The sequence below is a fragment of the Lichenostomus cassidix genome, chromosome 10 (genome assembly GCF_008360975.1).
Source record: "Lichenostomus cassidix isolate B80296 chromosome 10, HeHo_3.0, whole genome shotgun sequence".
NCBI lineage: Eukaryota > Metazoa > Chordata > Aves > Passeriformes > Meliphagidae > Lichenostomus > Lichenostomus cassidix.
In genome coordinates this window covers 7,706,962-7,846,360 of record NC_139491.1, presented here as the reverse complement: position 1 = coordinate 7,846,360, position 139,399 = coordinate 7,706,962, and the positions used below count along the sequence as shown (strand labels likewise).

General features: G+C 47.9%; 7 protein-coding genes and 1 long non-coding RNA gene across 12 annotated transcripts; 4 read left to right on the top strand and 4 right to left on the bottom strand.

Annotated features, from left to right (window-relative positions):
* Positions 1-15,861: 15,861 nt before the first annotated feature.
* Positions 15,862-21,238, bottom strand: LOC146432651 (uncharacterized). The gene is made up of 2 exons (XR_014854268.1): positions 21,126-21,238; positions 15,862-19,866 (listed from the first exon to the last, which is right to left on the bottom strand). It is a non-coding gene; the product is annotated as an uncharacterized LOC146432651 (long non-coding RNA).
* A 33,627-nt stretch (positions 21,239-54,865) lies between these two features.
* Positions 54,866-65,375, bottom strand: WDR93 (WD repeat domain 93). Its single transcript, XM_085070451.1, has 15 exons — positions 65,118-65,375; positions 64,193-64,388; positions 63,501-63,565; positions 63,177-63,259; positions 62,218-62,344; positions 60,932-61,019; positions 60,170-60,344; positions 59,898-59,965; positions 59,370-59,456; positions 58,917-59,048; positions 58,162-58,393; positions 57,421-57,481; positions 56,593-56,749; positions 56,266-56,467; positions 54,866-55,154 (listed from the first exon to the last, which is right to left on the bottom strand). The coding sequence occupies exons 1-15, from the start codon at positions 65,373-65,375 to the stop codon at positions 55,043-55,045; spliced, it is 2,043 nt and encodes a 680-aa protein (XP_084926577.1). The 3' UTR covers positions 54,866-55,042.
* Positions 65,330-71,484, top strand: PEX11A (peroxisomal biogenesis factor 11 alpha). 4 transcript variants are annotated; one of them, XM_085070453.1, is made up of 3 exons: positions 65,330-65,469; positions 66,789-66,904; positions 68,421-71,484. In XM_085070453.1, the coding sequence occupies exons 1-3, from the start codon at positions 65,330-65,332 to the stop codon at positions 68,984-68,986; spliced, it is 822 nt and encodes a 273-aa protein (XP_084926579.1). In that variant the 3' UTR covers positions 68,987-71,484. The 4 variants fall into 4 exon arrangements, 3 of the variants coding, with proteins under 3 accessions (XP_084926579.1, XP_084926578.1, XP_084926580.1); XM_085070454.1 differs by lacking the exon at positions 65,330-65,469 and adding an exon at positions 66,104-66,276; XM_085070452.1 differs by lacking the exons at positions 65,330-65,469; positions 66,789-66,904 and adding an exon at positions 65,483-66,276.
* A 3,020-nt stretch (positions 71,485-74,504) lies between these two features.
* PLIN1 (perilipin 1) lies at positions 74,505-80,733 on the top strand. Its single transcript, XM_085070450.1, has 9 exons — positions 74,505-74,724; positions 75,361-75,419; positions 76,043-76,241; positions 76,357-76,439; positions 76,787-77,039; positions 77,224-77,558; positions 78,077-78,223; positions 78,922-79,155; positions 79,647-80,733. Exons 2-9 carry the CDS (start codon positions 75,375-75,377, stop codon positions 80,025-80,027), a joined length of 1,677 nt encoding a protein of 558 aa, XP_084926576.1. The 5' UTR covers positions 74,505-74,724; positions 75,361-75,374; the 3' UTR covers positions 80,028-80,733.
* Positions 80,734-80,951: 218 nt separating this feature from the next.
* LOC146432647 (ras-related and estrogen-regulated growth inhibitor-like protein) lies at positions 80,952-84,583 on the bottom strand. 2 transcript variants are annotated; one of them, XM_085070446.1, is made up of 4 exons: positions 83,735-84,581; positions 83,281-83,334; positions 82,936-83,012; positions 80,952-82,381 (listed from the first exon to the last, which is right to left on the bottom strand). In XM_085070446.1, exons 1-4 carry the CDS (start codon positions 83,871-83,873, stop codon positions 81,956-81,958), a joined length of 696 nt encoding a protein of 231 aa, XP_084926572.1. In that variant the 5' UTR covers positions 83,874-84,581; the 3' UTR covers positions 80,952-81,955. The 2 variants fall into 2 exon arrangements, with proteins under 2 accessions (XP_084926572.1, XP_084926573.1); XM_085070447.1 differs by lacking the exon at positions 83,281-83,334 and having other exon boundaries at positions 83,735-84,583.
* A 105-nt stretch (positions 84,584-84,688) lies between these two features.
* KIF7 (kinesin family member 7) lies at positions 84,689-95,399 on the top strand. The gene is made up of 18 exons (XM_085070449.1): positions 84,689-85,005; positions 86,260-86,460; positions 86,693-87,104; positions 87,659-88,190; positions 88,491-88,628; positions 88,774-88,998; positions 89,408-89,607; positions 89,886-89,992; positions 90,565-90,720; positions 91,021-91,223; positions 91,337-91,534; positions 91,740-91,865; positions 92,336-92,512; positions 92,818-93,033; positions 93,234-93,440; positions 93,912-94,110; positions 94,203-94,352; positions 94,536-95,399. Exons 1-18 carry the CDS (start codon positions 84,705-84,707, stop codon positions 94,919-94,921), a joined length of 4,134 nt encoding a protein of 1,377 aa, XP_084926575.1. The 5' UTR covers positions 84,689-84,704; the 3' UTR covers positions 94,922-95,399.
* A 1,663-nt stretch (positions 95,400-97,062) lies between these two features.
* TICRR (TOPBP1 interacting checkpoint and replication regulator) lies at positions 97,063-114,390 on the bottom strand. The gene is made up of 22 exons (XM_085070444.1): positions 113,661-114,390; positions 112,827-113,112; positions 111,998-112,239; positions 111,496-111,739; positions 110,843-110,978; positions 109,958-110,100; positions 109,044-109,256; positions 108,493-108,641; positions 107,658-107,752; positions 107,207-107,300; positions 106,960-107,039; positions 106,394-106,630; positions 105,870-105,966; positions 105,579-105,651; positions 104,742-104,882; positions 104,153-104,243; positions 103,557-103,621; positions 102,584-102,739; positions 101,694-101,845; positions 99,209-101,498; positions 97,894-97,998; positions 97,063-97,554 (listed from the first exon to the last, which is right to left on the bottom strand). Exons 1-22 carry the CDS (start codon positions 114,306-114,308, stop codon positions 97,436-97,438), a joined length of 5,856 nt encoding a protein of 1,951 aa, XP_084926570.1. The 5' UTR covers positions 114,309-114,390; the 3' UTR covers positions 97,063-97,435.
* A 4,612-nt stretch (positions 114,391-119,002) lies between these two features.
* On the top strand, positions 119,003-127,010 carry RHCG (Rh family C glycoprotein). The gene is made up of 10 exons (XM_085070445.1): positions 119,003-119,435; positions 122,660-122,846; positions 123,297-123,447; positions 123,789-123,936; positions 124,333-124,499; positions 125,146-125,283; positions 125,638-125,774; positions 126,305-126,429; positions 126,614-126,687; positions 126,782-127,010. The coding sequence occupies exons 1-10, from the start codon at positions 119,168-119,170 to the stop codon at positions 126,845-126,847; spliced, it is 1,461 nt and encodes a 486-aa protein (XP_084926571.1). The 5' UTR covers positions 119,003-119,167; the 3' UTR covers positions 126,848-127,010.
* The last annotated feature ends 12,389 nt before the right edge of the window (positions 127,011-139,399 follow it).

Sequence of the window (139,399 nt, the reverse complement as noted above, 5' to 3'; positions counted from 1 at the left end):
AAGTCCTTAATCTCTTCTGGGTTTGCTTTTAAGAGAAAGAGAAAATCTAAAGCCCAAAGCATAGCCTGTGCCAGGAATACAGTTAGTTACACTCCATACAGACAAGTCTCTCTGAGCCTGCTGTGCTCCCTGAAGTCTTTAACCAGGATTTGGGAGAGCAAGGCAACCTCTGGGGGAAGAGCCAGACAACCCAGGGCACTGCTTTCTTCCTCTCTGTCACGGTCTGGGTGAAACATTGGATCCTCTCCTAACTTAAAGACAAATACTAAAACTTCCAATATCGTTAAATAGCACTTAGCAGTACGGAGCCTGCAGATTGCTATTTTTATCAAGTACTCCTTATTTTCACTTCCTCTGAAATCTCAGCAGGGTCTCAATATTGCTGAAGCTGACTCCTGCAGCCAGCATGCACACAGGCTGTGCCTGGAAAGATGCATCTTGGAGCTGGCAGCAGTTATCAGTGAGTGATTGATAATGGGCAAACTTCTTGTTCAGCTAAACGGGCTTTGGCACAGGATCACTTGAAATATAACAACAACCAAAAAAAAAAAAAAAAGAAAAAGAAAAGTCAGTCTGTTGAAGAGCATCCACCCATACCAGATGTGCTGACTGGAGAATATGCCAAATTCTTCAAAGCAGTACACTTGACAGCAGTTCTAGGCAGAAGTGATATTTTTCCCCCAATGTATTTACAAACAAAAAAAACCCCAGCAAATGTGGAGTAGGATGGAAAAGATAAAATATTTTTATGAATATTGGTCTAAATTTTTTAATGAGTTTCCCTCTGCTATATTGAATTTCTTTTCAGTGGGTGTGGGAACAACTGGCTTTTCCTGGCACAAACACCTATGAGAAATATACACCCCCAATATTGCATGTTTGAGCATTTGTAAAGTGCACTTTTAAAACCATGTAGAAAAACACTGATGATTAAAGCAGCCGTGGGCTAATCCATCAGAGAAGAGAAATGTTACATTTAAGTTGTTTAACCAACTCAAACTCAAAACCAGAACAATTTCATTATTTATATTCACAACCAATACTTTTCTAAATGAGCCTTCACGTCTCAGTTTGGGTCTTTGCAAATGCACTGCTAGCCATGAGTAAAAGGGATAAGATTCAGATACTTTCTCAGGTCATGACCCAGACAAGCTCCCCTTCTGGAGTGAACATAATCAAGGAGTTGCTTTCAAGTGTAGCCCCAGGAGGGAGCTGGAAGGCTGGGCAGATGGAGTCACCGTGGCTTATGTTCACCTGTGCCCAGCTCTGTTTTTTGGGCACCATTTCCTCTCAATCTCACAGGTGAAGGCAGCAGAAGTGTGACAGGTAAGCACCTGCTACTGTGCAAGGCACCCTGGAGCACAGCTCCACAACAGGCTGTGGAGGATCTCAGGTCAGGGCTGCAGACAGGTTTGTTCTGTGAGCTCTTGGGAAGGTGTTACCTCCCATACCGAGTGCCAGAGAGGGGAAGGTGCTTCCAAGCTGTGCAAAGCACGTGCTGATTCCTTGCACGTTCAGGTAAATTTTCTATGCAATCTGTCTCTCTGTTGGTTACTGGCTCGTCCCCAAGTCCCCGAGCCCATCAAGGTTTTCTAAAGGAAAATCAAAATAACCTTCCCAAGAGAGTCAAAACCTGAAGATATCTCTCATCCAGCAGTGCTCTGCTATGGAGGGTGGCACAGCTCTGCCTCCCTGCTGGCTTTAGCCCTCACACCATCTCCACAACTGTGACCAAATAACCAAATGACTAAATGTCCACTGAAGCCAGAGGAGACTTTCCAGTCCTATCGATGGATGTCTGATTGTGCTCACTGGCACTTAGCAATACACTGAACAGCCTTCAGATTTCTCGTGGTCACCAAGGAATTCACAAATGCCTTAGCTTTTACCGCCCTGAGTAATTATTTATTGGGATGGCCTTTTTATAGAATCTCCTTAAAATGTCCACCCAGGTTTTAAGGCCAGCAGAGACTATTAGCTCATCAGTCTGCAGAATAACATATCCCATAGCATTTCACTCAATAACCACTGTGTTTAGCTCAGCAGTTAGCATTTGATTAAAAAGTACCTTCCAGAAAAGCCTGCAGTGTACACTGAAGAAATCAAGAAATTAAGAAACTGTCATTGCCTGCAGTGGTTTATCTGGTGCTTGATCTCCTCTTGGGTTTAAAAGTAAAACATATTTAATACAGAATATCCCCCACCTCTGAACACTTGGCTGGGGAGCATCAACATCTCTCACCCAGCATCCTCACAGGTTTGTAACCACCACAGCAGTGTGACACAGTGTGTCTTGCAGAGAAATGCCTGGAATTGTCATAGGGGATTGAGCTATTCATCCTAATTCCAGCCTTGCAGTCTGGAAAATGAAGGAAGAATCTTTGCAAATCACTGTTGAGTGAAAGGACAAGTTCTCGTTTCTGCCAGGTGAGTTGGAGGAAAGCAACCGTTGCTGTGATGGAGTGGTTTAATTCTGACTCCTTTTCCAGCTGAATCAAAAGTTGCACTGTTTTGCCTTTTTCTCCCTCAGTATTTCTGTCTTGCTTGTTCTAAGTTCTAGTTTCCTGTTTCCTCTGTCAGTTTTGCTCTAGGAAACAATATCACATTGTGGGAACAGTCCTAGGTCCACCTTGTTCATGCCTGATGGTGGGCAGGAATGCAACTCCACTTAACCTTGGCTTCTTTGGGCCTGTTTTTATTTATATCCATTTCCTGGAGCTTCACTGGGGGAATAAGGATCATGTATTAACCAGATGCTCCAAGGCTTTCAGGGATGGAGCAATATGTTCTGGCTGAGCCCATGAAAAATGAAAAGTCAAATGTGAACTTTTGCAACAACTGCTGTGCAGAGGCCAAAGTCAGCTTCCCTGGGAGGGGACCAGGGAAAGACCTGTGGGAGGGGAGCTGTAGAAGCTCTGAAGGAACTCTTTCACATTTCAACTCAAATCTTTAAATTGTTGCCTGCTCCTAGTATCCTTACCTCTGAGCCGAGTTTGTTTGCCTTAAAATCCTTTGAATCAATGTATGTTTTTGTGCCCCCAGAGTGAAGAGTACTGCACGACGCATCTATGGAAAAAAGTAGTTTCTTGCTGGCTTCTCCAGGTCACTTTGTACCTCAATGTGGTGCAAAATTCACTGGCTGCAACCCAAAGATCCAGGCAGCAGCACACATCAGGTTGTGTCTTTGGGCTTGGTGGGGTTAAATCACTCCCTTCATTTGAAATGGTCAGCAAAAAGCTTATTGATCTCAGCAGCCCTGGGAGTTCTCCAGGCTGCAAGGCTGGAGCAGGCTGTGGGACACATCTGACTGCCACTAAAGAGGAAGGGAACAGAGTCTTCATGTATTCCCATTCTCTTGTATTCCTCCCTCCTGTGTCACTGCCTCCTTCACGTGAGGTATTTCATTATTCAGTAAGATGCATCATAACAAGATGTTATGATGAGCCAAAAAGTCATGCTTCCCCATGCTGGGAAAAACAGCAGATGAATGACCCATATGGATCACAGTAACTTAAATTACATTATGGAGACAGTGAAATGTTTGTGACACATCCTGTACAAGGCTCTTGAACCACAACAAATAGATTGAAACCTTTCCAGCATTTAATCTTTTCTCCCATTGACCATGGGCAGGTCGTAGAGAAAAAGAATCTCTCTCTCTTCTGTATCTCTATTTTATTTTATTAGGTTTGCAAGGTTTGCTTCCTGTGTGGGTTATTCCAAGTCCTTACTCTTTTCCTGTGATGTCTGGGGGATTACACACACACTGCAGCCCAGTTCTTCGATAATTGCTTTATCAATGGGGACCATGTAGAACCACATTTTACGTGGCAGTTTTGACATAATTTGTTTTGCTCCTGGGAGAGATAGAATACTTAAAGGAGCTGCTCTTCTGCTCTGTACCAGAGAGGACCCATGAGGTGTGTCACACCTGACCTGCTTGTGCATCAGATCCAGGAGGACTCAGGAAGGTCTTGCCTGGAGGTACAGAGACATCCAAGGAGCAGCATCCCAGGGAATGCCTCATGCCAAGAAGGTGCATCTACAGCTGGGCTGGAGCTGAACAGGTTTGCTCAGTGCAAGATACTAAGAACCAGTCAAGCCTGACTCTAGGTGCCAACTTTTGGGCAAGGATGTCTGAGCCCTGTGAGCTACACCTCACAGGCACTGATGCCATGCATGCTGTTTTCAGCTCCCAGCTGAAGCTGGGAAGGATAAAAATGCAGCTGTTGCCTGCATGCATAGGGAGGGAGCAGAGCTCACCCTGCTTTGCCCTCTCACCCCTATCTGAGCTGCATTTGAAATGCTTTTTGAGGTGGTTTCTCCCTTTGCCACAATTGAACATTTGCATCGAGCCCAGCAAGAACTTGCTCCTGAATTTGCAAGACAAAATATTTTAAAATACCTTTATTGCATCCAACACTTACACAGAGAGCCAGAGAAGGTGGTATAGGAGACCTTTTCCTTTAAGTATCAGTACTGTAAAACTTCACCACATCAAGTATTACCAAAGGTTAAGAGCTAAAAAGGCTTTTTAAAGTCTCTTATAGACAATGATACTATCTAGACTTGGAGTGACAAGCATCAGAACCATACATGAGTTTTAGGGGGTGTCCAAAAATAGAGAGGGGGCACAGATGTACAAAAGCAGTGATGAGACAAAATCAATTTCTGCTGATACCTGGTTGGTGTGGTTTGGCTCTTTCATGGCTTACTCTGACCTCACTGCAGAGGCACTAATACATTCTAGTTTCCTTAGATGAAAACTAAGCCATGACTATGCATTTCTGCAGTGCTCCCCAAAATGCCTGCTGCTGGCCCTCCTGGTGACAAGGGCTTGCACTGGAGGAGTTCTTCTGATCCAAACTGTCATAGCAGTGGCCCTGCTTGTGTGCTCCAGCAGGGCATGCCAGACTGCATCCAAGGATAAAAAGGTAATTGATCCCACAGAGGAAAAGAGAGAGCCTGAGGCGAGAGACAGACACACAAACTGGAAGAATGCAACATTTATACTTTTACCTAAATCAATAGTAACTATGAGAACGCTGCTATAGCTGCAGGCTCTTAGGTTGTGGCTGAGTCTCAGACCTGGAAAGGGGCTTGGAGATTCTTGTGTGCAAGAAAGTATCTGAAAACTGCACAAGACTGGGAGTGGGGTGCAGAAAACCAAAGCCATCAGGAATTAGCTACACTCACACACAGGCACAAGGGGTAGTGGGCAATTCTCCTGCACCAACGATATGCTGTTTTGGAGGTGTCAGAATGTAGGCTGAGAGCTGTCAGTTCACTTGGCATGAGACAGTAAACAAGTGCTTTTCAAGACAAGGTTTCCTGACCTAGGCTGCATTGGAAGAGGCAGATCAGACATCCATCAGCACCCCACGCACCCTGTCCACTGGAGATCATTTATTTTGGCTCCAGTGGCAAGTAGCAATATGTGAATTCATCATGGTCAGATAAACACTAATAAAATGTCCCAGGTTGGAGCAATAGTGATTTTTCTGTCAAACCCAAACAGAATAAAAAGCAGAAAAATTTCATTTTCTGCTCTGGAGCTGGAAAGACTGAGGTGTAGAAACAGAACAAGAACGAACCACATGAATTCTTTGCAAATAGCTTCCTCTCTTCTAATTGCATTTCCCATCTAACTTCACTTTCACTATGGCTTGTGGAGGTAACAGCTATTGATCTACAACTATTTTGACAAGGAGAGGTGCTGCAGAAACAGCAGAAATCTCCTCAGGTCGTTGTCAGCTAATCTGGCCACACAGTAAGGGAGAAAACAATTAACACCAAGCACTAGCTGCTGGGTTTATCATTATCCAGCAAGGATAAGGTCCTCTGAGGACTTGAATTCACATTTGGGTCCAGCTCATAATACGAAAGCCACACCTGAGTAACATGAGCTAGCAGAGCTGATTTCACAGAGTACAGAAATACAAGCAGAGGAGCTGCAAACATGTTTTCCATTGACTGGAGCATACAATGTCTTATTTATCACAAGCCAATTGATGACTAAACTCACCCAGCAAAATCATAAAAGCATTAGTTTGTATTTGTTGTTCACATTCAGAGACATTATACATCAAAAAGGTCAATGCTTCCCAACTAATTCAATTATAACACAGCCATCTATCATAGTAGTTCAGTTAATACCATGTTAGCTTGCTATTTCTGAGGAATGAGAAAATGTTGAAGTGTCCATACAGGATATTCCACTTTAATGACAAACCTGTTAGTGATAACAGAGCTCATTGCAAACCTTTCTGCAGCCATTCTTTGCCAAATGCTTTGTATTTCTGAACTACTGCTCTTTGCAGGTGCCAGGGTGTTTAAATGCACTGAGACACAATTCTGCAGCCTGAAGCCATGGTACCTATATAGACCTTGACAAATGAGAGTCCCTAAAGATGTTTTATTTGCCTGCATTTGTTATTAAATGCATGGCGACTGGGATTCATTTACTGGTCTGTTTTCAATAGATTTCATCAAAGAAAGAACCATCATCCTCCCTGCACAGGTTTGAAAACCTGGATGTAAGATAGCTACAAGGCAAGGATTTATTTAATAAATCTGTGCAATCAGATAGAATGAGAAAATACGATATTCCAATTTTTTTTAGAAGTGCAGACAAGCAATCTGGACAGCTACAGGTTCTTCAGTCTGATTTCACAAGCAAGCGAGGCTTTTTAATACATGTTGGAGAAAAGGGCTCTGGAAGCAAATGGTGGCAGGAGAAAATGCACCAAGATAAAGCACACCCAGTGACACCATTATCTTTCTCTGATAAAAATCCTCATTTTTTAAAGCAGCACATATAACCTGTCAGGACTTCAGCAAAACAGCTGACATGGAAAATTAAGTTCACTGGAAATTATTTGGATTAATTCACAACTCCTAACTACTTTCCCACCCACCCAGTAGGAGAGATGCTGACATTCCATTTCGAGAGGAGGATGCACAGGCTGGGAGGAGGTTATTAGAGGAATTCCTCTGTGTGTGGGACCCATTTCCATTACTATTTTCATTAATTACCTGTAGACAGAGCAGAAAGGCACTAATGCCTTCAGTGGCATTAGAGAGCTGAGAAGCATTCTTAGAGAAATTGCACAGAACAAGAGGCTGAGGGATGGGTCAAACACAAAAAATAATCTATAATTCTGTACAGAAGGACCAGCAGGGATATCTGTGAGTACCTGGGAGCTTATCAGTGGGGAGAAAGGGGAAAAGCAAAGCATTAGTCTAGCACAGGATGCTTATGAACATTTGACATGCTGTGACTATACGAAAGCAAAGGGAACAAGACAAGCAGCTCTGCACACAGCTGCTGGGGAGGGTGTTGACACATTTTCAGGGCACAGATCTTTGGGAAGAAAGAGCATCTCACTGGGAATACCCTGCCCCATGCAGTCTCCTGTTCTCAGGAATGCCCAATTCAGAGCAAGAAGCAACAGGGATGAGCCAGCGTTGGAAGAGGAAAGTGGACAAGCTGCTCCATTTAGCTTTGCAAAATGAAGCCTGAGAGGGGCTGTGATTATTTTCTATAAATACATCAAGGGGGTAAACACAGGGGAGAGAGAAGAGCTATTTCAGCTGAGGAAGAATATTGGCACAAGAACAAATAAATGTAAATTGATGGACTAAAAAAAATTGGACTAAAAACCTCATTCAGAAACGTGAGTTTCTGGAATAGCCACACAGGCAGGGAGAATAAGCTCTCCTTCTCTCCCCAACACCCTTGCTCTGTTGCTGAGCAGATTTGGATGGGATGACAGCATGCTGCTCCCAAGCCACCCTCTGAGGTCCAGGTTCTCACAGACACCAGACCTGCTAATTGGTATCTCTAACACCACAGAGAACTCCAAGCCTCCATTCAGCCCTTACCATCCAGAGTTTCCAACAGTTTCATACTTTCCTTTTTTAAATGGTGGTGTTTTCATCACAGCTGTGTTTTCCTGGTCACAGGCCAGCGGCCAGAAGGACCACAGAGCTCCTGCCCTGTGTGCACCCTGGCAGGGAAGTGGTGCAGATGCAACCCAAATGTGTTGATGGACACTTGGGACCCTCCATCCCTGCAGGACCAACCTGCTGATTGCTGCCCTGTGCCTCTGCTGACAAGCAGCCAGGAAGGATTCATACAAAGGAGAGCTCAGAACAATGGGATTTTTAACATTAATGGGGATCAGAAACCATAATGCTGGACCCACTCCTTTTGCTAGTGGCAGAGAAAGCTTTTAGCTCACAGAAAATAACCATTATCCATACTTATAGAGTAGTATTACTAACAGACTCACAAAATACCAGGCCTAATCATCGTGTACAATGACTCTAAACCATATGTGGGAAACTGAGGCCCAGAAAGTCAATGTCACAACTCATCAATACTTTGATCATTTATTTTCAGTCAAATTATCCTGCTCTAGCCTTACAAGAGGTGAAAAAATCATGGCTGTCACTGGCAGGAGATCTCCACAGACAGCAGGGGTAGCTTTTCCCAGCTCTGTAGCACCTTGCTCAAGCCCTGGCTGTCACCTCCCTCCCTGTGCAGAGCCACAGCACCCCAGGAAGGCATTTTTGCAGGCTGAAGCTTTTAGTGCAGCACATCCACACTCACTGCTTGGATGGCCCTTCTCCATCAGGTAATACATTTTAGCATCTCCTCAGAGCAGCTTTTTTCTCAGGCCAAACACATCCGGAGTGTTTTTATATTATCACAGCAGAGCTGATCTGGTGACACACAACTAATGTGGGACTTTGCAATGAAATTAGGTGGAGGGCTCCTGAGATGTACATTTTGAGTTCTTGCACATCACACTGGAAAGTGCCAACCCATCTTGCAATGAACCAGTCAAATTCAGAAGTGGAGACTTCAGTATAAACTGCTATTTCAATGAGTGGGGAAATAATTCTCGTTGCTCTTCCTGTGAGTCACACATGAGAACTCTCCTGCAGACCCAAATGAGCTCATATATCCCTCAAGTGCAAATAGGAAATGCAGTTCTCTCCTCTGGACATCGACTACCAATTTGTGTGTTGCCTCATACTGTTCAGATTACACTGTGGGCTGATATTATCACTTCTACCATCAAGTTTATTGGTTTTATTTATACCAACTGGAGTCATTTTTTTTAAAGTAGACTATCACTGTGCTTTATAAATCTTATCACAAGGATAAATCAAGAATAACATTTTTTGCTAGTCTGTGAATTCATAATTGGCATTTGCTCTCTGATGTTTTATGCAGATGAGGATCTTTCTCAGTACATTACTACACATGCAGAAAAAGCCCCATGCCCTTCCCTAGAAAACCCAATGAATTTTAAATTGAAACATTCCAGATTTTTGTGCATGAAGGTTGATTTTATTTGCACATTGAAAAAACTCCTGGAAGAGAAACACATTCATTTTAATACCTACTGCTGGATCTTAAAGCATGTTTTCTTTTACATAAAGAAAACCTTCAGAAAAAAAATATTAATAGAGTATTTGCTCAGAAAGTTTTCTGGCTCTGGGAACTTTCTGTCTAAATCAGAAGGATGCTACATGACAGAGGCACAGGGGGTCCCAGGACCTCAAGACCCATATCCTCCCTCCTTTTTCCAAGCATCAACTCAGAAACCCCAACTGGGGCACAGGGCAGTGATGGTTTCACCTGATGGTCACAAAGAGTTGGGAAATAAAACAGCAAAGGCAGCTGCACACATCCCAGCCCTTGCCTTCTTTCTGGTGGACTCTAAATCCTCCTAATGTGCCAGGGCTTTAGGAGAAGAAAAAAAAAAAAAAAAAAACCCTTAAAGGACCTTATTTTAGTGTGAATCCCTAGCAGAGAAAACAAGGTGTCATGAGTGTGATACTGCTTGGGGGAATATTGTAGCTTCTTCCTCTTTCCCTATCATGATATAAAGGGAAAATACTACCTTCTCATAGAAAAAAAACCAAAAAAGCTATGCCCTTTCAAGACGAATAGATGTCAGTCCAAACTGATGGCTTAAATTTAATATTTAAGATTAAAAAAAGTAAACCTCCAGAACCAGAGTTTGATTTATATAGTACTGTTCCTTTAGAGAGGATTTGTGGAAACATGAACTCCTTCTCTCTGTTGTTCTTTGTAAAAGAAAAAAAAGAACAAAATCAATTTCTATAAAGCAAGATTATTTTAGGAGTCAAGTTATCAGAAATGCCTGCTGTATCTGGGACATCTGTTTTTCTCTCCCACATCCTTTCTCTCATAAGGCAGTAACTGCAGAAAAAAAAACTGAAAAGGATCCCAAAGCTTGCCCAAAACTAGGTTATTACCACTTTTCTCAATGTGATTAAACTTGTCTTTATTTCAATCTCACCTATTTTCAGCTAACCTGATCAGCAGAAGCTCAGCTCTTTTCACAGTCCCACCTTTACTCAGCCAGCAGCATCCTTGAGCCCACTGGTTGTTCTTTGCTGCTCTCCTCATGTCAGCAGGACATCTTGGAGCACATGGGCACCCAGCATCCAAAAATCACCACCTTCCCCAGGAGGACACACCCAGGAATGGTGCTGGCAGCATTTGTTAACAAACCAAAACAATTATTCCTCCAGCAAACCCTGGGCTCTGAACAGGTAACTAGAGGGGGGTGTTTAATAGCAGTAATGAACCTTGTGGCCAACTTCCAAAATCAGAGGCATGGACAATTCTGGACTTTGGGCTTCTTAATCTCCCAGGGTCTTCTGGAAGGGATTCCAGCATCTAACACTGGTATGCAGACTTTTACAAAACATTCCCATCTTTCAGGAGCATTTGGCACAGCACAGCCCAGGACACATGGAATGTAACAATCCCTTTGTAAACAGCCAGTGTTTCACATTTTATGGCTGGGCTGACACCAGGTTTTCAGCTGCCCAAAGCAACTCATCCCCTGGATCTGCTGGACCAACTCTGAACCTAAACCATGTGAGGAGGTGACTCAGATGCTTGGGAGCATTTGGAAAAACATGAGTGAGAGGAGCTGATATGGGGCTGCAAAAGGCAGCCTAGGGTTTGGAAGAGCTTAAAACTGTGCTGGGCACAAGCTGTCCGTGGTGGTGGGAGAGTTAATCCCACAACAGCTCCCAGGAGGGGCTGTCTCACAAAGGCTGTCTTTCACAGGGAGCAAAAAGGAGAAAACAGCTGCTAAAGAGAGAGAAAAGATGCTGCAATGTTAGAGAACTCCTCTGGGCTTGCAATAAGTCACTGGAGCAAGTTTGTTGTTAAATGTGTCTGAAATGCCTCCAAAGGAAACACGCTATTTTGAAGAAGGATGTTTTTATATGTAGCTTGAAAGAGATTAGTTGCCAATAGAAGAGCATAGCAGAAGAAAATATTGAAAAACAGCAGGAGATTGTACTAGTGGTTATCACACAGGTCAGCAATCAATATTAATGTTGTCACACATTAATTTAAACTTTAGAAACCCAAATGAACTACAGAAACCCACATAAGCATAATGAAATCATTCACCTGCATCCAACCAATTCAGAGGAGGAGTTTTCTGCTGTCCTCCAGCTGCAGTCACTTGTACAAGTGACATATGAGTTTGCATCAGAATTTCAAACAGCTGGAAAACCCAGAAAAATGTTCAGATCAAATTGGATTGGGGTCCATGATTGCAAGCAGCAAATGCAAATCCTGTTATGTGGTGCAGACTCACAGCAGGATAGAGATAGAGCAAGGGAACTGCTGGGACCTTCAGTAAAGAAACCAGCACAAAACAACCTGGCTTTCACCAAATGCCCAGAAAGTGAGAGGCTGAAATGCAATCCTTGCTTGTTACTGTTCCCCATGCTTATGTTCTCCCCAGAAAACATTAAAACATTTATCCAGCTGCTGGTTTTTAACAGTGCACTGGAAAGGGACTGGAAATATTTTACAGATCTTTTACAGTTTGTTTTTTATGAAAAAAAAAGAGGAAAAAAAAAAGAAAACTGAGGATCTATGTAGTTGGGTAAGCTGCAGCTTGAAGCTCTCAAGTGCTGTTAGGCAAAACAGCAGGATTTCATTAAAGCAGAGATGTGCCTATTGTCATACATTACTTTATGCCTTCCTGGATGCTCACAGCTGCAGATACTAAGGCTACAGGAGGTTTATCAGGGATCCAGCCTGGTCCATGTTGCTGGGCACTGGGCTCAATAGCCCTTAAAAACAAACAAATTAACCAACAACAAAAAAAAAACCCAAAATCCAAAACAAAACAAAAAAAAAACCCAAAGCCCCACCTGAGTTTTCACAGGCAAACCAGGTTCATCCACCTCCCTTTCACCTAATTAACCCAAAACCTTTAAATCTTACAGGTCTAAAATCCCAGGCTTTGAGAGACAAAGTCAACTGGCATTTAAAGGTTAATTTCTAGACACATTGGAAGAAGATGCTTTATGTGTATGGCTCAGTTGGCTCCATTATTAAATTAGCAGGTTACAAAGCTGGTACACCATGCTCTGCACTGGGACATTAAGCTGCGGGAATTTTCCTCTCGACACTGGCATCTCATTATTTGCTTCTGTTGATTATTCAGATTGCATTAGATGTCAAGCCTTGCTAGATTCAAAGACCTCACAGAGACGAAGGCAGTTCTATCCATCACAGACAAGGCTGAGGAAATGAGTGCAAGAGCTGAGCATCCCTCAGGATAACAAGTGAGGCAAAATATACCACACCATGCCTTATTTAAAAGTCTTTTGAAATGTCATAATAGCTTAGATTTAACAGGGGGAGGTGGAAAGGAGGGGGGAGGGAAATCCATCCAGATTCAGGATGGTCTACAGCCAGAGCTCAGTGAATTGCACTGTGTTTTGGTCCTCACATCTATAATTCATACCTAGCTCACCTCTGCAGTAGAGACTCCAACTCTGAAAAGTGGGAGGCATTCTACAGCAGAGGAACAAACTAATTAAGAGATTACACTTCCATCTCCTCCTCTAAACAGAGAGCTTGCTGCAGGAACAGGTCCAGCTCCCCCCTGCCCCAGCAGTTTGAAATATCCTCTGTGGACAAATAACAGCTGCATTTAAAGATAAAACAGCCCTCTGATCTGCAGCTCCAAGGCAGCCTCATCCTTGCTGCCAGGAGGTTCCCTACCAGGAGCACCTCAGTGCCCCATCCCTGCTGCTGCTCCCTCCTGCCTGCCACAGGCACCAGGACACTCTCCAAATTAGACATTTGATCCCACACCCTCACTCAGGCACAAGCAGTAGAAAAGAGCCTGCACGGCCAGAAAATTGAATTTGATTTTGGTTAAAAAAAAAAAAAAAAAAAAAGTGGAGATTGCCTAATTGTTCTCTCAGCTAACCATTTTAACCTCCTTTCCTCCTGGTAAGTGAATATCTTATATGATTTCTGTGCTAAAAGCAGCTGAATCTCAGAGGCACTGATCTTGGCCCCAGCTTTTGTTTTTACAGGATTTGTATCTACCCTGATTTGGCAGCACGTTATTGGTTTCTATCAGTGTCAAAGTGCCACTTTCTGTGCTGTTTTTGGTTCCTCACAGACCTCAGCCTTTGGAGGGTGAGTGACAACCTAAGTACTCAGGACAGTTCAACTGTCATTGTTGTCTTCTCCCTAAATACTGGACATTCTCTCAAGCTCCCTGCACCTTCTCTAGAAAACAAGTACAAAGCACTTTTTCCCCCCTTCTAGGATGATGCACTCTATATAAAACTACATAAAGGCACATTAATCACAGAGCTCACATTCATTTTTTCGTGTCATTATAGATGAGAAATATCCTTTGGTTTTAAGGGTTTCTTTAGCAAATGAAGGTTGAAAAGCCAAAAGTGAAAGAGAAAGAAGAAAATGGAAATAACAAAACTACATTAAAATATTAAACATGGGAAAATATCGAGCCAATGCTCTTGTGGATTTCTTGCCAAAATCACTTGAAAGACTTTCACAACTGAAATCAGGACAGAATAAAAGGACTGGAAATACTAAAAGAACATGCTGAATTTAAAAAAAAAGTGAACAGAAGGTCAGACTGATGAAACTTAACAGTGATCCCAAGGCACTTCCATTATCCATATGAACCCAAGCACTTCTTAGGAGCTGGAGTTATCCTTCCTTTGTCTGCCAGCACCAGGACAGGGGTCCTGTTTGGGACACTAGCCTGTCAGCTTTTCACCACCCCAAATCATAACCCCAGGCTCTAGAGGAACAGCACCTTCTGCAGATGTCTGAGAGCAGGGCAAGGGACAAGTGTGGTGACAGCTGGGAATTAAAACAAGCAAATGGAGATCAGTTCAGACTCAGGCTAAGGAGACCATCAGCAACCCTTTCCCAAGGAGCAAGAGGGGATGAGCTGTGGGAAAACAAAGAGGTGGGACAGGGCCAGCATTGGGTCTGGACCATCTGTTGGAGAAGGTTCCTCATTCACAGTTCAGCCTACTTTGAACACAACTCAACACCAAGTTTTGGCTCAAGAGTCTCAAAAATAAGTAACAGATGTGGGTTTTGGAGCAAACAGCAGGAACAGCTGAGGAGGTGCAGTGAAACACAAGAGATGTTTGTTGTCCATACTAGGAGCTTAACAAGGCAAAGGGCTCTGAACATCTCATGTGGGAAGATGTCATCCACAGGAACAGCAATTGCTCTCAAAAACCCAATTAGGCCTTGACTACACCAAAATGTCAGAGGGAAATAAAGGTGTTTGGTCCAAATTTGTCAAGTGCCTCCCAGCATTTCCATAACAGATGGTGTGGTTTTTGACAGAACTATGATGCGTGAAGTCAAGATTCATCTGCAAACTGCAGATGATGAAGACATGATTAAGAAAATAAGAATCACTCTTGGAGATAGTGGTCTTAATCAATTAGTTTCCATTCCTTGAATGCTTGCCAATGTAAAGTCTGTTCTGCAGGCCATTTGCAAGTGACCAAGGACATCTAAGTTACCAGTAGTTTTCTGTATCACCCAGAAAACACAGTAACTGATAAAGCAAAAGGTAAATGCAAGTTATTAAGTCTTCCAAAACTCTTGTTCAAATTTGAGGTTGGCCATTATTTTACAGTTAATCTTCTGTCTGTTTGTGGTGATGAGGGAGCCAGATGTTTAATTAGCTTTAACAAAAAATTCCATTAAAATTTTTCTTGCTTCTACTGAACTAGATTTATAACCTGTGCAGACAGAGACAATTGAAAATCCAGAGAAAAATATTCTATGAGGAATCCAAGAAAATCTGTATCTCAGAATACTTTCTCCTGTACTTGGGGACCTTCAAGGTCTGGAGACTCGGATAGAAAAACCACATGCATTTTTCAGCTGTCACCATCACTTATTCGCTTAACAAAGGAAAAAGAAAAGCCTAATTACTCATGGGTCTCTCTTTAATTTGCAGGGTTAGCGATGTTTAAGAAAAAAAAAAGAGGAAGAAAAACACACAGATGAATTATCCCTCCACTTAGAGCAGTGAGAAGATAGCAGTGTTTCCAGGCAAGCAGGTCCAGAGGGGAGAGCTCAGGAAGCTTTACAACCCACAGCACTGTTCCAGCCAACTACTAACACCACACGGTAGCTGCCAGTTTGCAACCCTCTGCAGTTTTTGTTTGCATGCTTTTAGGTAATATTTTGCTCAGGGACTTGTTTCTGTGTTATTCTACCCAATCTCATCAAGGCCATTTGTATCCACACCCTCCTCAGACACAACTTCCCCAGAAGCCTCAATTCAGCAGGTCCAGCAAGCAGAAATATTTTTCTGTAAAAAAAAAAAAAAATTAAAAAAAAAATCTGAGCTAGACTACCACCACTTTTTTATTTAAAATAAAAAGTGTCATTTTATCATAGCCTCCCCAACTGTAATAGGAAAACCCTCCACCTGCAGACAAATTGCTGTGAATAAATAACTACAAGCAGTTCCAGGCTAGGGTTTTATAATCATATGTTTTACTATTATTCTGTTGAGCACAGAAAGACATACAGTCATGATTATTTTGGCTCCTCAACCCTTGGAGTGCCCCACAGGTACTGCTGTGACTGAGAACAGATCCATCCCCAGGAGGCTGCTAACATGATTTTCTACTTGTTGCAATTTTCTTTTCTCTTTTCCTAATTAACACTGCGGTGAAACTGGTTGCTCTCCCTTATCCTAACCAATTTTAACATATGCAACAACATTGACGACCCCCTCAACCAATTACTTAAAAATAACAATACAAACATGTTTTGGGGCATTGTACAACCACCCCAGTGTAAATTGGACTTAGATATAAAGCAGATCCCTCTCTGAGCTGAAAGGACTTGGTTTTGATCACAGAAAAAGCCTGTAAGCACAATAAGACTTTGGTCTTTTTCAGGCTGCATTCTCATGTTTTCCTGGATGAAAGGAAACAAATAAAATTGCAAGCACATTTCTTTCAGGGCAGATTTCAGCCTTGTACAAAATTGAAATCTTTGTCTTAAATAACACTACCCTCTTTGCCATTGTAAGGGGCAAACTACATTAGCTAAGAACATTTTTAAACTGCTGGTAAGAAAAATGGGTTTTTCTAGTAAACACAATCCCATGTCTAGACTGGGCCTGAAAAGCATCCACTAAAACCATCCAAAGAGAAAAATGTAGAAACAACATATTCTCCTAATGCAAGAAAAGGTTTTTCCTGGAGCTAAAGTACCTCCACAGGCTCAGCCCCAGCCCTTTCTCAAGGGGTTCAGATGCATCTGACAGGAGATTTTGACCTCTCTCAGTGGGGTCAGGAGAGCTTTTTCAACACTTGACACCTTGGTCAATAGTTGGATCTACAGAGGCTGCATCCCTGCCCCTCACCAGCAAATTCTCTCCCTGGCGCAGGCAGAGAGCCTTCGGAGCATCATGTCTCACAAGGAGCAAGATTTGGGAGTCAATATACAGAGAAGCAAACCCCAGCAGAAAGGGAGCTTCATGAAGGTTTTTGCATCTCCCTCAGGACCAGATTCCTCAGAACAGGAAGAGTATGGGATGGGGATACAGCCCCAGGGCTCAGCTCCTGGATCCTCTGGATCCATCCCACTCCTGTGGCTGGCCTGACCCAGCAAACCTCCACTGTCATCTCAAGGCCATTCCCTGCTCAGGAAAAGCTCAGACAGTTCAGATTGTCCTCCTCCCTTTCTAAAACGTGGCTTGTACTCGTGCCCAGGGCAGGAGCAGTTCAGATAGCATAAATAGAAATAAATAACTATAAAGCAAATAACAGCAGCATGGAGGGAACGGCATCTTCCAGAGTGTGTTAAGGCAATGTTAAGAAACATGGGACAAGCTGCACTGAATATCAAATGAGGAAGAATGGCTTTTTTCTTCCTCCTCTTCTCCCTGGTGAAACCCCAAGGCATTTCTCACTCTGCTCTGAGGCATAGTGCCAGTGCCTCTTTTAACAAAAACTTGTTTTCTGGCCAAGCATGAGGACTGGGAAACTCTGGTTTAGCAGAAAGTGTCCTGCTCTCAATATTCCAGTGGATGCTGGGTTTTTCTACACCTCTTCTTTACCTCCCATGACAGCAACCTACACAAAGCTCTGGCTGGAAGACTCTGTTTTCCCCAATTACAGTCATCTCTCCCTCTGCCCCAGCTCAGACACAGGCCCCCTTCCCTGAGCACATCCCATTTACCAGCTTTCCTTCCATCCTCTTACCCTTCTGAACTTAGCACCCCCATCTGGCATCTGCACAGTTCACCATTCAAGCCATGGGTTGTAGGAAGGAGTATGAACTTGAGGAGAACTGTTCATCAAAATAATGTATTTTACTCCACCTTATCCATTAGGTCTAGCCAGTGGGAATGGGAGAGCACTGCTTGCAAAGGTTCAAAGTGCCCTGCATAGATAATAAAGCTGGAGAAAGAAAATAAATGCAAGATATAAAGTGACACCAACGTCACAGCAGACCTGGGAACTTCTTGCATTTCAAACAAGGTGAATCCTGTGAGGATTCCCAGATTGCTGCTTTTCCCCACCCAAATCAAGGCTAAGATCCCTGAGCACAGGGAGGGGAAGTGAAGAAACATCCCAGGGATGTTCAAGGTGGTGATGGAGTTAACAAAACTTCAGCCCAGTGAGGGAATTGAATATGGAATTGAATATGGCAGGTGAGAAACCACCAGGGGATGTGTGTGACAACACAACCACTCTGAGCAGGAGCCCTCAGTATCCAGATGACTTTGGCAGGACCCAGAGCCAGCCGCAGGGTGTTGGAAGCACTGCTGCCCAAACAAACCAGAGTGAGCACCAAGATGCTGCTCAGCCTGTAAAACAGATGGCAAAAAGGCACAGGGGCTCCTCGTGGCATGGTTAAAACAAATCATTGAGGACTGGAGGATTACACCAGGAAAGAGTGCTGCATGCCCTGCTTCTCATGTAGGGCCAACAACACAGACTGAGCCTCTTCAATGCAGCATCTACCATGGGAAGGGTTTCTTACATGACACGAATTGAATAGAAAAATAAATAAGACTTGGTACAATTCCAAACCTAAATGAAAATTTAACTTCAATTTGCACTCAAAAAAAGTGGATTTTGAGTGCTGGGACACAAATAGGATGACTAATAGGAATGAGTTAATAGAAATGGAAATCACTCCCATCTGAAGTAAAAGTAAGAGCCAGAGCTTAACACACTCAAATTCTGGGGACTGGGTAATTCCCGAGGATAATGATAATTAAAGAAAATAAATCTATCAAGGCATAAATGGCAGTGTGTGCGAGAAAACAGCAAATATAAAACTATGTTTAAGAGAAGCCCATTAATCCAACTGCAGTAGTGTGCAAGAATTCCTGAACAAGTTATGAAGGGAATAATAATTAAAAGATATGGTGGTTAATGGAAAGCAGTATAAAATGTAGCATGGGTGTACAAAGAGAAGCTCATGCCAGACTGAATCCAATATCTTTCTCTAAAAAGATAACTAGTTTTCAACAGGAAAAATGTGGTAGGTCTAATCTATTTGGACATCTGTAAGGAACTTGGAAATAAAACTGTATGGGAAAGTGCTGGTTGGAACTGGGAAAAAAAAGGGTGCTACAAAAATTATTAGCAGCGAGAAACTCTCCAAGGAGGTGACCAGAATAGACACATGCTAGATTCTTGCCCTCCCATCTTTCATCTTAGCAGTGGCTTCATTTTTTAAGGTTAGTTTGAGTTTCCATGGCTGATGATATTCAATTCTCACATCTTCAGGACTTAATAAACCTACACACAAAAATGAGCTTTTTTTTTAGGGAATGTAACAATTTATTGTCCTTTGAAATAAACAAGGACAGCGGTGTATAAGTCCTTAGCTTTAGGAAAGTTCTGTGGAAATTTCATGTCCTAAACCACCCAGCTTCTGATGCTCCCCAAGCCTGCAGTTCCTCTCCACAGCTTTGATTCTTCACAGAGTTTCAGTCCATCCTCTCCTCTGCCAACTCAGCCACATCATTGCCAATGACATGGTGTGAAATTCACTTCATGCTGACAAAGAGGATGCTCCATCCCCAGCTTTACTTCATGGGTGTTCCTGAGGCACCAAAAAGGACACCAGGTATGTCCCAAATCACCTGCTCCACAAGGACCAGCAGCACTGAGGTGTGGTTTAGAAAAATACAACCACTGGCAAAGGAAAGGACTAGGACCATTCCTCTGCCACCAGCCAGGGGAAATTTGTTTGTTTATGGCTGTTCATCAGCACAGTCCCAGCACCAGTCAAACCCAACCTGCTCTGGAAAAGCCCAAAGCACTTTCCCTGAGCCATGCCAGGAAAGTCCAGTACCAAACAGGAATGACATTGTTCTGGAGCTCAGCTGGCTGTGTTGCCATTTTGAACACCTTTCTTCAAAGGCACCTTGCAGAAGCACATTCCCAAGCTGAGTTTTCTCCAGGCACAGTGACTCTTCAGTTCCAAGACTGCAAGCACAGTTTTCCCTATATGGGCAAAGTGGCAGAGAGTTCGTCAGCAGGAAAATGTCTGTATGGCTATTAAGAAATAAAACCCAGAAAGGTTGCACACACCAAGTGTGTAAACTGCTATAAAATTCAAATTAAGCTGCATTGCATTGCACAAACTTCCCCCCAAACCCACCCCATGTAAGGTTATTAAATGAATGTGACTCAAGTGCTGCAGAGAAAAAAAAACCACAATATGAAAATTCCTGAGAAGCCAGTGCATAATTTTCCCATCTCCAAGCCATAATGTAGCAGTGCTAGGAAGGCTTCCTATTTTGGAAACATCAGGCAGGCACATTCTGTCTCCATCCCAGCATGTCTTAATCAAAAGCATCCTGATCTCAGGTTCAGCAGCTATTTGCAGGAACAACCAGCAGCACAGAAACAATCAGTCAGATTACAGAGGAGATGAGTCCTGCACCAAGAAGCCTTAGCAGGGTCTCCTACCCTCTCAAAATACATGTCTTTGTGCTTTAGTATCTCTCCATACACCACCAAAGGACTAGACAGGAGCAACACAGCCAAGATGTGAGCAGTGCAGCCGAACCAGGCTTTCCAGGGCATCACTCATTCAAGGATGCTGAAGATAATTTGGTTTAATTGCACTGTGGCATATCTTTCAGCCTTTGGGTATGGTGAAAAAAGTGGAGGAGAGACTGGGAACAGGGTGGGAAGGTGCTGAACCAGCCTGGAAAGCAACTGCAAAGAGCAGCAGTGTGTGAAATCAGAAGTTGGTTTCCACAGGGAGACAGAAGAAGGTCCAGTCCTGATGTAATTTAGGGTTTAACTGTTTTAAAGAGATTTAGCCATGCAGCAGCTCACGGCTCTGCCCTCCCTGAGGTTCAGATATTGTGAAATGGAAATCAGTGCTGATGAGCCAGAGCTCACTTTTCATTACAGAAATAATGAATAAACAGCTACTCCTCACAAAGGGCAATAGAAAACTTTACAAGACCATCCACAGTTTGAATCTTAACAAGCTTAAAATATATGAATACCACAAGCATTTGATCTTTTATGAGAGAGAGAAGAATATTAATTTACTGCTGAAGAATATTTTGGTTTTTCACCTCCTGTGATGAATCTCTCAGACAAAATCAAATCAATTCACGTTACTACTTGTCTATCATCAGATCATACTGAGGTACCATTCAGAAGGTAATTGAATAAAGTTTTTAATCTTAGATGACATTCAAATATAAGTAAACAGCTTTCTCACTATTAAAAAAAAAAATCACTTAACAGGTGGCGGATGGAATGATGGCTTTTAAAGAGATTGCAGTATTAAGCTGAACAGAATGACAGCTGACAGTGTCTCTTCAGTGGTCTTTAGAAAGAGTTTGCTTGCAAATTTCAGGGTCACTGTCTCAGAAGCTCTCTGGGAAAAGTTTGCTGTACATGGAAATTATCAGATATGTGCAGAAGGCAATTAAGTTGTATATGCAAAATGTTAAATATAAGATTTTAAAACAACAATAAAATTTATACAGTTTATAAATCTTATTTCTCTTTGATTATTCTCTTACTGCTATTATAGGGGAAAATACGAGCATTTTGTTGTAAGGGTTAATATTTAATTGAAATTATAACTTTGAGAAAAGGCAATACCCAACTTTAGCAATTGGTATTTTTTATTTCTGCTAAAACATATGAATGAATACTGAAAATATTGCCACTGAAAACCTGCAAGAGCTTTCATCAAGAGCCCTGTTTAAGAGGGAAGGGGGCTTTGTCCCTGCCACAGGGGCAGCTGCTCCCAGCTCTCCCAGATGCTCTCTGCAGTGCAGCTCAGTGCTGCTCTTCCATCCTGCCTCCACTCATCACCTTTTTGGGCACATCTTCCCTTTGGAGGACTTAAGGAAATCAATATCCCCTGGTCTAGGAGTGTAAGAGAGAGACAGTGCTTTTTCCTGGATGCTTTCTATTTTATTGGAACAGTGATGTAGTTAAGGGAAAAAAAATAAAGAATAAAAAACAAAATAGGCAGGAACACATCTGCCTGGAAGCCTTCCTCATTGTCTCCTTTTACCTTAATACAGGTATTGCAAACCTCCTACTCTAGACATATGAACATCTGAACAATTTGCAGAATGCTGACCTGGCTCCACCTTGACACAACAGTTCCCACAGTACCTTCAAAAACATCCCCTGAAAGAGACATTCCCATCAAAAACAGCATGCCTGCTACATTGAACAGTCCTGCAGAGACTGCAAAATTCCCCCAAGACAAAATAGCTCACAGGAAGCCAATGTCCTCCAGGTCAGCAGTGAGTCCAGCCAAGCCAAAATCCCCCAGGGCTTTCTTCAGACATCTCAGCTCTTGGCTTCAGAGAAGCAGCTTTCCCCTCCCTGCCTGACCCATACATCAAAATATCCCCTGCCTTGCTGCCCTGCACCAGGCTCAGTCCTGCTTAACCTGCAAGGTACCCACTATGGCCCCATGCATTTGGGAAACCCCTGCAGTCAGAATTGCTCACTGCTGAGAATGGTTAATAATCCAATTAGTTTAGAATTAGCTGGTTTTAAGGTGCAAGGCAAGAATAAATATTTAAAGTCAGGAGGAATCCTCCTCTTTAATTAACTTTGGTGGAAAACAAGTTTGTCAGATGGTATGGATATGTTTGTCTTGGTTCACTAGATTTCTTAATAAACACATTAGGTGTAACATACTAAGGTGAGTTTAATTGCACAGCTATAACAAAATTCAATAAACAACGTAGTTAACAATTGCTAAACTGCAGCAGCTCCTGTTATTGCTCACAGAGTTATTACAGCTGGCAGTGGTCATCTGGATCCTCTGGAGCCAAGCAGAGCAGGGACTGCACCAACCCATAAAAGAGGTAGGAAAGGGGAGAGACCAATATACACTTAAATAATTGTGGAGCAGGACCTTGTAAATTCCAATTTCTGCTAACATTGCTTCCCATGGAGAGCAAACAGCTTTGGCTGGCATGGTCCATGCTTCTCCCACCCTGGAGCCGTTGTGTTCCCTTGCTGAGAGCTGAGCTCACTGTGAGCTGAGCTGCAGGGATGCCCCAAGCAGAGCACCAGTCCTGCCAAGCCCTCCATCAACACACCAGGATGGAAGCTCCTGGCATCAGTCACTCCTGCAGCACTCACTCACAGGCCAGGGAGGAGCAATGAACTGCTCCCTGCCGGTCAGCATGTGGCTTTAAGCACTTCTGTCCACGAGCTTGGGAATTCTTCGAGGGAAGAGCAGAAGGAAAAGATACCACCAGCACCTCCTTGCTGCTAGGGCTGTGCTATCACAGCTGTAAGGATGATGAGGGTTTGCCCAGTGTCCCTATAGGAAGGTCACAGCCAAGCAAAATGCCCACACAGGTGTTGGGTATCAGCGTCAGTGGAGCCTCAGACAGGGATTTGGGTATTACTTGACATGTGCTGCAGACTTGACTGATGGGAACACTCATTTTGCAGCAAGAGGAATCAGTGCTTCCACACAGATGATCTTCCTCTGGCAGGAGGAGCAGCCAGACTGGGGCTGTTGGAGAGTGATCCTGGCTAATGCAGAGCCACTGATGGTCAGGTGAGGCCCTGTGAGTCCCTGCACCACGAGCAGCACAAAGCAGCTCTGCACACACTGGATGACACTTTTCCCACCCCAGGGAACCCTCCAGGCACAGCCCCTCCACATCCCAATACATCTAAGTCCCAAACTCAGTACAGGCTGATCCAGCCAAGACAAGGAGCAGCAGTGACAGAGACACAAATAACTCTAGTTTTGTTTGACATAGCTGCAAATTTCTACTCCTCCTGATAAGCTGAGCAGCAGCAGTTGATCCCAATACATATATATAGAACACATTCCTGTGATGGATGTCTCCCTTCCCTACCACATCTCTCAGCCAGCACACAAATTAACCTGAGTCAATCAATCATTCTGCTCTCTGCACCTATCACCATATATTAACTCCAGAGATAAGACAGTGATAAGATGAAGTTTAGATATAGGCCACTAACCTCTGGCTGGTGCAAATGAGTTTACACAGCCCATACTTTCACAATCCCATGAGAAGAAATAATACTTACTACCTCTGGTTTAATGATGAGCACAGACTGCATATCTGTACTTTTATAGATACCCTGGAGAAAGGTGAGGGAAGGTGCACTCCATAAGCATATTGATGAGTTAGGTAGAAGTGCTCTCAGTACCCATTAGACCCTCTAATATGATGTACTCTATTAAGAGGAACACCAGCTGGACAAATCACTGTACTCTGTTACTTTACAAGTGATAGGCAGAGAGGCCATGGGAAGAAAGAAGTCCTCTGACTAAAATTTAATCAGACAGAAGTCCCTGCACAGCAGGGGTTTTGCTGCTGTTTTACCCATCATCCCTCAAGAGGAGAAAAACAATCCTTGCTTAGCTTTGGTGGCAGAGAAAAATTAATGCCACCCTGGGGGCAAGGGTTGAGGGCCTTTTCTCCACAAAACCATCTCCAAGAGCTGTTCATTCTTTTTTTGCCTCTTCCCAAAAGCCAGTCATGTCCCAAGCCATCCATTGCACAAACCCACAAAATGGTGTCATTTGTTCCACTTCTTGGTAAAGTCCATTCTGGCCTAAAACAGCAACAATTTAGCAAAGCAAAATTCTTTTGGTAGATGAAGCATATCAGTCATGGAAAAGATCTGCAGTTTTCCTCCCTCTGCCTGCAATTGCAAACTGTACTTGGCCTCAGGTAGTTCAAAACATTTTTATTTGGAAATACTGGTTGCCTGCGATTAAAATTGTGCATTTCCCTTCAAGGGAAAGTGCAAACTTTCTTCCCAAAGGTTTTGCAGGTGCCTGGCTGACCATGCACCCCTCCAGACCATGCAGCCATCTCAGGAGGCACTGCCAGTGACTCAGCTGTCATTCCCCCACTATTTGGTGAATATTCTCTATTCAAAAGCAGAAACAACCAGAAGAAAGAAATAAACCATTTCAGTTGTGTCACAGCAGAGAGCATCAATTAAGGTCAAGGGAAAGAGTTAGGAGGGTTAAGAGCACAGGAGCAGCCAGCAGCAAAATATTGCCAATTAACATAAAAAGTGCACAAGTTGTTCGTTCGGTTTAAGCTTGTTAAATATTGAAATTAAGTGTTATGAACTATTAAATAAAATTAATGTCAAAATTAACTGCCATGCATGCTATGCCTTGCCTTATAATGGCTCATTAGTGGTGCTCACCAAGGAGCATCACCTCACACACAGCACCAATGCTGCTCCCTCTGGGATCTGCCTGAGGAGAGTTCCCACACATCAGGAAAAGCTAGTGGGCAAGTGTTTGACACTTGTGGATCAGGAGCCAACCCTGTCCATCTGAGCTAGACAAAGCTGGAGAGGCAGAATAACCAGCAACAACCTCCTGAACGTTTCAAGTGACAGAGCTCTTCTCAGAGCAGCTTTAAAATCCCTCCCTCCACGTGTTGGCTAATTAGTCACACCTAAAAATACATCATTTGCCCCAGAGACCAAGAGGATTAAGTCACAGATTTTTTTTTTTTTAAAGACATGATATTTTTATAGGAAGGAAATTTGGTAAATATATGGAAATGAACCAACTCTCCTAAAAGGTTCTCTGATTAAGTGAAGACTGTTCTGCATCACCAGCTGTTTATACACACTGATTGAAGGCTTAATTGACAAGGGATAATTGCTTATTCTTCCTAATATGCGGTGAATTACATTTTTCTGACTCAGCACACCATGCTGATGAGAAGCCTGGCAAAACACTTGCAAGAGAATCAGTTCTGAGGGCAGGAGCCAGACACACTTTCCTACAGAAGGGACCACTTGTGCCTCACCCTGAGCACTGGAGAGCCATGCTGAGTTCTCAAGAAAGCTGTGACACCACCCAGGAGGGCTGGGGCTCCTTGGCACTACAAAATATCCCAGCTAAAAGTGCTCCCAGCTAAAAGAGATAGCAGCACATCATCCCTGGTGCAAATCTGCTGTCAAACAGACATATTAAATAGTACAAGATCAGAGTTCAAAACTGTGAGAGGGTTTAAATACTGAGTATTCACTAATCAGGTGAATGTAGGATCTGCTTAAGACTACAGGCATTTAATAATGCTGATAAACATTAGCAAAGGCTGATAATTGCTCTGCAGAAAATGCAGCCCAAGGAATGAGTGGGAGGAGGATTTAAACCCCTGTAGTATTTGAAAGGAAAAGATTTTTGTCCTTAAAATGCTTTAGAGCAGTTTAAAGTGGGCAAAGAGTTTTCAGAAAGAGTTTTAGGGATTTGACAAGTGTATTTGGAAATCTTTCCAAAAGTCCTGCAATTAAGTTGGAAGAGGGTATTATTGAATGTCCTCGAGTCCAACCAACTCCCCAGGCTCAGTCCAGGGGCAGAAAATTCCTCCTCCTTTTAGCAGTGCTGGCAGGCTGGAACAAGGCCTGGGCAGTGTTGACACAGAAGTCCTGCACAGACAGAACAACAAAATTATTTCTTAATCAAACACTTTTTTCAGTGCTCAGGCAAATGCTTCACATGAATGAGGCTAAGGTAGTGTTTTATGGATGCTCTCACAACCCACCCCAGCCCTCCTGACTTCAGAGAATTTGGATGAGTACCTCCAGCTTTATCAGATAAGCTTATTTGAAATTCAAGGCAAGGATATTCCAAGGCTCTTCCTTTTCTGCATGTTCATTCTGTTCCAGCAGAAAGATATTTTATCTAATGTTTTTTAATTCTGGCTACAGAGTATAATTGGCCAAGAGTGGAAGATAAGCAGTTAAAAATCTCCAGTTCCTTTTTAAATTAAGGCTTTCTTGAAAACAACCTATATCACACTTAATGAACTCCAAATATTTAATGCTTATTCAGTAAGCTTCACTGGAATTAATTTTGTTTATATCTAAAGAGTTCTGATTGTTGAAATACAGTAGGTCTTCAAATTAAAATCTGCTGGTGGGAGATGTAATCTAGCATTACCCTCAGATTAATGCCAACACTAAAGAAGACACTTCTTGAATAACCTTGCTGCTCCAAAGACCTATTAAAGGATGAAAAAGAAATTACAACATGCAGAGGTCCAGGGTTCACCTTCCCAAAGGGTTCCCCTTGCTGGATCTCCCATCCCCACCCACACCAGGGATGGCTGCTGAGACACACAGCTCCAGGTTCACCTCCCATCACCACAGTGGGACAGAGGTCTCTGAATGGCCACAAACTGACCAAATCAGGGTCTTTTTGCTAAATCTGCCTCCAGCCAGTGGTCACTGGTTGGGCTGCACTTCACAGCTGGGCTGCTCTCAGCCACAGCCTGTCTCCTGTTTTACACAAGCACTCAAAAGCATCCCAGTGCTCAACTCTGAAGGAGCATCCTATGCACAGACCTCTTTTGGAGTTAGCAGCAGTGCACAGCAAAGGGCAACAAATTCTGTCAGCTCCTGTCATGCTTTGTCCTGGCATAGCCCCCCCAAATCAGAGCTGGGCAAGGAGGAATCAAGGTGGGACATCATCAACCAGATCAGATCTTAAGATGGAGCAATAATGTCCTAGAAGGTGCCACAGGAGAGTATCAGCAAAAGGCAGAGAAGCACTAATGAGACAGATTATCAGTCACTTTGGCTTACCTGATCTTTCCTAAGGGAGAGAAAGAGAATGGAACAGCAGAAGTGGTCTTGAGCAGCAGTTGAAGCTTTGGGAAGCCTTCTAACCACCCCATGTTCCCAGGTCTCCATATCCATATTTCATCAGCACTTGCCTGGGTGGAAAGGTGGAGCACATCCCCTCTGGCATCCCAAAGATCAGCCCTATTCAGTGCCACTGAGCTGCCATGCAGTGTGACATGGGAATACAACACATGTAAAATCACCATTGCAGACTTTTCTGTTTAACTCAGGAAGACAAAAAAGGAAAAGCAAAAAGCTGTGAGTCTGGATTGTGTCTTCAAAGCATTTTAGGGCTCCAGCAGCAATGCCCAGTTAACACAAACAGCCAATACCAAGCACAGCCCAAAGCACTGGGTGCAGATTACTCTGCACAACACAGACATCACCCTGCATGGAGGCACTAGGCTGTTTTCCAGAGGCTCTGCTGCATCTCACAGAGTAGAGCTGTTTCCTTAACCTACTGCTGTAGGCTATGGGTATAGAAGCAATACAACAGAAAAGAGAAAATGTGAGGATAACCCAAAGAAAACAGACCTGCACTTGCTTTCAAGGAAACTGCTAGCTCATTCACCAAGACTGCTAGAGTTTAGGAGCTGCTTGGTCAACACTCAGGCACATTGTGTGATTCCTGGCATGGTCCTGGGCAGGACCAGTTAGACTTTGATGATCCTTGTGGGTTCCTGCCAGCTCAGCATAGTCTGTGATTCATCAGCCAAGAATTAAATGGCAATGGCTGCTCAGCTTGGGTTTTGCTGGCCAGGATCAGTATCTGCTGCAAGAGCATCAGGTGAACTGTTAGCTGATAAGAGAGGGTTAAAAGATGACTTCAAGGCAGACAGATTTGGCATGTCAATAAGGTATCTCTAATTAGGGCCACAGGCTGGGGACAAGAGAGGGACATCCAGCCTAAGACCCAGCACAGCAGACAGCTCACACCAAACTGTTGAGTTTTACAGGGACCACTGGACTGACCCAGGGTCATGGCAAGCTGAGCAGAAGGCTCCAAAGAGGCTGAAAAAATGAGTGAGGAAAGCATGTTAGAGATGCAGACCATGTAATCACAGGCAGGGACAGAGATAACAGAGGTAAATAAACTTAAGTTCATTAAGGGTCTAACACAAGACAGCCACCAACATCAAGTGTCAGCACTAAATAGGGTGGAGGAAATTAGCACTTCAGGTCTATCCCCAGTTTGTTTTCATATCAGGATCCCAACAGGGCTGCTTGGGCACGACTGGGAGAAGGAAGCAAGCAAGAAAATTTTCCTGCAATCTCATATAGAAAGGACAATACAGGGAGACCAGGAAAAACCAGGAAATCAGCCAAGGCACTCACAGCAGGAGCTGTGCAGTCACAAACCTCTGTCTTAGCTTTGCAGCAGCTGGGGGATGCCTCTCTTCATGCAGCAGCTCTGGCTTATTGTGACAGCTCCACATTCAGACAGAAAATTGCTTTTTCAGCCCAAAACTCACAGCATCTGAGAGTCCACTCACCTTGTGCTGGCCAGCCCTTGCCTGAGGTGTTAATGGGGACATACCAAGGAGCCCAGAGAGGCAGAAAGCAAACCTTCAGAGAGGCTCTGAGCTCCTGAAACACACTGGGCTTCTAGTACCTTCTTCACACTACACATCTGGGAGGAACCCCAAACCAAAATCCAGGCCAGCAGGATTGCAGCAGTGCACTTTGCACCAAGATGTGCTCAGTTTGTGCTGCCTTCCTGCTCTGTCCTTACAGAGAGGCTTTCAGTGCCAACCACCACCTAAGGAGAATCAACACCACAAGAAGGCAGCAAAAAATTCACTCCCCTACTCTGTATCAAAGCTGTTGGCAAAGAAAAGCAGGACCTGAGCCTCCTTCTTGCAGGAGGTGCTGGATGAGCAGCAAGCTGTGCCCAGCAGCCAGAGCAGTGAGGGCAGCAGCTGCTTTGCAGAGCTGGACCCTGAGCCATGGAGTGCCATCCCACTCATGGTGGCAGCTGGTGTCCCCAAGCCTGGTGGCAGCCACCCTGGGTGGCACAGGTGCTGCCTCACAGGGCTCCAGAAGAGAACAAGCTGCCTCGTTTGAACAAGAGAACTTGAAATCCTGCCCAGCAAACCATCCCCTTGAAAGGGAACTTTCAGATCAGCGTTTATTAATTCTGGAGTGTGATTTTGTTTCCAAGAAACTTTCTCGGCTGAAACAATGAAAAAAATTGCTGGTTTGGCAAAGTTTCTGATTGAGAATTCAAGTGACAGTGCGAGTGTTTTGCTGATAACGAAATCATACACATTTTTGTTTTATAACCACTGCTATTTGCTGCAGAATATTTATGGAATGTGATTAAAAAAAAAAGTCTATACACTCAGCACAGCTCAAACTTCTTTCCCCAGACAGTTCTTTACGTAATCAGAAGTTTTTTTGGGACAAAGGTATTATCTCTCAGAGGTCCAAGCACACACATCTGCTGCACACATGAGCCAACTCTCCCTTCTGTGTGGGACAGGACTACCAAGAGCATCTAGGAGCTGCACAGGACTCATCCATGTCCTTGTGTTTCTGTTAACCAAACAAATCTCACCTGGGAAAACAATCTGAAATTTGGTTTAGCCAGAGGAACACACAGTTGTCCTGCTCCTATGCACAAAACACATAAAAGCCCATTCAAGAGCTCTGTTTCCCTCCTATATTTTAATTTGAATCAAATCAACATTAGGCCAAATAGATGCTCTCACATAAGCTGTTCAGAGGCAGTCTAGCTTATGAGTGTGGCTTTACATGACTTGGAAGTCCTTTTTTTTCCCTTCTTGTTTTTTAAGCCTTTTGCAGTTCAGACTGGAAGCATAAAGAAATTTCCAGCTCTGGCTCTTGCCTCACTCTGTTTGCCCAATAGATCTTCAGGCAATGGTGCAGATTACTTGATTGTTGCTAGATCTCACACTGCCACCTCTGAAAAACAGTGTGCTGACAGACACTGGTGACTGGAGGTCAGAGCAAGCAGCTGGCAAATGGCTACCAGCACTGCTGTGGGGGAAGCAAGACTATCAAGCCTGGAGTATTTATCAGACTGCAGGAGAGCTGACTTGCCTGCTAAACAGGGTGGGTTGGGTTTTTTCCCTCCATTCAGATGAGGAGGGAGTCAGAATCTCATACAGCTATTTGCTGGAAAGGAACAGCCTTCCAGTCTAGCAATAGCAGCCCTGCCTGAACTTCTACCCTGACAGCCAGGATATATTACCTTACTACTTTTGTTAAGAACAAAATGCAGGGATTTGCAGCTACAACCCCCACCATTAATCATCAAGGTTCAAAGATTTTACCTCTGTGCACCTCCAGCAGAGCACTTTGATATGCAGAAGCTGTGTTAACCCCCAGCTGATGGCTCTGGTGTGGATGTCCAAGGGCACAGACCAAGAGCATGGATTTGCATTTAGGCAAATGACCACGATGGGAATGAGGAACTGTGAAGGGGCTGGAAACCATCCTTGAGGGCTGCTTCCCTTAAGGACATGCTGGAGATGAAGAAGTGTGACTCAGCTGAGAATTGAAGCCTGTGTCCATCAGGTCAGGACCTCCTGTGATTCCCAGGGCAAAGCATCCCAGGTCCCTGCAGACAGGGACAGCTCAGAAGTTGTGATGGATCTGCCACCATTTCTGAACTCAGCTGGTTCCCTTCATTGCTCAGCTCATCAATCCAGGGAGAGGCTATTACTGTTATTGATGTGCCTCAGACCTCAGGAGTCCTCAAACTTCCAACCCCAAGAGCTTTAAAGTCATGAATTAAGCCCTAAGAGTCATTATTAAAAAAGCTGCAACCATTGCATTATTTTCATCTGCCGTCTGTTTAAATGCTTTAGGCTATACTTAGCTCAAGGTTTCTCTCCACAAGAGCTAGAAATTTACTTGCTCTAAATGAAAAAAAATTCCAATTGTCCTGGAGTTATGCAGTGATTTGAACTGAAGTTTTCATTACTGTGATACTTGCAGTATAGGCAAAATGCTCCAGTGCTTCCAAGTTGTCCTTGAGAATGTATTGCTCAAGGTGGGGAAGGATGAAAATCCAGGATCTGGCCAGAGCTCATCTCACATCATTTTTTCCCCATGTGCCTTTGGAAGACAGAAGTGCCACAGTTCATATCAAGGCAGTGATTTCTCTCAGTGCTTGCCTGCTCTCCCCATCATTGATTTTAAACTACTAGATCAGGAGGAGCTTAGTTTACCTTAAGTTTTCCACTTGGATTCATTTTCAAGCCATCACAAGTGAATTGAAAAGTAAACCACAGATTCAGTTTCCTAATCCACTCCAATGGATCCACCCCATTCCTCACAAACAACCTTCATTCACCTGCTCTCACCAAGAGCAACACTGATGGGAAAAAAAAAAGGGAGGAATAAAAATATCTTCCCTCAAAAATAAGACTTTTTTTTAAATTTGCTTTACTGAATTCCCATTCCCCCCAAACCTAAAGAGGAGCAAAGATCAACTACAACTGGTTAAAAGATGTTCCATTCTACAGCTACAGTATCTGAAGCTGAAGTCCATATACCTAAGACAGAAAGAGCCCATTTAGATTTTAATTACTTCTTCTAACTCACATAGTAGAAAGTTTGTGGTTACAAATTAGGACCCAGTTCTCCTTGAAATCAGGGGGGGAAAAAACGGCACCAAGATCACACTTGGCCTTGCAAGAGAAAAATAAAAACCTTCTTTTTCTTTAAGAATAGCTTTAATTTCTACATTCAGTAAGAATTCAAGGAAGAAAGCCCCAGTATGTTTCTCAAGCTGGAGAGTGCTTTGTTTTATTTTCTGCTTATAAAATAATCCTATTGGAAACATCTCTGTGCATACATTCAGTAACTCTATTCCAACAAAAAAGGAAGCTCTTCCCAATACTTTAGATAGCTTTAACAAATATTGAAAGGATTTCTCTACAAATAGCACAGCCCTGCTCAGAGCTGGAATCAAGAGCAACATTGGAAGGTGGATACATCATCCCCAGACATGAGGCACTCTCATTCCACAATACCCTTGCTGTGCAACAGTCCCCTCTATGGGTATCAGCTCAGTCAATAGCAATATAAAGCAGGTTTATTGCAAGCTATCCACAAAAGAAACTCATGAGGAACATGCACATTCCCATTGCTGGGAAGGTAATTGCTCCATCAGGGAGTGAGAACATTCACTGGAGTCAGTGCAGAGTCTCATTTGTAAATGAGTGCCCAAAACTGCAGCTATGCCCCATCTATCTCACAGGGACTGACTCCCTGGAAACTGTGAGAAGATATCTGTGGGTTAACACACCCCTGAGGACCACCAGGCCCTTTGCATGGCCCTCATTGGATTTCTGGGTGGTTAGATTCCAAGAGGAAAAACAAAAGGACTACATTAACCTGAGTTAATCTGCAGATTTAAGAATCACCAGTCCTGGCTGAGCCAATCTGTATTTCCTCCTCGTGATGCCAAGGTCTCCTTTCTGAGAGCACCAAAAGCTCTAAAAGAGCCTGTACCACTCACAAGGGCAATAACAATTCCTTTAATATGTAATTTTAAAGCACCCACCACACTCAGCCATTCAAGCCTTTGATACTCATCTGCTTTTTACTGAGGCCCTTTGTAAAGGCACAATGTGATAGACCTGAAGCTCTCTAGGGTGAGCCAATTTTCACAGAATGTGGCTTTAACAAATTCCATGTAGCCAACTGGAAAATTAAGAACTGTCTTTTTTCCTCTGGAATTTATTAAGGTTGAAGTAGTCTTTATAAGTGTCTTCTCAACATGTCAGTACTATCCAATCAATTGATGATAAATTAAGGGTTTGATCAGACTTTCTTTCACAGGAATTGACCTGATGATTAGAGACAATACTTCGTGTGTTACTTCACCCAGTGCAAGAAGAAGAAAAATCAACTGTACCCAGCTACAAGTGGCCAATTTTGGGTACTTGAGGCTACCTGACCTCAAGCATCACTCAGTCCCTACTGTAGCCTGAGAATGACTGTGCAACATACTTGCTTTGTATTTGACTCTGTGGGACAATTGCCATCGTTATAATTTAAATAGTTTAAAATTGTGACCCCCTGAGGTCACAACAATGCCTCCTCTAAAGCCTTCCTGAGAGGAGAGACAAACACTTGATTTCTCTTCTCAAAACTACAACACCACAGTCTCTGAGCAGTCAAGAGTCACCAGAGGTAAAACCCTGATCCACTTTAAAAATCACAGAATCCACCAAGGCTGGGAAAAACATCAAAGGTCTTGGAGTCCAATCACTACCACAGCACCACCATGTTCACCACTAAACCACTATCCTCAAGTGCCACATTCAAACTATTTTTGAAGTCTTCCAGGAAGAGTGATTCCACCACTTCCCTGGGCAGCCTGTTCTGATGCCTGACCACCCTTTCAGTGAAGGAATTTTTCCTGACATCTTTTCTGTAAGCCTCCCCAGTGCAACCTGAGGCCATTTCCTCACCTCCTGTCACCTTCATGCATTCAAATTTCCACCTCCATCATTTTGTAAACCACATAGGGAAAAGGCTGGAAAGACTACATCAGCCTTTCGTGCAGGGTCTGCAGAAATACCCCAACAGGGAGGGAGAAAGCATCTCCAGAGGCATCTTTCCAGCATCCCAGTGTGGTCCTTCCATCCCTTCCCAGGCAGGGAGACCCTACCCTGAACACAGCTGCTCTGACTTGCTGTCCAGGAGCCAGAAATGCTGAGCAATAGTGACAAATTTGGCCCAATATCCTTCACCCTGAGATGCTTCTCAGAGACAAAATAACAATGGCTGCCAATCTCCCATGTACCCACAGAGACCCTGAAACAACCAGTTATTAATTTCAGGAAAAATGTTGAAACAACAATAGGAGGGGGGGAAAAAACCCACAGGAAAAAATAGCTTCCATTTGAGTGTAAAAGATGCCCTGGGAAGATGATAACCTTTGTGTATTTGTTGACAGAACAAGCTGATGATGTGACTGGGCCACAGGAGAGGCTAATGAGTTTCTGCAATTATTACAGAAGGTCTTCTCAGGAGAAGCTGAAGATCATTGTCATTGCTCAGGCCCAGGCATCCCAATTTAGGAAAGATCTCATTCAGATTGTAACAGGTACAAAGAACCACACATGTTTAGTTAATCTCACAAAAGAAGATTAAAAATAACTCATTTCAGTTTGCAAATGAAAGTCTAGTGGCACAATTTCAGCTTTTGAATAGATAAGGGAGATTACCAGCATCAGACCCTGCCTATTTTTACACTGAGAGCTGAAGTGACCCCTGACTCCACCAACAATGGGCAAGACAAAAAGCTGTTTGGGCACAAGAGGAATTTTTACATTTCATTTCCAGCACGAATACATTGGCTAGTTAAATGTCTAAGCATTAGATGAGGGCATAGCTGGAAAAGCTTTTCCCCATAGGAGAGGGAGAAATAAGCATCCCTTATTAAAAGGATCCTGCTTGCAAGTTCCCAGAACAGGACTGGGATCCTTCCTTGAGCCAAGAAACTCAGCTAAACTTTCAGCTGCTTCCCTTTTTCTTTTCTGCTTTCCCTTTTTCCCTGACCCCACACAGCAATTCCTGTGGATACCAACAGCCCCAGTAGCCTCTCCAAAGCTGTTCATATTTTTCACTCTCCTCATCACTGAATATTTCCATAAAGCATTTGCAAGTTTTTCAGAAGAGGGATGAGGGAAGAGAGTTTAATATACTGAAAAATTAAAAATTTAGGGGCAGGATAAAACTAATTGAATCTTGTGTTAAATTATACAACTGCAGGAATGCCAGTGCAATTTTATCCCTCATACTTAGTCTAATAAAACCCTCAGACCTTTAATTTATCTCCACTCCAGCACCATCCTGCATCATGAAAGGGTTTTGCCCCAGGGCAGAGGTCAGGCTGCAGAGCAGCACAAGCTGTAAATACAGCAATGGCTTGAGCTGCTTCCCCTCTGGGAAGGACATTAAGATGCTCCTTTCTAAGGATAAATCAGAGATAAGCACAGCACCTGAGAGCTCATTTGCTTCCATGTTCTGTGCAACTGCTTTGCTCCCCAAAGAGGGCAGAAACTTAGGCAAAGCAAGGCTGGGGAAGTCTCAGCTGGGCTTGGCTTCCAGCACAGTGTCCCCCAAACAGGGAGAATCCAGAGCTTCTGGGGGTGCTGCTCAGCAAGAGGACAGAACAGCTTTCCTTTTCCAATGCCATGGTGCATCCTCTCACTCTGAAAGGTGTATAAAACATCCTCAGGGTTTAGGCAGCTTCCTCAGACCAGTCCCAAATTGTTTGTAAAAAGGCAGGGCTGTGCACCAAGCAGTGGCCATATCCACCCCAGGAGACAGAGCAGATAGTGCTGGAGCTTGCACAGCCTGCAAGACATGCTGTACTTTAGCCCTCAGATCTATAGGGATCTGTGACAGATATTTTGTGCATCTTCTGGGCTAGAGATTCATTGTACAGCTGCCTGAGCTCCATGTGCCAGCTGTTCCACATTAGCCCTGTGCCCCTGGACTCATCTGAATCCCTGCTTTGAGTTCATTGTCCCAAGATGGGGACTCAGCATGCTCTGGAAGATCTGTGTGGCTCCACCTGCCTGAGATCTGGGTAGAGTTTGATTTCACATGAAGTTGCTCAGTGAAACCTTCCTATTCCTTATTTCCCAGCATTTTCCCTTGCACAGGACCTTGCACTTGAAGGAGCACTGATCCCTTCCAGCCACACACCTCACACAATGCTCAAGCTCAGTCTGTGCACCAGTCCCCCAAAAATGGGCAGGGTAAAATTTCCACAGTGCCTTTTAAGACAGTTTCAACTTTAAAAAGCCAACAAGAAAATGAACAGCTGACTAAACTGTTGCATGGTTTTGAGGAATTATTAATTTCCCTTATTGGTGCAAGCTATGCATTCATAAGCAGCTCAGAGCCTCACCAGACTCCTGCCAGACTGAATCACTTTAGCTGGAAGATGAGAAACTGCAAAAGTTCAAGGTTACCACAACAGCAATCAGGCTTTAGTTCTGGAAATGCTATAGACAAGTAAGCAAAAAACCCTCCCAGCCTCAAGACACTGGAGACTGAATTCCATCTAACAGAGCCAGGCACATGAGATACACTGGAGGTGGGGATGGGATCTGTGGGAGCTCTGCAGGGGTTTCATCCTAAAATGGCACAGGAGAACAGGGCTTTAGTGCCCAAGGGATGGAAGGATCCACCAGGCACCAGATGTCTCACCCTGGAGACATCAGGACTTTCTCTGCTGGAGAAATGCACTTCAGGTAGCTCTTACAACTTTTAACCCATCCCAGGATGAAATAGAGCATTGGAGCATCTTCCCCAGGCTGAGAAAGGCAACACAGCTACTCTGTCCTGCTGCCTCTGCAGGGACATCTTGGACAACAACCTGTGGAGCTGCACTGACTAGGTGCATATGGTCAGGGACCACCTTCAAAACACAGCAGTTTTAATTATTCTTGCTCCTGTGCCAGACATATGGCATTTTACCTTCAGTTTAAATGCCATCAGCTTCTATTCCCATATTGTTCCTTTCCAAAACTTGTCCTTTCTCCCCACTTTAATATTTTAAGCCACAATGGAACTCGATTTTTTTTTTTCCAAAGGAAAAGTTTGTAGCCAAGCAAATATGTCCATGTCATAAGATGAATGACTATGCAGCTACACCAGTGATGTTTTCAGGATTAATCTCGCCTAAATATTTCATTTCTTCATTTTGAATTATGAACATCTTTTTACAGAAGTACTGATAGAGTTTATAGATCATTCCCAAAAGCAAAGTTTGATTAAAAAACTAGAAACCCACTTGAGGCAGAAGACTTCAGTCTTATCTGAAGGACAGTTTTTGCCACCTACTGAAGACCCTGTGGTAAGATGATAAATAGGTCACTTATTTTTGATAGTGTTTTTATTTTGGATAAAAAAAGGACTACCATGAGTCTTGTACTGCTTTTGCCATTGTTGGATTAATATACTGAAACATTTGCTCGAGTCTAAAACTATTAACATTGTCAGGGAGTGTCTGCAACTCAGCACTCTGCAAGGATTTGGCACCACATGCAGCTCCTTGTGCTGTGGGATTCATTGAGACCTGTCAATACACATTTCCTTCAAGAAATCAGAGCATAAGAAACCCTGTGGCAGACAAGATGCACAAGACTGATGAGCTGCAATCAGTATAAATTAGCACCTGCAAAGGATAAATCCAATGCACAAGGAAAGAAAATGTCTGTTCTGACTATCAGAAAAATTCCAGGTGCAACACGAACTTGAGGAAGTCACAAGGTTGTTATTTACAGCTAGACCTCTTCAGCAACTGGAGTTTTGCAAAGAAAAAAGGAAAAAGAAAGCACCAAAACAAAACCAAAGCTGCTCAGATCTTAGACACCCTGAATATGGGTGTACACCTATCAGGGCACCACCCTTCCCAGCTGTTGGTTAACATGTCAGAGCTCCTGGAAATCCTCAATCCCCAGCTGGGAGGTGTTGGAGGGCTGGCTGGGCAGGCAGAAGTGTTGTATCTGCCAGAGGAACAGTTCTGCAGAAGGTTATTTGCGTGTTCTGCAGGTCCAACAGAGTCCATGTCCCCCATGCATTGCTGTGTAGCCAGGGCATAGACCCAGACTGGGCAGGAAAAGTTTTAATAGCCCCAGCAGACAAGAAAAGGAGATTGGTGTCAGGGACAAGCACAGCCCAGTGCCACCATGCACCCCAGCAGGTCACATAAACCACCTAAGTTATGAATTTCATTTAGAGCTCCTTGTTCTTACTACACCTGCAAAATCCAGACACTGATCTCATCCAACTTAACTAGGAGATAAGTACCATTAATTACCTGCAGGCCTGAAGATATCTCCTTTCACTGCTAACCCACTCTCAAGTGTTTTGATAAACACAGAGTTTCCTCTAGCAGGGGGAGGGATCCTATCTGCAAAGTGTTAATAGTCCACAGCCACTTTCAAAATAGCATCTACCAGCTGATATGTTTATCCTCCATCTCAGCACTTCACAAACAGCAGCTCCAAACATTTTTCCCTGACCAATTTATCAAGATTGATATCAGGTTTGGGTTCTCTGCTCCAGCTTGACTTGCCCAATATTTCAGCATTCTGTAATCAAACCCCCAGAGGCCCATGACTCGTGGGCATGACATGTTCTGCTTTTCAAGATGCTCCTGTGCTATGAAATAAAGAGGTAACTGTGCCAGGCAATGAGCAGGAGGAGAATATTTCATGACTACAAAAGAAATAATTAAAACTCAGCAATTTATTTGGGAACACATATGTGCTTTTGTTAGCAGGAGAATGTCATCCATGGCTTTTTTAATCTCGGTATGCACTGATGTATTGTGACACTCGGTGCTTTTCAGTGCCCTGCATTTCCATCCATTTCCTTCCCTCAAGTGGGGCAGGCTTTCCAATGGATTGTCACCATTTAGTAATTACAAATATAAATGTCACTGCTGTCAAATAATATAACACACCTCACGCATCAGGACACAAGCTGTTTAAAATCAAGCTATTATGGCAAAGCCACCGCTGTGTGAACACGCCTTGATTAAATTCATAGACATTAATCATTTTAAATAAAAACTGAATTTTGTCAAGGCAGCAATGAACTTTCCAGAAGATATAGGAGTGAAGTGATGTTTCCAGAAAGCACTGCTCCTCCAGGCATTGCTTTAGCACTGGAGCACAGTTGGAGTACATAACACATAGCTGCAAAAAGCAGTTTTTAAGAGTGAGTTCCATAGAGCAGTTCAGGACCACAAAACCCCTGAAAGCTGCAACCTTCAGCATATGGCAACAGCTCACCTGAGCACAAGCAGAGCCATCACAATCAGGAGTGTTGTCTGCATAGGCACAGCCCTGGTGAGCCAAGGCTGGGGTCCAGGGTAATTGGTTTTGCCACGCTGTCAATCCCACCCCCAGCAAGAGGTTTCCCTGCCAGCCTGCTCAGTGCCAAGAGAGTTTCTATTTTCCACACTGTCAGTCTCAAATCCTATCAGATTCCAGGCTGCAGAAGATAGATTATCTGGGCAGCATTATGACAGATGCACTGCTGAGGATGTCCAGTTACTCAAAGAGAAAAGGGTAAATTTCTCCCCCTGCTCCTTTTCTGTCCCTGTCAGACCCATCTGCCATCCACTGCTGCGCTCATCTTTGTCACGCCTGGCAATGACAACTCCACAGAAGGGGCTGCACATGCATTAATTAGGTGGAAACGTAGTTTGATGGAAAGATTTAGTTTCTTTATCTTTCCAGAGAAGGGATATCCTGGGGAAACAATCTATGATCATTCTCTTATATATTAAAGAAGGTTTTTCTGCATAGGGATCAAATTGCAGTCAGAGTGGAGCAGCCACTTGGCACGATGATAGATTGCTGTATCAGTCATACCTGCGAACCTTATTTACAGAAGCACCACAAAAATATTTGAGCTGGCAGCTCTTCCATTGTGAGAGCAAGTATAGCTAAAAATGTTTTCTATTTTGCAGAATTCCCAACTGTTTTAAAAAAATGCATGTGCAAAAAAACATCTCTCTTCACGGTTATCCAGCTCCTGGCCACCCTTTCAGATGAAGAGTCTCTTAAGTACAAAGCCTTTGTTAAAATACAGACAATGATGTTGCTGTCACTGTTCAGTCTACATATGAGAGTCCAGCTCTGAGATCAAGAGCAGATGAAAGAGAAGAGAAACCTCATTTGGAGTCAGATGATGTTTAGCCCCAGCTTGCTGCATGACCAGCCAAGTTTTTCACATCATCACTGAGTCACCTTGCACTTACTGGTTTCCCAGGTGGGAACTGAGCCTTGCCCAATTTGGGGTGAGCAGACACAGGTGCCAGCTACAAGGACAGCAGAAGATTCCTGGGGCCATGTCAGAGCTGTAGCAGCAAACCAGCATCAGACCAGCCTCAGAAACCACATTTCTTACCCTTCCCTCCCATTTCAAACCCAAGGAGAACTCAGTGCCCTCACATGAATCAAGCACAGCCAAAGCACAGCCCTGCTGATCCCTCCCCTGCCCTCAGCCCTGTGCTGCTCCCTCCATCACCCAAGTACAGCTGCACATGCAGCTGCACAGCAAAAGCAGACTGAGGAACTGATCTGGGCTAAAAAAAGAGGCAACTCCTTGCAAATGAACTCTTAAATTTAGCTTCAGAATATGCAGCAGAACTCTACTTGATTGAGGCTAGTGTGCTGGGAGTGAGATACTTCCTGGCACAGATTGCCCATCCTGGCACACTCTGCTCTCCCCTGGAGGTGTGGGGTTCCTCTGTGCTGCCCTGATACACATCAGCATCCTGCACCACACAGCCTGGGCTCCCCAGCTACACCAGGGTTTTTCCCAGGCTGTTCCCACCAGCCTCACCAGCCAGACACAAAGCATTGCAAGGCTGCTGATCTGACTTGAGGTATCACATAGCATTTTCACAATTCCTTAGGCAACAGCAAAGCCCCTAGATTTTGGGGCTTAATGTTTTTTATAAGCTGAAATATGTGTATGTTCCATCTCTCTGTTGCCAGAAGGAAGCAGATAAGTGAAACACAAAAAGGCATAATTTGTTATAAATGCAAAAGCCAGAGCCCACAGCCATTCCCCTTCCATTCCCCCAACCTAAGTCAAGCACATTAACCAGCTCTGCCACTCAGCCTCCTCTTCCTGAGATAAATGCATAATAGAAAGGAAATTGTGCCACAACACAGAACACATTTACCACCTACCAACAGGGTCAGCACTGCACTTTACACTAGAAAAATCTCTCTAGGGTGCTCATTTCAAACTCAAGTCAACATTTGAGTCCCCCAGCATCCAGCAAAGCAGCCCTCCTGAAAGCCGCTTGAACTGCAAGCTCTTGCATGAGCACAACCCCCTCTCCCCAAACTTGCTCTCTGAAAGACCAGAGAACCTCACCATAATTAAGGAGGTTTGTTTTCTCACTTGCTTTGCCTTTATACAACCCCTTTACTGTTCCTCAGTACACCTCAACAAGAGATTGAGCCTCAAAGGAAAGCAGCTCTTCCAAGCACAAGGAAAACCAGAGCAGACACCACTTCCACTTACCATCCAGGCTCCCAAGCAGCTCCATTTCTCACAATGATGCTCCTCCAACTTGAACACCCCATCTCTCTGAGCTGGGGAAGAGCCTTTTATAAACCCATGGCCCTTAATGATTTGTCAGGTGCTCTGGATTCAATGCACCAAAAACCTCATCTTTCCCACCTGAAAGTTTTTATCCCAATCTTCTGGATTGCCCTGGGAGGAAATCTGTGAGTTTTGTGACAAAAACATTTGTGTTCCTTCACAGAAAAGAGAGGAGAGGCCAGCCTAGAGGAAAGGGATGGTACAAATGGAAACACTTGTTGGTTTGGGTTTGTTTTTTTCCTTTCTGGATGAAGAAAACCTTTTCTATGCAGTAGAAGTATAAAAGTATTAGGGGTCAATTCAGCAGCAAAGCACATATCTAACACACAAAAAACCCATTTGTACTGATGTAATAAAAGCATCAGAGTCTCGCTCTGCTTTTCAGCGCTGGAAAAATAACCCTGGACTCTTCTTTGCCTCTGAAATCACTGGCACAATAGTCCTGTGCAGAAAGCCCTCACCCCACTGGGCTGGGGGTGCAGGAAGGGCAGGACTCAGTGTTGTCACCCAGTGCAGTGGCCAGCAGGGTGGGTTTGCAGCCACAACCTGTCAGAAGGAGGCCTCAAACTATGGTGTGCTGTCTTGTTCTTCACTTTTCAGCCCCTGTAGTATGCAGGATTAAATTCTTTGCATTAGCTTCAGAAGCAAGAGCAGGTCCCCAGCATCACACATGGGTGCAGTGAGACATCCCCTACTCTTCTCCACACATCACAAATGAAATTCAGAGTAACAGCCATGCTGTACAGTCAAAGGGAACCTTCTTGTGGACCACTGCAGAAACGATTCTCTGCAAAACATGGTTTTTTTTCTTTGCACATGCAGATGAGCTCACTGAGACCACACAGGCACTGGAGCCTCCAAATCCCTGTGTGTGGCCAGCTTGGGGCAGCACGTGGGATGTGTGCTCAGCATGGATGTGCACCTGCATTCTCCCTCCCATGGCAATCCAGGGAGCACAGCATCCTCCTCAGCTCCATGACCCCTCGTGCAGGAGCAGGAGGAGGGAGCACTGGGAGGGCTCCAGGAGGTACAAAAAGCAGTTTTGCTGAAGCCATGACCACACACAGTGTGTTAGCAATAGCACAGCCACAGACCTGAGCTCCAACCTCCACACACACCAGCCTTCTAATCAGGATCTAAAAACCTTTAAAAACCCCTTTCACACACCTCAATTATTTTAACCACTTAACCATCACGTTCCAGTATTGATTTGAACACATACGAATTATTTAAGTCAATTGCCTATTAAAATTCATTTTCGGTGAAAGGTCAGACCTGCAAATTGAAACCAGATGCAGTACATTATGCCTATCAGTACTGTGAGCTGCACACAAGTTCATTATAATGTTTCTGCAGAAGTAATTTCTCTTGTCAAATTTTGCTCTGTATGCCATTGTGGCTATTACAAGCTCTATTAATTAAGAGGTTCCTTTTATTAACAGAAAGTTTTAAATACTGCAGTTTCAAATAAAGATACGTAAAAAAGCATTAGGGCTTACCCACCTTACAGCACACTGTTCCTGACATTCAGAGAGAAAGAAGAATGAATTAATTTTGTAGCTGGATGTGCATTTTATTCAGTTACAGAAGATCTGAGGATCTTTTTGTCTCCCTGCAGTGAGTAACAGTGACAAGTAGCACCCTCCCCTGAAGCCACCAGCAACATCCCTGCATCCAGGACTGTGTTGCTTATAAAGTGCAGTGACTTCTGGGCAGCTCTTAATCCACTTGAAATCTATCAAGAGAAAAAGGCCACAGGAATGGCCTCTCAGTGTCACCTTGAAACCTCCATCGACTCCTGATGAAAGGCAGCAGAAATACAGCAAACCTCAAAGTAGCCTCTAAGTGTTTACACTGCACTCCCTCAGCTGCCAGAGCTGGGAAATCCCCCCCTGATTTGCTTTGGGTTGCATCTGGTTTTAAGTTCCTAGAAAAATAAAGGCCAGTTACTCATGGCTTGCTCTGCCACTTCTTGCATGAGTCTTGCCACAATACATGCACTGCCCTTTGTGTCTTTCTTGATGTACACGTGGCTTGTGTGCAGCAAAGGGAGCATTGGAACACAGAGGGAAAGATGGCATTTTCTCCCAGAGTCTCAGAAGTGTTTTTTTTTCTTTGAGACTGACCCTAGAACTACTGTCCCAAGAGAAAAATTATTTTTCTTCCAAAGTAAAAATCATTTGAAAGGCAGGCTGCTGTTCCAGGGGGAAAATGATGGTCTTCCTCCTGAGGAAACTGAATACAAGCCAAAATGGAAATTTTCATTTCATTTTAAAACGCCAACTTGAAATAGGACATTTGCATTTCTGCCCTCCAATAGCAGGCATGTTTTGCCTATTAAGATGTTTATAAAAAGATTGTGTTTTGGTAGAAGGAGGGGGTGTTTGATACTTCTGATGGGGAAAGCTGATCTCTGACCATCTCTGAACATCTGAAATTGTTTTGAGCTCTTTGCAGCCTACACTGACATTTCAGAGTGTTAAAAGTTGCACAGATCAAGTCAACAAATTTTGAGCATCTTATGAGTAATTCAGTTCATAAAATCTCTCCCAGTCCAGGGAATCACTTCACTTGCACGTTGCACCAACACAAACCAAGGCTGTACTTTAATTACAGCGAGTTCCATAGCTCTTCCAAGAGTTCCTAATAGCTCTTTAAGACAATCACCAGGGAAAAGCAGAGCAGAAGAGCCAAGAGGAGAGGAGCTGCTCTCAGTGCCAAGCATATTCGGCACTTCAGCAAACACACAGAGACACACATCTTTTCTTTGCCAAAAGTTAAACCTTTCCTTCCTAAAGTTCTCATTATTTTTCCTGCAGAAATAGTTCTTTTCAGTGGAGCTCTGTAAAATCTGTCCTTATAGTCTAAAATCTCCTAAAATCTCCTTATAGTATATTTGCTGGAAGAAGGAGCCTGCAAGTCCCCAGTGGGTGACCCCAGGAGCAGGTGGGAGCTTGTGGGTATCCTGGGGAGAGGGCATGGATGCAAGGGCTGCATCCAGAGCAGATGTCTCTCTAGAAAACAGCTCATGGAAAATGGGGAGGTGTCTACTGAACCTGGCATCACTGTGCAAGCGACCACAGAAAAGGGGCTGAGGATGGGGAAAGGCATCAACAAGCAAGAGTCCTGTTTGAAGAGATGCAGTGCTGGTCCTCCTTCTGCTTGGGTCGGGCTTAACTCATCTCTCTTAAAAATTATTTGAGATTAACTCTGTGGACACAGCCCCTGGGAAGGGCCAGTGGAAGGGCTCCAGCTGCTCCCTCAGAGCCCATGGTGTTCTCAGCTCAGCTGCAGAGGTGGCTGCTCTGCAGGCAGGGCACAGCCTCTCTTGCAGCAGGGTTTGTGACACGGGCACAGTCCTGCTGGGCACAGAGTGGTGTGGCCAGGCCAGCAGCACTGGCAGATGGTGAGGATCTTCCATCTCAGCAGAAGCCACAGGGCTCTCTCAGGAGGAGGGGAGGCTTGGCACCTGCTCTTGCAGGCACACAGGGCTCTGTGCAAGCAAAGGGATGATCCACGAGCAGGACATGCACTGCCCAGGGTGCCACCTCCCCAGCTGTGGCAAGAGGTCTGCAGGATTGTGGCTTTTGGAGGTCCCTACTGGGGATTGAAACTGCTCCATTTAGGCAGAAAAACACATGGCAAGGCCTAGTGCTGTGGGGCTGTGTAATCTAGGGGGTAAATAACAAATTCCAGCATCATCTCTCCACCTTTCTTCCATACTTTCTTGAAAAAAGGATAAGTAAGAACCCAGCCCTGGGCAGAACTTCACAGTCTGTGGCAGGCAGGTGATGGCTCTCTGAATGCAATTCACAGAGGGGAGGCATCTCAGAGCAGCTTCCAAATGACCAGCATTGAGGAGTTCTCACAGTTTGGCTGAGCTCATCCCAGTGCCAGTGTGAGATGGTCCACAGGTAGGGTACACAGCTGATGCAGAACTGATGCTACACTTGATCTCAGTTGAAAGGCCATTACAGAGGAATCAGGAGAGACTGGCTAAAAGCAATTTATGGGGTTACAAAATGATGTATTACATGCACCATGGCTCCAGGTTTGCAGTAATTTAGGCTGGTATTGATTCAGGAGAGACTGGGGCATATTCCACCACCTTTTTAATTTCAGTCTGATTTGGCCACTACTTGCAGGTCAGCAGGCAATTTGATGAGACAAAAACAAACGAAGCATTAGAGCAGCCTAAATCACATGCTTTTAGAAGTACCTTGTAAATAACTTTTAAGGCTGAACAAGGAGAACAAAATGAAAGAATTGGCTATTAAGGAAATCGAGACTGAAGTTTCAGGCTCAGAAAAAATTGTTTCATGGCACAGCTAAGAAAGAATATCACTCACACCTACCATCACTGCCTGCCTGCATTTTCCCCAAACAAATATGCTGTCTTTTTCCTCATATTAGGGTGCTAATTCTGACTCAATGTGTACTGATTAGATACCAAAATAAAGCCAAAGTTCATACAGTTTCTTACAAAGGCCTCTAATGATATTATTTCAACAATGGGATGGATGACTTGGTAGGATTCCAGATTATTCCAACCATATAATGGTACAGGATTGTCTCTGCACTCCAAGGAAAGGGACAGGCTGTAAATATGAGTGCAAAACTCCTGTAAGGGTAAATTTGAGATGATTTTTCTCCTGGAGGTAGTGATTACAGTACTAAGCATAGTGGCACATGGAAGAGCACCCATCAGTATTTGACATGGGGAAATTGCCCAGTGACTTTCATCAAGGAACAAAACTTGTCACATACCATGTTATATTGAAGAGAAAAAGCATAGGCAGAGGAAGTGGGAGGAAAAGGTTGTTTAATTCTTCATTATTCCTTTTTGATTCTAGGGTTGAAGTGTTCCCTCCTCACAAAACTGCACTAAAGTGTATGAAATCCCAGACTCTTTTCCCTTTCCCTCCCAGGAATGTGCTCTGTAACTTACCAAGCACATCCACAGTCTCACAGGGTGTGAGTGTGGTGGAGGCACATGGTAAAGGGGGGAATCCTTTCGAACCAAAGAATGTATCCAACTGCAAAGTGCCTGAATTCAGCCCTGAGCTCACCTCTGCTGTGTTTGCATATTGATGATGTGCAGGACATGGGCAAAGGTCTGAGCAAAGCAGATCGATTATGTCACTTATAGCAGCCATCAGGTGTGGATATAAATGGATTTTCCGAGTTTGCTGTGACTATCAAAAGCTTGAACTCTGATGTGCACAGGTAAAGAGAGACATAGGAATCTCTGATTGGAGTAATTAGCACTTTCCTGCAGATTCTCTGATCTCTAATTGCATGTTCATTTCAGTCTTTTAATAGCACACTTGTGAGGTGCTTTTCTACTTGCTGCAGGTAAAGGGAGACATGATCCTGAGTTCCATTGCACGTGGTGGCAGAGCAGATGTGATGTCCAGGCTTGCAGAAGCTTGGAAGGGAGCTGGAAAAAAAATCTCTGAATTTACTTCAGACCAAGCAATTTCTGAGGGCACAGTTCTTTATTTCTGGCTAGCAGAGAGTTTGTTCAAATGGCATCCCAGGCAACATGGACTCCCACTTCGTGTTTTGTCTCATAATAAAACCAAGATGAGCAGTGTGAGGGAGGATAACTTCTCCTTTCATGGGCCTGTGGAAATGAGAACCTGCTCCCAAATATATTCATGTGTTGGGAAGGCCAGTCAGGCTCTGATGGACTCACAGCTAACACGGAAACTGCAGGGCTCAGCTGCCAGTGAACCTGATTCCACTCTTGTAATAATTCATTGTACAACCCAATGAAACTACCTGAGCATCTTGTTCCTTTGTCTCAACTCCAAAAGTCAAACACCTCAAAAGTTATTGGCAGTTTTAATTAAAACTAGCTTTGAGCCATGGAGCAACCTATAATGGTTATGGCTCATTCTAGATAATACTGTAATAACCCTCTCTCATATTAAATATAGCAGCAATATTGTTCACCAGAGATGAGGACATTAGCACAAATAATCAGCCTCACTGTTGTGGGGAGGGCACTGAAGCCAAGAGGGGGTCTCAAATGATTGCATAAAATGCATTTGCTCCCGAAAAAGAGACATCCTGCAGCTCCCTGCCCTCTTCAGCATCCTTCCCAGAAGGCCCCTGAATTTCCAGTAGATTTAGTTCAACCCACCCCATATTATTTCAGCAATGTGCTGCCAGTGGGAGGTGATTTCCAGGTTCCTGCCTCTGCCTGGGCACTGGCTGTGTCATCTCTGCCAGATGATCTCATTCACACGAGCCACTTGTCACCAGCACAGAGCTGTAGCAGGGAGGGCTGTGGGCTCAGTGACTGCAGATGTACCCACAATTTCAGCCCCATCCAGCTTTTCTGCTCCCAGACCCTGGGCTCTGCCCAAGGGGTTGCAGCAAACTCAAGGCTCAGCTCAGAGAACTTGATGTTTGAATAGGCTGACAAACAGAACTATTGCTTTGCTATATCCAGCAAAGGGGCTTTGGTTGGAAGCTCATGAGGCTCTGCCTTGGCCTGGAGATGCAGAGAGCCATGGCAGATTGTCACACCCTTGTTTTGAAGAAGTGAAGCCCAATGGCTCTGCAAATGCACCCCTGATGCAATGCCTGAGAGATGTATTGAGGGTAGCTCAGTGCTCACCTACAAATCTCCAGCATGGCTGCAATTAACTGAAGCTCCCTCCTGTTGATTTAAAAAGGAAATAATTTTTTCCATGGTGTAAATCCACTGAAGTCAACAGGAAGACACACAAGGAGTGAATTTGACCCAGGGAAGATCATGTCACACACTCAGGTGTACACTGAAACTGTCCAACAGCCCTTGCAGCACCAGCCCAGCACAGCTTTATGGGGCAGTGGAAAACTTAGTTGTTCCCTCACATGAATGACAGCCAAATCTTCAGTGCATTTTCTAGGGAGATATCTTAGGTTCATCTGGAAATCTCAAGACCCTCTGGTTAGATCTGAAGGAGGCCTTTGGGGGACAATGAAAACAGTCCTTTTGAAGGAACTCTAGTTGAGTACATGAGGTAAATGCATCCCAAAATCACTAATTTGTTTTGCAAAGCACATGTCTGTTCTTTCCTAAATTACTGAGGATGTGCATGAAAACACTGAAACAAGTTTTGCTCAAAAGACCATTTCAGTGAAAAGGATTGTCATTATTTAAATTAATTTAACAAAATGCAGCAGTATTTCTCCTTTGAGAAGAATTTTAAAAAAGCCTTTTTCCTTATTCTTATTCCTTCTTCACCCTACATCTGTAATTAGATAAAAAAGACAAGTGAAAAAACACCGGGGTTGTATTCAAAATACAAAAAACACAGTATTTTTTACAAACTTCTTGGGGAAATATTAACTTTCTGACAGATGATACAAACCTCACTTATAGAACCATAAGCCCCTGCTAACTTGAAATCCCTTACATATGAAATGCACTTCAGTGGCCATTCTGCTCAGGAACAGTTCATCCTTGGGAAAATATTATTGCTGGAATGCTACGTGAGTCCACAGCTTAGAACTGGAGGATGCATTTAAATTCTCTAAAGAGGCTTTAGGAATTCATAGCAGCATTTGATCTACCTTTGGGGGAGGGAATATGGGGGGTTTTGTGCTGCAACAGCTGAAAGCATTAATTGGCTGATCTCACCAACAATTCATTGTATTTCATTACATGCCTTTTATGTGTCTGTTGTGTTGCCCCAGTGCCTTTGCTAAATATTTCCTTGCTGCATCTTTGAAAGAGGGAGAGAGGCTCCAGCCATTGCTCTGTTCCCAGAGAATGAAAGCAAAGTCAAAATTAAATGGGAAAACAACTGTCACAACAATGATAATCAAACTGCAGGCTGCATTAGCATTTTTCCTCCAGAAGCTCTGGTATGAGGCAACAAGATGCATGTCTTTCCACAAAATAATTATGCTGTAATGAGACTGTCTTAATGCATTCAGAAAGAAAAACTGCTGTTAAGGCTGACTAAATGGAAGCACAAAAGCAGACCAGGTACCCTAAATGGCAGCTAGGCTTTATAGTTTCTTCCCCCATCTGGAAAATTAGGATCAGTGTGATCATAGAGAGATGCAAGTGTAAAATCCAGATCTGGATTTCAGGTTTTCCCTCAAGAGGTGGCAAATATACAGAGAAAGGCTTCTGATTCAAATTCATTTTGTAAAGGAAATGTGTAAGTCTCTATCTGTTCACTCTGGTTCCAACAAGTAAATAACTTCAGCCTCTCTGATCCCTGAGGAATGATGATTTACAACACTGGTAATGTGCACTGAAGAAAAATACAACTTGTTCCTGAAAACCACTGATTAAAGTGATCATAGCAAAGCCAAATAACTCACGGCTTCCTCCTTTTATCACTCATACCTGCCTTACCCCTTGTTACTCCACTCAGCAGCACTGACTCTGATTTAATCTGCTGGAAGGGGGCTTGTCTGCAATGCTGATCAACACAATTCAGCCTTTGCAAACATTTGCCAGTGCCAAGGGACCTTCTGGTAATGCTTTTAGCAGAAATAATTTTAAGAAAATGAATTGCCAAAATATGAACTTCCACAGAAACAGGACCAGGAGAAAAAATGAAAAAACCATAGCAGGCACTGCCTGCTCCCTGGGAAGCATGAAGGATAGGAGTTATTGAACCAGGAGGGAAGTACAGCCTGGCAGATCTGTTTAGTCCTGTCTCATCCACCATTGCTGCCTCAGTCTCTGCCAGGAGTCTGTCAAGGGGGAGATCCATAAAGAGCAAAAGCTAGTAGTGATGGAATTGAACATTCCATTCCCATTTGGACAATTGCAAATCTTTTCCCTGGTTTGTATCCCTGCTCCAGTTGCCTCTCTCAGCTGCCCCAGGAATTGTGTGAAACGCTTTTCTCATTTCCTTCCTTACATTATAGCTTTCAAGGAGAGCAAGGACCCAAGTGCAGAATATGTGGGGACCACTTCAGGAACCCAGTCCATTTCACTTCTAGAAACTGAGAATCACAGGAAATTTGGGCTAGAAGGAATTCAAGAGTGCCCCTAGTGAATCTCCCTGGCCAGGTGAGATTCCTCCACTGACAGGTGCTGCATGACTCCCCAGAAATCTACACTTATACTGCCTCCACAGGCAGTGCAAATTCCCCTCACCTCTGACCTGAACACACTGCTCAAGTCCTCCATGGACACTGTGGCCTGTTCTTTCTTCATCTGCCTTGCACACACTTGGCTTCTAAGCCCCTACATGAAACCCACACCTTTTGCTGGTGGGCTCTTCCATCCCCAGAGACCCAGCAAGCTGGAGGCTGGAATGTGACCTATTCAAATCAGAAACTGGGCACAAATTCAAACAGCACAGGTAGTTTAACTCTGGGACAATTGACCACAGGCTGTGCTGGCGTCAGTGATGGGCAGTTTAAAATTAGGATACCGGATGTTTTTAAATGATTGCTGTGTTTCAGAAAGGAATTAATTCAGAAGCATCCTCCACTTAGTGTTTACCCTGTATTACTGTGCTGTATTATCCTATAATTGGTTGTTAGGTCAGGATTGCAACCTAGCAGGTTTCTCTTCCTTGCCTAATTAGTGTATCTTCCTCATTGCTCAGTGCAGGATTTGTTGTTTTCCCCCTACAGATCTCCTTTCCCTGTGGAAACCCTCACACAAAACAAATTTATTCCCTCTCCCTCTGACAAACCAGCCCTTCACATGCAGAATAGCTGTGGTTTGCCCAGACAGGGTGACCTGAAGCTTCTAACAAAACGAGCTGCTCAGTCTGACGAGCTTGAGGCAGTGGAAGTGTTTTAAACTTGGCAGCACAGCCAATTCTCTACTCAGACAGTGTACATTTCCCTCCTGTGTGATCTGCAGCCCTGCAGTGACATGAGTCATTCGCCTTCCCCTTCTCTTAAACCATGGACTTTAATAGGGCTGAGCCAACACAAGGCACTGCACAGAGGTGTGCCACGTGAAGTCCTGGCTCCTGCGAGGACAAATCCTCCCCTACAGCACCACAAGTCTGCTCCTCTACACCCCAGGCCTGGCACTTGGCTTGTGTAGGGTGTGAATTCCTCAGAGCACAAGCACTGTCTGTCTTCAGCTGCATGGAGTGCCTATAAATCCACGGGGCAAGAGCCAAAGCACAGCATCACTCTCATCATCGTGCAAATCTCTTATCTCTCGAGCACCCTCAGCTAAGCTCAGCCAACCTCATCCTGTATCTTGGCCTCAAAAACGTGGCTCAGTTCTCATCCCAGCCAATTGTCCTGCTCTTGCAAAATCCAGTATCAAGGCCAGCAGAACCTGGCTCCCCATGTGAGACCACACATGAATATTGTACCAGGTCCTAGACTGAGCAGTACCAGAAGCACTGGACACCATCAAACTGGAACAGAAACAGGGACAAACTGGAAGGGTTTGCAGAAGCCCCAAATGAAATCAGACAGAGATGTCTGGCACGATGCATTAGGGAAGATTAAAAGAGTTGATCTGCATGGCTTGGCTGAACAGTGCAATCCAACAGCGATAGCCTGGACTCAGAGGAAGATGAGAAACTGCACCCTGGTACAGGGAACTGGCATTAGAGGTAATGAGGCAACACTGGTTTGGACAACGAGAGCTATTTCAGAAATGAAGAACGGGATGCAGTACCTGGTCTAAGTATATCTAGACACAAATTTGTAGAGCAGGGGTGCCAGCTTGACCTTCTCTTGCTACTTGCACAGCAAACAGAGCAAGCACTTGCTGGGACTGTTCTGCCCCAGGCACCACTGCATGTCCCACGTTGTCTTGTAGGGATGTTATTTCCCCCAGGTAGGACACAGAGGTCTTCACAGCTTCCTCCTTAGGATGGCTTCAGGTTTATGTGGTGAGACACTGCAGGATATGTGGATTATTGCCTTAAAACTGGCTACACAGGCAACAAGGAGTGCAGATCCTAGAGCACACAGCACTTCAGCTCTTCCAGGGACCACGCTCCTTCCAACAGACACAGACGTGGCTTACTCAAACAGCCCAAACTTTTGCTGGCCCCAGGAGTGGGGGAATCAGATCAGATCAGCCTCTGATTTCCCCTGCTTTCACAGCACAAGCAAGTATGCAAAGAAGTCAGATGACATTTGGCTTCTTGCAGAGAACAGCAGATAATTTAGCGAGATTAAACGACAGCCTCGTCTCCCTTCTCGCGCAGAACAACAATCTCCTCCCGGCTGGGCAGGAATCTGACTGCTGGAATGATGCTGCTCGAGCGCCTCTCTGTGGATCTGAGCTCCTCTTCCGCCCTCGCAGCCATCTCTGTCTATCAGCTGATCTTTCTACTTTCTTTTACTTTTTTTAAATGCAGAGCCAAATTGCTCCTATTATACCTTGGCAGCACCTCCAAGTTCACTGAACTTGGCACTGAGCTAGGAGCTGGCCCAGCCAGAACTCACAGTCTCATGTTTTGATGGTGATATATATATATATAGATATATATATGATAACACTCAAGGCCTTTCTATAGTTTCCAGCAGCAGAATAGCTGAAATTGAAACAGAGCAACAGCTGCCTAGGGCTCACAGAGTGACCGGGAATGAAAGCAAAGCTGCCAAGTGCATTGTCTCTTTATAAGCAATCAGGTGCCTGTGTTTGTCTCCAGAACGTGCTGTGGAGCTCAGCACAGAGCTCCATCACCCACACACATGTCAACACACTGATCATGCCAATTTTTCTGTATCCCTCGAAGAAGCAGGAAACAAATGGCCCCCTGCTGAAATCCTGAGTTAAAACAAAGGCTCTTCATCAGCCTCCTGCAGCTGCTTGTTGTTTTCATTTCTCTGCGGAGCCTGCCAGCTCCTGGTTATCTTGGCCAAGCACATGATTAGAATCTTAGAGCAAATTCTAACTGCAAACAAACAAGTACATCTTGAGATTAATACACATGAACTGATGGATGTACAGTACATCTAACTGTTCAGCAGATCCTGTCCTGCCTCTTCTGATGCCAGGCAAGCCCTGCTCCTCTTCTGGATGGAAAGCAGATGGGGTAGGATTAATGGCACAGATCCCCAGGCCATTTATATTTGCACAAATAGCAAGAACTGGACCCAGTGCTATTCAAGGGGTCACATATTAGTCGTGCTGCCTTTCTGCAGTATGGGAAGCAATGTAGGAATAGGAATTCCTGCCCAGAGTAATCCCCTAAGCCTGGCTATGGCAGAAGGTCTATTGTTCCTGAAAGTACCATAGAAACAAAATAATTAAGCTGTATGGCCACCACAGCAAGAACAGAAGGAAGGATCAAGGATTGCTCCTTGTTCACTTCAGTGCTGACCCAAGTGGCTCAGTTTAAACAGGCATTGAGGGTGGTTTGGGCTCACCCGCCTGACTTCACGTTGAGGCAGATGGCAAGAGCTCACTCAGCCCAGTCCCAATATCCGTAACAATCAGATGAGCTGTGAAACTGTAATCTGTGGCAGATGGAAAATGACAGCACAAAAGCTTTTACTACAGCCCTCAGAGCCTTCACAAAGGTAGCAAATAGGAAGGTTCAATTCAAATAGCTCGTCCTTCTCCAGAGCAAAGCCAGGCATCTGAGGCTGTGAAACAAATGGAATGCTTCTCCCTTTTCCTACATCCTCAACAGAGTGGCTGACTTTATCTTCACAGGATGAGATGAAAACTCTCATCAAAACTCATCCCAAAACAAGACAACTTGCTATGAAATACTGAAATGGGACCTTAGTATTAAAGTGTCTACATAGCTCAGTCTGTGCTGAATCCCTGGCACCCTGCATTGATGCTCCACTGAACCTTTGTGGGAGGCATTAGGGGGAGACCTGGGGGGAAAAAAAAAAACCCTCTCCCATGCACACAGATTGGAGTAGTTCCTGGGAGATTTGTCAGATCCTTTGTAGGTTAGGCAGTCATCCTGGAAGCACAGCCAGCTGTAAAAAGATTGAACTTTTCTCATGGAGTTTCCAGGCTGCAATTCCTAAGCAGTCTTATCCCAAAACTGCCTGCTTTGAAGTCAAAAGAAACAACTGGACTGCAGAACATCCTATGTCAGGCCTGTCACTCTGCAATGTCACTGCTTCTTAGCAATGTGATGACACCTCCACAGCCAATTTGCAGCCTGCTTTGAAAGGACCAGGTTTCTGGTTAAGCACAAGGATGTAGTCGCTGGCTGCCCACCTGGGTAGGAGTAGAAAATGAGACCCACTGGTGAACTCCAGCAGCACAAGGACAGAAAAGCAGAGTCTGACAAAATGCTGGTCCTGTGAAGAGCTAGAGACTTTTAATGAAGGAAGGGCTCTATTAACAGCTACTGTATTATTGTAATGTACCAGATTGCTCTGATGCTCCAGGTCTCTGAGAGAGACAAGACTGGAATAGAGTCTATCAAAATGCCAGTGCTGGATCATGAGCCTGACACTCTGGATGCAAGGCTGGCTACTGCTTCTTCTTTCCCTTTCCTTTCTGTATCTCATTGTCCATGGCAGCTGCTTTTGCCTGTAGACAATCCCAGTATTCCTGATCCTCCATTTCCAGCAGTATCTGCTGCCTAAAAAGTGGGGGGAAAAGTTGGTTAAAATAAAAACAGTCCCTGACATTCCCCAGGTGCTCAGACAACTCCCCCAAGGGCCCTTGGGACTCACTACAAATTAGGCAGTTCTACTTCTTATGTCCAAAAAACCTCAGTGATTCCTTCATGCCAATCACCACTACAGTTTACTGTTCCTGAGAGCAATGACCTCTGAATTTCTGTTGTCTGTAGATCTCTGTAGACACAGGTCTCATTGCAGTAGTATTTGCACTGCTCTGGCTTCAGCTCTCAGTTCCCAGGGAGCAAGATATCCCTGGAGGGGGTGTCTCCCCCAATTTTCTGGTATAAGGCAGACAAGGCTCTCCTCTCCAGATTTATGAGAACGACAAACAGAACTGGCAGCTGGTAGCACAGGATGGAAATTTTTTTGCACTTAACTAGCCAGATAACTCAGGTTCACCCTGGAGACAAGGAATTAGGGAAGGCTCCCAGGTAATTTTTCCTGTAAGGTCATATCTCCACCCACCTGTTTCGTTTTAAATTGGAGAATTAAGGCGTAGTGAAAAGATACAAAATATTGACATGGACCTAGCCCAACAGCATTCAAGGAAAACTACCCCAAAAATAGGTGTCACAGTGCCATCTAGTGACAGCATCAACGCAATGCAACATCCACATTGGGACCTTCTCAAACCGAGGAACCTCCAACACGAACCTGCTTAAACATCACCTGAACCCCGGAATGCAGGGGACCAGAGAGGTACAAAGAGATCCCAGCTCTGCCTGGTTATGGGATCAAAAAGCAAGACGCAAACATGTGAGGGTCATGTTCCCTGACAAGCTTGCACAAACTGTGTTGCACAAAAACACATTACAACTTGCAAGCCACTCTCTACCTGGAATGACAAGCCTGCTCCAGGCACCCTGACTGACAGCTGAAGCTGTTCTAGGAAGGACAGAAGGGTGGAGGAGGAAGGGTTCTGGGTGGCTGTCAGAAATCCAGCTGCCTGAACATCAACCTTACTCACACAAATCTGTCACAGCACACAGAACAACCCAGAAGCTCCAGGGTGAGACCTTGCATGAACTCAGCAACATCACAGCTTACACCCAATGCAGGTGCACTTACCTCTCAGGCAGAGAGCGAAACCTATCACGTAGGAAAATGTTACATCTCTCAATCCATGGCAGCTCCTGCAAGGATTTGAGAGGCAAATCTGGCTTCTTTGGGAAAGCATCCCTCAGTGGGTAGGAGTTGAAGTCAAAAAAGAAGATGGTGCTATGAGTGGCTTTGCTCTGGACCAATTCATCTGCTGTCTGCTCCTCATCTCCTAGACAGGAACAAGAACAGTGAGCTATTGCATTGGGAGTCATCCAGTAAGAGCTTTCAAGGACCAGTGCACAGCTGAATGCACCCAGGGATGGTTTGTCTATGACCACTCCAAGTGTCACCCACCTCGGAAAAGCAAGCAGCCCTTCACATTGTCCACTGCAAACACTGGATGCCAGAAGAATGATACAGCATGAGAAGGTGGAATGTAGAAGCAGAAAACAGTCTGTGATGTGTCAGTGTTCATCAGGGACACTGTGCCATCCCAGGAGAAGATCAGGACCTGAAGCAGCAAAATGGACACATAGGTGTAAAAGAAGTGAAAAACATTTTCTGTACAGGACATGGATGACTTTCAGGACCTTACATCCCCAACAATGATGCTGTTCTCTTTGCCTACCCTACAGTCTATGGCAGATCAAGAACAGGCCTGGCAGGGAACTTGGAGTGAAAATGGAGGTTGGGATTGGAAAAGGGCAACAGGACACATTAGATATGAGCTAGATCCAGCCTTCTGCATGGCTGCTATGGTGAGTGGCTTTTAGTCCTTTCCTGCCCATGCCTGAAAATTTTGAGCCCACTTGAAAGGTCTGGCTGAACTTGTCTTCCTCCCCACGATGCCCTCTCATATTTGACCCTGATGCCTGAAGCTTCATGGCTGAACCCTCTCACCTCTCAGTTAGAGGGCACGGGTGCAAGAGGATACTGAGTAAGATTATGGAAGAGAAATCCTTTGAGCATTACCAGCTACACACAGACCTGTAACTGGTGCAGGAAGTCTTCACAGTAAAAATAATTGGAAGCTGAGAAAAGATGTGATGGAAGAAGCATATCTGATTGCCCTGTTCATTATCTTCCAGGCACCCAGTTACAGTCCTTGCTGGAAACAAGATTCTAGCACAGCTGGACATGTGTTCCCACCCAGTTGTTATGAGATCAGTCAGTAATACTCACTGCACTGGGGAAGGCCAGGATAGGCACCACTGCATTAATAATATGATTTGGATTTTCAGGCCTGTAAAAGAGACACAGGTTTATGAAGCTTTTGCATGTTTCTGGCACGTACTGAGAGGCTTTGATAATGATAGTGGCAGTTTTTGGCACACTGGGTGACATAATGTCCCAATCAAGCCACTTCCTTATAGAAACAAAGCCTGTCTCCTCCTGGGCAGGAGCCCCCAAGGCCCATCCCTGTGCAAACCTGCCTAGGGACTACATGGGAGTTACAAATCCCATGCCTGGCATGGAAGCATGAATCCAGAGTCTTCAGAGCAATAGCTTTCCTTCTCCTCAAACCAAGGGGACAAATGAGCACAAAAATGATAGAAAAATGGCAAAAGTTTATTCTGATTTCTAGGGGGAAGTTATTCTGTTAAAGGCAGAAGAGAGAAGAAAAAATTCCCCTGGGTACCCAGCAGAGATGCAAATAGTTCAACATTCACTCTGGAGCTGTGCTAGAAAGTATTTGTGGTCTGGTGCACAGAAGAACACAGAAACACCCTTCATTCTGGCATAACTGTTAGATTTTAGCACAAGCAAAACCACACTTGCTGCTGACAGCGACATGGCAGAGCCACCTGGGTAAAAGTAGTAGGAAGTTCTTTACTCCACAGAAATCTGGGGCTCCCTGTTAGACCTGACCACTATAACCATGGCTTCTTTGGCTAGAGTGAGGTCTGTCAGAGTCTACCTCACCTGTCTGCCAGGAGTGTGATGCTGGACTTCCCGACCCAGGGTGCTTTCACCAAATAGAAAGAGCTGTCTGTACATAGCACTAGAAGCTGTATGATGGGACAGACAGGATCTGTACCAGGACAGACAGGATCTCTACAAGGCATCTCATCACTGGCAGCTGCAGGACCATACAGAAAGTGGATACTACGGATGAAACGTTCCTCTAGAATGGCAGTCACAGACATAGGGTATCCTGAGGAAGGAAGAAAAAAAAGAACTGGTAATTTATCCAAGGAAAGCTTAGTTTGCACTGTGATCTGCTCAAAGGGAGCACCCACCAGAACAAGCTTGATGGCAGAAGAATATTCTTCTGCCAGGAGAGTCCCTGCATCATGGCAGGATGACACCAGCACTGATGGCAGCCTGAACTGTGATACCACAACTGTCTCAAAGATGATCTGAGAGTGCAGTGGCAAAGCAGTGACTGTCACTGTCTCACAGCCTCGGGGCAAGACTGTCATCAGTCCTTGCTGCAGCAGTTCCAGCCCCTGCATGGCCATGGATGGGGATGGTTCTGCAAGGGCCAGGGCAGTCATGCTATGCTGGCAACTTCTGGCCAAGCATCTAATAGACTACTGAATCCAAACTGTTTTCAGATTTGCTTGTAAACTCACTACCAGCCCCTTGTTCACACTAAGTCCAGGCCTCAAACTCCTAGGCAAAGGTGCAATTTATCCACAATGATCCCAGTACACAGTCCCAAAGGGCAAGCTCACCTAGCTGTTTATCCCAAATAGTTATTGTTGCATCTTCACCTGCCAGTGCCAGGTACCTGGAACAGGAACTGACAGCTGAGCATGCAATTGGAGCTGCACATGGCCACACAACATCAGGTTTCAGATCAGAATCTAAACAGAATGACATAAAGAGAGACAACTAAGAGAAGGTGCAGAGCATTCTCTCACATGGTACTAGTATCCACTTCCCCCATAAAACATGCACCATTTTGCAGTCTTTTGCCAGAGTGGCTTCACAAAAAACACTGCCAGCCTGTGCAACACAGAGCCCCACAATCCAAATGCCAGCCTAACCCACAAGATATGAGTCAGCTCTCCTCCCAGTTCCTCATTTTCCTGAATCATGAAGACCTGGCAGAATGACAGCCACTGGCCACAGAACACTCCCACTCCTCACAGAGTGCTCTGCTAGAGAAAGCAAAACTTTCTTACCCTCTTCCTCCTTGAGTGAATGGTTAAGTAAGTACAAGCAGAAATTGTGGTTTCCATTCCAGTGCACACCGACTCCAACTGGAATATCTGGTACAGAGAGGGGGATGACAAAAAGAGAAGAAGACTGAGGACAAAGAAAGGAGCAATCCAGGACTTTCATGGTTCCCCTGATAGAAACTCTGCTCACACAGAAATTAAACCAAGAAACTCTGCTCACACAGAAATTAAACCAGAACAACCTCTCCCTATGTTTGTTATTTTTATCTCCTTCTGAGTTTTTGGGGGGATTGTTGGTTGGATTTTTCTCAGCAGGGAGATTGTGGGGTTTTTTTAAACTACAGAGATAAAGGGGTCTTTTTTACTCCATGCAAGTAACTGACTTCTAAGTCTTAAGGCTGACAGTTTTACCCAGGTTTATGTCCTTGGAGATGGAATTTACAGAGTGGATGCAAGCCAGATCCACTGAGCTCTGACTGGAGCTCAATGTCATGCAACACAGATTAACAGCTTTTTGTCCATTTGGATTACCTGGCTGTACTTTCATTTTAGGTCCCAACAAGATCCGGCTAGGCAGGAGGAAATGAAAGGTAGCATATCTGAAAAAAAGGAAGAAATATATATAACAGAAAGGCTCTGATAAGTAGGCAGCGCTGTGACAAGACCTGGAATGGCTCCAGCCCCCTGCCCTGAAGCCTTGGGATGAAGGAAGCAAAGCTAAGACAGAGGCTTCCATCTACAGGTGCTAAGTGCTCTGTGTGGATGACTCACAGACTGAAATCCTGGTTGGTGCTCCCACTTACCTGGGGATCTCCTCGATCACACCCTCAGCCTCCAGGTACTCCCGGTAAGTGCTACGGAAGATTGCTTCCTGCAGCTCCCACTGGGAATCCTTGATTAGGTGGTTGTACCCCAAGCCAAGCATGCTGCCATCATCCACTGCCTTCAAGGCATCCATAGGGCCTTTAAAACTAGTGCCTGGATTGGGAACACAAAGAGAAAAGGCACAACCTTGGAGTTCCCATGAAGCAGACACCATGGAGGCATTTAGGGGTGGCACTGTGTTGACGCAGAACAGTTTTTATCTTCTGTGGGACTTTCCACACCACTAGTCCATTTTCCAGTATTTGAAGGCAGGGATTAGGGCAAGACTTCTGAGGACTCCACTCACCTTGCTTTTCTGTGGCATTTTCCCAGCATGAAAGACTGTTCCCTCCTCATCCTTGGCATTTTTCTATGAATCCAGGACTCAGAGTGATGAACTAGGGGTGCTGTTAGGATCTAGGAAGCAGCCTCCTCCCTCTCCAATGACACTGAAGCCAAGAGTGTAATGACACCCACCCTGAGACATCCTGAAGTATTTTGTGCTGGCAAATGTGACATGTGAGATGGTCTGGTAGGAAGCAACTCCCACTACAGGATTACATGCAACTAGAAAGACAGGTCAGGAAGGGACCAGGGACCATGTTACTGAAACTTCCTGACCTGTTCTGTATTTATAGAGGCCATGATTCCTTTGCCACTTGAAACAGACTGCAGACTGCACATACAGAATCAGTCCTGACCTGTAATGGGTTTGGGTGGCCTCACTGTCAGCAGCAGCTCTGGGGGATTCAGCTGTACATCAGCTTGGATTGCAGACACAGGATTCTCCTGCAACAGAAAAGTGTCCACCTGAGAACTTTGTTGTGTGCTACGCTGATGAGTTTTCACCTGTGCATGGGAATCAAATGCTTATTAAAGAATGTGTATGCAAAAGTGGGCTGGCACTGTCTAGGAGATACTGGGTCATATATATGCATGGCTGGAAATAGAAAACTGCAACAGGGGACCAACACCAGTGTGTGCCCATCACCACCACCCCACACACATTTACATTGGGCGAAACAGAAAAGGTCTGGCTTAATAATCAGAGAAGGAAAGGGCAGGAACTTGGGTAGTTTACATGGAGTCAGCAAAGAGGGAATGCCTGAGTTTGCTTTTGGCTTGGCTATGTTAAACAGGGTGCTTGCCCTAAAGACAAGGCTGAGAAGCAGTTCCCTCTTAAATGTCCAGGAAAGTCTTTGCTGAAGGAAGAGGAAAGAGTTAGGAGGCAGGTATCACAGAAGGTTAGCTCAAGGTGCTGGGCAGGATGTGTCTGTGTGCTGAGAGGTGAAATCTACCAGGGTGAAAGTGACAGAGGAGAGAGTTAAGTGCTGACTCAGTACTTAAAATTCCCCATGTCAGCTCAGGACAGTCACTGAGGCCAGTGACCATCTCTGCAGAACCATCTCCATGCAACTCCTGCCTGAGTTTTCTGCTAAAGAACCAGAGGTGACAGTGGTTAGTGCACACAGGCAGACATTCTGCCCTGCTCAGGGGGGTGAAGCCATGACCCCACCAGGCTCCTCTTATATGTAATCTAAAACACAGACCCTGCTTCAGGGCTAGAGTCTGAAATGGAGGCATCCTGCCTGACTCCCCCTCCTCTTCACCTTCCCCCAGTAACATTAGGGAGAAGCCATGTGGGAATACCCTTACAAAGGGCCCCCTTTGATGGGGCAATACTGCTGAGAAATCAGCTGCCAGTTTCAGGGAGGGGCAGCAGAATACTAACCCTGGGACCAGGAGAATCTCTTTGGAAAGCCTGTCTTGGGAGAGTAAACATGTCTCAATAACACAAAGGCCTTATGAAATGTGGGATGGGCAGCTGCAGCAGCTGTAGAGACACACACACAATCCCCTTGGGCCAACAGGCTGGTTCAGGCTGTATCTTGCTGTCACTGTCTGCAGCAGCAAGGCTTGGGGAAAGACCTGTGAGCAAAAAGGTGTAAGAAAAAACAGCACAGAGGGAGATGAAACTGTTTTGTACCTCTTTGGATGAGCAGCGTGACCTCCGCTCACTGCAAGCCAGCCCTTCTGCAGCTCCTGTGTTCTTTTCCATCTCTTTCAGCCAGGAATCCTTAGGCAATTGGTAGATCTCCAGCCAACCTTTTGTGCTGTCTGCATTGAGAAACCACGTTAAGCAATTGAAAATGAGGAGAAAAGGTCTTTCAGGCAAGCAGCTTCTGTTACCTTATATCCTTATAAAAAGATCTGTGCATTTTTTGGAATATAAAATCTCTGTGAATTCCATGGAGTCCACCTCTCCTCCCACTTAAGGCTTGGCATGCTTGACTGAGACTGACATCTCATCCTCCAGCTCAACCCCCCAAGGTCTCACATTGACCAAAGAAACACCATGAAGCTACTCAGTTAAGAATTTGACTTGTAGCCTCTGAGTAGTAGAGTAGAAAGTGAGACATGGTCTCACGTTAGTTCTCTGTGAATGTTACATATCACATTCTCAGAGGGTGTCCAGGCAGAGTCCACCAAACATGGATCCAGGAAACCTGCTTGCCATGGATTCAGCTGTCATGAGACAGAAAAATGGTGTAGCAAGGAGTTTCTTGTAATATTTTTAGAGGTTCTCTGTTCTCTGGACTGTGTCTACAGAGAAAATTCTTCAGGTCTACATCTTTCCAGTGTAAAAGTGAGCCACAGCAAACCAGGGGAAGTTTGTTACTTCTGGAGAGGGAAACCTGCTTTCACTGAGCCTCCTGGGAGCTGGGAACTATACTGACCAGTTCCAGACAGCTCACTTTTGGGATCAGTCCTGACCCACACCAAAGAGCAGACAGGGAGTGGCAGGGGCAGCTCTCTAAGCTGGAGGAGGGACTGGCAGGGTTATAACACAATCTGGGTACCCAGACCACTTGCAGCATTTTAAAAACATTGCTGCTGCCCTTCTGTTAGAACACAAGAGTCTCCAAACACAGCATGTTCCTGCACTTGCCTTGCAGCAGGATTCCTGCATAATCACCTCCACGGGACAGCACCACCTCCACACAATTGCTTCGCTGGCTGATATCCTCCTGCCAAAGAAAAACAAGCTGGCATCAGAGCAAGATCACCGATTCAGAGAGCTCCATGGCCTGATGCAGTTCTCAACAGGCTGAAGGCCACGCAGACTGTTGGAAGAACAAGAATAAATACTGGGCAGCAGTTTTGGAGTGCTGCTACCTAACAATAAATTTCTGAGGGCAATTAGTATGCCTCATGATTTATTACTTCCCAGCCTGTGCCTGGTGTCTATGGAATTAGCTCAGTACTTACCACTTCATTGAGGATTTTAACGAACAGGAAGCTTTCCTTGTGAAAGCAGAAGAGCCAGACAAGCCCTGAAACAGGAATACAAAAGTATCAGGAAGAAGGAGAGAAAAGTGAATGAATGCTAGCCATGCCCTTGGGAGATGGCTGTTACAACATGTGCAGGAGAGTGAACAGGACTACAATTTTTCCTGGGCCCAGGGAACAACATCCCACTGCTTCTAGCACTAAACTTTTGCTGGCTTCCTTATGCCACCACCAGTAAATATTTAATTGGGCACAGAGATGGATAAACCAGTCCGAAAAGTATCTCCTCTAGAACTGATGAGTTTCAGATGAACTAACAAACTATTACAGGTGCAGGAACAGGCAGGGGGTCATACTGAGCAATGGTTCTTTCTGTCCAGCTCAAGATGTTCCTAAAATTTATTGTGCTTCACCCTCAGCCCTGCACCCGCCTCTTCTGCTCCAGAGAGTCCACCAAACCCACACCCTCTGCTAATCACAAGGCACTAAGGCCACCCTGCCACCCTACAATCAGTTAGCTATCTCACACCCTCTTTGCAGGTCTTTCTAGGAAACCTACCAGCCACCCTACTGTTCCCCCTGATCTAACACTCTTCTGTAGTGCAGCTGACAATTCAGCTCCAGAGCACAGTTGTCCCCAGCTAGGGCAAGGAAATCCACATCACACTGACCCATTTCATCCACAGCAAGCAGGACATGGCACTCATTCCCCAGATTTGAGGCATGGACAGCACAGATCTCTGTGTTGGCTGCATCCCAAGTACAGACATCCTTGAAGTTAGGCATGCTGTAGGCAGCCAGACCCATGGACAGACCAACAAAGATGTATTTTCCAGACACTGCAAGGCAATTGGCTCTTCCAGTTACCTGCCAAGAGAGGGAAAAGATGAGTGTACCCAACTGCCTTCCCAGTGGAGCCATACTAATGATATATTCCTGGCCTTTTCACCAGAAAATGCTGCTTTATTCCACATGGGAAACATTTTGGTAGGTTCTTTCCCCAGAAGAGCAGGGGTGGGTCTCTCATCTCTGTCGCAGAGATTGATCTGTGTTATGAATGAGGAAGTTTGCTCCCACCTTTCCCCTTCCCACAAACAGAAGAGGCTTTAAAGGCCAAGAACTCAGGAGAACTCAGCCATCCCATTCTAGTGCAGAGCTGTAATGGGATGCTGAACTCCTCCAGGCAACTAAAGAACACCAGCAGACACCAGTGTGTCCTCCTGGACACCCCCACATAATAATGGGGAAGGCAGCACTGTCATTCTGCTCACAGTGTTCCCATTGGAGTATTCACCATAACACAGAGCTGAGCTTACCCACTTGTGTGCTACTGACTAATTACCTTCTTGTCAGCAAACAAGGGTGGAGCCAGCCTGGGAAGCAGAAGGTGAATTTAGTCTTTAATACCTGCTTCTTTCTTTTCAGAGAGGTGTGATAGTTCAGTGGGAAGCAGAACCTGTCAGACAAGCTTAGAAGCTGCAGGCTTTCAAAATGAACCAGTGAGATGGTGGTGGATTCTCAGGAAGGTCATGAACAGAAGAATGACAAAATCTGCTATGGTGGTTAATGCTATCTCTGCTGTGGGACGCTCTGTACCTGGAATTTAGCTGTAGGAAAGCATTTTTTGGGCTGGAACTTCTGTGCTTCTTGGGGCATCTCCTTTCCTTCAATGATTTTCATAGCACTCTCAAAAGCCTGCATCACCAGCTGGTTGATCATCCTGAGGGGCTGAGGCAACTCGACACGCTCTCGATCAGGATCCAGCAGGAAGAAGTCTTCCTCATCATCCTTTAGCCAGTCCTTTTCAGATGGTGTGGGAATTTCCAGGGGATGCATTCGGTTATTCACCGCCATGGTTCTACCCTTCCAGCTGCAAAACGCACCACAGATGCAGGAATCACCCTGGATGCAGAAGAACAAAGGGTCCTACAATACCTTGTTTCATGAGGTAATGGGGGAAAAGATGATTAATGGTGTCTAAGGGGGGGTTCCTTTCCGTATTGATAGCCAGAGCAACCCTGTTCTGTGCAGGGTTTCTCTCTATTTGTACGTTTCTCCCTGTGTTACCTCTGTTACCCAGGGGTTTTGTGCTGCTCTGGGGATCTCAGCCACACAGGGATCTGCAGGCTGCCCACAGGGAAAGGGAGCCCAAAAACTTTTTAACAAGTTTATGCAAGAATTATGACAAAGCATTCAAAAATATTAGTTTCATTAATAGACCTATTCGGCCTGGATACAATCCCAACAATCAACTCGGAAAGCAGGTGTTCGCGCTGGAAGTTTTACACTTCGTTTCCAAGACACCGGGTGGTTTTGAGCGTCACCTCTGCTACGGGGCCGCGCTCAGCCCAACCGGCGTCACCCTCCCAGCGGCCTGAGCTCGGAGCGGGGCCGGGGGCCGAGCGGGGCCGGGGGCCGAGCGGGGCCGGGGGCCGAGCGGGGCCGAGCGGGGCCGGGCTCCTCCGGCTTTCCCGGTTCGATCCTCACGGGCGCTGCCGGCGGCTCCGGGCGGGGGAAGCCTTTAGCGGTTACACCGCCGCCGCCCCGCTGTTGACGGTTGCCGCGGTAACGGCGAGCTGGTGCCGCAGCCCGGCCGGGAACGCGGCACGCGGCGGAGCGTTCCGCAGCGGGGCGGGGCCCGAGCGCGGCGGGGCGGAGCGGCTGCAGCCCCCGCGCTGCTCCCGCCGTGCCGCCGAGCCATGGAGGGCTTCGTGGACTTCACCAACCGCTCCCAGGGCCGCGACCGGATCTTCCGGTGAGTGTGGGGACAGGCGTCCTCCCCGGGACCCCCCCGGCACCGAGGCAGGCCGGTGCGCCCATCCCCGTCCCGCCGGGCCGCGGCCCCTTCCCCTCACACAGCCTGCCCGGCTCCTTCCGCTCCAAAGGCGGCTGGCCGGGCACGGACAGGCTCTTTGCGGCGGTGCCCAGCGACAGGACGAGGAGCAATGGCCGTAAACTGAAACACAAGAAGTTTGGCCTCAGCGTGAGGAAGAACTTCTTTGCATTGCGGGTGGCAGAGCACTGAACTCCAGGCAGGTCGTGGAGTCTCCCTCTCTGGGGACATTCCAAACCCGCCTGGACGCGTTCCTGTGTCACCCACTCCAGGTGACCCTGCCTCCACAGTGGGCTTGTACTGGATGGTCTCCAGAGGTCCCTTCCAGCCCTGACAATTCCGTGTTTCTGTGAAATAAACCTGCCCTGCTGCTGCCATCCTGTAATTGTCCGTGTCTCACCTGTGTCCCCTTCTCCTCGTTTTTTCCCTTCCAGAGCCACTCAGTACACATGCATGTTGCTTAGCTATTTAATAGAGAATAAGGCCGATAAAAAGAAGCTGGTAATGAAACTCAAGCAGTTGGAATCTAGCATGAGCTCTGGCCGGAAAAGTAAGTACCTGGTGTCTAGAGGGATAAGACCTTCTTCACTTGCTCCTTCCAGCAAGACAGATCCTGGCCTTGTGTTTTCTGTAATTGACTTACCTTGAGCCACAAAACCTCTTCTAGCATATTTACAAAATTGTCAATAGACCTTATCCCTGCCATGGCCAAATAGACACTTTTTAATTCCTCAGCCTGCTCTCCAATTAGGCAATTGGAATTACTGCTGGAAGGATGAGAGGAATAAGTTAACAGTCAGGTGTTGCTGCAGAGGCCAAGTTGTCATTTCTGTTCAAGGGTAGACCAGGATTACAAGGCCAGGCTGGCTCACTGTGTGCTCATTAGTCCTTCCAGCTGATGGGTTGAGACAGCCCAGCATTAAAACATCATCATCCAAAAAATCACCTCTGAAGGACCATCCTTCAGTATGGCTTTTATATGCTACTTAACATAATAATTTTCTTTAGCATTTATACTCTTACTAAATCACATACCCTTCTGTGCTTCTCTCACAGCCTGACCATTTGCATCACTCCATTATGTGTCATGGTTGCATCCATGATGCTTACAGCTGTTACTGTTTGTATCACTTGTTTTCAGCTTGATCTTCCACCCACTTGTCAATTGCTCAACCCTGGAACAACTGCAACATAGGAGGCAAATATTCTATCTGTTGTATTGCCATGGATTTGTTTATTATTCCATTAACTCCAGAGTATGGTAATTCCTAGTGGGAAGGCCGATTGGTTTATCAGCATAGCCGTAATTCACTTGCTTCTGCTAAACAAATCACTAATAGATATCAGACCTAAATTCATGGCTCTTGTAGCTCCACCAAGCTTGGGTGCTGCCAACATCTGTTACTGTGACAGGGCAGCAGGGTGAAAAGAGTGTTTTGCATAATACTGTATTAACATTCAGGGGGCAAAACCCAAACTGTGCAGTGGGTGAAATCAGGTTTGCCATATATTGTGGCTTGAAATGGAATACACTGTTCCACACAGTTTGCAGGGAACTATGTGTCCCTGTGACAGATTCATGGTTGAGGAGGAACTTTGGTCTCTTTGCTCAGCACGTGAATCACCAGCTTTCACAGACACTTAGAAAAGTTGTAGTTCATGGTTGCAATAGGATTAATGCAGTAACATCTTCTGTCCACAGAGTGAGGTGAAATCCAGTGAGATGTACAGCTGAAATTAGAGGCTCTGTTTGTGTTCCTTTCATGCTGGCACTGACTCCTGCAGAGCCCAGGGTGATACTGGTCCAGATCAGCCCAGGTGCAAGAACAGAGTGGCAGGAGAGGCTGCAAGTCCTGGCTATTGACAAAACGTGTGTGTAGGTCCTGGGCTGGTGATGTTTACACAGAACTGAGATTTTCCCACCCCTTTCCTCACTAATACCAGCAAATGCTTAAGCATACAAATGCCCAAAGCCATCTAAGTTTTTTTTAAAGTACACATGGACAGTGTCAGGCCGAGTTCTACAGAACGCCAGGCTGTACTAACCTTTGTGGGATTTCTTGCAGTGTTCAGACTGGGCAACATGGTGCATGCCTTGGTGGCAGCCAGGAGAGCTGCAGAGCTGCCAGAGGTGGTTCCTCGCTTCTGCCTCACAGCCTCCCACCTCAGCCGGGCTCTGTACTTCGTGTGTGACGCCGTGCTGTGGCTCAGGAGCGTCGGCCTCCAGCCAGACATCGACAAACCCAAGTGGCAGAATTGGGCTACCAAGTGCTACTACTACTCACTCCTGATTAATCTGGCCAGGGACTGGTATGAGATCTCCTGGAGGCTGGAACAAGCTGCGCTGGAAGAAAAGGCAAAGGAGAATTGCTGCTGGCAGAACCACAATGAGGAGCTAGACGGTGTGAAAAGTGATGGTTTGCACGGTTTTCTCCTCCAGCTCTTTCAGGTACTAAAAAGGAATCCTCCTTTGCTGCTGGACTTGGTGAAGAACCTCTGTGATCTCTCAGGCCCTTTGGATACGCTGGGAATCTACAAAACCAACCCAGGAGTGATTGGCTTCTGTGGCATCCTCTCTTCCCTGGTGGGGATCCTCACATTAGCAAGCCCACATCTGAAGCTGAAACAGTGACATAAAAGGAGCTGCATAGTATGAGGCTGCAGCTTTGATCATCTGATAGATTTTTATCTTCACATGGCACTTTCGAATGAACACGTCTTACAATAACCTCAAGATTAATTTTGTCCTCTGAATAAGTGAATTCTGCCCTTTTTCCTTCCTTGTGCCTTTGCAGATGAGTTTGGCGCCATGACACACTCCCTGATGGAGTGGAGATAGGAAAAACAGAGTAATATTTCACAAACAGAAAGAGGACTTGGAACTTGGCTGCTAGATAAAAAATATTCCTTTATTTTAATACAGGGTTGTGAAATAGCTGCATAGGCAACTGTAATAAGTATATGACTCATGACTAATCATGTTTACACTGGAAAGCTTCAATTCACTAATCCAAGGTCCCTACAGTCAGATTGTCTGTAGTGGGCTAAGGCAGGTTAGGAGCTGCAGTTAGAATGGCCTGAAGTCAGGGATGAGTGTTCTGATGGGTTTGGTTGATGCATCCTGTGTCCTGCAGGCACTGAGTGCAGTGTGATGGTACCTGGATGATCTCTGTGGTGTGCACTGGTGATGCTGGAGCTGTAGTCTAGTGAGTGCCAACTCCTGTCCCAAGAAATCTGCACTTTCTTCATTTCCTTTCATACTATGAGCCAAGGACTGTTGGCCAGTGACTCTGACTCCTCCAGCAGGCCACAGCTGAGGGCTTTGGTGCAGGACAGCACATTACCTCCCAAAGCCCTGTAATTGTGAGCACAATAATTTTCCACTAATCATGTTGTGATAAGGAGCTTGTTTTCCTCTTTTAATTTTACATGAAAAATTCCAGTATAATAAGGAGCTTGGAACCTGCAGTTAAGGAGAGAAGCCTGGCTCAGAGCTCGTTGAGTCAGAGAAGCTGCAAGGACATGTTGCTAGTTGTGTAAGCTCCAGGAGGGAAGAGAATGGAGTTGGTCGTGATAATGTCAGAATCTCCTGGGAGAAGAAAAGCTTCTTGCTAGATTTGGGCATTCATGGTTTAGATTTTCCTATCTGGTGCTTCCTATCCTCCCTGCTCATGACGACAAGATTGCTTGTGTGTTCCCTCACTGTCTGAATGGGTTCAGCCATTTGAAAATGCCTCATGTTTGCCCTGCAACTGTGTTATTGTTCATCACTGACCTCACTGGCAGTGATGCCTGGCAGTGTAACTGGGTTGAAAGAGAAATGCTGTGTCCAGCTGTCTAGCATGGCATGCAGTTTTTGCTGCTCCTGACTTTGCAAAGTACCAGTTTGACACCATCTGAGAAAAAATTGCACATTATATAGGAGATAAACTTAACATTTTTCTTTATCAGAGTTAGGCCTGTGTGTTCGTGCTTCTTCCTTGTTTAATCTGTCAAGCAGATGTGAACAGGCTACTCTAACCTGGACCAAGGTGCTCTCTTATTATTTCTGATGCTATCTAAAAGGAGAAGTTAAAAGGTGCAGGTCTCCTTTATTAAAAGGCTAGGGATATGGAATTAAGTAGGCAGGTGGGGCAGTGCTCCAGTTTACCTGAAGTTATTGTGGTTGGTCTTGGAATTACTTCCAGTTGGAGTATGAAGCGATAGCCTGCCAATGAAGTGTTTGAAAAGAAAGAGGTTGCTGGGCAGGATAACTAAGTGTGTTTGAAGACCAGATGTGGCCTTCAGCAGCTCTTCTTTTTAATATGGAAATGAATAGCATTAAAAGTAGAGCATACTGGCAGGTCAGGCAATAATGAAGCATTGTTCATGGGATATGTTGTATTCAAGGCTTCCTGTCCTTTATAACAATGGAACTTTTTCGTTTCATTCTCCATTTGTCTTTCATCTCCTGGCAATATGGAGCCCATCCCTTGCTTGGTCAGATTTCATCATTATCCCAGTGTGTAGCAAGCCCTGGAAGGAAGAGGAGTCCAGATGATCTGACAGTGGAAGTTTGACCACCTTTTGTCTACAGAATTCCATCTTGTTGCAAAAAATGTGTTTTCAGTCCCACTCAGGGGAGCTCTCAGTCGCAAAATACTTCACAAATAGTTTTGGTTTGCAAACTGCTTTCTCTTTCTCTCTTACACTTCACAGGGAAAGGCAGTGGTGTAGCCCAATCTACACCTCCCTGTGTCCTGCAGGAAAACACTTTGCAAAGCCCTGAGCCAGGCTTTGATGTCTCTCCGGTAGGGACTGGTGGGGATTAACATGTTCAGCCTTAATGTGGGAGATGTGGGTGGAGTTTTCAACCTGTCTCAGCCCTCTCTGTCCCATTCTCCATGATGCAGGCTGGAACATACAGTAGTTCCTCTGTTTACTGGGTGTTAAGCACTAATATTTGCCTTCTGCTCCCCAGCAGGAGGCTGGTGATTTAAGGTACCTTAATGTAATGTGACTGAAGCCATAGGATCATGATCATATGGATAAAATCCTTTTAGTGCCTTTTTTTTTGTATCTGTTTCTAATACAGCAGTTGGAATAAGAACAAGATGTTTGAACATGAGCAATAAACTGTGATGAGTGTGACACTGTGTCTGTGTGTGTAACTTGGAAGGTGGTGTAAAGAGATGCTGAAGGAGGGAGGATTCCTCCCATCTCTGATATTTATGAAGGGTGACACTGTTGAGTTCTAGAGCTTTCCTTTTGCAGTAGCCAGCTGGCAGCTGGTTTCATCCAACTAATTTAGAATCATCATTTCAGCTGCAAAAACATTAAGAAATACATGAGTATCAGGTAAAACTGCATCCACAGAATGCCCTGAAACAAGATGATGTTTTGGGAATTGCCATCAGTTGCCCTGGAGTACCAGCAGTGAGGGCTGGAGCCTTATGGCCAGTGTAGGCACAGCTGGCTGAAAGGAGCAGGGGCACCTGCATTTCAGTATCTTATAAACAGCCTTTCATTTGGATTGTCATGGTTTAATGACAAATGCCAGCTCAGGGAGGGTAATATCTTGGGTAGAGGTGGCAAGGGATGGAGCCAGGATAACCATTAAACTGAGCTCACTGTTAGCTCCTACCCCCTGCAGTTAGTCTTGCAAACTTGGAAGCTCCAAGATGTCAGCTGCTGAACAATGTATAAAGCATGGCATTCAGGAATGCTTTAGCAAGAGTTTCCTTCTGGATTAGTGGCCTCATACACATTCTGTAGTGGAAACAGTAGGAGAGGGGTCATCTCCCCTGCTTACAGACAAGGCCTTCCTGACACTGACACCATGCCTGGCATGACATTTCAAGTAATATGTGAGCCATTGGGGATTCCCAGGTGAGTGTCAAGAACAGCCAAAGGTTAAAAACCAACATCTCCAGGGAGATACCAAATGAACCGGTTCTGTAGAGGAAGTGTGACTGGGGGAGGGTGTGAGTAGTCTTCAAGTGTTTAAAAGCTTTTCTGCCAAGAGCAGGGTAATAAATCAGTCTTTAAATCCATGCAGGAAGTAATACATTTATGTTGCAGCAAAGAATTAAATCACACTTTTTATTTTAACTGCAAGTAAAATAAAAATCTAAATAGATTGCCCAGGAGGGCAGTCCTTATAAAGAAACTGGACAGGCGTCTGTCAGCAGTGGTTATGGTGTTGCTGATCCTGCATGGAAATGGATCAGATACATCTCCAGCCCCCTCCCAGACCGAAGTGTAAGGTGCCTTGCAGGGCTTTGGGGATCTGGCTCATTCCCTCACCGTGGTGTATTAATGAGTATGGAGCAGACTGCAGAGACAGGGGTGTGAAACTGCTTCCCTGCACCCTGCAGATCCACTGAGCTCTAAACGTTGCCTGCAGCGCACAGGAAGTGTTTCTGGTGCGAGCAGAAGTGGTGGGGCAGGGAGGCTGTGGTACCTTTGCCCTGTGGAGCCAGGGCTGGCACAGCCTTTGCCCCAGAGGAAGGGGAGGGGATGAGCACAGGCGTTAGTAGGGCAAAGGCTGTGTTGGCTGTTGCTCCTGACTCCAGCCAAGGCAGAGAGGAGGTTGCCACGCCCTCTGCACTTTTAGCTAGGCCAGCGGGGATGGAAAAAGTCTCAATGCCAAGAGAGTAAACTTTGAAGCAGGCTGGTGCCCTTTGTCCCTCTGTCTGCAGGGCAGTGACTGACCCCAGCACCCAGCTGGAGGCAGCCCAGCACATTCATGTGCCTCTGTACCCAGCCAGAAAGGCAGACACAGAGCTGGGAGCAAACTCCAGGCTCTTTGGGAAGGCAAAGGGGGCATTTGCCTCCCATCTGTGTTTTATATTCCTGGGAAGCCTCCCACCCCCATGTACGAGCAGAGCAGCCAGGAGCAGGGAGCCATGGAGCCATGCTGGGTGCTCACTACATGGGGTGCCAGGCAGCTGTGGGCATTCTGTGCCACATGCCACGGGTTTCCCTGCGTCATGCCAGCTGGTCCAGGACACACAGCAGCCTTGGACCTCTCATCTGCACTGATTATTGCCTTGTCATCTGGCATTTGTCCTCTTTCAACCACATTGTCCTCGTCTCATCAGTGTGGCTTATCTGTAGTCAATAACCAAGATCTGGCACAGCCTCATACAGGTGGTGTGGCCTTTTTTTCAGTCAGTACCACAAACAGATTTGTTAATGATGCTGGGAGTCCTCAGTAAAGAAAGAGCAGCATTTTAGTTTGGAGCATTGCTGGCAGGTCAAGGAGGGTAGCTGTTCTACAAAGCATCTGTGAGTCCACATTTGGGGAACTATGTCCCATTTTGGTCCCACCATCACAGGAGATGTCTTGACCAGAGTCTGGCCGAGGACCATTGAGAGAGTAAGGTATTTAGGGGCATGGAGCACATGCTGCACCAGCACCGACTGGAGCACAAATTCTGCTCAGAGGTGCACAGAGCAAGGATAGGAGATGTCAGGCACAAATTTCAACAGAGAAAATTCCTGCTGGATATAAGGAAAAAAATGGTTTAACCATTAGTATGGTTAGCACAGGAACTCAGACCCAGAGAGAGGGGAATCTTCTCCCTGGAGATTTTTAAGACTGCACAAAACCTAGAGTAGTCTGACCCTGCTTTGAGCAAGAGTTGATTGAGAATGAGATGATTTCCAGAGATCACTTCCAACCTGATCTTTTTCTCCATCTGTGTCTACCCCAAATGCCTAGAGCTTTCCTAATGTAGTGTCTGCCCTGACCATCAGCTAAAGCCTCCTCACCAAAAGCTTCATGAATCATCTTAGAAATTGCAAACCTGGCCAAACCAGATTGTTTCAAGCAGAATATGTCCCCCTACGTCTGCCTTCTGCTCCTTGTACTTAGTAAACTCTCCTGGGGAACCATGTTCTTGGTCTCTGTTAGGTTTCCCAACAGGATCATATCCTGGTCAATGATGAGGCATAACAGAGCTTACAGAAATACAGGAAGGTTTTAGTCTCTTAGGAAACCCTGCCAGACTCCACCTTCTCCCTATCTGCTCATGATCTGTTGCTTTTGAGGTGGTGAAGTCCAAGGGCAGCTTCTTCTCATCTTCTGTGGAAGGAATGATGTCAAACCCAGGAGCATTTCAGTGGTGATATGGCTTCTGCACTCTGCAGGGAAGGTGACAAAGGGGATTTTCTGCTGTCATCTGTTCCCAATTACAGTGGTTTCAGGGAGCTCCTTGGCTCGTTTCCACCACAATCCGTCAGCTCCCGAGCCCACGCAACAGGGAGGTGGAGCCTCGTGGTGGTGGTAGTGGCCAGAGCACAGTGCATCACCCTCACTGCACCCCGTGTGAAGGGACAGTGCAGCCACCACTCTGCTCTGCTCTGCTGGGGACAGGCTGGCCCTCGGTGAGTAGCCTGTGCCTGCTGGGTGCTCTGGAACAGCTTCAGTGGGATGAGGGAGTAAGAGGTGGCATCACCCATTCTTTCTAGAGTTCCAGAATTTCATCTGCTTCTAAGAAGAGGGGGGTCTGTGCTGGGGCTGGGAGCTGGAGCTCTATTTTCACAGGGATGAGTGCAGGCATTACCAGCAGCAGATGTGTGTGAGGGGGATGCTGACCTCAGCTGGACATCTCACCACATCCCTACCCACTGCTCTTCTGTCTGCTCCTGTCCTGCCTTCTTACCCTTCTCAGCCAGAGTCTATTCTCATGCCCATCTATTAGCATCCTGGTTGCTCTGAGTTTGCTTTGCCAGCATCCTTTATCCTGCCCGTACCACAACTTCTCCAAAACCGATGCCTCTCAATTAATTTTCTGTACCTCTGGGTGTTAAGGCTCATGAGCAGGGGAGGGCTGCATGGAGGCTTTGGTTTTACAGTTTAGCTGGTAAAAAGTCAAGCATTGGGCAATGCCACGTCCATTGCACCCATGGGAGGTGTGAGTCAGCCCAGCTGCCATGCTTGGGGGGTGCAGGGGTGAGGGGGGAGCCCAAGCCCAGCCCTGCCTTCAGGCAGAGTCTGCGCCTCCCAACTTTGCTTTGCAGGTGGATGCTCCACAATGACCGTGAAGAAGACTCAGGCTCTGCAGAATGGAAGTGCCAAGGTGAGTGCAGGGAAAGGGAGAGAGAGGAGGGCAGAGATGTACCAAGGGGGCCAGGTAGTGTGTATTGGCTCTCCTGGATGAACACCAGCCACATCTCACTCTGTCCCACATGTCTGTGCTTTCTTTTTATGGATCTTTACCTGCAGTAGTACAGAGCATCATCAAAGGGAAAGGATAAACTTTGTTGCTTGCTTGAAATTAAATAGTTAAGATTCAAAAAAGTTAACCTTGAGCAGATGGGAGCCCTGAGTGATAGCTGCCAATGGTGCCTATCCCTCATCTGTGCCCAATTCAGTTCCCAAACCTCCAGCAGTCATGGAGATTCCCACCAGGGTGGAGGGAGCACCTAAACAGTCGGGCTTGGGACATTGGAGGAGCAGGAACTGTCTCCCTGGGGACACTGCCTGTGGTGTCCCTGCTCCCTCAGTGGCAGCAGCCAGCCTGCTTGTCCTTACACAACACTCCTGGGAGACCCTCAGTGGGCTTTGAGAATTGCCCTCCTCCTCCTGTGCAAGCTGAGATCCTCAGGTCACGGCAACTCACCAAGAGCCAGCAGTGTGTGCACAATGGGGCATTCCTCAGGGAAGGGCTGTTGGCTCACCCATGTCCATCTCCTGAACCAGGAGAACGTGCTGCAGAGGGTCCTGCAGCTGCCTGTGGTGAGCTCGACCTGCGAGACCCTGCAGAGGACCTACAGCAGCACCAAGGAGGCACACCCTCTGATGGCCTCGGTGTGTGAGGTGTACGAGCGGGGCGTGCAGAGTGCTGGTGCCCTGGCCATGTGGGGCATGGAGCCCGTGGTGCGCCGGCTGGAGCCACAGTGTGAGTCCATGTGCTGAGGGGACATGGCAGGGGGGCCTACCAGAGCTTCCCCTGCTGGGACAGCAGAGCTGGCACAGCCCAGGTGCTTTTCTAACCACGCTTTTGCCCAAGACAGTCGCTGTGGCCAACAACCTGGCTTGCCGGGGCTTGGACCACCTAGAGGAGAAGATCCCTGCTCTCCAGTACCCTGTCGACAAGGTAAGTCACAGGCAGGACAATTTGGGACCCCCCAGCCCCCCTGAAGAGCCCACAGGACATCTCCTCTAGTCTTGTAGTCTTGTTTCTGGACAGTGAAGGGCTGCTGGCTGGGAAACAAGGCAGCATCTCCAAGTGACGGCTCCTCCAGCCCAAAGGATGGCTGGGGCTCCCAAATATAGATCGACCATGTCCTGTGTGCCATTCCTGCCAGCTACCTCCAGCCCAAGTTGGAGAGAGCTGTTTTGCCTCTCTTGGAGCTGTTTACTGGACATGGCTGGGGTCCCTGTGGTCCCTCTGGCTGTCCCATGGCACACCAGCAGGGCTGTTCTCCAACTCTCTGCCCACAGCTTGCATCTGAACTGAAGGAGACCATCTCCTGCCCCCTCCAAAGTGCCAAAAGCACTATTGGCAGCTCCATGGATAAGATCATAGAGCTGGCAGCAGAGGGCTATGAGGCCACCAAGAGCACAGTGGAAACAACAGCCAAATACACGAGGAAGAACTCAGTGACCCAGATGGCAGCTGCAGGGGTCGACACAGCCCTGGGAGGGCTGGAGAAGCTGATGGAATACCTGCTGCCAGAGGAGGATGAAGAAGCAGGTAGTCCTGATGCCCAAATCCCCTCTGACAGAGTCTGGTGACAACTGGCTGGGTGGCTCCTCATTTGTGGGGTGCATGGGGCAGGAGGCAGCCCCTGGATTTTGTCATAAGGCTGCCTAGGAGGGTTGTCCCACCAGGATGTAACCCTTCCACCATTCTTCTGCCTGTACTCTTCTGCCTTTAGATCAGAAGCCCAAAAAGAAGCATCTGTCAACACCAAAGGTCTCCCAGCAGAAGCCCAGCACTGCCAGTGCTCCCAGCACTCCCAGTGCTCCCAGGGCTCCCAGCACTCCCAGCACTCGCAGCGCTCACAGTGCACCCAGCACTCCCAGCACTCGCAGTGCTTCCAGCACTTACAGCACTCCCAGTACTCCCAGTCCTCCCAGTGCTCCCAGCACCCTGGGCCGGATTGGTGCTTTGGTCAGCACCGTGTCCCACCGCGCTTACCAGCAAACCACCCAAAGCCTCCAGCGTGCCAAAACCAAAGGGCAGGAGCTGGCCTCCTGGATCCCCATCCTGGTGAGTGCCAGAACCCACCTGCTGGCTTCCTCCTGCCTCATATCCTCTTTTGAATGGATTCTGCTTTCAGATGAGACATTTCAGGCTCCTTGGAGCAAATCCGAGAGCAGGGTATGTTTCCCCTGCTCAGCAGGAGAAGCTGGGGCTGGCGGTTCCTGCGTGATGTTCACATGTAACCATGTACCACATTAGTGGGACAAGTTATTTTTAGCAGGTTCCCAGTGTGTAATTGTTGATTTATGGCCTTGCCATAACATCCTTCCTAAAGCAAAAAGCCCCTGCAGAGACCCAGAGGGGAGGGGGAGAAGGAAGTGCCTCTCCTACCCCATACTGCACTGGGAACATCTTCCCTGTGCCAAAATCCCAGAGCTCCTATCTGCCCTCAGGGTTCCTCCCCAGACACACAAATGAACTCCCTGCTCCCTGTGCTCCCCTGTGAAATCCTCCCTCAGGCTAAGCAGGACAGAGTGGATGGGACCAACCAGCTCCCTCTGAGTGGCTTTTTGCTCCTCTTCCAGGGCAGCCTGGCCAAGCCGAGTGTCCCCCCAGCCCCACAGACCCGCAGTGATGGGCAGGGCAGCACAGGCTGGCTGAGCCGGCGGCAGAGCAAGGCACCAGAGCAGAAGCAGGAGAAGGCAGGGAAGCAAGACACCAACCACACCAAGGTATGGAGAAAAGCAGAGCAGTGGGCTAGGGATGCTCCAAAGCACCCTCCTACCCATGGACCATGGGATCATGGAGGCAGTTCCCCAATACCTTTGGGGACCAGGCCCCCATCCCTGCTCAACCTTGAACTGCACCTTGGATGAGGCAAGAGGGGCTTGGCAGTGGGGCAGCCCCAGCAGTCCCCCTTCCCTGATTCCCCAAAGCTGGGGTCTGTGGGCAGCCTCCGTGCCAGGCAAAGTCACCCTGGCTTGTATGTTCAAAACTCCTTTGGAGCTGTGGGATGTCAGCACTGAACTCCCTGTTGAGCCCCTGAACAGCCCTGAAAAATCCCCTGCCGCGGTCCCAGCAGCAAGGGGTGGTGTCAGCCCGTGGGGCTGGGAACAGTCTCCAGCATCGGCTCCGCTGGGACCTGGGGACGGGAAGCAGCAGGTTGGGGTCAGTGCCCTTTGCCTCTGCCTGCAGCGGAAGCACAGCCCGGAGCTGAGGGTCCCGCGGGGCCTGGAGTGAGGGGAGCTGGCGGGGACAGGGAGAGACCTTGCTGCAAAGAGCTGTGGTGGCTTTTGCAGAGCACAGAGCTGAAATCTCTCAGGCTTGGAGCTGCAGAGGGGATGGAGAACCCAGGGCCACCCCTGCCCTGCCCAGAGGGGCCGGCGGGGCAGGGGCCATGGCCAGGAGCTGAGCTGGTTTCTCTGGGCAGGCAGGGCAGGACCCCGGGCTGGTGGGCAGCGTGGCTCACAACCTGCAAACCGCCTGTGCCACCGGCATCTCCAGCGTGAAGAAGGTCCCAGCCGTGGCCTGGGATGCGGCAGAGGGGTTGATCCTCTTCACCCCCCGCAGGCTGTCCAGGGCCATGGAGACGGTGGATGCTCTGGGGGGGACCCTCGTCAGTGCCCCCAAGCATCTGCTGGGCACCCTGTACAGCTATGTGCCGGTGAGTTTGTCCCCAGCCAGGCCCTGTCCATCTCCAGCAAACCCCATTTTGCTTAATCTCCTCCCATGAGCCCCCCAAAGCTCCAGAAAATGTCAAGGGGTACTAGACTGGTGGGATGAGGTGCTGTGAAGACACCTCAGTCCAACCCTGCTCCTGAGCATCCCCCAAGCCATGACAGTGAGTCCCCCAATAGAACAAACAGTTCAGACAGTGGTGGCACCTTCACACAGCTCATGCCCGAGCCAGGGTGTGACCACATTCCTGGGAAAGTGAAAGTTCAGACTGAGACCATGTCCCCTCTCCTTTACCTCAGCCTACTGTTCTCCTGGGAACATTTCACCACCACAGCTGCTCAAGGGCTCCAAGCCACACACTCCCCTCCACTGTGGGGGCAAACTGGCTTATCCCAGCTTAAGGGGGACTGTGTAGCACATGCAGAGCAGGGCTGGCTGGTGGGTACAGCCTGGCTGGGTGCTTACCCCACCTCTCAGCTCCGCAGACAGTCAGTGAAGGAAGAAGAAGCATCCAGGGCCAACAAGACCAACGCAGAGAAGAAAGAGAAGAAGGAGGAGGAGGAGGAGACCAAGCCTGCTGCCCCTTCCACTGAGGAGAAATCCCAGCTGAGGGGTGACTGGCGGCTGTACCGTGGCCATCACCCCCTCTCCTTCCTGGGGCTCGAGGACCCCCTCTTCCTGCGGCACAACTACTACCGCAGCCCTGCCTTCGACCCCGAGTACCCATTCCCACGGAAATCCGCCTTCTCCCCCTACAACAGGCGTGTCAGCGAGGGCTCCTACCGCTTCAGCCCCGAGTCCATGTACAGCCGGGCCTACTACGGCAACTTCTACAGCCCTGCCTTCAAGAAGGACTGAGCCAGCAGGGGGACAAGCACATCCCAGCCCCTCTCACATCCCCCCAGCACGCTTTGCCTGGGCCCCTGCCAGCTGCCCACACACACCCCTGTTCCAGGACAGGAGCTTAGAGTGGTAGACAGGCCATGGGATAGCTTGCTCTGGAGTGCATCAAAGCCAGGATGGGGGAATAAAAGCAACCAAAAGCCCTGCTGCTGGAAAGAGAGTAGGAGAAGGTGGGAAATAAAAGGTGAAGATGTAGAAAGAGTGGTGAGACCAGAAGAAAGGTACCAGCCAGGGCTGGTACTAGGCTACCTTGGACCCTGCTCAGCAGATAGAGTGAACTCAGATGGGCTACACATTGAGAGCAGCACTGAGAAAGAGCAGGAAGGATGGCAAAGCTGTCAAAACCACCATAGCAAGCCTGTTTCCCCATCCTTCCTCCCTCCATCCCCCCTCCCAGGCCCTGTCCCTGGCCACGGATTGCTCCTCCATGAAGGGGCTGAAGATTCCCACTAACCTACAGGATTCACGAGTGGGAAAGCCCTGGGCACTTCCCTCCCAGCTGGTGGTGAGATGGATGGTGGGGTCAGGAAAAGGCTGGTGAGAACAGGTGGAACTCCTGGAGCCCCTCTCCCACAGGATCACCTGGCTTCCCACAACCCCACAACACCTTGTTGTATCTGCTGCAACAATAAACCTGCAATAATAAACCACCTGCCAGTCACCCCATCTGCTCGGCTGCTTTATGGGAGTGACACAGCAAGGCACAGGAACAGACTGGGGTGAGACCCCCAGCTCAGGGCCAAGGGAGTGGGTGCAGGAAACATGCTGTTCCATACCCTGTGGGTGGCTGCCAGAGGGATAGTGGATGCTCATGCCCAGCAGGGTACGTGTCTCTTCCCATGCCCCAAGTACAAATTCACAGCTCCAAGGAGCCGGGGCTTCCTGCCAAAGACAATTTATTGCATTTCCAGAAGAACACAGCAGAGAAATCAGTGTCCACACAGCACGCACAAACCCTCTTCCAACACACTGCTTTCCCAGGGCACGAAGGGAAGGGGTTTGGGAGACACAGGGAAAAGCCTCCCAGCAGCAGAAGGGTTCAGCCAGGAGCCCAGCGACCCCTTTCCCCACCTCCTGTCCTCCCCGGGGACAGGCAGCCTTACAGAAGGAGTGGCTTGGGAAGGCGCGTGGTGCGATTCCCATGCTGGGAACGAGCCCCGTGCCTGGCTTTTCCCAGGCACAGCCTGTTCAGCACTCGCCCGCACAAGGGAAACGGCTGTGATCACTGAAAGGCTGTGGGGGAGAGGGCCACAAGCAGGGCTGCTGTAAAGCAAGGCAGGGGGATGGGAGGCACCAGCCCTCACCAAGATCCTCCAGGACTGCCAGTGCAATGGGCTCTGGGGCATTCTCACGCAGTGATACACACGTGGGAATGACCAGTGCCTCCCCAGTGGAGAAACCCCCTCCTCTCCAGCCTATGGGTGCTCCAGGGTTACTGAAGGGGATCCTGAGTGTTAAACAGGAATAAGGATCCCAGGGTAGGAGTGGAGAGACAGGGAGTCATGTGCTGTCATGAGCAGGATATCCTCCCTACTGCCTACAGCCTGGGCAGCTCCTGTTGCAGGAGCTAGGGATGCTGCTGCCTGGAGCTTTGGCAAAATCACCCCATGGTTTCCAGTGTCGGAGTACAGGAGAAAGCAGGATGCTCCTAAAGAGCTGGTACAGCATAGAGATGAGACTGTCCCATGGTAGAGCCAAGAGTAACACACTACAGTCCTTGGCTGCACTGGCTGTGCATGGCAGGACCCCCAGACCCTGACATCAGGAGGACAGCAAGGAACCCATCATACTTATGGAAAGACACACACCATCTCCATGGGCACCCAGTGAGGAGGCTTGGCCCAGCTGAGCAGCACAGAGAGCAGCAACATCCATGCAGTAGCTCAGAGGGAGTCCGTTCGCTTACGGGTAAACACAGCCGACATGGTCTTGACAATGCCACGAATCCCTGTACCCTTCTTCAGGGCCAGCTTGGTGTCTGGGATGAGCTTGGCCAGTCCATGGAAGACCATGAGGGCCCCGTGATAAGCCTCAGCTGCAGAGACCTCAAAGAAACCGCAGTCTAAAGAGAGGGCCAGGAGCCGACCCTCCTCGCTGGACACCTCCCGTTGGTGGTGCAGGTCCCGTTTGTTGCCCACAATGACAATGGGCACCTTCTCCTGGCTCTGCCCCTCTTTGGCTGCCTTGATGAACTGGATTTTGAGGGGCAGGATGTTGAAGCTGGCACGGTCACAGATACTGTAGACCAGGACAAAGCTGTCTGCCCACTGGATTCGCTTCTCCTCTGAGGAGCCATCCTCTGCCTGCTCCTGGGGAAAGAGGAAAGGAAGGGTTATTTTATTGGGCTCCCTCCCTCCAGGCCTGCCTGCTAGAGGGCAATCCTGAGCCCATCGGGACAGGGATGGCTAGCGAACAGCAAAAGGGCAGAGAGAAAGAGGAGTACCAAGGAGGGCAGAGCAGCACCTGGCAGACCTCACCAATGGGGGACAATTCAGCTTTCAGCATCACACCCAAACTCCAAATTCATCCAGGTGCCAAGCACTGCAGGCTGTAGGTGATAATAGTGTGGGGACCTCAGAGCAGCACTTCTACTTCTTTAGCACAGTCCTGTATCAGTATCAGTGCTTCAGCTCCAGTGTTCTCAGCCAGAGGCCTATGGGCTATGGTAACTATTGCTACCCTGTCAGCAACACTGCTGCCCCATGCTTGGCAGGTGAGAAAGGTTCAGTCCCCTGTGAACCCTCTGATTTGAGAGCTTTGCTCAACTGGACCTCTCAGCCTGTGGTTCCCCATAGGTAACTGCCAATAAAGGGGGGTTTTGTCCCTGGGGTAGAAATGGGTGATAGGAGTAGAGCCCTCTCACCTGGGAACTGGGGACATCCCAGATGTGGAAGAGAATCTCTCGGCCATCCACAGTCAGGTTGTGGCTGTAGATGAATTCTGCCTCCCCCAAAAAAAGAAAAAAAAATAGTCATCTTCATGGTGTCACCAGCTGCCACCCTGGACTTTCTGCACCCCAGAGAAGCAGTTCTGGAGCAAAGAGATGGGTCACTGACCAGATACAACATCGAGCCCCTGAGAGTAGGCAAAGGCTCTGAAGAAAGGTAAGAAGAGGATGGGCTTCAATGAAATCCTGCAGGCAGAAGCAGGGTTGTGTCTCGACCCCAGTCCCTAATGGGAACTGGCCTGGCCCTGGCCTGGCACTCACCCATGTCTCCATACTCGCCAATAAAGCGCCGGGTCAGGAAACGCACAGTCAGAGCTGCAGAGCGAAGGATAGGAATCATCAGAACAACCCTAAACCCGGAGGATTCTCCTTTCTAAATCCAGAGCAGAGTCAGGCACCATCCCCTTGTACACTTCTGCAAGTAGGAACGACCTCTGAGTTTCCTCCAGCCACCAGCAGGTCTCTGTGTGCAGCAGAGGCACAGCGTGACCCAGAGCATCAGCAAACAGCAGCTCAGTGGAAAATACCTTTCCCTGTCACTCACCCACTGCCTACAAGGTTGTGTTCAGCTTCCCCACCTTGAACCACAGCTGCACCCCTAGGCTCAGCCCCATCTCACCAATTTGCTCTGCGGGCTGTTCCCCTGACATTGGTCCTCCTAACACTGCTGCAGTTTTCAGCCTGGTCACGGCTCCAGCTCACGGTCAGTTCTCACCTGATTTCCCTACGTTGTCTGCTCCCATGACAAGGACGTTCGCTTCCATCTTCAGGGCAGTGGGGCCAGGCACCTCCATGAGGGCAGGGTGGTCGGGGGTGAAGCTGGTGCTCCGGCGCAGGGGGAGCCGCAGCCCCATGCCGAGCGCGGCCGTGCCCGTCCGGCAGCCCCAGCCGTGCGTCCAACTCCGCTCGGCACAGCCGACAGCCCAGCGCTTCCCACGGCACCCGGGGGACCCGCGAGGCACATACCCCTCCCCGCAGCCGCAGGGGCGGTGCAGAGGGAACTGCAGGCAGCCGGATGAAAAACTTTGTCATCGCTCAGACTGTCCTGAACATACGTCAGTGGCTGAGCCGGCCCCGCCAGCCCCCAGCGCGGCGGGCGGCCGGGAAGCACCAGCTGTCCGCACCAGCTGCTCCGCAAACTGCAGCCCGGGAGGTGCTCACGCCTCCACCTCGAGCACTCTGTGCCTCGGCAGGGCCACGCAGCCCCTCGTCCCTTCCCCACGGAGATCGTGGGGATGTCTGCGAGGAGCGGAGGAGTGTGGCGGGTGCTGGGGTGTCTCGTCAGTGATGGAGCAGCTCATGAGAGATGTGAGTCCCCTGTGACTGACGGAGCATCTCATGGCTGGCGGAACTTTGTTCCACCACAGACGGAACACCTCGCGACTAACGGAGCGCTGCCTCGCACCTGAGGAAGCATCTCACGAGGGATGAAGTCCCTTGCGAGTGAGGAAGCATCCCAAGAGTGATGGAGCATCTCCCGAGTGGCGGAGCTCGCCGGGAGCACCCGGGAGCCACCGCGCGTCCCCCGCTCCCCCCGGGGGGCGGCGAGGACCGGCCGCACTCCCCCGCATCCCCCCGGCCGCCTCATCTCCCTTGGCCGCCGCATCCCCCCGGCCGCCGCATCCTCCCTCCCCGGCCGCGCCGGGAGGAGCCGCTGACGCCATCGCGGTGCGCCCGGCGCGGCCATGGCGGCGGAGGCGGCGGCGGTGCGGGTGGCGGTGCGGGTGCGGCCGCTGCTGCCCCGGGAGGCGCTGCGGGGACACCGGCCCTGCCTGCGGGCCGATGCCGCCACCGGCGAGGTGGCGCTGGGCCGCCGCCGGTTCCGCTTCGCCGCCGTGCTGCCCGAGGCGGCGGGGCAGGCGGCCGTGTACCGGGCCTGCGTCCAGCCGCTGCTGCGCGCCTTCTTCCGCGGCTTCAACGCCACCGTCTTCGCCTACGGGCAGACCGGCTCCGGCAAGACCTACACCATCGGGGAGGCCAGCGTCGGTAAGTCTCGCGGGGACCGGCGGCGCCGCGCCTGCCAGCATCCCTGCGCCACCAGCATCCCTGCTCCACCAGCATCCCTGTCCCGCCAGCATCCCTGCTCCACCAGCATCCCTGCTCCACCAGCATCCCTGTCCACCAGCAGCCCTGTCCTGCCAGCATCCCTGCTCCACCAGCATCCCTGCTCCACCAGCATCCCTGCTCCACCAGCATCCCTGTCCTGCCAGCATCCCTGTCCTGCCAGCATCCCTGCTCCACCAGCATCCCTGTCCTGCCAGCATCCCTGTCCTGCCAGCATCCCTGCTCCACCAGCATCCCTGCTCCACCAGCATCCCTGCTCCACCAGCATCCCTGCTCCACCAGCATCCCTGCTCCACCAGCATCCCTGTCCCACCAGCATCCCTGCTCTGCCACCATCCCTGCACCGCCAGCATCCCTGCCATCCCCCATTGACATGTTCAAGATCACAGTGTTTAGGTTTCTCCTCTTTCACTGCAGGACAAGTGACAGGACCTGGTCCTCCACCAGAGCTGCAGCTGGTGGTGATAGTCCTAGGTCCTGACAAACCTGAAGTAGAGGGAGATTTGCAAGTTTTAATTCTGTTAGTTTCTTTATATGAAGGGAATGGAGAAAGGGAAAACTTTCATTCTGGTTTAATGGCATTATGATTTCTTACAGAGGATGTACTGTAAATGTTGCAGTCATCTTTAGTTAATTGCATTGTTTGTAAACACTAAATTGTTTCCATACTTCTAATCTGCCTCTGTTTTCAGTCTCCCAGTTCAAGCTATCATTGCACCAAATTTAGGAATTGCCATTTTACATGGCTGGTTGAGGTAAAAGGAAAAACATTTAAAATTCAGACAGCAGAGTGCTGTGGCCAGATACAAGCAAGCTGCAAGCACAAAAAAAATCCTTCTCGGAGCTGGGAAAAGTTGTGGAGTCATGCTGGCTTCAAAGGACAGCACTGTTTAATTCTTACTAAAATGCTAAGATGCTCTTTCCTTCTTGAGGAAGGACTGGAAACAAGTAGCTTTGCTGGAATCTAGCACAGCAGTGGGATAGGATTTGCCCAAAGGTCTTGTGGCATGTTTAACCCAGGCTGTGAGGGCTGAGCTGTGGGAGAGTCGTGAGGCTGCTCCTTCCCAGCTGACGTGTGCTGCAGGCAGCTTTCTGACCACAGCTCTGTCCCCAGCCAGCGTGGGCTCTCTGGACATTCCCTGCTCTCCATGACTGTGTCATGCCTCTCTTTGCCAGCTTCCATCAATGAGGATGAGCAGGGCATCATCCCACGAGCCATGGCTGAGACCTTCAGGCTCATCGATGAGAATGACCTGATCGACTACACGGTCAGAGTGTCCTACCTGGAAGTGTACAAGGAGGAGTTTCGGGACTTGCTGCAGGTGGATACAGCCAGCAAAGACATCCAGATCCGGGAGGATGACAAGGGGAACATTGGTACGTGTGGCTGTGCACAGGCTCCTTGTCTCCCCATGTTGTAGGCTAGAGCTGGGTTATCTATCCATGAAGGCAGAGCCACATCTCTCCCTCCATCCCTTTGTCTCCTGCAGCAGTTTGCTGTGCTTAGTCCTGAAAGCTGGTCTGGGCAGGGCACAGCACCAGGCTGTGCAGAGGAGCTGCATTCTCAGGCAGCCCATCCCTCCCAGCCACAGCTGCCTTTGCTTTGCAGTGCTCTGCGGCGTGAAGGAGTCCGAAGTGGAAGGGCTGGACGAGGTGCTGAGCCTGCTGGAGATGGGGAACACGGCCAAGCACACGGGAGCCACCCACATCAACAGGCAGTCGAGCCGCTCGCACACCATCTTCACAGTGACCATGGAGCAGCGGCGTGGGGCTGGCTGGCTGCCCCTGCACCACCACCCCCCTGCTGTCCCTGCCGCCGGACAGGTCCTGGTGTCCAAGTTTCACTTTGTGGACCTGGCGGGCTCAGAGCGAATTGTGAAGACTGGAAACACAGGGGAGAGGCTGAAGGAGAGTATCCAGATCAACTGTGGCCTCCTGGCCTTGGGCAATGTCATCAGTGCCTTGGGAGATCCTCGAAGAAAGACCACCCACATCCCGTACAGGGACTCCAAAATCACCAGGTACCACTGGGACCAGGACCTCCCATGTCTCAGTTTACAGATCTGCCCTCTCTGTGGGTTTTCATGTAGGGAATCTCGAGGAGCAATGAGACCAGGGTAGAAATGACAGGCCTAGCTCATTGCAGTGCTGGAGATGAGGCTTGCATGATTCATGCCACTGAAGCTGAGATGAGGTGTCACTGTGGGTTATCCTGTCCTTTCTGCCTACAGAATATAAAAAATTCTGCAGGGAATAAGAAATAGGCTTGTTTAATGGTCTACAGTTAGTTCTTAGCTCAAGCAGGTGGCCTTTGCAATCTCCAGCAGGACCCCTGGCAGCACAGTGATCACAGAGTCAGGGTGCTCCCAGCCTCAGGAAATATTTGGATGGAAACTTGGCAAGGTGCAAACTATTAATCCTCTGCTTAGTGATCCACTCACCTCACTAGTGCCAAACCAACTACAGAGCAAGAATGTCATTTTCCTTGGGTTTAACCTCTGAAAAGGGTTGAAAACATTCTGTTTCCTACGTTGTTTTGTATTTCCACTATTTTAATCCTTGTGCTTTTCCTTAGGATCCTGAAAGACTCTCTGGGGGGGAACGCCCAGACTGTGATGATCGCCTGCATCAGCCCATCATCCTCTGACTTTGACGAGAGCCTCAACACGCTGAATTACGCCAACCGGGCACAGAACATCCAGAACAGGGCAGTGGTGAACTGCCGCAAGGAGACGGAGCACATCGAGGAGCTCCACCTGCAGATCAAGAACCTGCAGAAGGCGCTGGAGCAGCGGCAGCGCTCCGAGACGCGCATCATCCACCGCTCGGCCAGCAGCAAGCGCCAAGCGCCGGACGCCACGGCCCGGCTGCTGGCCGAGTGCGCCCATTACCGCACCTGCACCGACGCCGCGTACCGCCTGCTCATGGAGCTCCAGGAGGACAGCAACCTCACCGTGGAGCAGATCCTGCGCGTGAAGGAGTGGCTGTGCGCCGTGGAGAGCGAGAGGAGCGAGCTGACCTCAGCCGGGCTGGATAGCGGCATTGAGAGCACCTCCATGGAGGAGCAGGGCCCCGAGGCACAAGGCTCGAAGCTGGCAAAAGCTCAGGTAACAGTGGGGTGTTGCAGCTCTGAGGTTGGGTTCATCTCGTGGCCACAGCAGCCCCGGCATAGCATGATGGAAGGGTTGGGAGAGGAGGAGATGTTGCCTGTCCAGGAGGCCTAGGGAGGCAGGAGGACATGGTCCTCCCAGCAGGCAGGGAGAAATTGGATTCAGCTGCAGCTGAGAGAGTTATTGCACAGGAAAAATCTGGGTCTGCAGAGCTGTTGTGTCCTTGCAGAGTCCAGCATGGGAAGGGAAGGACAAAGGTGGGTGCTGATGCTGCCTCTCTTTTATTTTGGGGAGCAGGTGAGTACCGAGAAAAAGTGTGAGTCCACCAAAGATGAGCAGCTGGCCAAGCTGCAGAGGCAAGTGGAACGCCTGGAGGAGGAGAACCGTGATTTCCTGGCTGCCCTGGAGGATGCTATGGAACAGTATAAGCTGCAGGTATTTCTGGGCTCTGCTCTCTTTGTAGGGACCTGTCCCACTCCTCTCCTGCCTTCCCAGGGGTGCTTAAGCCAACTTTCAAGTTTCTCTGCAGTAGCTCTGATATCAACACGTATGTAACCACATTTTTCTCACTGTTTCCTAGAGTGACAAACTGCAGGAGCAGCAGGATAAGATCTCAGAGCTGCACGTGCGCTTGGAGATGGCAATGCCAAACCTGTGTGTGCCTGGACTGCTGGAAAATCTTCACCTGGTCACTGCCAGCCAGAGACCTCACACGGCCCCACTGGATACTGCCCCATCCCACGGCCTTGGTGGGGTTCCCTCGGGGCTGCTTCCTGAGCAGAGTGGAAGAGCTCTCTGCAGGAAGGTGAGGGCATGAGGCTGTGCCATTGAAAAACTGCTCCCTCTTCACTTGGCTGCTCTCCAGCGTAGGAGTTGCTTTTTCCCTGCTGTTGAACGTGACCCTTGTCAGAAGTGTAGTCCAGAGGACTGTGCTTGATGTTCAAATCTGGAGTTTTACAACTCTGGCAAAAACAGCCCAGCTTCAAAACTGAGGCTTTTACTTTGATGTTACGGGTGAGTCCCAGATTTGTTCAGTGTCAGCAGAGGGCAGGAGCACAGGCAACTGGGTCTGGCAGCACACCAGTTCCCCTGAAAATACACTCAACTCCATTTTGTTGCTTTTCTTTATGTCTAGCAATGATGCTCAGCTGGGAGCTGTTTTTGCTAACACTTGCTCACACAGCTTGTTTTGTCTCCCCAATTCTGTGCCCCAGAAGCTCAGCAGCAACTCCTCCTTGCAGGAAGAGCCAGCAGGCTGGCACCCAAACCACACACAGTGCCCAGTGGGTGATCCCGAGGTCAGAGATGTGGTGCTGAAGAGGGAGCTCAGCCAGGACTTGGAGAAGCCATCAGAACTGTCCTCGGGAGAGGAGGTGGAGGAATGGGAACGGAAACGGTCCCTGTCCCAGCGCCGGTGAGTTGAGGCTGTCCCAGCCCTGTGTGGTGCCCTGGCAGTGACCAGGCTGCGCTACCTCTGGAGCTCAGCTCTCATGTCTGATGTGGGGGCAAATGCTGCCTGTGGGGTCAGTGATGCTGCTGAGATACCTTTCTGCTCCCTGCAGAGCTAATTACCATCTTTCCTGACCTCAGCTATTGTTTCCATCTCCTTCTGAAGCCTGTAGATTGTGAGGGTCCTTACTGGGAACAGTTTTAGTAGTGCCCAGACTCAACTGATCAATTTTCTTCTCCTAGAAATGGGATTCAAAATTTGAGCAAGAAAGAGATTTTGAAGTTGAACGAGGAGCCAAGTGGAAGCAATGCCCACTCAATTCAGGAGGAGCAGGTGGAGCTGTCAAAAGGCAAGTAGCAACCATAGGTTGTTCGACAATCTTCCATGGGCTGGCAGTGCTTCACTGGGTGATCTTCATGTCCCCCCTGGATCAGCCCAGAGGACAAAAATGGAGCAGTTGACAGTCCAGCTACTTTTGTGTCGTTGTTGAGCCGCTAGCAGAGAAGGAAAGCCCCAATTCTCAGCGTGGCATAGAAAAAAGTACTTTATTGTTTGAATCCAACATATATATAGAGTTTTCAAAGGTCACCCAGATTGGTCAGTCAGAAACCTCCCCCTAGGCTTGATTGGCCAGGTCTGCACCATCCAAATCTTGGGACAATGTTTTTAATAACATCCAAACTTTATCTTTGTTTATAAAACACAAAAAGAATTCTCATGGGAAAGACCTGTGCTAGCCAGACTTTTGTTAGCAAGAAACTTGAACTCTAGGGGCTGGCAAGGATGAGTGTTTTGGCGGAAGCTGCAGCTGATTTTGGGCAATGCTGTGCCAGACTCTGGCTGCAGATCCAAGATCAGATAGTCCTTCTGTCACCCAGCTGCTGAGATAGCACTTTCCTTACCTAGGAATCTGTGTTCCAGAGGTCTGTGGGAAGCGGGAGTCACTGCTTGGCTCCTGGGAGCGCCTGCCAGGGAAGGACTCTGAGTGGAGGCTGGTGCAAGCACAGCAGAAGATCCGAGAGCTGGCAATCAACATCCGCATGAAGGAGGAGCTGATCACAGAGCTCGTTAAGACAGGTGCAGAGCTGCTGGTGGGAATATGTGTCCATTTCCCATAAAATCTCCTCCTAGTCATGGTGCTTGGTCTCTGCTTCCATCCTCATCTCTCCCTGTGTTGCTTGTGCTCAGTTTCTTCCCCTATAAGCAGCAGAGCCTTGTTTCTCCATCCCTCCAGCTGACAGAAACGCTTCCCACTGGTTTCTCCCTTCTCTGGAGTGCCTGAGGAAAAGGGAACATTCAGTCTCTGTAGCCAAAAATACTTGGGGAGAGGGAGGAAGGGTCAGGATCCTGGCTGTGAGAGAGGGGGCTGTGTTGCAGGCAAGGACGCCCAGGCTCTGAACAGGCAGTACAGCCAGAAGATCAGTGAGCTGGAGCAGGAAGCAGAGCAGGTGCGGGCAGAGCTGAGCGACAGCCAGAAGCAGCTCCAGGAGCTGGAGGGCAAAGAGCCGTGGGACCCTGGGGAGAAGCGCAAGCTGCAGGAGTATCGCACACGCGTGGCTGCCGCGCAGAGCAAGGCACAGGTGAGGGGGAAGGGCTCTGCCCACCCTGTGCTGAGCAGGGCAGAGCTGGGGGCATCTCTGCAAAGGGCACTGGGGAGATGTCGAGGCCAAGGGCTGTTTTCACCCTCTGGCAGGTTCTGTGCAGGAAGAAGCAGGCGACAGAGAGGTTGGTGTCGCTCTCGGCGCAGAGTGAGAAGCGTGTGCAGGAGCTGGAGAGGAACATTCAGCTGATGAGGAGGCAGCAGGGGCAGCTGCAGCGGCGGCTGCGCGAGGAGAGCGAGCAGAAACGGCGGCTGGAGACGGAGGTGAACAAGGGACAGCACCGAGTCAAGGTAGGAGAGGGCAGGAGCAGCTGTGCTTCTGTGCTGTTTGTGAGGATGACAGTGGTGGGCTCTGATGTGGTCTGTGATTGTCTTGGAGAGCATGGAGATGGAGAGTATCCAAAGAGATAGAGAACATAACCTGTCCCTCAGCCCCTGACCATAGGGCAAACATCTCCCACCCCCTCCATGCTTATGGCTGCTCTTTCACACCCAGGAGCTGGAACTCAAGCATGAGCAGCACCAGAAAATCCTGCGCATCAAAACAGAGGAAATTGCGGCTTTCCAGAGGAAGCGGCGGAGTGGCAGCAACGGTTCTGTGATCAGCCTGGAGCAGCAGCAGGTACAGAGTGAGCCTGCCTCCTCTTTCCTGGACAGAGGAGATGCTTGGCAGACTGCAGGCTGATGGGGAAGATCTGAAAACAGGGACATGAGCCCATGACATCCTTGAGAATTACAGTCCATAATACCATTTGCATCTAGTAGCAGAGGACTTAAGATCTTGTCTTACCCCCAGGACCAGGATCTCGTCTAAATCCTAGCATTGGTAAAGAAGCTTTGAAATTTTGTCTGTTAGCAGAAGGGTCATGGGAGATGTGCCCTCCAAGAACTCCTTGGCAGCTGGGAATTTAATTTAGGTCTGCCTCTTGGAGGAGCTGGAAGGATAAAACCAGCAGAGTCCGGGCTGTTAGCAGAGATGGAATCAAGACTCTTGTTGTGATCTCAACTCCACTGCTCTTTAGTCCAGCAGTCCTGGGCATTGCTGCTGCTATCTGCACGCACATACATGCCCTTTGCCTCTCCTTCCATCAGAAAATTGAGGAACAGAAGAAGTGGCTGGACATGGAGATGGATAAAGTTCTCGAGCAGCGCCGGGCGCTGGATGAGCTGGAAGATGAGCTGAGGAAACGGGAAGCTATTGTGGCCAAAAAGGAAGCCCTGCTGCAGGAGAAGAATGGCCTGGAGAGCAAACGGCTGCGCTCCAGCCAGGTAGGGACAAGAGTGTGACACCTCAACAGCTTGCTGGATTTCCAGCAGAGCTGGAGGCTGGAAGACCTGGGTGCCATCCTGGGTCTGCCAGAGAGCTGCAGACCAGGACAAGGTGGTGTTGGGAAGTGGGTATGAAATCTGTCTCTGTGGAAGAGTCTGGTTGTGCTGTGCTTCTGAGCTCATTGGTTGGGTAGCCCTTGGCTTATGTGTGCCTAGGGGGTCACTTGACCTACAGAGGGAGTAGAACGGGGCTGAGGGCCTGACTTGCCTTCAGAGCAGATCCCCTTGAGCATCCTCTGCTGCAGGCCCTGACAGATGATATAGTGCGTGTGTCCAGCCGCCTGGAGCACCTGGAAAAGGAGCTGAGTGAGAAGAATGGGCAGCTGCGTCATGGCAGTGCCCATGACCAGCAGCAGATCCGCCAGGAGATCAACAGCCTGCGCCAGGAGAAGGACCAGCTGCTCAAACAGAGGCTGGAGCTCGACAACAAGCTGCGTCAGGGCACCCTGCTGTCCCCAGAGGTACCTCTGCTGGGGTTGGGGAGTGTGAGGTTGTAGGAGAGAAGTAAAAACCTGAGCACAAGTTTGTTAGCAGATGCTCCCCACATCCCAAACTCTGCATATCCCAGCTTCTCACCAGCACTATTGAGATGGTGAGGTTAGGGCAGGGTGAGACAGAGCAAACCCTTTGCTCCCTAGTAACTGCAGCTCTGCCCTGGCAGGAGGAACGGATCTTGTTCCAGCTGGATGAGGCAATCGAGGCTCTGGATGCAGCCATTGAGTACAAGAATGAGTCCATCACCTGCAGGCAGCGAGTCCTGCGGGCCTCAGCCAGCCTGCTGTCCCAGTGTGAGATGAACCTCATGGCCAAGCTCAGCTACCTCTCCTCCTCCGAGACCCGAGCTCTGCTCTGCAAGTACTTTGACAAGGTGGGAGACAACTGTCCTCTATGCTCATGGGAGCTGTATTTCATTTACTGGCTATTAGTGATTACATTATTAGCCAGCCAGAACACATAATGAACAGAACACAGCTTGAAAGTACTTGTTAACAGAAATGATGATCTGATCAAACTCTTGTTTTCCTCAGTTTCTAGCTTTCTCCTTGCATCATACTGTAGTTTTGCCCTGTAAAGTCAGGCCACAAAGCCACAGCACCATGACCCCAGCTGGGAGAGGGGCTTAACTAGTCATAGGATGCATGGATCCCTGCGGTGGCTCTGCCACATCGGTGCAGCCACACCTTGCTCTTCCCTCCACGAGGCAGCTCTGACATCCCAGCACTACTAACCTTTGTAAGCTGTACCAAAAAACTAACTTGACTAAAGCTCGGGGTGGGGCAGGAAATCTTCCCAGGCGTGAAGGAGCTGAGGTTGTTCCTTGCTCTTGGGCCCTGGCCAGGTGGTGACACTGCGAGAGGATCAGCACAGGCAGCACATTGCCTTCTCGGAGCTGGAGATGCAGCTGGAAGAGCAGCAGCAGCTGGTGTACTGGCTGGAGGCAGCCGTGGAGCGCCAGCGCCTGGAGATGGATCGCCAGCTCACCCTGCAGCAGAAGGAGCACGAGCAGAACATGCAGTTACTGCTGCAGCAGAGCCGTGGTAACCCTCCAGCTCCCCACAGGGGCAGCAGTGCCACTGCTTCTGTCTTTCACAGGGCTCCCAGAATGAAATGGCTTTGTTTTTCCTTGTAGAGCACATGGACGAGGGGCTGGCCAGCAGCAAGCTGCAGTATGAGGCAAGGATTCAGGTGCTGGAAAAGGAGCTGAGCCGTTACATGTGGGCAAACCAGGAGCTGAACCAGAGACTGAGTAACATGAACCTCCATCCTGGGCAGACCAAAGGTGAGAAGAAACCCAGGCTAGGGCTTTGCTGTTCTGCCAAGTTAAAAGGGAGATTGGATTCCCATCCGTGGCAGTGAGAGCTTGGAGCAGTGCACAGGTCCTTCAGCAACTGCTATACAGGCATCAATTTTGATGAGAAAAGTAGAGATCCTGATACTCACTTCACTGTACCCTTTTTCCCAGCAGGGATGGAGAGAAGCATTCACGGTGCTGGGGACAGAGCTGCCCCTGAGCTCAGGACCTGTGAGGTATCCAGCCTCAGGGAACAACCTGTGCCACTGGCTGTGGCTGAAGAGAGCCCTCGGGTCAGGGATGAGAGCAGGGATCTGGTGCATGCTCCTTTGCCCTCGACGTGGAGACGTTCCTCGCTGCCCAACGACAGCCCCGGTGACCTTCGGCAGAGGGAGGCAGAGCACTCGCTGAGAGCAGGGCAGCCCCACGAGCTGCACCCTCCCCGCAGCCTGGCTGCTGCTCCCAAGCCCCGCAGGGAGCTGCGCAGAGCCAGCCTGAACGTGAGCCCAGTGCCTTATCACCCAGCCATGATAGACGTGAGGAAAAACCCGCTCTAGACACATGCTTAACGCTCCCCTGGCACAGAGCAAGGCGCAGCAAGGAGGAGCTGACCTGAGCTTGAGAGCCCTCCTGCCCTGCAAGCCAGCCTGGCTACAATCCTGTTACATTTCAGAGGCCTGAGGAAGAGAAAGATGTGACTTGTCACGATAAAGGAATTGAGTGTGTAAGGTGTGGGAGCATCAGCCTACATTCTCCATGTTGCTGCCAGTCCAGGCAGCACGGAGAGGATGCTTTTCCTCTGCTCCCTCAGCAGCTTAAACACTGTGAGGCAGGAGACACCTTTCTAGGCTTCTTAACACTAAAAACTTGTTTACAATTTACAAACCTGGGCTGAAGGGCTTGCACAGCCCTGGCAGCCTTGGAGGGAGATGCTCTGCAGTCCTGCAGAATTTGTATATAGATTTTTGTAGTACCGTTGGGTTTTTTACATTTCTACTATAACTTTTCTAATAAAGCAGAGTGAGTTTTATGAAATGGTTATGTGAGGGGCCACTTACTCTGGGTATGTAGGAGAGGAGTTGTATTTAAATCTCACTGCATGGGAAGTCAGCTGCTGTCCCAGTGTTGCCCTAATGTTTAAATATCTGCTTTAAGTAGTCCAAGCCAGATCTGGTAGGTCTCCTGTTTTAAGTTGCCACAGGAAAAGCATCTCCAGGCAGCAGCAGCAGCATTGTCTGAAACATCCATGATAAAAGTAACTCTGGTTCTGTATTTCTGTTGCAGCCTATAAGCTGCTTTAAAGCAGGGTTTTCATATTCTTGAGAGAACTTCCAGTCTGGATTTAAGTGAGACTAAATACAATCCTGCTGCTTAACACTGACAGCACAGGAAGGGGGACAGAAGTTTAACTGGCAGAGGAAGAAATGAAAGAAATGAAGAAATTAAGAAGGGGACAGGGCAGGTCAAAGGGCTGCTTGACCACCTGACCCTAAAAACCAATCCACTGCTTCAGCCTGAAATCATGAGAACAGCTACCACAACCACTACTTAAGGAGTAACACACCAAGTAAAAAGCTAGCATCTGATGTAAGAACCACTTGCTGATCTTCTAATATCCTTGACCTTGCCTAAAGTGGTGTTACAGTGAGTGGGTGAAATTACTGAGGGCTCTGGATGTGGCTGAGCTGCACAAGATTAAGTTCAGAGACTTTGTTTCCTGCTGTTGAAAACAAAGATCTTCAACAGGGAAAATAACAATCCATGCTACTTGGAAGTAATAGATTTGGAGCTCTATGCTTGTGTCAGTCCACATCCTTGAAGCACCTGCAGCTCTCCCAGAGCAAAACAATCTCTGTTAAGCACAAGATTCCACCCCTCTTCCCAGTGGGAAACTTAACAGCTTTCCTGCAACAAATAGTGTGTCCAGTACACAAGTTCCACTCAATCCCATCTACTCCCTTAAAGCCACCTAACAAACCTCTGCATTCCCATGCCTGGTTTTAGCATGACCCCACACCATCTTCAGAGCTCTCTACTTCTGTGCAGTCAGTAGACACAGTGGGATGACTTCCCCCAGATCCTGCCATACACAAACAGATCACCATCCTAAGGGAAAAAATTCAGCCCTTCCAAGATCATGCACAATTTTAGCCCCTGTAGGCCACATCTCAGGCACTGAACCACTGCTCCTGCTCTCTTCATGGGGTTGGAACACAAACATGTCATAAGCAACTAAATCACTATTTAATCCATGACTCAGTTTGGTAGAGTAGTCTTGAAACTGTCATCTCCAGTTATTCCATCCAAGTTTTACTTCTCAAGGACACTTCCCCAGCCAATTCTCTCTGGCTTACTGCAAGTTTGCAGAAAAGGACAATGAAGTAATTCCATCAGCATCTGCTTATGCAGCAGCCAGGAACGGATACACCAAACCACTCATGATCTACAAAGATGTTCCCAGTTAAATTATCTTTCCCCTTTTCTGTACTCTTGGCACTGGCTAATTAATTAATCTGCTTGTTATTTTCCCACTAAGCTGTGGCAAACTGGATGCAATTAACAGAGGGATCCATTTAGTATCAGGACAAGACACAGCAGGAGCACGCAGCTTGTTCTGTACCCATTCGCCTCCAGCATCCTCCTTCCTGCAGCCCCCCATCCCTGAAGCCAAAGACAGATTTTGGATTAAGGGACACAGTGAAAATTCATCTCAGTTTATTTTACAAGAAAGCTGTAGAAAAGAGGCAATTCTCCCTCTTGACCTGGGAGAATTGAACCTTCACTGCAGAACTCACTCTAAGCTTCCCCAAGTAGAAAGACCGAGCCGGGCTTTGAATCGATGAAAAGATGCTGCAAGTGATGTTTAAAAAACCATACATTTGTAGAGTGGTCCTTATTTCTATAAGGAAATAAACAGGAAATATTCCTATTTCACACTGCCATGTGCTTGCATCCAGTCTCCCACCAGCACAAGCCAGCTCCAGTCCAGTACCAAACAGAGGTCTTTGTTAAAAGGTGTGTTGTACAGCTGGGATAATACAAAGCTTCCCATACTGTCCTGGCTCCAAACTTCAGCTGAGCAGCTTTTTCCGTGAGTAAGTCCTGCTAAGGGGATGCCTCCTGGAAACCATGATGCGCAATGGAGACAACTCCTGGCTGGCAGGAATTTGGACGGCATCAGATTCTTCTTCTACAAAAACAGAAGGAATATATGAGAGCCACAGTTTACAGAATTCACTGGTGATTCCAAGATGCCAAATACCAAGTGGAGACAAAAAGAACTGGAAGCTGCACTTCCCACTTAGCTACTCTCTCTTCACTGCTACCTCTCCTTCCAAACTTCCCTGTTCACGCCAAGTTTCTTGTAAGCGTGTGAGATTGAGACACTGAATACAGCAGTGGCAGATACAGTCACAGGTTTTCTGCCCAAAGCCCAACCACCAGCACAGCATGATTTTGTTATTAGCTGGAGGCAAGCAGAGAGCACAGCCAGTCTGCTTGAGCCCAGGCTCTCCTCACTTGTTCTTACCTTGAACACACTTCCTCCGAGCCGGCGGTGGGGACAGCAGTGGAGACTGGGTCAGGGCTCGAAGGCTGCTGGCAGAGAGTGCACTCTTCACAGGTGGAGTTGAGCCTGGAGAAGCACAGAGAGATGCTGCAGCAATACCACTCAACAACTTGAGTGTTAAGTCTCACACACAGCCTTGGTGCTACCTCAAAACTGCCATCAGTACAAGTGAATCTTTGAGTTTATCTGTAACAAACTCTAGGCTCGCACACTGGGGTTTTGGCATTCAAGAAAGGTAAATGGCAGTCTGGAATTAGCACATTTAATTTTCTTAGCTGGTTTAGAAGAAAAGCACTTCACTTGTATTAAACACAGGTAACTCACAGGTAACTCACATGTCCTGGAAGAAAACTGTTACAACCACAATGATCTAGAAATATGCACACAAGATCTGTAGGTACAGAAAATCTCTTACAAGACCATATTAAGGTTTAACACTGCTATTATTTAATGTCCTGAACATGGATTAATGTTGCTTAAAGTCTGGCCTTTTTTTTTCTCTGTGATAATGTTGAGTAAGACACTGTATACAAATCTTTCTGTGCAAGAGGAAATAGACACCAAAGCTTAGTGCAATGACTACAGAACAACACCTGCCACAATCCCCTGTAACATGTAATTTCTACAATACTGGATTAAGTATTTGAAATTCATAAAGCCTTGGTACAGAGCTGAACAGCCTGTTTCACCAAGGTCAGCTGAATAGTCTGTACCCACAGCCAAAACAGAGGCAGCTTAAACCTATACACCTACTGATACATTCCTGCTAGCAAGGGAATAATTTCTGATACCCACCCTCAACAGCCCCACCACCCCAGGCAGAGATGACTGGAGCACCAATAAAGACCAATATCCCCAGGACTAACCCCACCAAGGCTCCAGTCTACACTAAAGCAACCAAGATTTAGACTTAAGCCTTTTGGCTTCAGAGCTAAATGTTGGGCAGGAACAGCCAGTGGCATCAACACAATCTGAATAAATCACCAGCTGGCTGCAACTGGGATCCTCTCTCCTCAAGTTCTCAAACCTTCCTTTCAGTTCCTCCAGCCTCCTGCTCTTTCATATTTCCCTGATGTCTCTTCCACCATTAATACTCCTCATAGCCAGTCTGCCTCTCCACATAATTATATTCCATGTCATCTACAAGTCACTCCTCTTTCACCTCATTTCCCCTCAGATAATTACACAGAAAACAATTGTGTTCTTGTCTTTATCAAGCCCCTATTTTTAACCGTATTTGAATTTCAGTGGAGTGTCTTTCATGCCATTTAATTACCTGACAAAAGGAAGACATCATCATCCCCTAGACAACTGTGCTGCTCCAGTGTTTTGAGAGCACACACTCCTGGTTTCTCAGGAAGTACGGAGTCTGTCCTGGATTTGCTTCTGTTGCCCTCGTCTGTGGAAAAGCCAGTGAGATCCCAGCTGCACCTATCAGCACGTGATCTCTTGGCACTGTGATTCTCTTCCTTTTCTGGTGATAAGTAAGTAAAGACCCGCTTCCGAGATTTCAAGCCAAAAGTTCCCATGGTAAAGTCCTCATCAGCCCTTGGTTCAGAGTCACTAGGAGATGCCTGATCCTGGAGCCTGCAAATCCCTTCCAGTTCAAACTCCCCAAGATTATTTGTTGCTTTGCTGCTGCAATGTTCCAAGATCCTCATCGTTCTCTCTCTGCCTGCTGACACTCGTGTCCGTTCATCAGCATTCCTCTCGCTCTGACCACAACTCACATTAGCAGTGCTGCCTGCTGCTCTCTTCCTCCGAGGCCAGTCATTGATGGCATCAGGAGTAGTCTTCCCCTTCTGCTTTGGAGAAGGTGTCTGAAAAACTCCTGCTTCCAAGGGGAATGGGGAGGTGACATTAGAGGCACAGCTGGTTGGGGTGTATGACTGGCATATGTAGGTCTGTCCTGCACCTTTCCCAGGTGTACTGTGGAAAGAACGACAGCAGGATGGAGAAACACAGGCAGCTGCTAGTTTTCCTGGGTGCTTGCTGCACCAGGTCATAGCAAGATCACTGAAGGGGCTTTCTCCTCCCTTGGGTTTGCTGGCACTTGCTTCAGGCTGAACTTCCAACGATGAGCAAGAGCCAATTTTCTTAATGCGAAGTTTGGGCAGGCCTGAAGCCTGCATTTCAATTTCCACTTCGTACGTCGGTGGGCTGGCAGAAGGCAGTTTGCAACAACTTTCGGGAGGAGAGAACTTGGCTACAAACTGAGGCTCTCCCATCCGTGCTGCAGCCTCCCGCTGCCTCCTGTCTGCAGTGCAGCGTAAGGAATAGGCAGGAGGAGATTTCTGCATAGGAGGCGAAGTATTCAGGGCAAATCTGGAGCGTCTCTTAAGACTTGGAGCCTTCAGTCTCATATATCCTTCCCTCAGTAGAGTTCTGGCTTCCAAGTCATCATTAACTGTTTGCAAATCACTTAGGAAGGACTCACAGGTGTTTGCACTGCAGTTCTCCTCCTTAACTGATGGCTCACAGTCTCTCTCAGCATTCTGTGCATGTTCCTGCCCTCCAGCAAAAGGCTTTGGAGACAAATGGTTTTCCAAGTTCTCCCTTGAAGGAGACTTTTGAGACACTCTGTCCATCTGCTTATTTTTCTCTGATATAGGGATATTTTCAGTAACTTGGGACTGATGAAGCTGAAGGCTTTCTACAGAACAGTTACCACCACTATCACGACAACCGTCCTTATTTTCTGAAAGTGTTGCACATGTAAGGGTGAGGCTCTCTCCTCTAGAACCTGGTTCACGTTTGGCCTGCTTGGATGTGTGAAGCAGGGACCTCACTGAAGTGCCAGTGATATCTGGAGTCTTTTGAGAAGATGGTTTAGATGCATCAGGTTCCCAGTCAGACTCCCCAGTCTGCATGTGGGAAGGAGAGCAGATTGTCACAGTGCTTGTGGAACTTTCACGGAGTGGAGGACTGCAGAGAGGCTCTGGCCTCACAGCAAGCTGAGGTATTTCTGTACTCAGTGGGCTGGTGCAGAACTTTGAACCTGGATCTTCATGTTTCCTGGGAGTCCTCTTAGGTGCTCGAGATAACAGATCTGACTGCACCTGAATTTCCTTTGTGAGGATTTGCCTCCGAGCACGAACTGGAGATGCTAATTTTGAGAGGTATCTCAAGGAACGTCTTGGAGTTTGAAGTTCTGTAAAACACCTTTCTTGGATGGCAGAGGGGGAAGAAGCAGTTGGATTTGAATCTGGTGGAGATAATACTGCAGCATTAAGCACTGTGAACCCTTCATGTTGTGGTGTTTGCAAGCCAGACTCTTTGCAAGGAGGGGAAAGTGTTCGTGCTGCAGAACAGTCCTCAGCAGTAACTCGCAGTGAGTGAACCTTCTTACTGTCAGTCAGTCCAGATGGAGACTTGACCCTTTGTGCAGGAGGAGAAAAGTACTTTCCCAAACATTTAGCTACAGTCTGCTTAGCTGCTGGACTTTTGCCAGGTGTCTTCTCCAGCTTCTGTGGTGTCCTGTGGACAATGCGAGGCGATCTCCTTGGGAGCTTACTGGCAGAATTCAGTGGTTTCTGGGCCAATTTATGAGGTGTTTTTCTAGGAGTCTGCAGAGAAGAAAAAATTAATTAAGGACTCATGCTTGTTCTACTCCAGCAGTATCATCTACCCATCTTCACATTTATTTCCCAAGACTTGAAACATAAAAACCTATTTGATTAGACTTAACCAACACTAAATTTAAGATGCATTAATAGAAAAAGAGGATGGGAAGAAAGAGAAAAGGAGGTAACTATTTCTACCTGACATGAGGTGAGCTCCTCTAAGTGTAAGGAATCTTTTCTTATTCTCCTCCTTCCAGGTGAATGCTTCACTGCAGGACTACACATGACTGCACCAAAGAAAAACCTCTTGGGAGTCTGGACAGGGGGTGTTTCTGAAAGCTGGTTAACGCCTATAAAATGGAACAGTATAATTTAACTAATACAAAGTAACATGCCACAATTGTCTGAATCACTTCAGATGTGTGGAAAAGAAGTGTAAAAAGCTCATATCCCTGGCATGTTCTTTTCTCGCCAAGTGTTAAAGCTTCACCAGAATTATTGTTACTTCCCATTATGAAATTAATATCCATCTGTAGAAAGAGTGCTCCAATGGTAAAAAAGGTACAAAATACCTCAGTCTCTTACTCTATTTATAGCTTGTAGCTTTAGATAGTTCTGGTTCATGACTAAGGATTCTAATAAGTAGAATATAAAGAACTAAGTGTCACCATTTTTAGCTGATAATCCTACTGAGAAAGCCTGCAAAGAAGATCCCATCAGTCATTGCTTTATGCTGCCACAGAGTAGACTGAAAGTAAGCTATAGGATTTCTGTCCTATATTTTACAAGGATTTCACTGCATTTAAGGAATGCAGACTGACAATCAGTGGTATTCTGTTAGATGGGCCTGACTGGCTTGTTAAGTTGGCAGTGAATTCATCATAGAAATAGCTGCCTTACCATCCTCAAAATTCAGATTACCAATTAAAAAATAATTACTGAGGATGAATTTCTGTCTACAGAAGATGTTACACGACAGCTCTTAGCTTCTTACAGTCTCTTGTAGAGCCAAATCAAATCAAACTCAGAGCTATCCATGCCAGCTTTTCAGATCAGCAGTATCAGTCTGCTTAAATCCCACTCAGTACCTTCTACATCCTGCAGTTTACAGCTCTCCTTTTCTTGTCCCTGGTGGAGGTGCTGTGAATTTTTCGAGCTGGGCTGTGTAGTGGAATAGAAAGCACCAGAGCAGGTCCTATTCAAAGACAGCTGTTTGATGCGTGGGCTTCTTCTCAAACCTGCTTCTGAAAAGGCAAGGACATGGGAGATTGAAGCCTTCTTTCCCCCTCAGCAATAAGCACATCATCAGGAGCAGTTCACAACTGCAAGGAACATACTCTCAGAAGAAACTTCTCTACAGGTAACTATCTCACCCAGGAAGGCAAACGTGTGAAGAAAGCTTCAGCTTTCTTGAGGATTTGGAACATTTATGCATACAAATCTGCCTCTAAATTATGATGCCCCCTCCTCCAAGCCATAATTACTCTCTTTCCTCTTTAGAAATTATATGGAAAAGAATGCTACAAAAGCCATCTTCAATACAAGTTATATCCAAGCTGAAAGACTGGTAAATGCTCTTGTCACTTTTCACTAACAATTTCATTTTCCTGCTCGCCATACATGCTGGTTTTTTCTTCCCTTCTGGGGACAAGGAACAGTAGTAGCCAACATAAGAGACTCCCTAGAGGCAAGTGGCTGCCTGTTACAGCAGAAATCAGAGCAGTGTTAGGCTCACAGCACAACATGCTGAAGTTACGTTAAGAATAAGCATGTGCTGATTTGGCAGTAATTACAGCAGCTCAGACTCTCGTTCACTCTTCAAGTCCTTCATGTTTTTTTCATTTAAAAGACTTACTATCTACCTCTCTTTCTGAACTTCTACTGTACAGAACTGTTAAAGCAGTGAGCAGTAAGTGGTTCTATCAGAGGCAGCTGTGTTCCACCAACAGAACAGTACAACACTTTTGGACTGACTTCTCATGAATCAGCCAAATCAAAGCATGCTCATCTTATGAGCTACAATAAAGCCAAACTACCTTTAATGAAAAAATCAGTGCTTACCATATATGGCCTTCTCTGGAGATTCTTCTACAATACCATCAGTGTCACAACCTGGATCAGAAGACCTTGAGGAACAACAGACATTTTGGGCTTAGCATACTGAGTACATTTACTAGAACAGAACTTACCACAGAGACTGAAAAGCAGTACTCTATTCTATACCAATATACTGCAGTGTGGGCTACTCTCATAAAGCAGTGATCACACAAATAAATGATCAATTAGTGAGCACTTGGCCTGCTACTAACATGTGATTAAGTATGGGTAGCTCCCTAGCTGTACAGGTAACGGTTCTACATGAAAGAAAATGCTACAAATCAGCCTGGAGTCCACAAAATACAGCAGGAGCCTTTTCTTCAGAACCCCTTGAATCAGCAGTTGAACCTAAACAGGCATTAGCTGCAGGAATTAAAGCAGTCTGACTTACAAGATGAAGCAAGCAGTATTTCCCCCCACTTAAGCAATGGCATTTATCCTTCACTGTTTCTTACTGTCTCACGTGAAGATGACTCTGACCACAAAGATACCTGCTACTTGTGCTCACAGCCTTTAATTAAACAGCCAATACTTAGTGAAGAAATTCAGAGAGAACTCACCGGCCTTTGATCTGCTTGTGTAGGAGTCTCCTGGACACCTGCTTATGTAGTGGTGTTTCTGCAACTCTCTTGGTCAACAGCTTACGATGATCTAAAAATCATGCAAGAGCTGTAACATCACACAATTACAAAGCACTTGGAACAAATAAATAAATACAGTTTTGTATAGGCTTCAGCTTAAGAATTACAGTCAATATAGAGCCACTGTGCTGTCTCCCAGTACTCACAAGCTATCATTATTTCAGAGTCCAGTGTCTACACTTCCTTCCCACTCCCTCAATAGTACCATGTAGTAGTAACATTAGTAGTAACCTACTCAGATAACTTTCATTCTTCATCTTTATTTCACAGATCCTTTTTTAACCAAGCATTTTAAGCTTAGTTTTCTTTATGAGATATAAAGAGTTCAGTAAAAAGCATGTTTCAATATCAATACCATCATTATTCACCCTCCAAATACCACAGGAATGATCTCCTTTTCTCCTTTATTAAAAACAGATCATAATTGTTTCATAGAACTGAGTGCAAAAATAGGAATTTTAGCAAAAGCTCTTCCACTACAATCCTACATGCGCAAGTCATGTCCTACCTTTGGTGCCTTCATTGGTGCATTTGTACTTTAGGCCTTCCACAGCAGATACTGACTGGCTTCTGAGCATCTTTTTCAGAGACCTTTTTGATGGTGAAAGTATCTCTTCATTGAAGAGGTTCCTTCTTACCTTTGTAACCTCTGTGAGGCAAGAAGAGAAAGAAAAGATCAGAGTAAAAGGAAAAACAGAAGAAAAAAAAAAAGAAAGGAAAAAAAATACAAAGGTAATTTTGTCAGGCCACTAGAGATAGGAACAATATACCAGCATAGAAAGACAACTTCTTAGAGGCTACAAAATTTTGAAAAGTTTTTTCTACTACTGGAACATGTCCTCCTTTAAATCCATTCCAGCCTTCTCTTCTCAATTTGTATTATTTGCATTATTCCAGCAATAAACTACAAGCAGATGCCACAGCAGAAAAAGCAGCCAGTCAGTGTCCCATGTGGGACATTAGGTAGGCTACAAAATCTCAACCAAAGCACATCGTGGTGCAGAGAACACACGTGAGATTTATTTTTATTAAGTGTTTGTGGGGATATATCCTGTTTCCAGATATAGTTCACTCTTGTCCCCATTTTCTTTTCAGGACAGAGAAGATGGAAATAATTTCAAGAGTCAAGGTTTTCTTTTGAGGACACAGAATTTAAGTTTTCTGCATATGTGTACACAGAATACTATATATTTTTTTCCCTCTTAAAGTTTTTGCACAACTCAGCAAAACTTTCTTCAGATTTCCAGCACACCTCAGCGTAATTCCATCATGGCTCAGTAAAATTTACAGGGACAACATGTGCTGAAGATGCACCTTTCCATGAACAAGCCAGAAGTCAATATACCTTGCACTGCTTCTTTCTGTAACAAAGGCATCTGCTGGGACTTCTCAGTGGCAAGGTAAGAACGCAAGTTCTCCTGAAACAAACGAGAAATCAGCCTCAGCAGCAGTGCAATGTTATGTTTCATTATGAGTATTAACTGTAAACCCTGAACTATACATGTATTTCAATTTCTCCTTCAAAAGAATTATCTATGTACAGCTGTTACAGGGCACACTTACTAAGGCAATGCAGAGCAAGAGTTTTTGCACTCAAGCATCACAACTCACACACAATCCTTCTGAAGAGTTTTACCTTTCTGATGGGATTCTTGCCTACTTTGGGAATCTCAATTTGACGCAAGTTCTGTGGTGCTTCTGTCATGCTCCTGTGTCTGGCTAACACATTATTCCTTTAGAAAATACACAAAAATTAAGTTAAAATAAGATCTAAAGTACAGTTATCAACCTACTGACAATTAAACTTAGGTTTGACTCGAGAGATAGGAAGTGTTTACCAAAATTCAAATTATAAACTGTGTTGATACATTGCTTAATACAACACTGAGATAGGAATAGCTTTTTATATTGCAAATCCTAACTAAGGTTGATATTAAAACTCAATCACAATTTGCTAATTTGAACACAGAATCCCAAACACAGAGATCTCCAGTAAATCACTCTTAATTTTAATACAGGTCAGCTACTGCACAGCATAACATGCTTTTCCTCTCATGAAGGATGCTCCTGAACTCTACTTTTGCATAAGATACAAATACAGAATGAAGATTATATTTTCATATAGTCAACAAAAAGGTGCCTCCTGTTTGGAATTATTACCTTCTCTTTTTGGCAGATCTGGTGCGCAGCTCCTCCAACTGATCACTCTCAGTGCAAACAGCACTAGGAGTTAAGACAGATGATAAAGAGGGTGGAAGGCCTGGAGATTTGCTATCCAGAGTCATGGAGTCATCACTGAAGAAGTCTGAAGGCAGAACAGATGCCAGCTTCGGAGGTATTTGTGTACCAAGGCCATAGTAAATATTTCCAAGGGTCTTCGGTATAGAATTCATATACCTAGAGCATCAGAGAGAACACACATCAAATACAGCCCTCCTTAAAACTTTTGGTGTTTCAGTCCCAAGGTCTGAACTAAATCCTTTTAAATCATTAAAAAAAAAAAATCAAAAAACAACAAACTGAATATCAACTGGTTTTTTAGTTTACTTGCTTATCAGCTACTTTTTGTTTAACCACAATATAAAAGTTATAAAGAGAACATGTCTAAATTTCTGGGAACTACAAAGATGCAGTAAATCAAAGCTATTAATTGCTGTCTACTCACAGACAACATCCAACCAAAACCACAGTCCCCAGTAACATATAAGTCATGCTGAAGAACTTACAATTCTAGTATTTCCTCTAGAAACTTTGTAAGATAGGCTGGGTCCTCAGTCAGACACAAAATGCGCAGCATATCTGTCATCTGGACGAGAAAGTCAAGTGGGAAAATGGATTAAGGTTTGACAGCTGCAGCACCAGATATTTTAGCAAGGAATATAAAGTGTTAGTGTAAAATCAAAGGAAAAGAAGGTTCCAGGTCTGCATTTCTAGTGCCATGCAGAAACACCACGTGGTTTGTACTTTACTTGCCTCCTCTAACAGCTGCTCCATTTCCTCAGCGTTGCTTTGCAGCGAAGGGCACTGAAGGCACAACTCAAGGCGCAAAAATACCTGAAGTCGGCACCTAAGGAAACAAGTAATTATCCACCACCTCTTTTTCTAATGGAAACTGCATATTTACTGCAAAAGGTGTGCTCAAAAAAGCAATGGGAAGGGAAGTGGTTCCTTTTGACAGCATAATTTAGTTAGCATTTCATTTTGGTGGCAAGGGAGATGCCTCATTCCAGATATAGGCTGCAGTGCTTATCACACAGCATGGGTATGTTTGTATTTAATGAAATGGTTTTCCTGCAACCAGAGATTCTCCTTGAAATATTTGCCCCATGTAAATATTTTTCCAGTTGTACAAAAAGCCACTATTAAAAATTGCCAACCAACTCCACAGTATCTCAGAAGCTGAAGTAAATACAGTGTCTCATACTCTCTGACTTTGGTCTCCTTCTGTAAGCCATGCTGTTGTCTGAGCATTTTGCTGGTCTTCAGGAGATGATTTCTGACTCTTTCCACACAGGCCACCTGCAGACACAATGACAGCAAGAACTTCAACTCTGCTCCCTGTCTGAAAGGCAGGCTCCTCCCCTGTCCTCCAGTTACATCCCCAACCCATTCTTTTGAAAATAGTTCCATTTTTTCCTTTTCCTTCAAGGAAAGCAATTACTTTTCCTTTCAGTAGCAAAGTTATGATGACATAGAACAACTCAGAGCTTGAAATCACAGAGTCCACTTGCTTGCAGCTTCAGGCCTTCTTCATTCTGGATTCACTGTGGATTTGTCTCTCACAGTATTTTTGTTCAATTACAGGTTTACCAGTTTTGGTTTCAGATTATTTTAAGCCTATAAATAGTGCTAAAGATTATAGGAAATACCTTGAACAATTTCTCTTTCCTGGCAAAGCCAGGCCTAGATTGCATGTAATGCAAAAGCAAACGATGCACCTTCTTTAAAATACAGTTTTCATGAATGTATTTTTAAAAATTCTGTCTTTTAAATTAGAATTTGGAAGGAGGTCAGTGTAAAGGAAAGACATCTGTTGGAATCTTTAGCAAAGCTGTAAAATGATAACTGAACTGGATTACCCTACATTGTTTACAACCATCCGCATTTTCCCACTATTGAGTCCTCACAGATAGAAGCAGTCAGTGATCATGGTGCAACTGCACATAAAACTTCAGAGAAAATGAAAGAAAGGTAGCCTGAAACAGTAAAAGTTCTAACTTCCAGATCAGTAACAACCCTGCCCACGTGCTTTTACCTACCTCTTTCTCTTTGGCATCTTGTACTTTCAAGAATCTTTTAATGGCCATGATCATATTCTGGGCACATGCAGATGAGGGAATTCCCTCAGCAACAGCCTTCTGGTAGCTCACAGTCAAGTGGGACTGCAGCTCCTCCTCTGTTTGGAAGTCTGCAAGGAAATGGTCTGTGTTAACTAAATGCCTGTTCACCACATCTTACTGGTAAAATACTCACCCCAGATGAAGTGGGGAATAGAGGAGGTCACAATAAATATTTTCTCCACCAAAGATGCATCCAGACCCCAGAACACTAACAGAATCAGTGCCAGGTCCAGACCAATGACATATCATAAGCTAAATCAATCTCATAATCCACAAAGTTTGCTTAAAGTCAGCAAGCTTTCAGGTTACTGTAGCAGTCAAGAAATGCCTTTCATTTCTGCCTAATCAGTGAATTAGACTACATTTCCAATTATACATTGGTGGGTGCTTCCCTCTACTTCTTTTGCTTCAAAAATTTAAAAAGATAAATCCTTATTGCTTACAGCAAAATAACAGGACTTAACACACACCAATTGATATCTTCAGTGCCTTTTCCTTTCCTTCCACCTTTTCATCCAATCTTTTTGCTGAAAGCTTCTGTGGAACCTTCTCATTCACTGGTGGTGGCACAGAATCAGGTTGAAACTTCTGAGCTTTCACATTTAGTCTTGCTACATTGAGCATCTGCAGGGATCTGGACATGGTCTTCATCTTCTGCCTGACTGGAGTTCGGGGAACCCCACCTGCAATGCCACAAAAAAAAAAAGGAGTTCTACCATCAGGCACACTGGGGCATGAACTCCATCCAAGGTAGAGCACAACACTGAATTCTGTATTACTGTGAAGTGAAATTAGTAACTTCCTGGAGGAAAACACAGCCCAAAAGGTTGGTATTTCTTCATAAAATCAATGTACAGGCAGCATAGCAGGCAGCTACTTCTAATAAAAAGCAGGGCCATATTGCTCTGCAAAAGAGCTTATATAGGTTTAATGAGAAGTTATATATATAGGAAGCAATCTTATGTCACAGAAATAGAAAAAGCTGACAGAGCAGGACTTGCGGATACATGAGGTTAGGGTAAAATCAACTGTGGTTAGTGTAGAGAAATGCAATAAATTAATTCTTCCAGAAGAAAGTGTTTTATTTCTCTAATTAGAACAAAATTGAGAGGTTACAATATTTACTAGGAGTTGGAGCAGTCCCTGTTTCAACAGCTAATTAAACAGCAGAGCTCTGCATGCTGCTTTTAACACCTTTGTCAGTCAATTAACAGCCTTGAATTACAGTAATTTGGGTTCTACTACAGGACAAACCCACTACTAGTAAGTACATGAGATTCTCCCTAAATGAAAAATGCTTTAGCATCTGTAGAGTACAGATCTCTGGAGTTCAAGCAACATCATTGATTGACAACATGCACAAATAATCCTAAAGTATACATACGTCTTTTTTTGTTATTTCCTGGTCCAGCTGCAGCAGAGGTTTCACTGAATTTTCTCTGGTACAGCTCAGACAGACTTTCTGAGAGCTCCACATCAGATTGGTCTGCATCATACTTCCTGTTAGCACAGGGAACCTGCAGGAGCCTATTTGAAAAAACAACAGTTATCAAAAAAAGGTGGGAATAGGAGGCACATCCCTTCTTCCCTGTGGAGAGAAACAAGGCTTTTCTAGGTTCCAGTCCGCAACAATACAGTGCAAGTAGCACACACTAATAACTCTTCCAGCACCTGTACCCCTAAAACACTTAAGAGATACAGAAAACCCAGATCACCCTCTTAAAAGGGTCACACCAAGCTGGAAAGAAGCATTACAATAATGTACAATGGATATGGCACTGACTGTGCCACAAAACTAAATGAGCAGCTTTGTGCTTTCTAAACTACTCTACATTAGGCTCTCTTTTGTTTCACTCAACAAGCTCTTTGAAGAAAGTAAGCTTATTCATTCCAAATAAATACCAACTGTTAGAACACAACCACATCTTCAGTATCCTGTGCTGGATCTTACCATCCCATAAAAGCTAAAGTCTGTCATTTCCCAAGTAGCTTAAGGTCATTTTAAGTGATCTGTATCACTCCTGAAACCAGCAAGATTTTAATCCACACAAATTGATATCCAAACATCCTGTTCCCAGTTTGCCTGTACAAACTATATATATAAACTTGCCTATACTATTACCAAGAGACAAGCCAAGAGTAAACTCAGTACAGAAATAAAAGCAGGAGAGAGGCACTTCATTCTAGAACTCTAAGCAATGCTACATACTCCCTTAATATGAAGCAGAAGTCTTTGATTATTGCTCAGAGATATGTTTCAGAAAACTACCTGAATGACTCCATCAGATCTGAGCTTGCTCCACAAGCATTTGATGCAGGATACCACAGTTCCAACACTGAAGGATGCCATCCCCCTGTATGGGACAGCTCCCGTTGGACCCACTCTGGCACTGGAGCTTCTTCTCCTGTAAGCAGACACACACATACACAAAAATTAGAAAAGCTAAACTAAGTGGCAGATGGCCCAAGCCTACACAGAGCCTCTAAGGCAGAGATTCCCAAACCTTTGATACTGGAAATTTCATAGCTAATACATCAGAAAATTAGAAGATTCACTCTAACACAAAATAAGTGAATAAAAGCAGTGTCCCTGCTGCAGTCCCACCCAAAGGCTTTACTGGCCAGGGGTGGCCTATCTAACACATTTCAGGAAGCCTCCCTTCTAAAAACTTGTCCCCAGGTACATGGAGCTGTACTTTATCTGCAAGCTAATGGAAACTAACACACTGCTAATACAACAGAAAGGTACACCCATGCAGATTTCTTTCTGCATCACATCACAACGCCTTAGCTACAGATGACACAATGAACAAGTCCCAGAGATGAGATTCCTCATGGAGAAAATCATTAACTTTAGATTTTTTCAACTCCAGATCTGGAGATGATCAAAAGATGGCGAGTTTTGCATTTCCTGACACCTACCCAGACTGGCCAGAGAATCTTCCACTGACATGTCAATTTTACTCAACACACTATTCACAATCTCTGGCAGGTGAGTAGCACAGTCTTGGGAAGAGTCTTCCACTACAGCTCCTTCAAGGCTGCATCCCTGAATTTCAGCAGTCTTCTCAGGACCAAGCACAGTGAGAACTGCAGTATCCTCAGAAAGTGGTGACAGAACAGCAGTGCAGGGGCACCAAGTTTTAGACAGAGATACATCAGCAATCTGAAAGAGAAAAAAAAAAAAAGAGGAAAAGAGCAAAGTTCACATTATCTAGCAATACAGAGACTTAAGTAGCACAGATACTTTACTTGTTATAGAGTTACATGTTCTCCAAACTAATGTTCTGAATTTAGCTTCAGATGAGCAATCTGCAGTGCAGCAATTACCACTATTATTGTCTTCACAACACGATACTGCCACCCCTTTTGACACAGCTCATTTCAGAGCAGATATTAGTTTAAGGAAAAGAGGAAGATTTACCATGTGCAGCCCTTCAGCCACTAGACTCCTCAACAGCTGACGAAACAGAGACCTGTTACATTCTCCCTGCTCAGCCTGTGGGCTCTGCAGCATCCAGCTCTCTGTGAGGAAGTGGCCAGCCTGTGCCAAGCTCCAATCCATCAAGCTTCCTTTCAAGAAGATTTTCACTGGACACTGCAGTTGTCTTTGGCTCATGGCAAGAGGTTCCAGGATCACGGCACAGCTTTCCTGCTTCTTCCCCCCTGTGCAAGGATAGGATAAAGTAAAATTCTGAAAGCAAGTAAAAAGGGTTTTTCCACCTAGGTGAAGAGACAACTTCAGTGGGAAAAAAGTGAGTTCCAAGATTAAACAGGGAATATATCCTACAGTAAGTGTGTTAGAGAACTGACCCTCCCAAGCTCTCCAGGAGCTGAGTGCATGGAAGGACCATTAAAGAGAGAGCCCATGCACACTGCAGGCTGCTTTAAAGCTTTCTTTTCTTTTGAAGGGGCTTTTTATCTGTGTTCCTATTTTACCTAAATTGAGCAATTGTATAAGAAAATGGAATACATCTCTGTAAGGTGGGATCTGCAAAGAGCTCTTCATCCAAACTTCTAGGAGCATGGAAAACAGAAGAGGCTAAATCAGAAATATGGACTAAGAGGTCTCATATCAGAAGAAGCAGAACACAAGCAGAAATTAAAAAAAAAACAAAAACACACAGGTTTTTAAATATCTGAAGTGACTTTTACATATACTATTCAGAAAGGAAGTCCATCAAGGACTCCGCAAGAGAGATCAGTTATTATCATGCGCATCTATATTTCTGGTTTTTTTTTTTTTTAATTACCAGGCATACTGAGAAACAATGTTCCTTCTTTCTGGGGGAACACTGATCGATACATGGAGGGCCTGGAGAACAAACAGTTCAGAGTTGCATCCAGTGGCAGAAGCGAGGTCCAAGGCACAGCCTGTGGCACTGGGAGCCTGGAGTCCCCAAGGAAGCCAGAAACAACATCTGCTCCAGGGTGACTCAAAGAGTGCACCAAGGCTTCAGCTGGCAAAATGGTGCCTCCCATCTGACTAAGCACTTCAAACATTGTCCAGTAGCCACCATGATCCGGGCATTCGATCAGCTGAAATAAAAGTAACAGAGAGATCTCAAGTTAAGGTTGGCAGTGAGAGAACCTTCAGGCAAACAATAAAGACTGCATGCTTTTAGCAAAGCTGGCATATGAAACGTATCCAGCACATCTAAACACAATGCTTTCCGAGTGTTTTTATGGACTTTATCAGCTTTCATAGGAACCCAATAAAGTTAATACTACTCCCAGTAAATTAAAAGCTAGCAATATTTTCAAGCTGATTTTTTTAAATCTGTTATCTACACACCTAAACTATCAGGCTGCTTATCTGCAATTCTGGACAGCTGTTAACTCCCCCCTAAGTCAAAGCACAAGACATCCCATCAATAAACACTGTACAGCTACTCTACTGCAGCTGTATCTCAGTCTGCACGTGGATGATTCCAAGCCAGATTTCAGTCCCTTGCTGAAGATTATGTGGCAGTAAGCGAACCTTGGTAAGGTTCCCTATCACCCAAAGACTACTTATGCCAGAAAGCAGAGTGGCAGATGTCCCACTAGTGCTCACAGCTGAAAGCTGTGCGGTGTACCCTCGTTACCTGAGCCCAGTCTGCAGTGTCCACCCAGAACAGGGTGATTTTCTGCTCCACAAGCAGCTCCTGGACAGCCTTGGGCAGGAGTTTCTCCGCCAGCTCCTGCGCCGTGGGCGGCTCTCCGGGGGAGGAGGGGGCGTCATTTCCCGACACGAACCGCCGGAGCTCCCTCCGCGAGTGCGGGCAGGGGGAGAAAAGGAACACGGCGTTCACGAAGCCCTCGGGCGGCGCCTCCGGGGGCTCTCGGGCGGCCAGCCCCGTCCTGCGGCTCCTGCGGGCGGGCTTGGCGGGGGACGCGATCTCCGGGCGGTCCCACTGGAAGTCGAGCAGCGTCTCCTTGAGCCCGCTGTGCGTGAGGGCCGCGCGCGGCGCGGGGCCGGGCAGGGCGGCGGGGGTCCGTGCCCCGAGCCGCTCCGCCAGCTCCTCCTCGAAGCGCTCCCAGGCGCGGGGCCCCGGCGGGCGGAACCCGCCACCCCGCGAGGCGCCGCCGCGGCCGCCGAGCGAGTCGAAGAAGCGGAAAGCCCAGCGGAGGCGGGAGAGGCCGAAGCGGCAGCCCAGGAGGGTGAGGAGGCGGAGGGCGCCGCGCTGGAGCCGCTGGCGGCGCGCAGGGCCGGCGGTGTCCAGCAGGAACACGGCGCTGTGAGAGCACGACATGGCGCGAACGCCTCACGCCGCCATCGATCGCCCGCCCGGCGCGGCCGCTCGCGCCCTCGCCTCGCGCGCGCCCCGATTGGCTGCCGCGGCGCGCCCGCCCCGCCCACTTTTCGCGGCTCGCTCTCCCATTGGTGGAGAACGGGCAGCGGGGGGACGGAGCGACGCAGCGGCTAGCATAGCGCTCTCCGCTGATTGGCCGGCCGCGCGGGGACCGCAGCCATCCCATTGGTGAGACCCCGTGACGGAGCAGGGCGGGGCCAGCGCGCTGACCGAGCCGATTTGCTGTCGCCACCGGTTTAAAATTTAAAGCCGGCGGGAGGCGCGTGAGGGTGACGTCACGGGTGTGAGGCTATGACGTCACCGCGGCGGCGGGAGGTCCCGCAGGGCGGGCGGCGGCAGCGCTCGGCGGGCTCCAGGCGGGACCCGGGGCTGAGCCGCGGCACCGGCCCGTCCTGTCACCCTGTGCCCGGGCAGGCTCCTCTAGAGCCGCTAGAGGTCCGTGCCTGTCCGCACACCGGCACACCCCGTCACCGATCAGCCGCCCGCGGGCAGGAACGGACAGGCACAGCCTGCCCGGAGGGTCCTGCCGATACAGCATCCTCCTCCCCGAGCCTCCCCGGAGGACAGCAGGGACAGCCCAGGGCCCCTGTAGATGAAATTCAGATTAAAATTCAGATTAAAATTCATATTAGAAAAAAAAAATCACTGTTCGGGTGGTCAGGCAGTGAAACAGGCTGCTCAGATGGAGTCACCACCACCGGAGGTGTTCGAGAGGTATCTGGATCTGGCACTGGGTGATGTGGTTTAGGGGTTACAGTGATAGTGTTGTGTCGATGGTTGGAGTTGATTGTAAAGGTCTCTTCCAACCTTGATTCTGTGAAAAGTATAGGGTCAGGGCACCTGGACAGGGGCTGACACTCGCAGAGGACAAAGACCCTGGGTTGTCCTCAACTGTCTTGTCCAGGAGCATCTCCTCCCTGCAGGGCTTGGAGCACATCTTGCCCCACGGTGTCAGTGGTCAAGGTGTGATCACACTGGGTGACAGCAGAGGAAACCCCACGGAGCAGAGCCACCCTGGTGTCCACTCCACCTTCGCCTCCAGAGCTTGACTGCCCCAGCCCGAGCCAGTGTCACCAGCAGCCAGTTGTATTTATAAAGCAACAATAAGTGGGCACTAAACCACCCATTGGGCTCTGCTGGTGACTGTGAACACAAGTGGGTTTAATGAGCTGGAACGAGGAGCTGATCCACTCTGGTGTGCAGCAGTAACCTGCCACCAAGTGCAAGAGAAGGACAACATGTCTCCCTGGTCGAAAGCACGGAGGGCAGCCTTGGGGATGTGGGCTCCCTGGGGAGCTGTGGGTGTCTTCTCCTGGCCAGGGGTTGACATCTTGTGCTGCTTGCCAATGTATCGCTGCTGTTTGAGCCCTGAAGAGGACCCAAGCACACCATGTCACTGCCATTGTTCAGCCACTGGCACCTGTCCCAGCAGCCCACTGAGGACACTTAGCAGAGTGTGACCAAAACCTGCCTTATCACAGTCCACCTAGGACCAGAAACAAACCCAGGGCAAAGGGGAGTTTCCCAACAACCTCTGGCACCTTCCAACACAGAAACTGCTGCTGGCTACTCAAACTCCTTCTCCTTTCCTGCCCACTACAGTGTATTTGCTCTGGAAGCCTATCCAGCTCTTGGGAAAGCCAGCAGAGGTGTTGGCTGAGCCCAGGTCACGGTGTTTCCCAGTGTGACAGCCAGAGTTGCTCACACCTCTGCTTCTTGTGCTGTCCTGTGTTTGTGCTGCTCACAGACACATTTGCCCTCTCTGCCTGCTCCACAAGGACACCAACTTCCCTCTCATACAGTCCTTGGGTTCTTTCTGGACAATCATTTACTTGCTGATAAATGCTGTTTCTTGGGAGGAAGGAGATGGAACGAGACAAATTATTTGTAAATTTGGCTCACATGTGGCTGACACTTTGATCCAGATAGGATTTTTTTTACTTAAAAAAGTCTCACTTTTTTTGGTCCCATTTCCAATATTTATGTCCAGGGGGTACTTAATGGTGGGGGCTGAAACAAAGGCTGAGAAAATGCAGACCTGTGTGAACTGATCTCCCATCATACCACCACTGTGTCCTGCCCCAGTGGAAAGTTTGTTTGCCTTTCTGCTGAGACAGCCAAAATAAAAGGTTTGTTTTGTATTGACTCAGATGCTTTGCTTTCAGGTCACTCCTCAAGGACCTGCACGAGCAACAGGTCACCTTTGATACCAGGCAATGCTCAGAGTCTCCCTTGTGCTGCATGAAGGCTTCCAAGCCTCCCCAAATCCTCATTCTCCAGTGCCCTCTCCACCCTATGTGCCCAAAGGCTTCTGGTAGTGGCTGCTTTGGCCACTAATTCTGGGGAGCACCCATTCCTCCTATCCAGGGTGAAGCTGCCCCAAAGCCTCCAGGCAAGAAGGAGGGATTTCTGTGTGCTTTAGATTTTGTCTCTACATCTTTCAAATCTTTTTAGTGCTCATAAAACTGAGAAACCGGGAGAGACCCAGCTGGGACCAGTATTGTACAACCCTCACCCAAGGCAACTAAGACCTGGCCACTGCCAGACCTACTCCCACATCTCTTAAGCAGAAAGGCAAACATACCTTCTTCCCCAGCATCATCCTGGTGATTTTTTGGGCAAGCCTGTAGGCTCTTACAGATGCTGGACATGATGGGCAAAATTCCGTGGTGGAGCAAGCTCACACTAGCCTGAAGTTTCCAGCAGGACATTTAAGCACCTTGATATTTGTGACTGGGGCATGGTAAAACCTGCCCTGTGTGTCCTACCACACAGTTGGGTGCCTTGTAGGGTGGATGCAATGGTGGCTTAACCCATCATAGGAAATGTTCTGCCAGCATTGCTGCAGACACAAGTGCTGGCATGGCCCCGTCAGCCTTCCTCGTGTTATATTGGCCCTGAAAAGGAGCCTGAAGACAAGCTGGTCCTTTAATGGGCTTTCACAGCATGGGCAGCCAGTGGAGCATGCCAGCCCTGATGGGACTGCAGTGACAAATTGCTGATCTGCAGGTTGATAAGGAGGGGCAGTGCCAGTCAGTGCAGCAAGGTGAGACTATCAGGCCAGCAGAAAAGTCATTAGCCTTTGTTCCCAGCCTCCACACATGGGGAGAGGGGCTGGGTACAGCAGGTGGGACAGAACTGCTGCTTCTTAAGGCTGCACAAGGGCTTTGCAAGCTGCTTTTCTGGAGACCCTGCCATTTCAGTGATGCCATAGATTAGAAAAGCTCTGCAGTTACTCTTTTGCTAGAGTAATCACAAAGCATAGCTGCTGGTGGCTACAGTACCTTAGCAAGTTCCCTTTTGTTTTGAAATGCTCCTCTGTGCTGCCTTTTTTGAGGTGTCTAATGGCTGCTGTAGGGCAGGGCAGAATACTGGTCCTACCACGTAGTTGGCATGAGAGCATGCAATTGTCAACAGTGTTCCAGAAATTAGAGCTCAAGCATTGTTTGGGGATTTCAGCTTTTTTCTAGCCAGAGATCTTCTGTTTCCTGGTGTGTACAGGTGAGACTGCCCTGCAGAAGCCCTGTGTAACAGGAGACCCAAAAACATACCCTGAGCAGCATGGCTCGAGGGAGTGCTCGTCCTTCAGACAACAGCAACATCCATTTGCTTCAGGTGTCCCCACCAAGTGACCCCAGTCACATGAAGCTCTGCTCATGCAGGGTAAAGGCTAAGACAGATGGGCTTCTCTCTTCTTCCTAGTGCTGCCTCTATCCTGCTGCCTGCACGGGGTTCAAATGAGGTTGGAGAATGACTTTGTGTGGCCGTCAGTCTCTTCAAGACCATCCACAGCATTTTTCTGCCATCTGTCATTTTGAGAAGAAAGCTAACAAGAAAAAATAATAAACTCAAATTATTGCCTAATCAACGCCAAAATCAGTGCTGCTTGCTCAGCCTGCAGGCCACAATTAGATGCCATCAGCAAATTTGGGCAGCTTGCCTGGGCTGCAGTCTTTCATCTCTTGAAGACTGACAGGCATCCCAGGGATCTGCAGGCAGAGGAAGGAGCTGGGATCTGTTTGAAGGACTTTCCCAGCTCTTTGGGGAAAGAGCACATAATTCAAAACAGTAGGAAAAATGGAGTTTTGTGTTTATGTTTGTTAATTAAAGGAAGCTCCCTACCAGAGGAGGGGATGTTCAGGCCTCCAGAACCATCTCACAGTATTGTCCTGGTTATGCAGCCCCAGTGCAGTTTGTCTTGCCAGGAGGATGCTCTGGGTTAATAACTTTGGGAAATTATGGAACATGTGTCACTTGGATATCCTTTTAGGTCTGTGGCAGCCTTGACAGGGCCATTGTGTGTCTGTGCACACATGCAGGATCTTGGTACCTGGTTTGAAGCACACACCTTCCTCCTGCTCTGCATCACAGTCCCTTTTCCAAAAGCCAAGAGCTGGAGCAAAGGACACCCTGCCTTCACCCTCATTGTCAGATGGGGAAGGGAGCTCGCAGAGCAGGGGAGGATGGTGAGGGGAGCACTCACAGCCGGGAGGGAGGGGACAGCAGGGATCAGGGTGCTCCTGACAGGGGCAGGGAAGGGGTGTGGGACTGGGCAGAGCAGGGGGCTGGACACCCTGGCTCCACTCCCCACTCACACTGGCCTCCACATCTGCTCGTCCCCGTGGAGGCAGGGCTCAGAGGTGCCGCGAGCAGCTCGGAGGAAAGGTGCTGAAGCCTGTCCCTCCTCCCAGGGAGGAAGGTGGCTTAGAGGAACAAGCCTGCTGAAGCTCCAGTGCTCTGAAATGTGATCCTGCCGCAGGCACCTCCCTGGGCCCCACCTCGCCCTCTCTGACCTATATATGTGCCCAGCCCTGGCCGGGCACGGGGCTCTCACAGTCCCCCGGGAATCCCTGTGGATGGAGAGGCCGCGGCACCCAGGCATGGCGAAGAACACGAACATGCGCTGGCGGCTGCCGCTCGTGTGCTTCCTCTGGGAGGTGGCCATGATCGTCCTCTTTGGAGTCTTCGTGCGCTTCGGCCCCGAAGCTGATGCGCACTGGGAGGAGGAGAAGCAAGAGATGAACCTGACCAGTGACATGGAGAATGATTTCTACTTCCGATACCCCTGTGAGTATTCTGGAAGCCTAATCCTTGTGCTGGCTGGTCCCCATCCTATCCCATCCATCCCATCCCAACCCATCCCATCCATCATATCCTGTCCTGTCAGAGGCAATGTCTGCACCAATTGCTAGAAAGTCGCGGTCTTGCCTTGAGGCTGGTTTGGGGTGCATCAAAGAGCAAGAGAAAAGCCTCATGGCCCTCTGGTGCCATGGAGCTCTGTCAGCAGGGTACCGTGACGTCTTTTATCCAGGAATAGGGTTGACGTGTTCCAAACACTCTGCAAGTTTCAGCTTTCTGCCCCCTCCCTCAGCTCTGGATCAGAGCAAGTCTTTCTGTGCACACAGAGGAACTGCTGTCGAGATCCTGTGACATCTTCCTCCTCTTCCTCCGTCCACCCCCTCACTTGTGAATTACCCTTTAGCTACTGGCATTTCAATGCCAGAGTCCTCCTAAGCTGCCAGGTTCCCAGGGCTCTTGGGTCTCTCCATTGTAGTGACACAGAAATTATTCAGACAGTTAAAGCCCTTCTGGCCAGGCAGTGCCTTTGGGTGGCTTTGATCTCCAGCGCTGGTCATCTTTGTGAGCCTTTCAGAACAGGCTGCTTCTGTAGGCAATTGTTTCCAAGGAAGCAACAGGCCTGAGTCATGCATCTATTTAGAACATTTCCATTAAAAACACCTGCTAAATCAAAGGAGCTATAGCAACCTGTGGCTGCTGAGGATTAGCTAGTTCAGAAAAGGATTTGCTTACAGAAACCTGCTGCTCAGTCATGAACCTCCAGGTTCATGTACGGCCATGGCTTCCCTGGGCTCTCCCTGGACAGCTGCCCTTGGGCCAGCCCCACGCAGGTTGGCGTGAAGCAGCAGCATTGCCTGAGGCTGCTCTTGTCACTGGTGTGCTGGGAGGACATCAGGAGTCCAAGAAAAAGTATGTAGGAGCTAAGGAAGTGACATCTCTTCTGTCCTCATATCCCACTCCTATTCTGCAGTGCCAAATATTCCCCCTCAAATGGCTGCGTGGATTCACACAACTAGATCAATCTAAGGGCAACTGCTCAGTTTAGCTTTGAATTACATTTCTGTTTCAGACCTGAGGAAGGGCTCATGTGCCCAAAAGCACAGCTGTTCTCTCTCTCTCTCTCTTATCTAATCAGAAATATTCTCTCTTTGCAAAGATGGACAAACATGACAAGGTGGCCAAGCCCTGGAATTTTAATCTTTGTGTCCATCCAGTGCTGCTCAGAAGAGTGTGGTGGTTGAACATCTGAGGATTATTTGTACCAATGTATCTGCCACCACTGCTGTCCACAGGACCTGTCAGCAATGGCAGAGGGATAGGAGTGACAAATGGATAGGTCCTTCAAGCCAGAGGTGATTGGGAAGGCAGGCAGAAGGAAGTTTTCCTGGTTTCAGGAAGCCAATGTGTGGTTGTGTCAGTGCTGTCCATTGCCAGGTCCAGTCAGTGCAACAATTCCTTCTCATTTTGCATTTCACATGGATATTCCATAATGGGTGATTCATCTGCTCTCTAGGGAAAAAGAAATTCTATTTTTTTTTGTCCCGAGTAGCATTCCCAAAGCCCAAGCACTTCCTGTTGATAGTTATGGCAATTGTCCTCCCACAAAAGCAGGTTTACAAAACCTTTAGGGCATGGCAGTGCCTTTGCTGCCTCTGAGTGATAACAATGTTATTCTTACTGAGGGAAAACAAAGGCAGGGGTTAGAATAAGGTTTTAGACTGGGTGCGGTTTGAAGAAATATCTGCTCTTCCTCCTGAGTTTGTACAGGTTCTAACACACAGTAGGATCCTCTGGGTTTTTGTAAGGCACACAGTGCACAAATTTAACTCTGACCTGTGTATTTCTGCTTTTAGGATGAAAAAATGAATATATAATGCAAATGGCAGCAGATAATTCTAGCTGTATATTGCGCTACTTACGCTGGAGTAAGTAGCATCTCCTTACTTTTTTAAGAGTGATTCCATAGGCATGGGGGGCATTTTTAAAAGCAAGCAGATTAGCATGGCACTACATGGCTTAAGCCTGTCCAAATGCTCGTCCTTAAACAAGTTGCAAAGTCTTCAAAAGCACAAAAGGACAAAAGTCACTGCTCCTTCAGAACTGCATCTCATGCAAGTCTTCACCAGTCCTCGGTAGAAGTAGCAGATACAAGCCCTGTGGGAATGGACCAGGGGCTGATGGATTTCAGCACAGGTTCAGGGTAGAACACACTTGCAAGCACTGAATTTCCTTTGCCCTGAGCTTACACCCCCTCTGAGGTGCACAGACTTTGTTGGATATAGTGGCCATAATGGTTTGTGCACTGCAAAATGCAGAACTTGCTGGTTTAGCTCCATCAATGCTATGTTTATCTGCTCTACAGCATGGATTTGCTGGTGGGAATCTCCCAGGGGGGATCCCAGCCTTGGGTCTCCTGTTCTTTCCATGGGCTGAGTGGCCTGCAGTGTGAGGGTTTGCATGGTTCAATTTGTAAGTATGCAAACGTTTCAGCTCACTTAATTGCAAAGCGGTGCTTATCTGATAGAAACGTGCAGCATTAAAAAGTACAGCAGGTTTACTGCACCAAGAAGGTCTTTCAAGAGGCTCACACAGATCTGGTTTCCCCCGGGGAAGGGCAACTGAGGGGCTCGAGTGAGCAGGTCTGACCATTAGTGGGAAGAACTGGGTCTCTCTGGTTTAAGCACTAAAAATCTTGCAAGGTGGGTTTCTGGTCTCAAGGGTATTTTGCCACTGATTTCCAAAGCATTTTAAAATGTTTTTGTAAACTTTCCTTGTTCTTGTGCTCTCCTTGCTCAGAGCCATCACCAGGACCCTGCATTGAATGGACCTACCCAAAATGACCATTTATGTGTTTTAACAAAACTTTTTGTCCATTTTACATAATATTTTTTGAGTTTTTTACAAAAGGGGGGGAAAAATCGGAATAGAAAAATGTTTTTCTCTGTATACTCCATTAGTCTCAGGTCTTCTCTTGCACACAGCTTTTAGTAGATATTTACTTTAAAGACTGAGCCTTTTAACCAATAGTCAGTTTCCAAAAGCTGAGCCATTTTCTGACTTAGAAATGCGGGGACATGAGGCAAACACTCATTTTCTCTTGAATTTCCCCCCTACTGCTACTGAGGTAATTAGTTTCTTTTCAACATCAAATGCAAGTGATATCTGCAGCCCTGCTGTCCTCGCAGAGCTGACATTCCCTTCCCTCTGCACAGCTTTCCAGGATGTCCATGTGATGATCTTTGTGGGCTTTGGCTTCCTCATGACGTTCCTCAAGCGCTATGGATTTGGAGCTGTGGGTTTCAATTTCCTCCTTGCTGCGTTTGGGATCCAGTGGGCTCTCCTGATGCAAGGCTGGTTCCACTCTTTCAAGAATGGGAAGATCCTCATTGGAGTGGAAAAGTAAGGAGGGCATAGGCACTGGGATGGCACCTCTTGACTGGCCAGTGGAGGAGCTGGAATGGGAACCAAGCAGTAGGCAACACCTGTCCCTCAGTTATCTCAAATACAAATAAGTCTCTAAACTGTTGTCTTCCCTCCGCTTGCTTTCCACCTTTCAGTCCAAAGGTAGCTGCCATTGTGGTGGTACTGCTGAAAGGGAAACTTGTGATGAGTGTCATCCCTTAGTGCCAAGCCAAGCACCATGGATGGCAGTGCTGAGAACATGTATTATCCACTTTACCTGAATAATGTGGGAGTGTAAGGATGGGGGGAAGGTCAGTGGGAAATCCAGGAATGTCTCCTAGTCACCTCTTTGTCTTCAGGTGGGATCTCTAGAGCTGGATGAAGGTGAGAGTGATTTACAGAGGAGTATTTTCTTATTAAACCACAATTTTCCTTCTCCATTTCCAGCCTGATCAATGCTGACTTCTGCGTGGGCTCCGTGTGCATCGCCTTTGGGGCAATCCTGGGCAAAACCAGCCCCATCCAGCTCCTTGTCATGACTTTGTTTCAAGTCACACTCTTTTCAGTGAATGAGTACATCCTCCTCAACCTTCTTCATGTAAGGCTTTAGGTAGTACCTGCTTTGCTCTGCTCCTTCCCCTCTGTAGCTCTCCAAACTGTCTCCCTTTGCTATGGCTCCACCAAGCCACTGCCTTCATAAGTATTTAAAATGAAAGAATTCAGGCAGCAAAAGTAGACAGATTATGAAGGAGAGGGGCAGTGGGTCATACTTCCCTGAGAAGGGAGATCTTCTGGGGTTTTACACATAAGCCTGGCAATCCAGGAGCACTGGCTCCCTCTGTCAAGTGGGCAGACAAGCTGGGCACGATGCAAATCAGGCCTCAGCTCCAGAATGAGTGGCGATTGCAGAAGCAAACCTCTGTTTTCCCATGGCTGCAGGTAAAGGATGCAGGTGGCTCCATGACCATTCACACCTTCGGAGCCTACTTTGGCCTCACGGTGACACGGATCTTGTACAGACCCAACCTGGAGCAGAGTAAGGACAAGCAGGGCTCCGTGTACCACTCTGACCTCTTTGCTATGATTGGTGAGTCAGCCCTCATCTTGGGGATTCTGCTGCCTGGGGACCGCTAGGCTGCAGAGGGCTGGTTCCTCCTGTGTCTCTGGGAAAAACTGACATGGGGATATGGAGCTGAGGAGCTCTGTATCTCAGAGGTCTTCCACCTTTCAGAGTTACTCAGCTCCCTGCATCAGTGGCTGGGCTGAGATGGTGCCTGGGAAGACAAGGATGCATTTTGGTTCCCTTTCTCTGCCAGCCTTTCCTGATGCTGGTCTCACTGTCTGGGGTGTGGCTCCGGGGCAGCAGAACTATAGGATGTAATTTCCCCGTGTGCAGAAATATTTTCTTTAGAGGTTATTTTTCAATCCCTGTATTCTCTCTTTTCTCTTTCTCTTCCTCATCCCATCTTCCCCACCCCACCAGGTACCCTGTACCTGTGGATGTACTGGCCCAGTTTTAACTCAGCCATTTCTGACCACGGGGATGCCCAGCACCGGTCTGCCATTAACACCTACTGCTCGCTGGCTGCCTGTGTCCTCACCACGATGGCCTTCTCCAGCATGCTGCAAAAGAAGGGCAAGCTTGACATGGTAAGACGGGAGCAGAGAGCCCTGCACTGCCCAGGGGACACATAATGAGGTTGATCAACAGTCCAGGAAACAATTGGCACTTGTCCTTTGCTGAACAGATAGGGTTTCAGGGCACGATGATGAAGCCAGCATCCAAGGAGAAACTCTGAGGCTATATCAAATATGAAAGTGGGAATGAGTCCTGCAGTGCTTGAGGTGTGGGATGATGGCCTTGCCTGTGGTCAGTCACAGCAGGGACTGGACTTCTGCTGGGTGTGTTGCAGAGCCATTTGCAGCAGCTGTTGCAGTACCTCGTGAGCAATCAGGGGGTGACTTGTAAGTGTTAGATGTGTAGGTGACATGTCTCTGTGACAGCAGAGCTTGCATGACACACGGGTGAGACAATTTCCATCTCATCACAACTCCCCACCCATATCTGTGGATGCAAAGAACGTGTGTGGTACGGGGAGTGGGAGTCTATGTGCACCTGTGCCACAGACAGAAGCTGCCTGTTCTTTTCTTGTTTTTCACCACCAAGCAGGAAAATGGGCCCTGATATTTCCTCTGGAAACCTTTTCAGAGCTGATTCTCACCTTTTGCCATTTGCACCATCCCTGAGCAATTGCAATCTCCCTGAGATGCCAAGGCAGGGTGGTTGCTTCTGCAGGTCCACATCCAGAACGCCACGCTGGCCGGTGGGGTGGCCGTGGGCACCAGTGCTGAGATGATGCTGACTCCATATGGCTCCCTCATTGTTGGGTCCATCTCTGGAATTGTGTCCACGGTTGGGTATGTCTACTTCACGGTGAGTGCTGCTCGAGGGGTCTGCAGCCTTGGTCATGCTGAGGAGACCAGAAATCGATTCACTTCCCTTTGATGGCTCCTGCTTACCAGAATACCTTGTGAGATGTACTTCGGTCTCCTTTTACTGCCTCAAAATGCTCAAGAAGTTTCAGACTCCCAACAGAAGGAGCATGTTTGGAGGATATGTTGTTATTTTATCTTGAGCTTGACTCACATCTTTGTCTACAAGCCCTGAGCTCTTTTAATGGGACTCAGTGTCACTCCTTTTCTCTGCTTATCCCAGTCCTCCATGGAAGGAACAAATTCTTTCCAGGACCACGCTCAACTCCCTGATCTCTCTCCCCCTTCCCCTCAGCCTTTTTTGGAATCTAGGTTGCACATTCAGGACACATGTGGCATCCACAACCTCCATGCCATGCCAGGCCTTATTGGAGGCATTGTGGGGGCCATCACAGCAGCTGCAGCCACGGAGGATGTATATGGAAAGGAAGGGTAAGATGGCTTGAAAATTGTCCCTGAAAATAGTTTTTACCCGAAGCTCTGTGGGCTGTGAGCAAGTAACAGCTTTTGTCAATAGTTTAGAGTTGCCCGGAGTTGTCCCTCAAAAACATGGGGTGCACTGTCTGTGTTGAGCTTACTGAATTGTAGTGCCATCTTATGCAGCTGGCTCTTGGTGGCCTCATGAAGTGAGCCACAGTCCTGCTGTTTGGCATTATTCTGGTCCACAATGGGTAGGGAAGTGCTTCTCCCTCCCCCCTGCATTGTTTTGTGGGGTCAGGTAAGGCTAAAAGACTGAAATACAAAGGGAATGTTTCTATTTTGGGCTCCTCCTTGGTAAAGCTTTGCCAGGGGTCAGAGAAGGAAGTGAGCGGTGTTTTGGTCATTGCAACACTCTCCTGGTCCATTGCAGAAGAGGAATGGAGCTAGGGAAGAGCTCCCAAGAGAGCAGGGCAACATGGTTCCTCTGGAGCCAGGGAATGTCTCCTGCCAGGGGCAATGGCCACCACTTCTGCCCTTGGCAGGTTCATCAAGGCGTTTGGCTTCACTGGCGAGTACCAGACACGGACACCCAGCATCCAGGGAGGGTTCCAGGCGGCCGGCATTGTGGTGTCCCTGCTGATGGCGTTTGCTGGGGGGGCCATTGTGGGTAAGCTGCAGGGGAGCACGGAGAGGGGAGAGTTGAGCCAGAAACAGAAGCGTCCATGAGCTCCTGTCCTCGTGGCTGAATGCGTCCTGAGGAGATGGCACCGAGCACCGTGCCAGGGCCGCGTTTGCCCCCTGGCGTGGACCGCCCGCATCCCCCTGCCCACCGCCCTGCCCGCTCCTTGCAGGGGGCATCCTGAAGCTGCCCATCTGGGGGGACGCCGCGGCCGAGAACTGCTTCGAGGACGACGTTTACTGGGAGGTGAGCGGGCCCGGGGCGGGAGCGGGGCGGGGGGCACGAGATGGCGCTGTCGGCCCGCGGCCCGGCCCGGGGGGCTCAGGGGGCTCTGCCGCAGGTGCCGGAGGACGAGGAGAGCGACGTGTACCACATGCACAACCCGGACAAGCCCGCCTCGCCCTGAGCCGCCACCGGCCCGGCCCGGGCCGCCTTCCCCGCCGCAGGAGCTCGGCCCGCTCCCGGGGCCGAAGGATCGCCTTCTCCCCGTGACGACGAGGGCTCTGCCCTACTCTGCCGCTTTTGTAACGAGCTGCTGTGGATGTAATAAAGACGTGTTCTTCTTTCCAGGCCTGTGCTGCCGTGTGTCAGCGGCCGAGCGGGATGGGATGTCGCCCAGACCCGCCAGCGGCCCAGCAGCTGCAGGAGAGCTCTGAGCTGCCCGGAGCAAAGCAAAGGCTCTAGGACACTCCTGGTGCCGTGGGGACAAAGTGAAGGCGTGAACGGTGTCAGCACAGGCTGGGTGTATTAGTGAGATAATGTATTAGATAGTGCAGGCTGAGGAGACACTTGGTTTGGGAGCTGGCACCTTGAGATGACAATCGAAAAGGTGATGAACCCCATGGTGGGGGCTGAGCCCCTGTGGGAGGCACAGGCCAGGCTGGTTCTTTTTGCTGAGGGGATGCTGGGGTGCAGCAGCTGACCTTCTACTCCTCCTGCCATCCGTGGTGGGGGTAAGGGCCAGCTGTGGGTCCAGCTACACTTCTGGCCTCTGCCATCACCTTCCCTTGACCTGCCCTACTGAGGCCTCCATCAGCTCCTTGGGAACCTTTCTTGCATGTACAGCACAGGCTGACAGGACCCTTTCCTCTATTTTAGCTTCAGCCATCGCTTCCAGTGTCATCAGATGGCTCCTTCCACTTACGGAAGGACAGGCTCAGTCTCTTAGTTGGACCATCAGGCTTCAGCCAGAGTTGGAAGAAACAGGGATCAAAACCAGGCCTAAAATACTGCACGTTTTCCAGGATGATATAATGTGAGGAGCAGGAAAGGAAAAGAGAGGGGGGGAAAGGAGGTAGGAGGGCTGATAGGTCTCTTCACTGCGTCTAGCTGTAATTCTTACACCTGAGGGGGGGAGTCAAAAGTAGCTATTCACATCCCCTTGGGATATGACACCCTCATTTTCCATGCTGGGTAAAGACAAAAACCTTTTACAACATGTTTCTGGAATTTGTCAGCGGCTGCCAGCAGCAGCATGTTAATTAAATGTCGGCAAAGATGGAAGCAAGAGGCTCTGCTCTAATTGGACACTTTGCTTGGTGGAGCTGAAAAACATTGTGACAGAGGAGGAGGTGCCGAAACACTGTGTTCCCCTGCCATGGCGCAGGGATGGGGACAGCCAGGCACGGGAGACGCTCTCTCCTGTACACGCGTTGCCTCCATTTGGCCTGAAACAACCTCACCATTGAAAAAAGAAGAGTAATAAAAGACCTAAAATCCTCCGTAGGATTGGTCTCAAGCGCAGCAGCAGTGTGGGATGCAGGGGAAGGGCTGGCTGGCTATAGAGAAATTAAAAATATCATAGCTGGGCCATCAGGATCTCCAGCCCTCTTGCCAGCAAGTGGTGTATTGTATCTTCTTTTATGATGGCAAAAGCAGGTCTGACAGGGGTTAGAAATGGTCTCTGACAAATGATCCCTGCAGAGGCTGAAGCATACGTTGAGCTGCATCCTTTCTCCAGGACAGGGCAATCCTCTTCCCTGTGCTGGGATCTGCTGAAGGAGGGAGATCTCCTCCCAGCTTCTTGGCACTGGGAAAGGGATGTAACAGCCATTTTCTGCTCACAGCTTCATCCAGAGAGTGCACCAGAAACCACCACAGGGATGTTTACTGACAGACACCATATACAATGTCATTTCAAAAAGGGAGTCCTAAACTTTTCTCCACAAGTCTGCAAAATCTGAAAGCAGAAGCAGACCTTTTAGGCACTGTATTTCCTACTATGTCACTGGACTGTTGTTCCTCCATCCCACACCATTCAAGTTCTGTCTGTGTCCCAGATAATCTGTGTTTCCAACCTCCATGGCCTCTGATCTTTCCTCCCAGCAGCTTGCTAGGAACCATGGGGATCAGTAATGGCAAAGACTGGGTGAGCCTCACTGCTTCAGCGAGGTGACCAGCCCCCATCTCTGTAGGGACAGGTCTGTGAGCACTGGGACATGGTCCTGTCCCATGTGCATGTGCTGGAAAAAGAAGCCCTGACCCAGTTCCCCGGCCCTCTGGGCTCTGCCTCCTCCTCGTGGGAAGACACCTAAATTGCCCAGGCTGCTGGGCAGCGAAGCGTTTTATTGCCCGTGCTCTCGCGGGGCTCAGTCTGGTCTCAGTACCTAAATCACTCGCTGGGGCTGGCCGTGCAGTTTTAATTCCCTGGCAAACAATGCCGGGATCGGGCTGGCGCGTTTGAAGTGCAGTCGCGGCCCCAGCAGTGGACGGAGGGTTTCTCAACGGGGGAGCGTGGAGAGCAGAGGATTGGGCTGCTCCGGCAGGCGGGAGAACGTGTGAGAAAGGGGCTGTGGATGCTCGCAGGGATTAGGTGGTACAAATTGGCTGGGAAGCACCGGAGGCATTGACCAAAGTTGTCCTGGGGCAGGTTCCCATGGGGGGGGTGGCTGAAACAACCTGCCTTCAAGGAGGCTGGAAGGCCCAGCCTGGCTGCTAATCCCCTGAGATCTATGTGGCACGGAGCAGACAAGAGGTTAAAAAAAAAAGGAAAATCTCATGTAAAGGTGGTGGTTTCCCCAAGGGGATGATGTTAGAGAGAGCAGGGAGGAGGTGGGGGGAACAGCATAGTTTAATCCCGCTTTTAATAGGCAGGTGGTGGGCTTTGCTCGCACTCCTGCTCCTACAAGCTGCTGCAGAGATTTTGGCAGAAGGCCCTTGCTCACCTCTGCTGTCCCTCACTTTTGGTGGAGAGGGGCCCCATCTGTGGATCTGCCCAGGGCAGGGGGGTTGCATGCTTACTACATCCATGCCCATGTGTATGTTGGTGTGCATGGCTGCAGGTACATGGTGCCAACCCCAGATTTGTGCTGAGACGGGCTCATTGCACACCCCAGCCACTGGCCACTGCTGGCAGCGTGCCCACATGTGCAAAGCCACATGTCCCCACAGCCGTGCCTTCAGCCTTCTTAACCTTGCACAACTGGCACACTGAAAGGCATGCTGCCAATGTTGCTGGATGTTCACGTGCTGTTGGCCACGGTGCCACTGTGCTGTCCTCCCACCTTTGCCACTCACATCCACCTACCTTTGGGCTGCAGAGAGCACGTGTGTGTCCAACCCTGCGTGTCCAAACCTGCATGTCCAACCCTGCGTGTCCACCCCTGCGTGTCCACGCCTGCGTGAGCACCGCTCCAGCCCCTTCTGAAGGAGCGCTGTAAATTGTAATCAGATTAGGGCAGCCGGTCGCTTAGGGCCCTTGAAAAGGGCATACGTCCCCTCATCAGTACCTAGCATTGAGTCGCACAAAGGGTCTAAGTAACTCGGCAGGGGTCGGGCCCTCTGGAGCGCAGGGGAGGGGGCTCGCCTTTCTTTTCTCTCTGTCCCTTGTAATTATGTCAATTTGCTAGCCAAATTGTTTGCTTGAGTGGACAGTGGGGGCTTGCCCCCCTTCACACCTCCCCCCCACCCCTAACCCCATTCATGTGCTAATGTGGGAAGGAGCACGGCCTCCTGACTTCGGGAGGTGGCCGTCAAGGAGCAAAGCACAGGGGGGCATGGGCCAGGAGTGCCCCATTTATGTGCCCGTGGATGCCTTGGCCTTGCAGCCCTGATGAACGGGGGACTCCCGTTTTCTCTAGCCCTTGACAGGGTGTGCAATATCCAGCCAGCCCCAGCCAGCTCTGATTTTCTCTGGCCACCCCTCACCTGCACCACATGCCTGCTTGGGCCACGGGATCCCCAGGGCCAGGAGCCGTGCCCTCGCACAGTGGTTTTCCCGGCACACCTCCCCACCCGCGCACCTCCCAGCATTTGCATATATTCTGCCCACAAATCCTTGTCAAGGGGACCCTCTTTATTGCCTGTATAGATCACAGGGTGTTAGTTAAGGGGCTTCTTTGTATTGCCTCAGACAGCTGGGGTCATCAAAAGTCCTGTGGTGGGAAGGAGAGACAGGAGGAGGGGGGAAGCTCTGACAATACAGACTGAAGGATTAAAGGAGCATATAAAGTTCCTATTGAGTGAGACAAGAGGCTGTTCACTCCCAAGATTGACAGCAACCAGGAGGCGATTCCCAACACAATGTCCAATTAATTCTCTACCCTCTTCGCTGCCGTCTCCTCCTCCCTCCTCTCGTGGGCTGGGGCATGAGCAGGGAAGGGCTGAAGCTAAGATGCTCGAGAAGGTAATTAATTATTCCTGACTAAGAGGAGCTTGCCGAGGTGCAGGCCAGTCCCCAGGCTCGCTGGGCATCCGTCCCCCTCCCACAGGCAGCCAGTTTAGGCCACTTCAGGGTAGTTTCCCTCTCTATCACAGAGCTGTCCCACCAAAGGTCCATCTCCATGGCATGTACTTGCTACTGCTGAGCCCAGAGGAGGCAGATTTAGGGCTAAAGCCAGGCTGACAGTGGAATGCAGCAGGACAAGACAGCGGCAGGAAAGCTAGGGAGCAGGGCAGGGTGCATGACCAAGATGTATGGGCATGCAGAGCAAGTGCGGAGAGGCAGAGCAGCGTGTGCAAGGCTTGGGGACCAGATCTTACCTGTGTGTGCAGTGGCAGTGGTTAAAGCAGCTCCACCTACCCTGGTTCTGTAGGGAGAAGTGGGTTTTTGGCAGTGAGGGTGCACTGTCACTGTTCCCTAGGCTGGCCATCCCCACTGGCCCTAGTGCTGGGCATACCAGGAATTGTAGGAAATACTGCAGGATAGTGCATCTCTTTGATGTACCCCCATGCACTGGAGTAGAATCTGGGCCACCTTGTGAACTTTCTGCAAACCACTGAATACACAAATTGTCTGATTGTCTGGTCTGTTTTTTTCCTTACAAACATCCCCGCCCAGAGGGAGAAAAGAACCTTTCTCCAAGCTGGCCATCTTTTTCTTGGCACCCTCTGTGGCAATGAGGCTCCCAGACATGAGTGGCAAATGTCCTTCTACAAGCGACAAACATCTCCAAACCACCTCATTTAGGAGATAAAGCCAAACAACCGGGACAGCTTGTTCTCACCACAGGGACATTTTGGCCAGCCCATCTTCTACTGCTCAGCACTGACCCCTTCCCCCCTGCCACCCCTGGCCATGGCACTGAGGATGCCCCAGTCAGCACGGGGTGGGGGACTAGTGCTGCCCTCCCTGCACACCTCACGAGCAGGAGATGCCCTCAGGATGCCGGCATGGGGCTGCCAGTGGCTCGGCATCTCTTGCCCGCTCCCTCCCGCTGCACACGCTCCCAGTGAAGTTGTTTGAAAGTCTTCCGGCAGTTTTCACGGCCAGGAATAACAGATTAGCCATGATCTGATCAGCCCAGTATCTAAGCTGTATTCTCCCTGCTGACAAGTATTTGAAAGAGGGGAGGGGCCACTTTCAGCCCAACGATGAATCTTTCACCGACAAGAAAAGACCCTTTTTTCTCCCTGCCAGCCGCGGGCTGCTCCGTGCCCTGTTGCTAAGCGAGACCCGAGGCTGCTGCTTGCACGCGGCTGGTTCCAGCCGAGCCCTCGGGTTAGCAGGATCAGGATATTCACACCAGACATCTTGTTTTTTAGGGAGGGTGTTTCTTTTCTCACCCACCTTTGGCTGGCAAATAACAGCTCGCTAGCGAGGCCTGGGGATGCCCCTGCTGAGGCAGCTTGCCTCGGGAGTAAAGGGAAAATGCCGAAGCCGTTGGAGGGCAGACTGGGGCATTGGGGTCAGGCACTCAGACCTAAATGTCAGGGGTTTGCTGCCACACGTGGGGGTGTCCCTATATGGGCTGCAGAAGGACAGCCACCCCACAGCCCCCATGTCCTGGCTTAGGGCACAGTGGGACCTTGGGGTTGTGGCCTTGGAGGATGCTTGGTGCTGGTGTCTGAGAAAATCCTGGCTTGCCCTCATGCAGGTGTGGCTCTGGGCATGGTTTTGCAAGGGCACATGTGGCAGAGAAAATAGGAGAATCATCTCCAGTTTTGGCATGCTTTTTCAGTCCCCACAGCTTCACTCTGCTCCAGAGCACCCTCTTACCCAGTCGGCGCCAGCCGTGTGACCCTGAGAGAAAGAAGGGAAATCACTAAAACAAAGGCTTCCAGGCTATTTCTGGAGCTGCCAGCATGAGGTGCCCTCGCCTAAGACATGGTGCTCGCATCTCCCTCCTCTCGACTGCAAGGCAGCGGTACAAGCAGGGCTGCAGGCTGCCAGGGCTTGGGCTGGCACCTTTGCAGAGCCCGGCCCGCCCTGCCTGCCCTCGCTCGCAGGCAGAGCGCTGGGGGGAGGAAGGAGGCTCTCCTTCATTCGTGAGCCGCTCCAGTGACTCTCTAGTGCTGCTGCCGAGCCTCCCTCGCCAGCCCCGAGCAAAGGCATCCCTGGTGTTACTGATGCACGGCAGCTCAGGCTCTTTGTGAGCAGCCGTGTGCAGGAAATCTCTCTCTCCGCTGCTGTAGGAAGCCTGGAGAAACCCACTCATTCCTACCTCAGCCCGGGAAGACTTTCTTGACCTCAGACTCCTGCAAGCCCTTGATGTCCTGTTAGAGGTGACCAGGGTTCATTCCACTGATGTGCAGGACTGTGGAAGAGACATGCAGGGAGGCTGTTTCCTTTTCCACGGGAAAAATAAATGGCTCTGGCACGGCGTCTCAAACTGCTCCCTCTCCTCAGGCCATGCCCTGTGCCCAGATGGTGCAAAAAAGCCCAGGGAAAGATGCCAGAGGGGATGCAAAAGTTACTGCTGTTTTGAGCAGCACAGAAAGGAAAGAAATCCTGAGCCTCTGGGTTTGAAACACAAGAGGTCAGATCCATGGCTCTGATACAGCCTCTTTCTGGATCTTTAGCAGCAAAAAGCAGCTGAAAAACTGGCCTCTCCAGCCCAGGGAGCTCTCTTCCAGTGTGTGGAGGGTCACTCAATGACTGAAGGGGGTACCTAGTGCTGATGTCACAGCCACCTCCAGTGCCATGGGAAATGGGACCAGTTTGCAAGTGCCTAGAGGTTGTCCTGAGTCACATCAGAGGCATGTTGACTTTCTCCAGTCTTCCAGGGAACGGAAGTACCTGCATTTGACATTCCAGGGGAAGGTGGAGTTATGGTGCAGGTGCTCTGTCAGTTTGTGCTTGCCATGGGCAGCAATTGCTGCACGGGCTGTTTGCCATTCTTGGCAGAGGGCACCCACCCTGAATAAATCCCTCCTAGCCAGCAGCTTCTAAAGGACATGCTCAAACCTCTCTAGGCTTGAGCCAACAAAGCACAGGCAAGGTCTGATGAATTTTGAGGCTCTCACACAGTCCTACCTAACCCTGTGTTACCCTTTTTTTCCTGGCTATTGCCCATTCTGGCATGGGCAAGCTCTCAGCTTTGGGACCTTAGCAGTCCTCTGGTACTTCAGGCCAGATTTCTCACTCTTTTTGTGTGTCCCAGCCAGCCATGAGTCATGTTCTCCACTACACAGACAGGTCTCCTGCCTCACTCTGCAGCCAGGAATCACCTGTGTATATGAGCAGTGAGGGAGCTGGGGCAGGGCTGGAGCACAACACCCTTCATCCTCTCCCAGGGAGCCTGAGTGACTTTTGATAAACGTCTTAAAGCTTCCTGGCCCATTGCTTGGTTAAACCTGCAAATGGCTTCTGTTCCTCTCGGTTGAACTGTCCAACTCATTGACTTCATCATCTGCAGTATGATACCCAATGCTCACACCATGGACATGAAGACACATGTTTGACTGCCCCTGACTTTCACACTGTCATGGTACTGACCAGATGTTTAGGAGCTCCATGTGCTACAAACAGCAAGTCCACAGTGTCAAATTAATTGCTCCTGACTTTATTCCTTTTGTCTCAATTGTTTCTCCTGGCTTTGCTTCTAAGCCTTGGCTTTGCCTTGGATTGTGCTTGGCAGGTGCTGGAAGGTGCTTTGTGGATGAGAGCAGGAGCATCCCATATGGCTTCACTTTTCTCTGGGGAATCCTGAACTACTAAAACCAATTTACTCTGTAACTCTGGCTAGTCTCTACATTGGAAATGCTCTACAAAATCCTTGTTTGGGAAGGATGTGGTTTTCAGAGAGGTCTGACTGTCCTCCTAATGGTCTGATCATCTGCAGGAGAGCACAGGGGCTCTTGTGTGGCTGGGGCTGAGCAGCACCACATCTTCTTGAGGAAGAACGAAAAATTTGCCTTCAAGATCTAGCCGGTAAAACCTGATCTGAGAATTCATGTCCCAGTGCTGAAATAAACCATTGTGCAGCGAAGAATAGTACACAATGTAAGCACTCAGGAAAGAAGAAAATAATTTTACCCTGATTTCTAGTGTCTTCCTGACTTGTGAGCACCCTTCCATACTCACACATGTCAGCAGAACACCACGGAGACATATTTATATGAAAATCCATTTGTCTCCACAGCTATCTATAGCCTTTCTTCCAAGCCCTTCGCTCCTGTGGCTGTAGGCTCAGTTTGCCTGTTTGGTTCCAGCGCCTGGAGCATCCCTGTGCAAAAGGACAGCATCAGCACCCCGTGTCCAAAGAGAACCAAATAAAGAGCCATCGTGGGATCAGAGTGGGAGCTTGGATGGTTTGGGAGCACATGGGGAGCCTCGAGCATCAGAGCATCCTTTTCTGGGGCGCTGCAGGCAGGGAAGGGGGTGCCCCCACGGGCCTCCTTGCAGACGAGGGCCCCCGCTCAGAAAGAAGTGGTGGCACATCAGTATGCAGGAGTGGTCGCTGCTAGCCAATAAATTAGCATAAACCACTCTAGGAGGTAAATAGACATACAAGGCGCCAGTGTGTGCAGCGTGGGCTGCGGCTTTGTCTCAGCCCCACTATTGTCACGGCCCCTGCTGCACACTGACCGAGTGGGGCCGGTGTGGTGGGCTCTTACACTTTTGACTGCTGGATAAAAGGGGGGAACATAAAGAGAGGGGAGAACTTTTTTCGGGTTTTTTTATAAGTCCAGACGAAGTTACAGACGTCTGTTAAACGTCAATTACAGCTGAATAAAGACGTCTGCTTGAGGCTTAGTTATGGCTCCTTTCAGCCACCGAGATTTTTCCAGGGCTGGTCCGGGATGCCTTCGGCAACCTAATTTGGAGATTGTAACTCTATAAACAGGCTCTGGCATTAATCAAGGCTGGTGAAAATGCAAATGACGGCATGGAGGGGGCTTGGGGACAGGACAAGGTCCTGTGCCTTGCAACTCGGGGCAGGGAGTAAAAAGAGGAAAGCAAAGAGGAGGAAGAAAGGGGCCATGCAGAGGAGTAGGGATCCATAAATAGAGAGCTTGGTGGGGTTTGATGACTTTCCTCATGGTGCTCTGGGAATCCCAGAGCTCTGGGTCCCATCAAGACTCAACTTGTACTTGAGTATCAACCAGTATCCAACTCTGGTTCCCACTGGTTAACCCTTGTGGTGCTCCTGGCCATACAAACCTGGTTGCCTATGTTTTTCCTAGCAAGACCTAAGCTAAAACACCAACAAACCAGGTGTTTAATGCTTTAAAATCCTGGAGGATCACTGGCTGTTTTGGAGTACTCAGACTATATGAGACAGGATGTCAGGATAGTTTGGAGGTTGCAAGGAATGATTCCTTTTGGAAGGGCAGCTCATGCTCTGTGTGGCTCCCTGTTGCTTATTATGTGGCTTGTTGGTGTTGTTTCCATTTCGCCATGGGAAAAAGGCCTCAGATCTAGCTGGATGAGGGCAGAATGGAGTCCCTGGTCAGTGTTGTCCATGCCATTAAAAGACATGCTGGTGGCCACAGAGAGCAAAATACCCTTCAGAAATGACAAGGTGCATGAGGACCTTCTTCCCTCTTGGATACATCCATGTCAATCGGCCAAGGGTGGAGGGATGGAACTCCCCTTGGCCTCATTGGCAGTTTTGTCTTATGTCCTGAGATAGGTCAGTACCTGGCAAGGAGAACCATGTGCTATTGAATAGTCACATCCTAGCGAGATGTTGCAACTCAGAATATGAGGAATAAGGCTGAAAATCAGAGTGGGAGCAGTGCTCATGCTGAGGGCTCACTGTCTGGTGTGTGCTGTGGAGGAGGCTCACTCCTCCCTCTCCCAAACTAGGGAGCATCCTTCCCATGCTCTGTCCTGGGGCTCAGCCGTGCAGTGACTGTGGGATGGATGGTCCAGAGGAGCTCCAATCTCCCTCCTTTCCCCAGATCTTTTGGGAATCTTCTATTTTGGAAACATTTGAGAGGAGAGGTGAGTATTTTAGAGGTAACTGTAAAGCACAAACCCCCTTTCCATTCCTCCCCCTTGGGAAAGCATGTTGTCCTCTTGTTTCCTTTCTGTGGGGAGCATTCTCTCCCCATCCTAGCCTCTCTTCTTCTTTTTCACTCCCTCTCCCCCATCTCATATGAGTACACACTTTCCTGTCTCCCCTCTATTTCCATATCAGAAAAATCAAGCTGGCAAAGACACACAGAAACTCCAGCGAGTCTCTTCTCTGATTTCTTGGAGAAACTTGTCTATTTTCAGTAGACCCAGAGGACCAGGTTCTTCGGTTCTTCCTCAGCCCACGGGGACAGAAGTTGCAGTCCCATCCATCTCACAGACCTGCCACGGGACTGGCTTGAGGGGGTGACAGAAAGAGGGATTTATTGCAGAGCACTGAAACAGAAATGCACATCCCAGGTCCTTCCCCTTTGGGTGATGATGAGGAAGGAACCTGCCCCTCCCAAGCCATTATCCTAACGCTGCTGGGGACTGAAACCTGATGTATTTCCCCAGATTTTTTTTTTCCATCCCCCCATGGCTTCACAGAAATGGGCTGAAAAACCAACAGCATGCTTTTGGAAAACACTTGAAGGATACCCTCCTATTTAAGGAGAATCTACAGGATGGATTTAGGCCAGAAGACAATCTTTTGATTATGGTTTATACACAGCTGAGCAGTTTTCCTGATGAAACATCCCGAGAAATCCGTAGTTGGTCCTGGGGAAGTGTGAATGAGGTGCTGTGCCAAGGCTGTGGAAACCCCTTGCAGGGAAGTGGCATATGTTCATGGGTGTCTTTTGCAGGATTTGATTTTTTGCAGCGGGATGTGGTTCCGAGGAAAGCCAAGGAAAGGACAGGAGGGTGCAACCTTGTAAGACTGCAAAGACTGGCTTAGGCAGAGATGCAGAGCAGCAGTACCTGAACAGGCATCTGGTTGTTATGGGCCAAACTGGGATTGCTGGTTCTCCAAGGCCCCTGGCTGATGCTACCCTGCATTCACATCCTTTCCCCTGGGAAGAGAGGTACAGGCAGCTTTTTGGGGAACTGACAGTACTTCCAAGGAAAGGAAGGTCAGACCTTGCAGTGAAAAAGTGTCACTGAGCCCAGAAACCAAGAGACAACAGAAAAAGAAGGAATGGAGGTGGGAAGGAGGATGAAGATGAGAGGATGATAAAGGGGGATGTGAATCAGGGCACAGAGCCAGCCTGGCGGACAACGCCCAGGGCTTCCCGCAAAAAAATGGAGGATGGGGTGGACCAGCGACAGCTGGAAGATTTAATTGCTCCTCTCCACAGACCTGTTCGGCTCCCTCCCTCTCAGATCTGCATTTCAATACGAGAGCAGCAGTAAGTGGGATGCCGCTGGAAGGGGTTAGAATGATTAATCATTTAAAAAGCAAGATCTTAATTACAGGGTGCAATTTTTGCTATTTAAGGAGTCCATTAGTTTCCAGAAAGGAAAAAAAATTTTATATATATATATATATATATATATATATATATATATATATATATATATATATATATACTGCAGGTTATTCTCCTTTTGAAGAAAATGGGAGGGGGGAAACCGGGGGGACGCAACACCCAGGCTGGCGTGGCCGCCCCTGCCTGGGCGAGGGCGTTGGTGTGCGAGGATGGCGAGGGGGAGGTGGTGTCATTTGTTCCCCGAGTGATATTTTTGAAGGGTGCTGGCTGCGAGCGTTCGCCGCGCTCAACCACGCGTTGGCACAATCTGTGCCGGAGCAGGCAGACGGCTTGTGCTCAGCCTCCCCCGGCACGGCTCCTCCTCCGCCGGGAGCAAGGGGAGTATTCGGCCGCTGTCAGCACCACTGACCCCTCGGCCGGAATAGCTCCCAAAGGATGTTTTGGGGAGTAATTGCCGTGATAACATCTTGTCTGCTGGGAGCCGGGTTGAGACCTCGGACGGCTCATCTTGCCCGCGGCTGGGGCAGCTCTGATAATGCCGGGGGGCTACAGAGCTCCGTGGGCCACAGTGCTACCCCAGATGGGTGACACGGGGCATGGGGCACGAGGGGACACCAGCCCAGCCGATGCCGCGCCCGGCGGCTGCGGGCTCGGCCCCGTCTCACCCCGCGCTGCAGCCTGGAGGGAGGTGACGGGGGTTAATCGCCCACCGCCTCCCCTCTGACCCCTCTGTGGGTTTTTCTCTTGTATGGTCATTTAGCCGTCCCCTGACACAAAAGGGAGCGATTAAACACAGCTCAGGCCCTTCATGCTTTAGTGGATTAATTTGCTGATCCCCCACGGATTAAAGGTCTCGACAGGATCAGCGGGAGCAGCGGGGCAGACCCCGGCGGGAGGAGGCCACTGA

Coding starts and splice junctions, on each gene's coding strand:
- WDR93 (XM_085070451.1), bottom strand. CDS start 65,375: ATGGCGGTGAATAACCGAATGCATCCCCTGGAAATTCCCACACCATCT. Junction 62,345..63,176: donor GGAATCCTGCTGCAAGGCAA/GTGCAGGAACAT, acceptor CAATGCAGACAG/CACAAAAGGTTGGCTGGAGA. Junction 59,049..59,369: donor TTCACTCAAGGAGGAAGAGG/GTAAGAAAGTTT, acceptor CATTCTGTTTAG/ATTCTGATCTGAAACCTGAT.
- PEX11A (XM_085070452.1), top strand. CDS start 65,703: ATGACAAAGCATTCAAAAATATTAGTTTCATTAATAGACCTATTCGGC. Junction 66,277..68,420: donor GGCCGCGACCGGATCTTCCG/GTGAGTGTGGGG, acceptor GATTTCTTGCAG/TGTTCAGACTGGGCAACATG.
- PLIN1 (XM_085070450.1), top strand. CDS start 75,375: ATGACCGTGAAGAAGACTCAGGCTCTGCAGAATGGAAGTGCCAAG. Junction 76,242..76,356: donor GCGCCGGCTGGAGCCACAGT/GTGAGTCCATGT, acceptor TGCCCAAGACAG/TCGCTGTGGCCAACAACCTG. Junction 78,224..78,921: donor AAGACACCAACCACACCAAG/GTATGGAGAAAA, acceptor TTCTCTGGGCAG/GCAGGGCAGGACCCCGGGCT.
- LOC146432647 (XM_085070446.1), bottom strand. CDS start 83,873: ATGGGGCTGCGGCTCCCCCTGCGCCGGAGCACCAGCTTCACCCCCGAC. Junction 83,335..83,734: donor AGACAACGTAGGGAAATCAG/GTGAGAACTGAC, acceptor TTCGCTCTGCAG/CTCTGACTGTGCGTTTCCTG. Junction 83,013..83,280: donor TGGCGAGTATGGAGACATGG/GTGAGTGCCAGG, acceptor TGGGGGAGGCAG/AATTCATCTACAGCCACAAC.
- KIF7 (XM_085070449.1), top strand. CDS start 84,705: ATGGCGGCGGAGGCGGCGGCGGTGCGGGTGGCGGTGCGGGTGCGGCCG. Junction 89,993..90,564: donor GCAGGTGGAGCTGTCAAAAG/GCAAGTAGCAAC, acceptor TCTGTGTTCCAG/AGGTCTGTGGGAAGCGGGAG. Junction 94,353..94,535: donor CCATCCTGGGCAGACCAAAG/GTGAGAAGAAAC, acceptor CCTTTTTCCCAG/CAGGGATGGAGAGAAGCATT.
- TICRR (XM_085070444.1), bottom strand. CDS start 114,308: ATGTCGTGCTCTCACAGCGCCGTGTTCCTGCTGGACACCGCCGGCCCT. Junction 107,040..107,206: donor TGGAGCAGCTGTTAGAGGAG/GCAAGTAAAGTA, acceptor TTTCTCGTCCAG/ATGACAGATATGCTGCGCAT. Junction 102,740..103,556: donor TCCAGAGAAGGCCATATATG/GTAAGCACTGAT, acceptor TTGCCTTTTCAG/AAGCAGGTTTGAGAAGAAGC.
- RHCG (XM_085070445.1), top strand. CDS start 119,168: ATGTGCCCAGCCCTGGCCGGGCACGGGGCTCTCACAGTCCCCCGGGAA. Junction 119,436..122,659: donor TTTCTACTTCCGATACCCCT/GTGAGTATTCTG, acceptor CCCTCTGCACAG/CTTTCCAGGATGTCCATGTG. Junction 125,775..126,304: donor GATGTATATGGAAAGGAAGG/GTAAGATGGCTT, acceptor TGCCCTTGGCAG/GTTCATCAAGGCGTTTGGCT.